General features: G+C 35.3%; 9 protein-coding genes, 1 long non-coding RNA gene, 1 other non-coding gene and 1 pseudogene across 21 annotated transcripts; 3 read left to right on the forward strand and 9 right to left on the reverse strand.

The window, feature by feature from the left end:
* Positions 1-4,176: 4,176 nt before the first annotated feature.
* Positions 4,177-10,242, reverse strand: LOC121247534 (ubiquitin-like protein ATG12). 3 transcript variants are annotated; one of them, XR_005937252.1, is made up of 6 exons: positions 10,064-10,242; positions 9,862-9,920; positions 9,528-9,596; positions 9,314-9,446; positions 4,536-4,629; positions 4,177-4,386 (listed from the first exon to the last, which is right to left on the reverse strand). XR_005937252.1 is itself a non-coding variant. In XM_041145885.1 (6 exons), the coding sequence occupies exons 1-5, from the start codon at positions 10,104-10,106 to the stop codon at positions 4,570-4,572; spliced, it is 294 nt and encodes a 97-aa protein (XP_041001819.1). In that variant the 5' UTR covers positions 10,107-10,220; the 3' UTR covers positions 4,177-4,386; positions 4,536-4,569. The 3 variants fall into 3 exon arrangements, 2 of the variants coding, with proteins under 2 accessions (XP_041001819.1, XP_041001820.1); XM_041145885.1 differs by having other exon boundaries at positions 9,384-9,446; positions 10,064-10,220; XM_041145886.1 differs by lacking the exon at positions 9,314-9,446 and having other exon boundaries at positions 10,064-10,236.
* A 4,595-nt stretch (positions 10,243-14,837) lies between these two features.
* On the reverse strand, positions 14,838-16,336 carry LOC121247533 (transcription factor MYB1-like). Its single transcript, XM_041145884.1, has 3 exons — positions 16,070-16,336; positions 15,811-15,940; positions 14,838-15,727 (listed from the first exon to the last, which is right to left on the reverse strand). Exons 1-3 carry the CDS (start codon positions 16,203-16,205, stop codon positions 14,959-14,961), a joined length of 1,035 nt encoding a protein of 344 aa, XP_041001818.1. The 5' UTR covers positions 16,206-16,336; the 3' UTR covers positions 14,838-14,958.
* Positions 16,337-24,106: 7,770 nt separating this feature from the next.
* Positions 24,107-25,609, reverse strand: LOC121247449 (protein FAR1-RELATED SEQUENCE 5-like). Its single transcript, XM_041145794.1, has 2 exons — positions 25,353-25,609; positions 24,107-24,800 (listed from the first exon to the last, which is right to left on the reverse strand). The coding sequence occupies exons 1-2, from the start codon at positions 25,607-25,609 to the stop codon at positions 24,107-24,109; spliced, it is 951 nt and encodes a 316-aa protein (XP_041001728.1).
* Positions 25,610-30,712: 5,103 nt separating this feature from the next.
* LOC121247535 lies at positions 30,713-47,841 on the forward strand. Its single transcript, XR_005937253.1, has 3 exons — positions 30,713-30,723; positions 43,645-43,647; positions 47,709-47,841. It is a non-coding gene; the product is annotated as an uncharacterized LOC121247535 (long non-coding RNA).
* Positions 47,842-53,515: 5,674 nt separating this feature from the next.
* LOC121245607 (transcription factor MYB8-like) lies at positions 53,516-55,316 on the reverse strand. Of its 2 annotated transcripts, XM_041143595.1 has the most exons (4): positions 55,227-55,316; positions 55,019-55,193; positions 54,764-54,893; positions 53,827-54,679 (listed from the first exon to the last, which is right to left on the reverse strand). In XM_041143595.1, exons 2-4 carry the CDS (start codon positions 55,152-55,154, stop codon positions 53,911-53,913), a joined length of 1,035 nt encoding a protein of 344 aa, XP_040999529.1. In that variant the 5' UTR covers positions 55,155-55,193; positions 55,227-55,316; the 3' UTR covers positions 53,827-53,910. The 2 variants fall into 2 exon arrangements, with proteins under 2 accessions (XP_040999528.1, XP_040999529.1); XM_041143594.1 differs by having other exon boundaries at positions 53,516-54,679; positions 55,019-55,282.
* A 17,141-nt stretch (positions 55,317-72,457) lies between these two features.
* On the reverse strand, positions 72,458-82,186 carry LOC121246615 (transcription initiation factor TFIID subunit 12b-like). 4 transcript variants are annotated; one of them, XR_005937150.1, is made up of 9 exons: positions 81,331-82,185; positions 79,832-80,044; positions 76,537-77,079; positions 76,349-76,423; positions 75,633-75,711; positions 73,753-73,817; positions 73,450-73,485; positions 73,110-73,358; positions 72,458-72,826 (listed from the first exon to the last, which is right to left on the reverse strand). XR_005937150.1 is itself a non-coding variant. In XM_041144802.1 (9 exons), exons 1-9 carry the CDS (start codon positions 82,030-82,032, stop codon positions 72,797-72,799), a joined length of 1,845 nt encoding a protein of 614 aa, XP_041000736.1. In that variant the 5' UTR covers positions 82,033-82,186; the 3' UTR covers positions 72,458-72,796. The 4 variants fall into 4 exon arrangements, 3 of the variants coding, with proteins under 3 accessions (XP_041000736.1, XP_041000739.1, XP_041000738.1); XM_041144802.1 differs by having other exon boundaries at positions 73,257-73,358; positions 81,331-82,186; XM_041144805.1 differs by lacking the exon at positions 73,110-73,358 and having other exon boundaries at positions 81,331-82,186.
* Positions 82,187-83,899: 1,713 nt separating this feature from the next.
* Positions 83,900-85,707, forward strand: LOC121247831 (protein ELF4-LIKE 4-like). 3 transcript variants are annotated; one of them, XM_041146288.1, is made up of 2 exons: positions 83,900-84,112; positions 84,989-85,707. In XM_041146288.1, the coding sequence occupies exon 2, from the start codon at positions 85,028-85,030 to the stop codon at positions 85,370-85,372; it is 345 nt and encodes a 114-aa protein (XP_041002222.1). In that variant the 5' UTR covers positions 83,900-84,112; positions 84,989-85,027; the 3' UTR covers positions 85,373-85,707. The 3 variants fall into 3 exon arrangements, with proteins under 3 accessions (XP_041002222.1, XP_041002223.1, XP_041002221.1); XM_041146289.1 differs by lacking the exon at positions 83,900-84,112 and adding an exon at positions 84,146-84,901; XM_041146287.1 differs by lacking the exon at positions 83,900-84,112 and adding an exon at positions 84,148-84,819.
* Positions 85,708-98,256: 12,549 nt separating this feature from the next.
* Positions 98,257-105,747, forward strand: LOC121246064. 2 transcript variants are annotated; one of them, XM_041144047.1, is made up of 10 exons: positions 98,257-98,539; positions 99,063-99,225; positions 100,324-100,498; positions 101,084-101,142; positions 102,205-103,020; positions 103,733-103,867; positions 104,488-104,778; positions 104,955-105,011; positions 105,434-105,517; positions 105,706-105,747. In XM_041144047.1, exons 2-10 carry the CDS (start codon positions 99,097-99,099, stop codon positions 105,724-105,726), a joined length of 1,767 nt encoding a protein of 588 aa, XP_040999981.1. In that variant the 5' UTR covers positions 98,257-98,539; positions 99,063-99,096; the 3' UTR covers positions 105,727-105,747. The 2 variants fall into 2 exon arrangements, with proteins under 2 accessions (XP_040999981.1, XP_040999980.1); XM_041144046.1 differs by having other exon boundaries at positions 98,258-98,539; positions 105,434-105,747.
* Positions 105,748-114,556: 8,809 nt separating this feature from the next.
* Positions 114,557-116,411, reverse strand: LOC121247155 (protein BIG GRAIN 1-like A). Its single transcript, XM_041145504.1, has one exon. It carries the CDS (start codon positions 115,974-115,976, stop codon positions 114,660-114,662), a length of 1,317 nt encoding a protein of 438 aa, XP_041001438.1. The 5' UTR covers positions 115,977-116,411; the 3' UTR covers positions 114,557-114,659.
* Positions 116,412-125,847: 9,436 nt separating this feature from the next.
* Positions 125,848-140,728, reverse strand: LOC121246199 (GBF-interacting protein 1-like). Of its 2 annotated transcripts, none has more exons than XM_041144257.1 (10): positions 140,315-140,728; positions 138,753-138,796; positions 132,533-132,659; positions 131,656-131,782; positions 130,586-131,178; positions 129,200-129,539; positions 128,734-129,004; positions 128,434-128,526; positions 127,031-127,477; positions 125,848-126,318 (listed from the first exon to the last, which is right to left on the reverse strand). In XM_041144257.1, exons 1-10 carry the CDS (start codon positions 140,493-140,495, stop codon positions 125,977-125,979), a joined length of 2,565 nt encoding a protein of 854 aa, XP_041000191.1. In that variant the 5' UTR covers positions 140,496-140,728; the 3' UTR covers positions 125,848-125,976. The 2 variants fall into 2 exon arrangements, with proteins under 2 accessions (XP_041000191.1, XP_041000190.1); XM_041144256.1 differs by having other exon boundaries at positions 128,434-128,529; positions 140,315-140,695.
* LOC121247924 lies at positions 133,015-133,115 on the reverse strand. Its single transcript, XR_005937325.1, has one exon. It is a non-coding gene; the product is annotated as a small nucleolar RNA snoR97 (small nucleolar RNA).
* Positions 140,729-142,470: 1,742 nt separating the features above from the next.
* Positions 142,471-144,179, reverse strand: part of LOC121247558 — a 3,375-nt pseudogene continuing 1,666 nt past the window's right edge.

Raw genomic sequence — 144,179 nt, forward strand, 5'->3', positions numbered from 1 at the left:
AAAAGTGCTGGGACTTTCCAGAAAACTTTTGCCAACCCCATTGGGGGCCTCTCTCTCGTTGGACGCATTTAATTGGACTAATCGCTTGAACCTACTAATATCTGCCTCTGTTTTGATCTATTGCTGTATGCTAGCGCAGGCTAAGTTTGAACCATGCATGGCATTTTTGTTGGATAAAATATCAACAAGATTAAAGAAAAAGCAAGGTTAACAAAAGACAAAAAATAAGATTAAAAAAAAAATTTTAATTTCAACAAATTATCTAACCCGGGACTATTAAGGATTTTTTGATAAAATATGATCATTCATTAAATTATAAAGGGACCACATGTCAAATGGTTAAAAGTCTTAAATACTTTTTGGTAAAACAAGATCCTTCATTAAATTTTATGAGGGAGCTATACGTCAAATAGTCAATGATTTTAAAGGTTTTTAGGTAAGATATGATTTAACAGATTTAACAAAAAAAAAAAAAATTATCAGAAAAAAAATAAAAGTTACTATTTACAGTTAGATAACTAATTATTATAATAGAATATATATATATATATATATTTATATATTTTGTGGATCAGTTAAATAGACAATTCATTCGCGTTCAATCTTTCAATCCAAAAGAGGTTTCTCGAAAACGACCTAATTAAAGCATTAATGTTTGTCTCCACACATGAGTGCCATCATTTTCTTTGTTGGAGGGCGGATTACTTGAAGATATTTTCGAGTTTACACTTTGACAATTCAGCCTGCGATCGTCTGCCTCACAGACATTGCCAAGTTGACGACGCCAAAGACATTTCCGAGCTTATGAACATAATTTCGGAAGTTCCTAGCACTCCCGGAAAAGAAAAATCATAATATATATATATAAACGTTGGATTAGAAATGAATGTAAAAAACTCATGAAATAGCGGAACTAAACAGTTTTTGAATCTTCTTAGGCCTCATTTGGAACTTGGAGAAGTTCAGTCTAATTCTAACATGAATTCTAACATTCAAACACTCAACTCTCAAATTAATAAACTCATCTCAACTCAAAACTTCTTTACACGCAGAATTCATAACTTTTTTGACTTCTCATAAATATATCTAAACTCATCTTAATATCTAAACACATCTAAATTCATTTTAAATAAAATTTACTTTACCATCTTAATTTATTAATATTTATAAAAAATCCAACTCGCTAAAACGAGGCCTAAAACTTTGTTTGTATGGTAGACGTAGCCCAACAACCTTAAGCTTTGTTTGGTTACCAAACATCTCTCAACTCATCTCAACTCATCATTACAATTTTTTCAAATCCCAACATAAAATATAATAAACAATTCAACTTTTTCAAATCTCAAAATAATAATAATATTAAAAAATAATATTCTAACAATATTTTATCATCTCAACTCAACTCAACTCAACTCAACTCACTTCAACATCCAAACACAACCTTAAAATTCTTGTCTACTCATCATTTCTTTCTCTCGTTATTGTCTCTTTTTTTTTATGATTTCTTTCATGTTTTGTCAACTTGGAAATTCCTTTATATACTCATGAGTCATGATTAACAAACAGATTCACACCCTGCAAATATTGTATCCATCGATCGTCTCATAAAAGCTCAACCTACCCGACCAACTTCGATACTCGCTATTGCGCCTAAATCAATTAACGATGGGATGGTCATATTCGCAAAAAGAGTTCTTTTGCTATCCATAGCTAGGCTGTGGCCCGTGGGGCTTTGTTGTCTTCTTCCTCCCAATTATTAAGATCTGCAGAATGCAAATGGCTTGATCAGTAGAGTGAAAGCCGGGTCGTGCATGATGTTACATATGGCACTAGCTTTCCGTGTTCAGCACAGCATGTCCTTTCACTTCATTAGTTTTCCTAGGGCCAGTTTAGGATTACTACATAATTATTAGCGTTTGGCAAATAAACATTGCTGTAGAGGCTGTAGCTTAGACAAACAAAATGCACGCAAGGTTATCCTCTTAAAATCAGAGTTCAACTGATGATCAAAGTGGATCGAAGAGTTTATGGAATCTGTTAGACATTCAATCCTTCCTGACAGATTCCAAAATAGGCTGAATAATTTACGAAGTTGACATGATGAACTCTTGTCCAACATGAACCGGATTGGTCCTTCCTGACAGATTCCTGGTTGGATGGTCCCTTGTATGTACGATGTGCATTCTATTAAAATTCCCCCTGCTGCCATTTTGTCATTTCTTTCGTAGAATGATGATCTGATCGTACAAATACTTTTATTCGCTGTCATTTTGTCAATTCTACGTAATGGTTTTTTTTTTCCTCCACGTACGGTAAAAAGTTGAGACGAAATACCAATGACGAGTTAGAAGTTAGGAGGAAACTTATCTAACAATCTCGAAAATCATCCTATTCTACCTTCCGGTTCCAAGAATAATAAATCGATCTCATAGACAATACTAATTGTTAATGTTAAAAATTATACAATAGATTAGAATAGAAGAAAGAGTCATTCTTAATCTGCGAGATGATTCAGATTTCGATACGGTGCTCGTCGTGTTCATCCATAATATAAATAATAACTAAACAAATAAAAATAAATAAAGATAGACAAAAATTTACGTGGTTCGGAGTAATGGCTACGTCTACGAGTTGTTTGGAGACAAAATTTACTATAATAGATACTTTTACAATCTCTCATAACCTCACATATCTCACAAATTCATAATATAATAGGAGAATTCATGGAAGATCCTTAATTTGGAGTTGTAGTGGAGTTTGGCGTAAGGACCTTCTGTGTAGAGAGCTTGTGGAGAGTCTATGGAGAGTTCATCTTATTTGTGGGGATTCCAGATCAGGTCCAACTTGTCTTGTGAAGTCTTTTTCTATTAGAAGTCTAAATCTCTTTCCTCTTAAGAGTCTGTATATCTTTTCTCTTAAAAGTTCTGTCCACATCTTTTTAGACTTGTCCTATCTTTTATTGACTTTATCTCTTAGCTTGATTTTTGATCTTATCTCGATGCTAAATTGTAGGCTGCTGATTTGACTCCTACATATGTAAAACAACGAAAAAAAAAAAAAAAAAAAAAAAAAAAAAAACATCTTTTCTTACAACTGCAGAATACAATCTAGGTTGCTTAAAATTAAATTCTTCTATAAATTAAATCAAATCAAACCAAGTCCTTTTCATTAGCGCAACAAATAACTGACTTCTGGCAAAAGAAAAAGTCAGAAAATTGGTGAGTTTTAAGTTCTTGTGCGGCCAAGATTAAACGTGTGAATCTATAATTCTTACATTGAATGCAAGAGCCAGCAAATCATATTCTCCCGCGTAAAAGCTTTGAGATCCCCTGCCTGAGTAATATTTCAAAGGGACAAACACCACGCCATGTAAGAAAAAAGTTTCATGGATAAGAAGTATGTAATCAAGTGATAAATGTATCCCGAATGATGATTAAGTTGAATCCTTTTTCTGGCAATTGCACTACTGCTGGATTAATTTCCAAAACAGAGAAGTATCAACTGTCTTTTAACACAAGTTGCCTCGCCTGCCCAAATTAATTTTTAAGCTCATCACCTTCTGAAGTTTTGTGCAGATTCTCCAAATTTTCATTACCCTGCGTATAAACACGAGTTTCCCTTGCCAATTTCATTTCCTCCAACAGCGAGGCCTTGTACCCATTTCTTTTGTTTTATATTGAATATCAATTTAGTTTCCAGCCTAATCAAAGCTTCAACTTCACCAATTGACAATCAAATCTTCCGAACTTATGATCTGCAATTTCCATCATGATGCTTTCTACAGGAACACAAATATTAATGAAAGAACCACGAGATGTTCTTCTGAATGATGACAAACATAACAACACACAAAATAACAGCTGCGGTGAAATTTAGATTTTGACGCTGTAGTATAAAAGAGGCTGCAACTTAAAACATAATTACTCAAATTGATTGCACATGATTTCTATTTTAAGGGCAGCTTTAAAATGCAATCGCATGATTTCTATTTATAAGCATCTTATGCTGATACCGAATCACAAAGCAAGGACGGTCACCCAACCATTTTGCTATCATTACAAAATTCTTCTTTTCCAAATGAGAACAAATTGGGACCAAGTAAAAGTCTCTGAAAGGATGGCATGGAGCGACAACCTTAAGATTCCAAAGGAAAAGTGGAGGTAAGAATTAACAAGCTACTGTAACATTGGTTATGCATCAAAATTTATTCAGCAGTTGGGTAGCAATCAATGGGAAGTACATCCTTTTCATACCCATATTAGGCACAAATCTTTTCCAAATCAAATCATAATGAATTTAAATTCAGTTCCACTTTTCATTTCCAAATATCACCTTCAATCTACCAGCAAATCGTGTTTCCTTGCATGGAAGTAATAATCCAAATTTCTGCAAAACATAAAGGCTCTTAAAATCAGTGATAACGAAAAGCAAAAAGGAGAGTGGGTTTATCTGAACAATATCATCTTCCTTACGACCTAGAACATCAAGGAGAAATCAGAGAAACTGACATTGAGTGCTTCTGCAAATATACTTACCACATGAACAATTTTACAACAGCACCCATCACCGTTAGCCCCACGCCATGGAACAAGCATAATTTACCACCAGTTTACCATCAAAACCAAAATTCTGCAATGACCAAAGAGATAAAAGGGTTATGGTAAAACGTAGACTAGCCATGAAATTTAAAAGATAATCACCAGGGCTGGGGGAAAAGGTGGACCCAACCCGATCGATTTGTCTCAACCGAAAACCCGACCCGTTTGCACACAGATTTGGTATCAGGATTGCCTGTTTGGTTTTTTATTTTTTTTTTTTTGCGGGTATTACCCGTTACCCGTTTTAAGAACAGTGTCGTTTTCTCCCCACTCGACTTTCTGAAGAATCAAAACTCAGAAGCTCTCTCACTCTGTGTCTCACCTCATTCTCTCTTCGCCGCTCTCACAAGTTGCAGCTCTCACTCTACAAGCATCGAAAAACACTGATCGAAGGTAAGGATAGTTGTGATTTTTGGTTTCTGTGGGTTTTTTGTTTTGATGTGGGATTTTTGCTTTTTGAAGAGTTAGTTTGATTGTTGTGATTTTTAATTTATAATTTGTTTGTTCTGGGTAATAACCATCACACAAACATGATCGTCACACTTACTCGGTGTCTTTGTTTGAAATTCTTCGTAGTGGGTCTTAATTTGTTTTTTGTGGTATTGATGCAAGCAAAATTTGGCAGTAATTAGAATACCCAAAAAAGAGGTAGTCATTAGAATGAGAAAAGTAATCCACGACCAACCTAATGGTCAGTGATATCATGATAGTTGGGTTGAGTTTTACGCTGTATTGTGTGCTAAATGCGACCCATCAAATATTTTTCATGACCTTTTATTTATTTAGTTGAAATATACAAGATACAGGAAATAATGATGCAAGCATAACTTGATATTTCCAATATCAAGTAAGAGCATATACCTCCTTGTTTGCTTGAAAGCATGTATGTTATTCGTAATGTAGTCATTCTTGTTATAGATTATATCATCCAAGTCATAAACGAAAAATGTCTTTGTAGTCTTTGTTCAGAATCTTAAAGTGTAATATCAAAGAAATAAGAGCATATATACCTCATGGACATTGTGTTGTCCTGCTTTGGCATTTCTTGTCAGCTAAAGTGTGATGTCCTATTTTGCTTTCATAATACATTAATTTTTTTACAAATTTTCTCTATGTTTAATTTTATGACGTTGATATATAGGCGTAACTTTAATTTTTTAATCTAAATGTATTAGTGTACATATAACATAATTTATCTCAAATTGCAATTGAACCCTATGGAACATAGTGTTGCTATGCCTTCATCTGGGTCTGAATCAATACCAAATGTGCTTCATTTGGATAACACTCTGCCTCCAATTTGGATAGCTCTCTCCCAACAACTAGTCCTCAAGTTTGCCCTCCTATCACAAGAAGACAGGGCAGATCAAATGTATTACAACACTTTACAAGGATTGAGAATGTCGAGGATCCCAATGAGTCCAAAGCTTCGTGCAATTATTGTGGTAAGGTTTTTTTATGCCATCCTAAAAAATAAGGTACTTCAAGCATAATCAAACATGTAAAGCCTTGAATACTATTGGATTGGAAGGGATAACCCCCAATAAAAAAGACCGGGACTAAGAAGACGGGGGTGGATGGTACAACTAGCAGTCCTAGTGTTGGACTTGTCAAGTACAATGAACAGAAAATACGATCAGTGGTAGCTAAAATGATAATCGAATTACCGTTTAGATTTTTAGAAAAACAAGGCTTTAAAGACTTTATGGCCATAGTTGAGCCTAGATTTCCAATCCCCCCTCGCATTACTGTTATACGAGATTGTATGAAGATGTACATGTTAGAAAAAGATAAGTTGAAGAACATGTTCATGGCATCCGATTATAAGATTTGCATCACTACATACATGTGGACATCAATTCAAAATCTTAACTATAGGTGCATAACTACCCATTTTATTGATGATGAATGGATCTTGCATAAGAGAAATATAGATTTTAACAAAGTTCTTGATCACAAAGAGATGATAGTAGAAAAAGAGATTGAATCATCCGTATTTGGATGAGGCATAAAGAAGATATTTACAATCACAGTTGACAATGCATCCCTAATACTACAGCCATCAATTATTTAAAGAAAATTGTCAAACTTAAGGAATGTATGGTATTAGATAGTAAACTTATACATATAAGATGTGCACATATTTTGAATCTCATTGTCCAAGATGGATTGAAAGAAATTGATAAATCAATTGTGAAGATGCGAAATGCTCCATTAGTTGGAACATCAAGACAAAGAAGCCCACCACCTAAAATATTTTGTTTCTCTATGCGTGACTTGAACTTATTAAGTCTTGCAGGGGAAGACTTCACATATTTAACTGCATTTTGAATCTTCACAATTGATTTATCAATTTCTTTCAATCCATCTTGGACAATGAGATTCAAAATATGTGCACAACATCTTATATGTATAAGTTCATTCTTTAATACCATACAGTCCCTAAGTTTGGCAATTTTTCTCAAATAATCAATGATCGTACTATTAGAGGATGCATTGTCGACTGTGATTGTAAATATCTTCTTTATGTTTATCTAAGTACGGATGACTTAATCTCTTTTTCTATTGTTATCTCTTTGTGATTAGGAACTGTTAAAATCTATAATTCTCTTATGCAAGATCCACTCATCATCAATAAAATGGGTTGTGATGCACATATAGTTAAGATTTTGAATTGATACCCACATGTCAGTAGTGATGCAAATCTTATAATCGGATGCCATGAACATTTTCTTCAACTTATCTTTTTCTAACATATGCAACTTCGTACAATCTCGCATAACAGTACTGCGAGAGGGGATTGGAAATCTAGGCTCCACTACGGCCATAAAATCTTTAAAACCTTGTTTTTTCTATAAATCTAAATGGTAGCTCATCCACGATTATCATTTTAGCTACCACTGACCATATTTTCTGTTCATTGTACTTGACAAGTCCAATACTAGAACAGCTAGTTGTACCATCCACCCCCCGTCTTCCTAGTCCCGGTGGTTTTTGATTGGGGATTATCCCTTCCAACCCCAATAGTATTCAAGGCTTTATATGTCTGATTATGGTACTTCAAGGATGAAGTCTGATTATGGTACTTCAAGGATAAAGTACCTTGTTTTTTAGGATGACATAACAAAACCTTAACACAATAATCGGACAAGGCTTTGGGCTCATTAGGATCTTCGACATTCTCAATCCTTGTAAAGTGTTGTCATACATTTGATCTGCCCCGTCTTCTTGTGATAAGAGGGCGAACTTGGGATTAGTTGTTGGGAGAGAGCTAGCCAAAGTTGGAGGCAGAGTGCTATCCAAATGAATCACATTGGACATTGGTTCAGACCCAGATGAAAGCATAGCAGCACTATGTTCCATAAGGTTCAACTGCAATTTAAGATAAATTATGTTACATGTACACCAATATATTTAGATTAAAAAAACTAAAGCTACGCCTATATACCAACGTCATAAAATTAAGCATAGAGAAAATTTGTAAAGAAATTAATGTATTATGAAAGCAAAGCAAGACATCACACTTTAGCTGCAAAGAAATGACAAATGGAAAATACCAAAGAAGGACAACACAATGTCTGTGAGGTATATATGTTCTTATTTCTTTGATATTACAATTTAAGATCCTGTACAAAAAGAGCTACAAAGACATTTTTTATTTATGACTTGGATGATATAATCTACAACAAGAATGGCTACATTACGAACAACATACATGCTTTCAAGCAAACAAGGAGGTATATGCTTTTACTTGATATTGAAAGTATCAAGTTATACATGCATCATTATTTCCTATATCTTGTATATTACAACTAAATAAATTAAAGGTCATGAAAAATATTTGATGGTTCGCATTTAGCACACAATACAGGGTAAAACTCAACCCAACTATATATGTCCTGAGTAGATAGAACCCAAGCTTATGGCACAAACCCAAACAACCCAAGATGCACTCATGCCCTAGTATATAAAATGATTGTATTGAAAGGAATGTTTAATATATAAATCCACTATCATGATATCATCTTACCATTAGGTCGGTCGTGAATTACTTTTCTCATTCTAATGACTGCCTCTTTTTTGGGTATTCTAATGACTACCAAATTTTGTATGCATCAATACCGCAAGAAATAGATTAAGACCCACTACGAAGAATTTCAAACTAAGACACCGAGTAAGTGTGACGATCAATTTTGTGTGATGGATATTACCCAGAACAAAAAAAATCCAAAAATCATAAACTAAAAATCACAACAATCAAACTCTAACCCTTTAGAAACCAAAAATCCCACATCAGAACAAAAACACCAACGGAAACCAAAAATCACAACTATCCTTACCTTAGATTAGTGTTTTTCGGTACTTGTAGAGTGAGAGCTGCGACTTGCGAGAGAGAGTGAGTTGCGAGTGAGAGCGAGAGCTGCGAGAGAGAGTGAGGTGAGACATAGAGAGTCGAGAGAGTGAGAGAGTTTCTTAGTTTTGATTCTTCAGAAAGTCGAGTGGGTAGAAAACGACACTGTTCTTAAAACTGATAACGGGTAATACCAAAAAAAAACCAAAAACCAAATGGGTCGGTCAATCCCGATACCGAACCTGTGTGCAAGCGAGCCGGGTTCTTGGGTTGGGTCGGAAAAATCAGCCGTACCGGGTCCACGGTTTTTTGTTCAGCCCTGAGTTACTAAAACATGTGCCCAGGATTTCAACTCCTTGCTTACTAAGAATGAAACACGATGAAATACATCCCAATGAAGCGAACATCTATTCAAACCCAATACAGCAGCTTACGTTATACAAATCGATTACCAATTCATCTGGGTTTGGCGAGAACGCACTGTTGACATAAACAAACTACAAAACAATAAACAAAAGATTACTCTGAAACCCAAAGACCATTACAAAAACACGAAAACAGCACCACAAAATAAATACCAACGTCTCCCGATGAAGCTGCCGCCGTAGAAAGTCAATTACTTTAGCGAACTTGTCACTTCCAGGTATCTGCCAAGCCAAAGAATATTTGATACGAGAATACCAAGATTACAATTTTTTTTTTTCCGAGCGTACAAAAATGATAACAGGACATCAAGTTTCGTTCTTATTGGCAAAATCCATATGCAGAAATGCATAAAAAAATAAAATATGGAAAGCCCACCTAGGATTTCAAAGGCGGTTCTAGTAATTAACAGTATGAAAAAAATAGAATTATACACTTACTAGTAAGTACGACAAAAGGAAATACAGACTAAACCCTTCCAAGAAATACCTTAAATTTGACTTGTTTGAGTATAGGGGCATCGCCAGTAGCTCTAAGATGAACAACAACTACACCAAAATGAAAAGCCCACAAAAATAAAAATAAAAAAACTACCGTTTATGAAGGTTAAAAACTCTAAATAATCAAAGCTCGAACAATCAAAACCCTAATTACGCAAACGGGTTTTTTCCCGGAGGATATCGCTGCTCACCTTTCCGCACAGAACTCGGAGACTGAATCTCAGCAGCGGCCATTTGTTTATTTCTGATTAATACCGAGCCACGGATCGGAGACAACGGAAGGGAATTGCCATTTCCGCAGCATTAATATTTTTATTTTTATCACAGTTTTTGGGCTTTCTATGGTTATTGCTTGGGCCCCAGTAAGCCTTGACAGGGCAAACGGGCCGGCGACAACCTGCATTCAGATTAGGTTGGGCTTTCCAAGTAATGTCGTGCTCTAGTGTTCGGCTGCTTCCGTTTTGAAATCTCCGGTTGCTGAAAAATGATGAAAGTTTACTGAAAAATAAGGGGGAAATAGGCCTAAAATGGCTGTCACATGAGAATCAAAAAATCCAAATAAACCGAAGGGTCCATATTCGCAAAATAGAACCCAGAATCTCAGCCTATTTTTTTTATTTTTAATTGGCACTAGATGTCAGGAACAAAATCCAGACTAATACTGAGAGTGCTTAGGCTATTGGTAAAGAGTTTCTCACAAGTATACCTCTAGAAATTCAAATAAAATTCTTCCGGTCCAATAGCCTCTATAAATTATTTAGAATTCAAACCTTAAACTTGTAGGGCTACTAAAACCAAAGTCTTACCACTTGTGCCAACCCTTAGGGATTCCAGAGTTTATCCCAACTGCTGACACCACGAAAAAATTCGGTTTGGTTAAGTGGCATTCAATGGTTAGCAATATACAATACTGTGCATGATCCATCAATCACTTAATATGATGAATCCATTATAATTATTGAAAGAAAAAGTAAGAACAATAATAAGTTTTTATTCTAAATGATGTGGTAAGCTTCTATATTAGTGGTGATGTATTTGTTGTATCAATAAGTGGACATGCAAATAAAATTTTTCTTAAGAATGATTATTATTTATAGAGGCATGAATGGGATTTAGGAAAAAAGTGAACATTAATCTGCAAGATGATCTTAATTAAGGGTTTGATGGATATATTAAGGGATGCATAGAGATCATTTTCAATTTTGCCCGAATAAGATGGCTTAATTCAGGAAAAAAATACATACATTCAGATTTCAAAAGCTTTAATGTTATCCATGTAACTAATATGTATTCGGTATGGAATCATCAAACAAAGTCGAGAAGATTTCAATCCAGAAGGATGCAACAAGAGGAGGATATGTTACATTTAGATTTTGAAGTGATCTCAAATAATTTGTGAATAGTAATAAAAAAATACTAAATAGTTTATAAATAATAAAATATTTATAATTAATAATAAAGTAATTTGAAATTACTTCATTTATCAAACACAATCTTGAAATATCGAGTTGGGGTATATAGCCCATGCTGGAGTAGGTAATACGTACTGCTGTTTTGGATAAGGGTGAAACCGGTCCGGTTTTGTACATTTTTTTGAACCGAGATGGTATATACAGATTTTAAAATTTTAAGAATCGATATCAAACTGATTCACTATGAAAATCGAAACTTCTGATTTTTTCGATTTCAGTCCGGTTCAATTTTTTCAGTTTTACGATTGATCTATGTAAGTAATAATATGTTTACATATACTAAACTATTAGTCTATTTATATTATAGTATAAATACATTATGTTATAATAATTAACATATACTAGTATAATATTGAATTTAACTACCGTCTATATAAGTTCTAGACTTTTTATATGAGTATATATGATCAAATGTGTAAAAATATATTTATAAAAAGAATATATATTATAACTTATTATGTCAAGAATGCCAAATATATACATATATTTATATCAAAAGTAAGTTTATAATATTAATAATTTAATATTAATTTTTATGTTTAAAATTAAAATTTTATGTTATATTGATTTTATATTATAAGATTAAAATTTATATGTTATATTACAAATTATAAGATTATTTATATCATGTTATATTAATTAGTAATATAATATAAATACTTATAAATAATTTAGAATAATTTGAATCCTTAAATTTTATAGAAATACCTAATTTAATGTGGTGATTTTTTAGCATATATTAGTTAAAGATTAATTATTATTAAATTTTATCCAAACCAATAAGAATGTTGTAAAAATCGATACTGTGATTGCTTAATTTTATTTTATTTGTTTTACACTTTCCAGTTTTGGATTAGCTGAGAGTGTACGTAATGTTGACTCATCATCTACTACGAAGTACGTTTTGATTGATTGGCTTTAGCTACAAAGGCCTCATGCGCAATAAAAGAAGAAACAACTATGTAAGTCTGAAATCGCAATAAAAGAAGGAATTATCATTTCATGAGGACCGTACGTAGCCTTTGAAAAGTCCCGAGATATTTGGCAAGATGTGATTCTTGTGAAACCTAGGAAGGATACACGTATACATACATGCATACGTGTGAGGTTTTTATATACAATATTTGAGTTTAAATCCTCCGTAACAAACTAATTACTTCTAACTAATTTATAACTAATCTAGTTAATTATTTACGTTAAGTTAGTAGTCTCTTGGTTTTTATTTATTTTTAAGTAAAACGATAAAATATGAGGTCGACTTAATTATTTACGTAATTAATCATTTTCTTCATTTTAAGTGATTTTAGATTCAGTTGTCTAATATTTGTCTCTTTTCTCGCTGTTGTATATATATATTTTCTTCCGCTCGATGTAATTTAATAAGGAACATTGCCAGTAATATTTTATCATCCAGCTAGCTACCGTTTCTTCTTTTACTATTTCTTTCTAAATTGCGTATTTACTATTCATGATTCTAATTATAATACATATTATAATATTTGATTTATTTTTTGTTTTATGCATGCTAAATTAAAGGAATTAAAAAATAAAAAGTCTACTATCACAAGTGAGGGGAACTCTCATTTTCACCTCAGCAAGGAACACGGCCATGGAACGCCGCACGGAACACAGCAAGCTTCCCAAGCAAGCTACGAAGACGATTCACATAGTAAGAAAAAGGGGAAAAAAGGATATTACAACTTGAATGTAAAAAACTACAGTGAGAAAAAGGAAATTACAACTTGAAAGTAAAGAATTGCAGTGGGAACAAAACTCATCCATCTTGTTTCCAATATTTACTCGTTGTGGAGAATAAAACCTTTCAGTATCCTCCTCTTCATATATGACAGTTTCAGGTGGGATATTGATGTGGCTAGCAGACATTTCTACCATCATTACTATATTCTTCTCCAACATTTTCTCGTTGATTCATTTTTTCCTCAATGTCCATAATTTCTCTCTGCTCACCTTTATCTCCTATCGCTGCTTCTTCTTCTACTACCATTTATGGTCTTTCTTGTGTTTTGTGCATAGTTTTATTAAGGTTCGTTCAGAGTCAAACTTTAATACCCACATTCTTAAATTCGCTTTTGTTTAATTTCAGCAAGCTAGAAACCCCTATAAACTAAATCTCATGTCATATTCTTTATTGAGGGTTGGTTTTCTAATTTGGTTTAACTAAATTTCGAATCTTTGTTGGTTAGTTTAGCCCATTTCTTGTCTTGGATTTTGGTTGGTAGTTTACAGATAAAATCATATTGTTTGGGATTAGAAGTTCTGAATCTTGTGATTCCTTGATTCTTTTTTTTTTTTGGTCTGTGAATTCTTATCTCCCCTAATCCTGGGCTCTTCTTACATTCCAATTTTGAAGTTGTCTGGGTGGATAGATAGCATCTCTCCACTTACACATAATCTTCAATCTACTTGCCTTCTTTGAGTTTGGAAATGGGTGAGTTCCGTCCTCCTTCAATCTACGTCTTGATTACATGGGTACTTGGTTGGACCATAGTGTCTCTTTGGATCTTCTGCTACATGAGTGCAGATGGGAGCAGGGAGTGGGAGAGAAAGATGGAGAGGGAAAGGTTTTCGGTGCAGTTCCTTCGACGTCTTGAGTGCAGATAGGGGAAGGAGGGGGAGAGAAAGAAGAAGAGAGAGATTTCGGATGAATGCGACTCCATTTTAATTTTTTTAGAATGCCTACGTGGCACTTGTTGGGACGCCGAAGGAACTGCACCAAAAAATGCAACTCCATTTATTTTTTTAAGAAAAATGATGGATAAACCCACCTGATGCAATCGGCATGCAACCGGCTTGTCCATGTCACCCATTTCATTTTCCTCTTCCCTCTCCATTTCGTTCCCCTCGCTCCCTCGAAATTTCATTTCCGCCTCCCCATCCCTCCCTCCCTCCCTCCCTCTCCATCTCCGTCGGACCTGCCACTCTCCCCTCTCCCTCTCCATTTTGTTTTCTCCTCCCTCTTCCTCTCCATATCCTAACCCTAAATTCATCCCTCACCATCTCCATGGGGAATTACTAATGTGAGTTTCAAATGCATGTTGCAGGAGGATTTGGGTGGTACTGAATCACTGATATTGAATTAGACCTTCAGATTATTTTATTTATTTGTTAGATTGGGATTTGGAGCATATTTAGTAAAATGGAAGAGAAAGCCCAGGTTGCAGCGTAAAGAATCAAGGCAGCAACGTTGAGTGCTGCCAAGGGTCTTACCCATGACGGGGACCACAAATTTCCCTTCATTTTACTTATGTTGTTTCAGTCGATTTTTTTTTCGGCTGACGTGGATGCCACATCAGGGAGTTTCCTATTGCCTTTAACAAAACTATTTTTTTAATAATATCGATTATCAGCTGATTTCGGGACGGTTACCTGTAGCAGAGCTGGCACACATGGAACATTATTGTACACAGTTTTTAGTACACGAGATCAATGCATGTATATTATTGCTTTAGCCGAAATAATGATCAAAATAATCGAGACAGCTAGCCCCATTATTAGTATTCCCGTTCCACAGAGTGCAACAGGAATATACAGGGATTTAATTATTTTAAATTGGACACTCGTACGTACGAACGACAACTTCTGCTCTAATTTAATTAGGTTAATTTAGACTGATCATCATGAGAATTTACCTCGGAGCCATTCAATGTATCTTTAGAAACAAAGAGCCAGTCCATGTACTCAGTCTGATCAGTCAGAGGAGCCATAAGTTGAAAATCCTCCAAGCCATGCAGTTCTGTTTCTTTAGAAACCAAGAAGGTATGATCAATAAATATTGGTGAAGAATGGACTTTATCACGGGTAGTGCTGCTGCCACCACCCTCATTATTAATGTTATTGTTTTCAACACATGAAGATAGCTCCGAGAAATCTGTGTTAACCAGAAAATCTGATAGGAAACTTTTGTCAATCTCAAAATCATCCATCATGAAGTTGGATAAATTATTTTCTTCCAAATTGCATTTTGAAAATTCAACTGTCATGTCGTGATTCTCATCAAGAACTAACGAGGGATGTTCAACGACGACTGGCTTGGTCAGATGATCAAACTGCTGCTGTTGATGATGATCGTGAGGTTCCTGTGGCCCCGAGGTACTGATCGGGATAACTTTGGTGCACCTTGTTGCCTTTGTACGTATCACGGTACATGAAGCGCCTGTATTTGCTTTTGGTGGCTCCATTACAGCTGACGCTTTGGCGGGGTTTGGCTTTTCTTGTGCATGATTTGATGATGATGATGATGATCTATGTTTTGAGGTGGGGTTGGGGTGACCTAAGAGTACTTTCCTTCTAATGTTGTTGTTCCAGTAATTCTTGATTTCATTGTCCGTTCGTCCAGGAAGCCGCCCAGCTATCAGAGACCATCTGCAATGAGACACATGAGACAGGACATTCTTATGATCAATCTGCGGTTGTCTGTAAACTAAATACTTTAATTACTTTATCACCTGTTTCCCAAGAGTTTGTGAAGCCTGATAATAAGCTCCTCTTCATCATTGGTTATGTTGCCTCTCTTAATTCCAGGTCTTAGATAATTCAACCACCTTAGCCGGCAACTCTTTCCACATCTCTTAAGCCCTGCATAACCCATTAAACTGTTTTTATTTTCTTAAGCTTAATCTACCGCAATAAAGAAAACGAAAAACACAAAAACGCATAAGGTTGTTCCTCTGTTCGATCTTTAATAGATGGAAAAAAATATCTAACCCGCTCTTTTGGGAACGTTTCTCCATTTTCCTTCGCCATGAATTTTGATGTATCCTTTGAGTATTTTGTCTTCAATAGCTGTCCATGTTCCCCTATTCAAGCTTTGATCTTTTGAACAACAAGGACTCCTTCCCATTTTAACCAATCTCCAAGAACCCCACCTCCTCTCTCTCTCTCTCTCTCTCTCTCTCTCTCTCTCTCTCTCTCTCCAGTTGTTTCCAGTGGACAGAGAGATCGTGAGACCCTCTATGAATGAAGATGGGGGGATTGTAGTGTTCCTATTTATATATTGTCACGAGGAATGGTAGAGGGCTCGAACCACTAACATCATCTCCCTATCGGCCTCATGTTCCCCCATCTTTAGGTCTTATTTAGCTTCAAAATAATAATAAGAAACATGGGATCCGTAGGTTGTATATGAAGAACGTACGGCCGGGACTATCAATTTACCGAGCAGCTTCTACAAACACCCAAAACACGTTTTGTGAGTGATGATGACGAATGGCTCTCCGTAAAATCTCTGAAGCTAATAAAAAAACAGAAAAGAAAGGAAGGATATATCAGGAAAAAAAATGACCAGTACGGCGAGATTTATAATTAATTTGACTGCTAATTAATTAAAAAAATTAAAAATTAAAAATGAGAAAAGATGCAAAAGGGAAGAAAACTTTGAAAAATATTGATTAATGATAAAATTTAAAATTATGAGGATTTTTTTGAAAAGTAAATTATTGCACAAATAGAAGATTTGGAAAAAAAGAAAAAAGAGAAATGTTAAACCCACACATGGGGCTCCCGATGGTAGTTTTTTCCTTTTTTTTTTTTTTTTTTTGTACTTAGTGATTAATTACAAAGTATTTTTTAATGATGTTATGATTTTTTATAAAAAAATATTTAAAAATGTTAAAAAAATACATGAAAAAAAGTAAGTTATACTGTTGGGATCCCTCTTGTGTGGTTGTAGAGCCACTAAAAATACTAATATTGCCCAATCTAAGGAATTAAGATTAATACGTTATTTTTTTTTTTAGTCAAATTTAAGTAGATTCACTTTCTTAAAGTAGTTCAGTACAATCAACGTAGAAATCATATCAATTTGAACCGAATACCCATAATTTGAATTTGTATAAAAAAACTTATACAAATCTTTCTTGGAGCTAAACTAGAAGATAGTTCTAAAAAAAAAAAAAAAAAGAAAAGAAAAATTAAAATCATCGTAAGTACTGCATGCACCTGCCCTTCTACCATGCATGGGAAACGCTTTTTCTTAAAGCTAACTTTCTTGCTGGTGAAAGTTCGTCGAAACTCGAAACCTAAGGACATAAAGCTATGCTCCAAGTTTGAAAAAGACAAAATGTGATCTTTACAGCATATCACTAAAATTAGAAAAATGCTAGGGAGCCCAACTCCCCTTTTTTTTTGCCCGATTTGGCTCCCTTTTTTTTATGCCGGATTTGGCATTTTATTTTTTTTAGTTTTTTTTTTTTTTTACGTAGTGATTAAGAAAATATTATTTAATAATATTGTGAATTTTTTTTAAAAAATATTTAAAAGTGTTCAAAAAATAATGTGAAAAAAAAATCAAAAATTCTTTAAAGTTTTATTTTTATGGTACATATATATACATTGAAGGAAATTATGGAGTACTGAATTGAATTGCAAAAACAAACTGATCAGGTTGTGTACGTTAACTTGTAAATTTGTAGGTATCAGCTGGCATGGGGAAGCTGCTAACTAGCTAGCTCCAGCCTTCAATTCAGGCTCCGGCCTGCTGATTCCATGCATGGCTGCTGTGTATAGCTAATTTTGAATATTCCAATTTAGTGAGAAAATTCTGGAAATCGCTGGTCGTTTTCAATTTCCACACAGCCATACTGGCATGACAATAATTGATCATATTGGTTGTCGATCGATCACGTGTATATATGCAGAGAGGACATTTGGTCCGACATTATTGATGATGATATATGATCAGCCATTTATCTGCCACGCATTTATCAAAATAGTCAACCCTGGGCTGTATTTAAATGTAATGTTGAATTGAGTTGAGATGAAAGTTAAAAGTTAAATAAAATATTGTTAGAATATTATTTTTTAATATTATTATTATTATAAAATTTAAAAAAGTTGAATTATTTATTATATATTTTTGTGTTAAAATTTAAAAAAATTATAATGATTAGATAAAATCATGAGCTGAGATAAGTTGTAGTAAATTTAGGATCCAAACTAACCCTTATAATTAAGTTGTACGTAGGTTGTTGTTATGCGGAGGCGGCAGCTACTATACCATTCAACTTAACGTTAAAAAGACAGGAAAAACGACCTACGACATTAATCTACACATGTATACTGTAGTCTTCCGGCCTCTTTTGAACCTACGGTGAATATTTGGGGCTTTGCATGTCCCAATGTTGTTATTCATTGTCTCTCTCTTTATTTATTTATTTTTAGATTAGGAATTGAATATTTGATTCTCTTAATGAGAAATTAAAGTATTATCAATTGATCTAAAAAATCTTGACCACTATTTCTTTATTTCGTGCTATATATTTGTTTTACTATTTTATCATATAGTGATATGTATATGAAAAACGCTTGGTTCAGTCGCCTGGGGGAAGCGGTGCGCAAGCGGCTACTGATGTGGCAATTTAATGAAACGCCCCGTTTTGATATTGTTTCCTTCATCCTCGTGTTTCAGTCCCAAATGATTTGAATTGTTTTCCAAAAACTCGTGTTTCATACAACAAGTTTCCCTCTCTGCGATTTTTCTTCCTCCCGACTTCCCTCCCTCTCTACTCCTCACAAGTTAGGGTTCTTTGTCCCCTCGAAGCCACGGCGCCTCTCCACTCAAAGACGCGGATTACGACCTCCCTTAGTGTCGAGATTGAAAGACTAAGACCACCCACTCGAAGCCTTCGATTCCTCCTTCCCTCGGTCACGTCTCCTACCGAAGGTAGCAATCCATTCGTCATCTTCCCTTCGTCTTCATCTTCGGTTGAAGAGCCCCTTCCCCTTTATCTCGAAAAAAACCCTAACTTCTTCGTTTCCCTTCATCCTGAAAAACCCTAACTTTCCTTCCCCTTCATCCCGAAAAATCCTAACTTTCGAATTTTCGGCACGCAACTTCATTTCCGACGTCTGCTACCACAAATCCGAGGTCCTATTAAAATGGGTATATTTTCTATTAAGATTCCATAATTTCCTCGTAGGATTTTTTTTTATCTATGAAATGTGTGATTTTTTTTTTTTATCTACAAACTGTTAGGGTTTTTTAGGTTCTTTCTCTTTGTATTACTGAATGGTATTTTTATTCTTTGGTTTGAAGGTATGGTAGATATCTATTTTCTTTCTATTATTACCATGAAACGTTTCTGTTGTAATCAAAATGGAAAATTATGTTATTTTTTTTCATTCTCTTAGTTTGTCTATGATATACGATCCCAAAAGGAGATAGATAGTCTTTCATATATGGCCAACATTTCACGTTCCAGTTTGGACCACTGGTTTCTATTCCTGTGTTGAAATTATGGTCTCTGTGTCCGATTACATGAACCAATTAATTGTGCAGTTGGGACCACTGCTGCCTCTTTCTATTTTTTTCTTCATTTAATTTCTTTTTTCGTTTCCCCCACTATCTTTATCAAGTTTTTAGTCTAGAAAAGAACTCTTATGGTAAGGCATTAAATAATAGGATACCCTACTGAGTTGGGATCATAAAGAAGATCCAAATAAACATTAAGTTTAGGGGCAGGAGCCAGAGCTATTGTGCTCTGAAGGTATTGAAAAATCAAGATAGCTTGTTGATTGGTGGTAGTTGGTGCCTGCTGCCTCTTTCTATTTGATCACTTAAACTAGAGCATAAAAGGATTTGAGGCTTGACTAGAATGATGTCTTCTCATGCAATAATGACCTCGTAATATTTAGGATATTTAGGTTTGTTCAAAGGTTGATATTTTGGATATAGATCCAGAGTCTTCTTACTTGATTTAGTATAAGATGATAAATGCATTTGTGCATGAAATGCTAAGATCTCAAATGTGGTATTTGATTTCTGTGAGACAATTAGGTGGGGAATAGCTCACTGCCTGAACTCAACAATTGAGAAATGACTGTACCTTACTCTGTTTTCACTTTTGATTGAGTTGGAGCTCTTTAATTGCATTGACTTGAACTAATGGTTTGAATTTTTTTTTTTGGGTGAGTGTTTGGTTTGAAAAGTTTGAGCTTGGTTTGTAAGGGCTTTGTTTGTTTTGGTTTGCCTTAGAGGATGCTTTGTGTTTAAGGTCTCTTTCAGGGTCTGTGTTCTTTATCTTCTAAATGAAGCCTTTTTGTTGTAAACTGTAGTTTGGTAAATGAAGTCTCTTTCTTCAAGTGCTTGTTTAGGTGCTTGAAAATCTTGGATTTCCCTGTTTTGTTTATCCTTGGAAAGAAAGAATAATTGATATGTTTTCAAATGCATCAAAACTTGTAGCTGTAAACCTCCTTAAGTTCTTGTCAGTAGTTAAAGGAAAAAAATAACTGAGCTGTTTTGGCTGATTTTCTCTTGTAGTTGCAGCTTCTAACAAATTTCTTTAATGCATTTTATGCCCATAGTAATGCATTTCTAACAAGGAAGATACTCGCCCATGTCTGGTCCAGGTGGAAGGCAAGTACATATCCTTTTTCTATTCCTTCTATATTATGCATTACTTTCTCTTGTCTGTTCTTTGCTTTTGTTTTACTTTTTCAACTCGTCTGATCCTGGTTCATATTAGAATGTCCTCATCATCACTGTCTTCTTCACTGTCAGCGAAACTATTGTGCTTCTGTAATATTGAAACTACATTGAGATATTCAAATACTAAAAAAAATTCAGGACGACCCTTCTTAGGGTGTCCAAAGTACAACACCAAGGTAAATAGTACTCTTGTAATGTAACTTGAAATAATATATTGATTATTATTACGTACCTAACACTTTTTTATATATGTGTTAAATATTAGGGATTACCATATTGCAAATATTTCAAGTGGGCTGATAGTAATCAGCACATAGACTCGGAACTACAAGAAAAAAAAAATTCAACTCTTAAGGAAGGAGGAAGAGCTCGAGAAGAGACTCATCGATATTGAAAAGAGGGAGATTCAGCTCCGTAAAATAGTAGATGAGATCGAGAAGAGAGAGATGGTGCTATGCAGTAGGAATGAGGAGGTTCGAAAAAAGGAGTTGGTCCTTGTTGAGAGAGAAGCTCTCCTAAGGCGTTCACGCATGCTACCCCGGCTGTATTGAGGTTTTGTGATAGTTGTTTGTTGTTACTTGGTGAATTTGTAGTGGTTTATGTTACAAATCAGATTCTGAATTTGTAGTTTAAGTGTTATAAAATAGCTTTTGGAATGTGATTTGTATATTATTATCATCACCTCACAAACGAACTCTCAATGTACACGTCTATTGCATATTTGGGACCTTTGAAAAGACAGTTTGTATGTATATTATTGCTTTACACGTCTAGTTTTTTGTCATTATGATGGATTTTCTCTTCTCTGTTCAGCCATAAGGACTTAGTTAATAAACTTGTGAGTATCTTTCTTTTACAGTCCTGTATATTTGGCAAGTAAGATCACATTGATACAAGAGCATAAGCAGGTAATGTCATCACCTTCAAAACAAACTTATATAATGAAGAGCCAAAACTGGTGCATAAAATCTGGTGCATGAAGAACCAAAACTGGTGCATAAAAAAACTTGTGCATAAAATCTGGTGCATACAATCTGGTGCATGAAGAACCAAAACTGGTGCATAAAAAAAACTGGTGCATAAAATCTGGTGCATACAAAATCTAGTGCATTAAAAAACTGGTGCATAAAAAATCTGGTGCATAAAAAAACTGGTGCATAACCCGGTAATGTAATCACCCAAACAAACTCTTTCCGTTGACTTTCTCACATACACCAACAAAGCCAAAATGAATCAAATTAATTAGTGCAGTGATATCCTAGTGGAACCGAAACGAGATTCAACCCGTGCCCATGACATGCCTACGTCCATCACTTCAATATTGCAGCAAAAGCAGGTAAATTCCCAAGCCATTTACTTTCTGCAAAGTGGAAAAAATCAACCTAAGTAATTACAACAATTTCAAAATCTTTCTTGCATACAAATAACTTGCATATCTTTCTCACCCCACACAAATAAATTACAATTTTCACTTGTGTCTTGCTTTCTTCCCACAAACTTGCCAAGCTTTCATTCCCACAAAAATAATTACAACTTCCACTTGTGTCATTCTTTCCTCCCACCAATTTATTTACAAAAACTTGCTACTTGTAACAAGGGATTTCACATTTAAAGGTTTCTCTTTGTGTTCTAGGAGCAGGGGCGGCTATGGAATCCCAAAAATGTTCAACCATCATGTTTGGTGACCTTGGCTGTAATCTTAGGCTGTGAACTTGCAACTATAGGGAAAAAAAATAATTAGCTACCATTGAGAACCTTCTTGAATGAAAAATTAGACAATAAAACTCTTGTTTACAGAAAATTGTATATATGGAGAAAGATCGATGCTTGAATATATGTGCACAAGTGACAAGAAGAATTTTCTTCAACTCACAGCTAGTATCTTTTTTCAATTGATTTAGTCCATATAAGACATGCCAAATGACAATATATGTAATGGAGCATCTTAGTTCAAAGGTTGAACTACCCTACCACCAAAGAGAGTATTCAAAGCTGGACTAGGAGACAACAAACAACTCTACACCGAATTGAAACTACATGATCAGCCTTCGCATATGTTTTGGCGACACAAGTGGAAAGCATGTTGATTGAAATTCCATCATATGAGGATTTACTGCACCATCTAATACTAGTTCATCCGTGTCAAGCATTTTTATTTTTATTTTGTCATTTTTTATTTTGGAGAGAAGGAAAAGGGGTAAGCAACCACTTCATTCTCTCTCATCATTGTATTATTGCATCATATGAGGTTTGTTTATTATTGAGGGAAAAAGCTGACATTACCTGTATACTTCATAAAGTGCATAACAAGTCTTCATAGGTAGAAACTAACAAAATCAAGTAACAATAAGATAATGTACTAAATGCGAATTACGGTTGGTCTTAACAATTAGCTATTCCAATACTATTTAACCATATTCACTTTGTCCAAAAAAAGAATAAGAAGTAATGTACTCACTGGTATTATCATTCTCTTAGTTTTTCTCATGCAAGGCAATTATCATCATTCGGTCTTGGATCTTCTTATTTTCTTATTTTCTTAATTTCTTACATTGTATTGAGTAATAGATTGACTGCACCATCAAATACTAGTGTAGAGTGTGCAAATATAACTTCCAGCTATATGGCTCTATTAATAGCCAAAATAAGTATCTTTTCTGCCACATTTTTTAAAAATGTTTGACATTCAAGGCAAGAATATTCAATTGCCTAAAGGTGTGCTAGAGTAAAACAAGAGATCACATGGTATACCTTTCATGCATATACCACAAAATTGAATCATAAGGTATAAAGTTTCAACAAATAGCTTTACCAGGAATTAGAATTCGACCATATCATTTAGGCAAAGTTTGTGATCCATCCACTCCAAGTTGCATCTGTAAAGAATAAATAGGAAATATTAATGTGACATCAATTTGGTGATATTAAAAATATAAAAAGTTTAGAAATATTACACTTTCTTGACTCCCAACCATATTTTGGAATCCACTAATGTCAAAAGTTGAGCTAAGTTGAATAGTCTAGTAATACATAGATAACATGACAAATATAAGTTATAACGCATGTATGTGGCAAATATTTGTCCAAGTAAGGCAGCAATTTTGCAACAAGAATATGTATACTTTCACGTTTCCTTCAGTAGCAAGATCTATCTCGGATGGGCCAAATAAATTCCTACACGTGTTTTGAGATGACGTATCTCTGTCATCTCACTAATAGTCAAGTAACAAGTAAAAACTCTATATCAGCACAATATTTGCATAAATAAATCAACCCAAATAACATGCATGTGACAAATATTATTGGTGTTAAAGGTATCAAACCTCTTTACGTTTTTCCTTTGCATTTGCTTTCTTTGTCCTCGCTTTAACCTTTCGCATTTCTTGCTCCATCCTGGATGCTCTTCTTAGAGATGAGGGTCTGCCTTTTCCGCGCACAACTCGTGGATTGAGTACTTGCTGCGAACTACCAATTGTAGTTGTATCCTTTGTCGTTAAACCAACATTAGAATCCGTTTGGGTCATTTTTGGGGGTTCTTGGTTGCCATGATATAAATCAATCATTGCATATAATTTCTTAGTTGTATCTTTAGTATGCTCTTTTGATCCCGCTGCATGAGTAATCATTCGATAACAAATATTCAACAGACTTGAATATCTGTTAGTATCTTCCCGTTGATTTCTTGTGTCATAGTTACTCTGGATTAATGTGTATCTCCGTTTGATGTCCTTCCTCCATCGATTTAAAATGTACCTATCTGGCAAATACTTTATTCCGTTACATTTCAATATGGTCAATACATGCCTACACAGTATCCCCTTCATTTGAAATAACCCACATGAGCACTTAACATCGCAATCTTCCTCATTAAAGTCCACATAATATGTAATATGTTTCGTGAACTCCTCAACACAAATTTCATCTTCTACTAGGTAGGTCTTCTTCAAACCATCCCGTCTAAGTAAAGATGGATCTATATCGAGCACACCCATAACTTGCTGCTGAACTTTCCTGAATTTTGCATTCGTGTACAACTCTTAGAATCTCTTCTCGATTGGAGATCTAGATATGCATGGAATTGTAAAGCTAAATGAGTGGAAGTCCAAACTGATTTCATTCTCGATTTTCTATCTCAATGCATTGTCAAACTGGTCGACAAACTCCTTCAAGTTTGTCTTGGCATGAACATATCCGTCGAAAAATGCATTCATACTTTCGCTCTGTTGTGTTGTACTCATGCAGCCCAAAAATACTCCTTTAGAAATACCGGTACCCAATGTGTGCGCTCAGCGTACAAACTTTGCAACCAAACATTCTCTTGCAAACTGTACATGCTAATTAACTCTTCCCACGATTTTTCAAACTCTTCAATAGTTTGACTGTCATACACAAATTTCATCAGCTGAGTTTTTAGGCCACTTTTGTAGGCACGATGGGAGCCAAGCTTCTCTTGAGGACTTTTTTCAGTATATGCTAGAGGCAAAATCTATGTCGGGTTTTTGGAATGTAATAATAGCTGGCGGGGCTATACCATCTATACACTGCAGCCAAGTATGAAATAACCATGTAAATGTCTCTGTGTCCTCACTGGAAATTAACCCTGCTCCTAAGAGAATCGACTGCCCATGATGGTTTACACCAACAAAGGGAGCAAAGGGCATCCCGTATTTGTTTGTCAAGTACGTGGTGTCAAATGTTATCACATCACCAAAATCTTGATAAGCTGCCCTACTGCGTGGATCTGCCCAAAAGACATTCTTTAACCTCCCATCATCATCTAAATCCATCAAGGCAAAGAAGCAGGGGTTCTTGTACTGCATCCTCAAAAATAGTCTCGAAGCGCTCCAGCACTACCAGCTCCAAGTCGTAGATGTCTTGCCTTATCGATGTAATTGCGACAATCTTTTTCCAAAAATGAGAGGTTCTGAAATCCTCCCGCACCGACAACAAGAGATCCGAAACTCTTGTTCATTCGAATGCCAGCTAGGTCGTTGGTATCTAGTACTATTTTTACAGTATCACTAACTTCGCGATTACATCGGAAGAAACGGGATTTCTGTGGACTCAACCCGTGATTGTGGGTATTATGAACTGTGGTCAACCGCATCTTTCCCCCAACTTTTAAGGCATTAATCATTGCCTTACAGTCAGTCTTTCCTATCGGTCGTGGTTTGGCGACATTCATTGTCCTATTCAGAGCTTTCCCCCCACGGGTACAACCAAGAGTGACATATCTGACACTCCCTTCGTCATCCCTTTCACTCCTTTGTGTCATGGATCCAAACCCGCATTTCTTAGCATATCGTTTATAATAGCTCATTAATTCCTCAAAAGAATCAAACTCCATCCCCGCTTTTGGCTCCTCAATCATATCACCACCATCCATTTGGTCTAACGGAGGTGTCTCGGCAGTGCCATCGCCAGTTTTCCCTGAATCTGGCCTATCCTCTTCACCTTGTTCATGAACTCTAGAGGAGGAACATGGGGCTTCAGTTTCCATACACCCGGGTGTATTCTTTTCGAATCTTTCAGTTGTATCGGAGCTTGTATCTATGGGAAGAGTTGGAGGTCTCATCCCATATTCAAATGGATAACCAGTATTTTGCTAAAAAAGAAAGCAATTAAACTTCCAAAAAATAGGAAAAAAAAAACCAACAATGAAGTTGCATCACCATATGAATGTTGCTTGGACATTAGTATGCATTTGGATATGTGATAAAAGCCGATGACCATGCAGGCCCTGGTCTGTAACTGTGCATGTAATTTGAAAAGTTTGGAGCAGTTGTTGGGATGTCCTAACATAACAATAATAATGATAATTAGCAAGTAGGAGGTTGACAAACTCCTAACAAATATTAAGAATCATATAACATACCGCAGTTGAGGGATTTGAGGTACAATGTGTTGATAGAGATGAGTTTTCTTTCCCTTTTTCCATGCTGACATGCTGCATTAAACAAAATTGTACAACCATTTTTATTGGAGGAAAAAATTTCAAAGAATTCAAAATCTTCGAAAAATAGCGGCTTTTTTAAACTTTTTGCAACAATTCAAACATTTAATTTACTTCCACAACTAATTATTTCATGTAGACAAGTAGACAACCATGGCAGCAACAAGTTAATAATTATTGCATGCATGTTCTGCTTCCATAACATGCATGCACAATTTTTTTTTATTTTTAAACCTATACTAGTATTATTAGTGTTAATAATTTTTGCATGCATGTTCTGCTTCCATAACATGCATGCACAAATTTCTTTTTTTTTTTTTAAACCTATACTAGTATTATTAGTGTTAATAATTATGCATGCATGTTTGCTTCCATAACATGCATGCACAATTTTTTTTTTTAAAACCTATACTAATAATATTAGTGTTAATAATTATTGCATGCATGTTCTGCTTCCATAACATGCATGCACAAATTTCTTTTTTTTTTTTTTTTAAACCTATACTAGTATTATTAGTGTTAATAATTATTGCATGCATGTTTGCTTCCATAACATGCATGCAATAATTTTTTTTTTCAAACTTATTCTAGTATTATTAGTGTTAATAATTATTGCATGCATGTTCTGCTTCCAACACTATACTAGTATTATTAGTATGGTGTTGGAAATATCTATCCACCATCAAGTTAATAATTATTACATCATGTTGATGATGATGGTGATGAGGAGATGGAAATTGATGAGGAACCTGTCGAGAGGCTCTGTGTTCAAGTGGATGAGCAAATGGCCAGAAGCGAAGCTAACGGTATGATTGATTTAGGGAAAACAAAAACTGTAGATTCAGACTTGCAACTTGTGACTTCTGAAGATATAAGTTTTAATAAGCCCGAGTGCTGCACATCTAGAGGTGGATGTATCAAGGAACAAAGTATTGAGGATACAAATGTTAATATGGAAGGAGCATCTGAACATGATAAGATAATGATAGTTGATTGTGCAGATCCTGTTAAAGACGCTTCATGTTCTTCTGATGTTAATGTGCTGGCTTGTCATACTCTCCTAGAGGAAAACAACAAAGAAAGAAACACACTTGAGGGGGATTCCTATTGGCAGCCCATTGAGCGGAAAAGGCCCACTTAGTTTAGTGCTTCTGTGTTGTGTTCCCTAAATGAAAAACACTTAGTGCTTCTGTTTTGAGAAACCGAAACCCATTTTTATACATTTTTAGACATGTTTTCAAGCTTCAAAACAGAGCTTCAAAATATAGCTTCAAAACAGAGGATATTCGTCCATTACATTCAAAGCACAATCCAAACTATGATTTCTTACCACACGGTAAAGAAGAAGAAGACGAAGACCGGTAGAGTACTATGAAGAAGAAGACGAACACCCACACCGTGAGACGACGATGCTTTCAGACCCACACCGTGATTTTCGGTAGAAGAATATTTCGGAAGAAAATAATCAAACCGACGATGATTCCGAGTATTTTTCTCACTTTCTTTCAACAAGCAAAGCAAATTTTTGAAACTTTCTCCGCACGGCCAAACTCAGAACGTGTTTCCTGAACATTTGGACATGAGTAGCTTGAAGAAGAAGCTTGTTGTTTTCATCTTCCTGCGTTTCTCCTCTTTTTTTTTTTTATTTGACGTGGCAAACAAAATTAATTTTTTTTTAGCCAACTGTGCACCATTTGCTATTCCCGACTGGCCGTAGAAGAAGTGTATGTATATATATATATATATGTATGTGTATCCTACGTACAACAATATTGTTTAAGAAGCCAAATGTGTACTGAAAAACAAACCATAATATACTCATTTTGCTTTCACATTTTTTTATTTAGGCAATTTTTATAATTTAGGGTGTGGATAGAAACATTAGTCACATTAATAAGGGATCATAAAAATTTTGAAAGATATAAAGATATTGCAAATGTGCAAGTTAGAGGAAATTATCAATATATACACTTTTTTATATAAATGATATATAATATATAAATAATATAAAGAAATAATAGATAAGCTGATGTGAGAAGTGGATGTGAGGGTGAGTAATTTTGAGAAGGAGAGATGACATTTGAAAGGTAATGATCCCATCAGCCTTTTAGTTGGCCAGTTGGTTGGCCTGTAACAACAATATGTGATATAAGAATAATTTAACAAAATAATTGCATATGACTCTGATATCAAAGACGTAATCCTAGGTAATAAATAGCTACTATTAAAATTATATGATGATGATAATGATAATAATAATAATAATAATAGACGATATAACCAGCCATATGCATGAAAACATGTAAACCAGGCGGTATAACCGACCATATGCAATACTAATATATATTAATGCTATTAGTAATATTCTAACTTATACTCAATAAAATTTGGTTTATGAAAAGATTATAAAAATGATTGTATGTCTTGTTATAAATGCATACAATCATTTACTTATACTGTGAATCATTTTTCCATTATATATATAGTATTAGTATATATCTAATAGTATTTGAATAAGTACTAATAGTATATATTATAACATTATACCCTATAATATATTAGTATATTTCTGTACGTGGCGCCCCCGACCCCCACGTACGGAAACTCGAGAATCGAGACACCCAGATGATGATAACACGGTCATGCATCCCAACGATAGTGTCAAGTGTGTGTACATGCAACAGTGTACAATGAACAAAACAACGGATAATTTAAGTAATTCGACTAAGTACCAGAATTGTTTAATACAAATTTACATAAGTAAAACGTTTAAAAAAAATTATACAGTTATCCCGAAAAATATAATACAAAGTCCAAATACATAAACGAGTGATCTCATATCACTCCTCTGGCGGAGCAAAATCCTCAGGCTCAACCTCAGCATCATTTGCATTAAAATCTGCGATACCATAAAATGGTACCGCGGGTAAGTAATAATCCAAATAACCCACAAGAATAAAAATGCATTAATGCAACCAACAATTATGCATGCATATGATGAAATATGCATGAGACCCAAAACAACATTTTCACTGAAAATGAATATTTTCTAACGCGCCAAAATCCCATTTTTGGCCCGAAATATTTGCATAAAATATTTTCCTGCCATTTTTCCAAAAAATGGTCCAATATCCATTTTAATCGTATGCAGCATGATCTCCCCTAGGGATCATTCGCATACTCTGGCTCCCTTCGTCACACCACATGTAACGATCGTGCAAGTGACTTCGTAACGAGCGATGCCCAGTTCTGCGCCCAGCGCGTTTGTGGCCAAGCATCCTCTAGCCCCCGCCAGCTGAGGAGCCATGGAGTTGGCACGAGAGTGCTACCATCCCATTCGGTCCCATTGTCGCCTAGCGACAACCCAGGGGACGTCACTCAGTATATTCCGCTCCCGAGTGACTAAAGGAACTCCATTGAGATAATGCTCCATCTTGGCTTGGGGTCATGATACACACGCACCCAAAAACCATTTCTCACATGAAAATCCAGTTTTCAAATATATATATGAACATGTATGCAATTATGCGAAAACTCAGTCTTCATTTACAAACATGAACATGCGTGCAATTATGCAATGTACATGATACGACACAATATCCAATAACCAACAAATCACAACATAGTCTAGTCACACAAACAACTTCATCTTCCAATCCAACCGACCCCCTTACTCTTCGGACTCAGTCTGACACAACCAACCAATTCACAGCAAAAATGAGTTAGTGCAAAAATATATTTAAATCACGAAAGTTCTTTGAAAAAATACTTACAGTGCTATAATATAATTTTTGAAAGATCACGGAGGTGCTAGAAGTGGTGACACAGCAATGTATTAGTGAGAAAATGCACAAGGTCGTGGGTCTCAAAATGCTAGATTTTGAACGTAAACAAACGAAGACTTGAGATTAGAAGAGAAGGGCTTAGAGATGTTGGTGAAACTAATGGTCGTGGTGGGTGGCGGCGTGGGCGGCAGTTGAAGTCCAAAAAACTCAAATCGAAAATGGAGATTAATGGGCTTCACCGGTGGTGGATCGGAGCTGAAGATTGGTGGGTTAGGTAACTAGGGGGTCGCCGGTGATGTGATGAAGAGGTAGTAGCCAATGGTGGCATGACGGTGGCGCGCGAACTCAATGGGTGCTGCGGCTTGAAGCAGTGCGTGGAGGCTCATGGCGGTGCGAGAGGGGCTGAAAACGAAGGGTGAGGTCATCGGCCGGTGGGAAGACGGTTGGGAAGGGTGGTAATGGAAATGGGCAGCGTACGGCGGTGCTGTGGAGGACGACATAAAGGACGGGGGGGAGAGGGAGGGTGTTGTGCACGGGAAGAGAGAGAGAGGAGAAAAAGAAATGAAGGAAAAAAAAAAAGAGAAGAAAAGAAAAAGAGGAAAAAGAAAAAAAAAAAGAAAAAATGAGGGAAATAAATGAGGTCCAATTCTCACATCTTGGGTCACAAAAATGATCCAACGAAAATGATTTCAAAACAGAAAATTAAATAAAATAATTTAAACGTAGTGATTAAATAAAAATAAAATAATTAAATCCAACAATAAACTAATTTAAAATAAAGAGCAATTTAAATGCATAACAAACATATCAAATAAATTTCACAACTTAAAAATCATAAAAATAAACCAATGAAAAATTCAATAAACTTAAAACAAGAGAACCAATATTTAAATTAATAAAAATAACCCTTCAATTAAAATACCCTAAAATACGGGGTGTCACATCCTCCTCCCCTTAAATAAAATTTTGTCCTCGAAATTGGCAAATTCAAACATTAAAGTTAGGATAGGAATAAGATTCGACTAAGAGCAGACTTAAGAAACATACCGCCAGGGTCAATCAAACAAGTACGGATATTGCTCCCTCATGTCGGCTTGTCTCTCCCAAGAGAAATCTTGAGCCAACGGATCGCCCCATGGACACTTTCACCAAAGATATCGTCTTGGACCTTAACTTTTGCTCTTTCCAATCCACAATATGCGTCGGGGCAACTTTATAAGTAAGGTTAGGCTGAAGTTGAATGCGTTCAGGGTCGAAAAAACGTGGTTCTTGTTGTCCAAAACTCTTTTTCGATGACGACACATGGAACACATCGTGAACTTCTCCAAAATAGTCCGGCAATGCAACCCTATAAGCAACAAGCCCAACCTTCTCCACAATTTGAAAAAGGCCAACATACCTCGGACTAAACTTTCCCTTCTTACCAAAGCACTTAACGCCTTGCATAGGAGAGACTTTGAGGTAAAACCAATCACCTACTTCAAATGATAAGTCTCTTCTCCTTGTATCTGCATAACTCTTTTGACGACTTTGTGCTTCTGCCATTTTAGTACTTATAACCCGAACTTGATCTTTCATTTCTTGAATTATCTTAGACCCAATTAATTTACTCTCACCAACTTCATCCCAACACAATGGTAATTTACATTTCCTTCCATACAAAGCTTCATACGAGGCCATCTGAATGGAGGCATAAAAACTGTTATTATAAGCAAACTCTATTAGTAACAGATGATTTTCCCAACTCTCCTGAAATTCCATGACACAAGCCCGCATCATATCCTCAAAAGTCTGAATAGTGCGCCCTGATTGACCGTCAGTTTGAGGGTGATATGCAGTACTAAACTTCAACTTAGTGTCTAAAACTACATGCAAACTCTTCCAAAAATGGGACGTGAACCGTGGGTCCTGATCCGACACAATACTCTTGGGTACGTCGTGCAAATGCACTATCTTTTTTATATACAACCGAGTCAGCTTTCCCAAAAAATCGGTATTATTGATATGCAAGAAATGGGCACTCTTGGTCAACCGATCAACAGTCACCCAAACCGAGTTCTTTCCACTAGGGGTCCTTGGCAAACCCACTACAAAATCTATAGAAATGTCATCTCACTTCCATTCAGGAATAAGAAGAGGTTGAAGTTTACCAGCAGGTCTTTGATGCTCAGCCTTAACTTGACAGCACGTGCCACATTTCTCAATAAACATGGCGATATCCATCTTTATCCCTTCCCAACAGAAATTTCTCTTTAAATCTCGGTACATCTTTGTGATTCCAGGATGAACTGAATAAGGAGTCACATGAGCTTCTACCAAAATTCGCTCTTTAAATTCTGAATCTCGGAAAATCACTCTACGATCTCGAAACCGAAGAATGCCATCTTTATCCAAACTATAATGCAAGGGTCCTCTAGACTTTCTAACTCTCTTCCAAATTCCCAACAATTTTGGATCCCTTCTTTGGAGAGTCTTCGATTCTTCAAAATCACTACTCAAACATCCAAAACCGAAGATAACAATTCTTCTTGCTGCGAACTCTCAATAAGAAGTCTTCTCATCCCACAAAGGAGAGAGTCCAAACCTGATGAATCTGCCTCGTCCATGTCCACCAGTTGAGACTTCCTACTCAAAGCATCAGCGACTAGATTTGCCTTCCCTGGATGATACTTGATCTCACATTGGTAGTCGCTAATCAACTCTAACCACCGCCTCTGTCTCATATTGAAATTCTTCTGAGAAAACAGATGCTTCAAACTCTTATGGTCAGTGTAAACTTCATAGATTTCTCCATACAAATAATGTCACCAAATCTTAAGTGCAAAAACTATAACCACCAATTCCAAATCATGTGTGGGATAATTCCTCTCATGAATTTTCAATTGACGAGTTTCATAAGCAACAACTCATCCCTCCTGCGTAAGAACGCATCCTAACCCAAATTTGGATGCATCACTAAAAACCACAAACGGCTTGTGTGGCTCCGGGAGTGTCAAAACAGGTGTTGTTGTCAATCTCCTCTTCAACTCTTGGAAACTTCTCTCACATTTGTTTGACCAAACAAACTCAGTATTCTTCCTAGTCAAAGCAGTGAGAGGTCCGGATAATCGAGAGCATCCTTCCACAAATCTCTAATAATACCCGGTAAGTCCCAAGAAACTCCGAATCTCAAGCACTGTTGAAGGGCGAGGCCATGAAAAAACAGCTTCCACCTTGCTAGGATCTACGACCACTCCCTCTCGGGAAATCACGTGTCCAAGAAACTTGACTTCTTCCAACCAAAATTCACATTTACTTAGCTTAGCATGCAACTGATGTTCTCTTAACTTCCCAAGCGCCAAACGAAGGTGATAAGTATGCTTTTCCAAATCCTGAGAATAAATCAAAATGTCATCAAGGAACACCACTACAAATGAATCCAAATAAGGTCGAAATACCCGATTCATCAAATCCATAAAGACGGCAGGGGCATTAGCTAACCCAAAAGACATCACTTTAAACTCATAATGCCCATACCTTGTCCTAAAAGCAGTCTTGGGCACATCCTTATCTCTTATCCTCAACTGGTAGTACCCCGATCTCAAGTCAATCTTCGAGAAAACAGTTGCTCCTTGAAGCTGGTCAAACAAATCATCGATCCGAGGAAGAGGGTAGTTATTATTGATAGTCACCTTATTAAGTTCTTGATAGTCTATACACATCCTCAGAGTACCATCCTTCTTCTTAACAAATAAAACAGGTGCTCTCCAAGGCGAAGTACTAGGCTGAATAAATCCCTTATCAACCAGTTTTTTGCAATTGAGTTTTCAACTCTTTTAACTCAGCCGATGCCATGCGGTAGGGAGCCTTATGCACATGAGTTGTTCCAGGTTCCAAATCAATAACAAATTTCAACTCGCGAACTAGAGGCATCCCGGGCAACTCATCTACAAACACATCAGGAAATTTTTTCACAATTGGAATATCCACTAAAGACTTCTTCTCAGATGGCGTAGACACCACTTGAACCAAAAAGGCATTTGCGCCACAAGCTATATCTCTCTTCACTTGAATTGTCGATATAACTGCTGGTCTCGCTTTCAACTTGCTTCATACAAATTCCAAGTAGTCTCCTTCAAAAAGTTGAAAACCAATTACCTGACTTCTACAATTAATGTTTGCAGAATACCGATGCAACCAATCCATTTCAAAAATAATGTCAAATCCAAGCAACTTGAACACAATTAAATCTGCCTCAAGTGTCCTCCCACCAAAATCTAAATGACAGCCTAAATCGATTTTAGAGCACCACACAATCTCACCATTAAGGAAAGTCACTACTAAAGATTGCGATAAAGGCTTCGTGACTAGATTGCACATCCGTGTGAAAGTGGTAGACACATGATTGAGATGCCTCAGAGTCAAATAAGGTACAGGCATAAAAATTTTACAGATGAACTTTACCTGAGGCAAACACAAACACCAATGAAATTCAAAAAAATCAACCACGCCAAACATCAAATCCAAAGATTAAACTAAATGCATACCAGTAATCACCCCGGCATCCTGTGTCTCTGGAACCTCGTAATCAACATCTCCGGGAGTCACAGCATAAACCCGAGCTTGCACCGACTGCCTCTGGTTGTTCCTACCACTACGTCGACCTCCTTGAACTTGGTTAGGATACTCACGAGCAAAGTGCCCCGGCTGGCCACATCTGAAACACTGGATTCCCCTCTGACCGTAGTCTCCCTCGTGGGCTCTGTTACACCTATTACATACTGGAGTTTGGCCTCCTACACGAACACCGGAGGCTGCCTGCGATCGGGCTCCAGTCCTCTGCACAAACTTTTGTGGCGACCCAGAACTACTTCATTCACCAACAAAACTCCGCCTCTTCTGACCTCGAGGAGAGCCTACCGCAAAACTATTCTCATGCTCCACAATTGTGGCCATATCAACCAACCTCTGAAAATTTGAAATATGGTGACAAGCTATTTGTCTGCGTATCTCATATCACATACCCTCCTAAAAACACTCGGCTCTCATCTCCTTAGTGTCAATGAGGTGGATAGCAAACTGCCCGAGCTCCAAAAATTTTTGGGCATACTACTCAACTGCCATATCTCCTTGGACCAAGTTATTGAATTCCCGTGCCTTCTATCGTCTCACAAAAACAGGAAAGAAATGGTCGTCGAACTCTTTCTTGAAGCTCTGCCAAGACACAGCTGTAAAAGATCCCAACTCCATCTCTAGGAGTTGCCGCTTAGTCTGCCACCAGTTTGCCGCTTCGCCTTGCAGCAGGTAACTCCCATACAACACCATCTGGGCCTCCGTGCAACCACAAACTTCGAATGTCCTTTTGTGATCTTCAATCCACCTTCCAGCCCAAAGTGGATGCTCTTCACAGTAAAGGCAAGGGTCCTATGCGCTAGGAAGCGCTCGTAGGTGCACCCGGCGTGAACCGCTCTATTCGGATCTCCTTGCGGCGACCGAAAATTCTGTTGGAGGAACTCCGTCATCCGATTTAACGCCCTTGCCATGGTGTAATTCCCATCGCCTCTCGATAATTCATCCTCGGGCTCATTGGTTGGCTTTTTTGGTCTTACCATCTTCCTGTCATAGAGTAACCTTTAACCCTACTTAAAACTCCGGACAAAATCAAACACAACCAAAGGCAACAACAAAAATAAAATAAGGTAAAATAAAATAATACAACGTAGAATGAAATAGAAATAAACCCATAATATGTCATACTTTAAAATAAATAATTTCAATTTGCAACTTTAAAAATATTTCTGGTACCTCACCTAAGGGACATGTGGTTTTACCCAGAGCCGAACTGTTTTGATACCAACTATGGCGCCCCCGACCCCACGTACGGAAACTCGAGAATCGAGACGCCCGGATGATGACAATACGGTCACGCATCCCAACGATAGTGTCAAGTGTATGTACATGCAACAGTCTACAATGAACAAATCAGCGAATAATTTAAGTAATTCGACTAAATACCAGAATTGTTTAATACAAATTTATATAAGTAAAACATTTAAAAAGAGTTATATAGTTATCCCGAAAAATATAATATAGAGTCCAAATACATAAACAAGTGATCCTATATCACTCCTCTGGGGAGCCAAATCGTCAGGCTCAACCTCAGCATCATCTGCATCAAAATCTGCTATATCATAAAACGGTACCGCAGGTAAGTAATAATCCAAACAACCCTCGAGAATAAAAATGCATTAATGCAACCAACAATTCTACATGCATATGATGAAATATGCATTAGACCCAAAACAACATTTTTCCTGAAAATAAATATTTTCCTACGCACGCCAAAATCCCATTTTTGGCCCGAAATATTTCCATAAAACATTTTCCTGCCATTTTTCCAGAAAATGGCTCAAATCAATAATCCATTATTTTTCCAGAAAATGGCCCAATACCCATTTATCAAAAACCGTCATTTTCCCAGAAAATAGTCTAATATCCATTTTAACTGTATGCACCATGATCTCCCCTAGGAATCATCTGTATACACTGGCTCCCTTCATCACACCACGGGTAACGACAATACAAGTGACTTTGTAACGAGCGATGTCCAGTTCCCCACCCAGCATGTTCGTGGCCAAGCATCTTCTAGCTCCGCTAGTTGAGGGCCACGGAGTTAGCACGAGAGCGTTACCATCTCCTTGTCACCCAGCGACAACTTAGGGGACGTCACTCAGTATATTCTGCTCTCGAGTGACCAGAGAAGCTCTACCAAGATAATGACCCATCTCGACTTGGGGTCGTGATACACACACACCCAAAAATCATTTCTCACATGAAAACTCAATTTTCAAATATACACATGAACATGTATGCAATTATGCAATTATAAAGAAATGAAGAAAAAAGAAAAAGAAAAGAAGAAGAAAAGAAAAAGACGAAAAAGAAAAAGTGAGAGAAAGAAATGATGTCCAATCCTCACATCTTGGGTCACAAAAATGATCCAATGAAAAGGATTTCAAAACAGCAAGTTAAATAAAATAATTTAAAAGTAGTGATTAAATAAAAACAAAATAATTAAATCCAACAATAAACTAATTTAAAATAAAGAGTAATTTAAATGCATAACAATAATTAATATTAAGAAAGAATATCAAAATCAATTTCACAACTTAAAAATCATAAAAATAAACCAACGAAAAATCCGATAAACTTAAAACAAGAGAATCGATATTTAAATTAATAAAAATAACCCTTCAATTAAAATACACTAAAATACGGGGTGTCACACTATATATATACTATATACTATATATATTATAAAATAATATTATATTACATTCGGAATATGTTATAGTATACATTATAATATATATTGCTAATATATTTTTGGGAATTAAATCGCCAAACGTTCAAACATGACTCAGAATGACATTCGAACGTTTCGTGTATGTAAGCCCAAAACTGAAATGAGAAACGTCATTCTCGAAACTAAGCCGTTATCTCTCCACCGTTGCACGCTACCGTCAAACCGTCGCCTCCGCCGTCATACCCCACCACAACCATAAAAAAAAGGTAGGCATCCATCTTTTGTCCTCTTACATAATTTTTTTTTTTTTTTGTAAAAAAAAACTTAGTAGGATTTTGTGTAAATTGAACGTTAGTGGTAGTCAGATTTTCAACTCCATTTCTCGGCCACCACGGATTACCAGTGGTCAAATGATCACCTTCGAAAAGTTTCTTGAAGTGTATACTTCATTTCTATGGTGGCATTTGCCCACTTAGACCCATGGTATGTGATTTTCAAGAATGGCTGAGTCGACTCAACCATTCTGCGTTGAAACATTCGAACGTTTTGACAGGACGTTCGAACGTATGACGTTACAATTACATAATCCTTCCACGTTCGACGTATCTTTTCTACATTCGAACATTACTTTTTGGCGCATTTACATTCAAACATTTAATGTTAATGTTTGAACGTACAACTTTTTAATTTATCCATCGTTTTGCCTTCCACATGGCAAAAGTCAATAATTTACGTTCGAACGTAAAAAAACATATGTGCAAACATAAAAGTATACATTCAAACTAAAAAACATACGTTTGAACATAAAAACCATACGTTCGAATGTAAAAACCATACGGTTGAACTGGAAGGCATAACATTCGAACGTAACACATTTTAAAATTCTTATCTATTATGCCCTTAACATTCGAACGTGTATATTATATTATGTCCGAACGTTAGTATAATTTTTATCTGAAGAACGTGTATCTTTCTTTGGATAAAACGTTCGAACATATGTTATATTATGTTCGAACATTAATACATAGCAGTTTAGAATTAATACAAATGATGCATCAATAGTACTAATATTTTTCTTTTCCTTTTCTATTTTCAGGATATGGCTGATCCTTTGCATATTTGGAAACGGGGGAGGGAAGGAGCCACTGAGGGCGCTGCTCAGATTGAGGCTCGTACTGTTAGAGTGGAGCGAGCGATCCTAATCAATGAGTTCGACGAGCTCAGTTGGGAACAGACGAACCTCAGATATATGTTCATCAGTAGAGGTTGGGAAAATATCTTCACATTAATGGGGAATGTATACCCCTCAATTGTTTGAGAGTTCTATATGGGATGTGCTCCATGTCTCAGAATGCATCCTCTCACATTGTGACTGTACGCGGTGTGTCTTTTGAGATTTCATCGGATGTGATCGCCTAGCTACTCGGAATTCTTCGAGTAGTTGAGACATCGACTACAGCTGACTCTTAGACTAATGACACAGCCGTCGTTTGCACATCTACATCTGCACACGGCACACTCAATGTAGATGTAGGCACTTCTGCATCATCTAGATGATGCCAGAGATGCAGACCGGTCAGAGGTTGAGGGTACTGACTGTGAGGCTCGGGATGATGACCAAGACAAGGATTTGTACATCCTTACCAGAAGAGACCGCACGTAGATCGAGAGGAAGAACGCCTTCAACCAAATACATATGCTACATTTCTTCTGCATGTTGCAGCTTATTGTTGCAACAAACCTAGATGATGTGGTACATAAGACCACATTTAGTCGAACTCGGGCATAATTTTTTATACGAATGGCACGTGGAGATCCCATCGATTTGCCACTATGCATATTTAGAGGATCCGTTATGAGACGAGCATCATCTCCACTAACAACCTCCCATACGGTGTCATCATTAGCTGGCTATTACTTGCTCGGAGAGTGCCACTTCAGCCGAATGAGCGAGTCACAGATTAGATGAGCTCCTCGACATAAGCACACATCGACGTAGCTTTTGACAGGCGAAGGGGTATCCTCGACGTCAGCCACCCCTGTAACGGATCTAGCTCCTTCAACGCAGCCCGGGCCTGGTGTAGGGAGTAGTAGTCAGCAGCCGACGAGTACATTTGCGGGAGATGCACGGCCTGCTTGGGTTGATGTGATGATCTCACAATTGACAGCACATATCGATTGACAGATCATGGTTGTAGAGGAGTTTATCACCGAGATAACCCATCGTGTATGTATCCTCAACGAAAAGGCTGATAGCTTGACTGAGGAGATACGGAGTATGAATTTCGTGAACAACGCGTTCACATGAGTGTTGTTTACGAAATTCTATCATATTTTATATTTACTTTTAATATATGTAAGAAATAATATTATTTAATATATCTATTCTTTTTTAATTTCAATTCTCAATCTTTTTTAATGTTAGATTTTTCAACTTTAATATTAAATCTCTACACTTCAAATATATACAAATATAAATATATATTTATATATGTATATATACGTATATATTTATATATATAAACATAAATATATTTATACATATAAATATATAATTATATTTTACAAATTGTGTGTATATAAATATATATTACAATTTTTTAGACTTGTTCACAAATTATGCACTATAAAAATCACATTATTTTTAAATTAGAGTCATATTTAATTTAAATTTACCATTAACGTTCGAACTTTGACGCCAAAATATTTCACGTTCGCACTTAGGTAGCCACAGTATTCGAACGTATATGTGACATTCGAACGTAAAATAAAAATAAAAAATAAAAAAATAAAAAAAATAAAAACTCATCTGTCTTTAATGACGGTTTTTAAAAAAAAAAACCGTCATAAAAAATATTTTTTAGTGACAGTTTGGGGACCGTCACTAAAAAGTAATTATGTTTTAGTGGGTTAGTTAAAATAGATATAAGTTTAAATAAACCATTGCATGGGATGCTCTAAATTAGCTTTTAATGAGAAAAATATACAAATTGGTTTCTATAAAATTATATACCCACAATATTTTGTACAACACATTATACAATAATGTGTTAAATGAGTAGTATTTTTGTAAAATTATGTTAGTTTTATAAGATGTTTTATAAAAATACCTCTTATTTAACACATTATTGTATAATGTGTTATATAAAATATTATGAGTAAATCATTTTCCAAAATTTATTGGCATGTACTATTATTGTTTGGGAGAATTGCAGACAATGAATTTAACAGAGAAACATGCAAGGAATAAGCATATTATCTCATAACTCTACTATATACCACAAACTACGCCATCTAATTATCATCTACATAAATCCGAAAGATTGTGATTATCCCGAAAAAATCCAAAAATTGTTTTTCCCCCAGTACGTACATCTCTTCCGTTGAAATCAGATCACTCCAAAAGTTTGAAACTTTATCGTAATTAATATAAACTCAAAAGGGAAGTGCTTCGTCAAGTCAAATCAACGTTGTTTCATGTTTGTATTTGCGAAGCTTGGCCAGCAATCATAATTGCATCAACTAGTACGGATAGTTTTAATCAAAAATTGTTATATTCATATATGGGGGTTGAAGTATAAGTTATTGCAAACTAGTCCCTATACTAGAAAAGTTTTCAGTTTAGATTTTTAAACTTTTTTATTTAATTATTATTTAATAATGATTGAAGCACAAAAGTTAATAGAGAAATATTTAAACTATAAAAAATTTCACAACAGTAAATTTATAAATTAATATGACTTGATATAATATATCAAATTATAAATTTATTTTTATTATAAAATAGATCTAATATATTATATAAAATCATGTCAATTTATCAATTTCTTTTTGTAAAATCTTTTTGGTAGCTATAACACTTCTCAAATCAATTCAATTTTTACAAATTTCAAAATAAAACATAAAAATATATACAATTGTTATGAATTTTTAAAAAAATTATATTTAAATAATTTTTTTTATTTTTTTATTTTCACAAATTCTAATATAATTTTTTTAAATATATTTTTATTCAACTTTACTTAAATCATTTAATTAATATTAACAAAATTTAAAAATACTTTTAAAAATCCAAACATGCCTTTTAATATCGGATACTGATTTCTAGGTCGCATAAAGTCGTAGGCCCTCCCTATTAATTCCTCTGGCTAACGTGTTTCCGAAACAGCCAAGTAGATAGGTCTTTCCAGAAGGAAGCTCAATAATGCAAAGCCCCTTTACTGTGATACGTACAAGGGCAACAAGGTGCACCGAAGTTTATACTGACGAGTACCTTAGGACCACAGATCAAACCTCATGATCACCATCAACAGCAGCTTGACATGACCAATCCAGTCGTCGTTGAAAGTTCCTCCTTAGTTCATGATGAGAATCACGACACAGTTGATTTTCCAAAATACAATTTGGAAGACAATAATCTGTCCAACTTCACGGTGGATATTGATCAAGATTGACAAAAGTTTTCTATCAGATTTTCTGATGAACATGGATTTCTCGGAGCTATCTTGTTTTGAAAACAATAACAATAATGAGGGTGGTAGCATTACTAGGTACCTGTGATAAACACCATTGTTCACCAATATTTTACTTGATCGTCATGCCCTCTTGGTTTCTAAAGAAACAGAACTGAGAACTGCATGGCTCGGAGGATTTTCAACTAATTATGGCTGCTCTGAGTCTCTGACTGAGTCTGAGACGTACCGCGTACAGCTTGGAGTACTGCTCTTTGTTTCTAATGGTACGTACATTGCATGGCTCCGAGGAAAATCCTGATGTTAGGTCAACGTTTACTTGTTTATCAAGGCAATATTCTTAAAGAAAATGTATATACAACAGTACCGAGATCAAAAGAGACAAACCATAGTGGTAGTTTTGTGGCAGGTTGGAGTTGTTTCTGTAGGGTGGTGTGGTTATGGCGCCATCATTTAGTTTTACCATTTATATGCAGAAATTATATGACAAAGATAATGATGACCAACATATGTATGTATCTTACATGATGCATTGAGCTATTGGTCTAAAATATTAATTGGGTTTGCAACGAAATCTACGTTAAATACAAAATGGATGATTATGGTTTGTCCCAAATAGGAATAGGTTCGGGTTGACAATTCGGCCATGCATGTTTGGATCGAGAGTAGTTACTTGGAATTGTGCCATTCTTGAGTCGGGTCGAAAAGTTGAATTTCTGGTTGGATCAGGTGAACAATGTTGCGGATCATGAACTTCTAACCCTAAGAATCACTTAAAATGAAGAAAATGATTAATTACCTAAATAATTAAGTCGACTTGATTAGACTAGTTTGCATGCCCCGTTTTATTTATTTTTTTTAATTTGAAAATCCAACCAATAATCTAACTGAAAAATATACATGAATCTCAACTTTATACTCACAAGAAAATATTGGAACAAATATATTACACACGCGCATATATATATTTCTTGAATAGTGTGTAGTATAAAAATTTTCAAATATGATTATTCTGGATTCACAATTTGCTAAATTATTCTATATACTTCGATTCACAAGTTTCCAAATTAAGGTTCCGTTTGGATTCAGATATGAGATTAAATGAGTTGAAATGATTTGTAAATAGAGCTTTGCTAGGTATAACAAGTGAGCTCGCGCACTAAATCGCGTACCGACACTTACATGGTTTTTTTATTGAAAAAAAAAATAAACGAAGAAAAATTTTGAGAAAAGAAGAAAGTGCTCTATCTCACGAAAATAATTTCCGTCTTCAAGTCGCACCGTTTCGTTAAACAAATGCCTTATATGTAGGGGTGTTAGCCTATCGGTCCGGACCGGTCCAAGAAATAGAGGACCGAAGTAGGTTCGGTCCGGTCCCGGTTTAGGGGTTTCCCACCCCGAACCAGACCGGACCTAATTAAAAAATATATATTATTTATATAATAATTGTATAATTTATAATGTAATTTTTATCTAATTTATTATCATTGACCATATAAATTTTTTTATTAAGTTAGTTACATAATCTACATTAATAATTTACTTAATTTTAATTTAGTATTTTAAATAAATTTTTTTATTATCTTATTTTTAAAAAAATATATAAAAAAATAATTAGGCCAGAGCGAACAATCCGACTGGATCGGACAGAACCAAACCGATCATTATGCCTATTCGATCTGGTCCAGGGTGAAAAAATCCTAGACTAAATAGGTTCGCTTCGATCTTCAAAATCTCATCGGGACCGACTGGACTAAATCGAATTCACTCCTACTTACATATCAAAATTGGTATGCGATTTAGTAAGTAAACTTACTTATAAAAAGACTTTGTTTTATAAATAATAATAAGATTTATAAATTAAAATTTATAAATAATAATGAAATCTCAATCCAAACCAAACCAAAGTTTCCTTCCCCATGCAAAACAAACGCTTCTTTTGAAATTCCAATCAATGTTTTGAATACCGTACCGGATACCGTACCGGATACCATACTGGTCAAGGCACTGAAACAAAATATTTCGATATCGGTACCGTTTCGAGATAGCGTTTCGGGATAACGTTTCGGGATAGTCGATATATAAATAAATTATATATAAATACATATATATATATATAAATTATAAATAGTCTAGTCTGAATTTAGGGTTAAAAAATATGCTTATAGTTTGAAAAAATAAAGAAAAAAAAAACACAGGCCGAAATATTAGCCGGTACAGGCTGAAATTGAGATCGGTATGGCTAGTATTTTAGTCGGAACAAAACGGATATAGTATCTGTACAAGCCAGAAGGCCGATACAAAATTTAAAACACTGGTTCCAATCCCAAGCGACCGACAATATGTCGAGACTTTTCAAAAGCTTAATTATTATCCTATCAGCTAGCTCGCTAGCTACATATATGGTCCGCATGCATCATCACGACTAAAACCCTAAAGTACTACACTAATGACATCATCTTAATAAAACAGTATTTATAATTCTTAATAAAATAATATTTTTTAAACATTTAAACACATCAGATCAAAATAAAAATCTGACTAGAATTTTAAAACCGTTCAAACATTATTGAAAGCATAAAAGCGTCCGAAAGTTAAACATATGTGTTTGAACGCTTTCGATCGGTCACTCAACTGTTTGAGACATGAGTCACACTTGTTTGAACAAATAAACCATCGTTGGAATGATTTCTGGATCGAGCTCAACAATAACTGAGTTAAATCAGTGGCCATTGAAACAGAAGGAATCCATCGATTCCTTTCGTTCTTTCACAAATAATACACATAGAGGCATCCCGACCTTGTGTTTTCCAGCCACCTATGATGTATATCAATGAAAACTATTCATTTTCCTATTTTCTATTAAAAACCAATGAAATTAACACGGAATAAACCTACTAAACATTATTAAGTTGTATATCTCTTGACTGGAAGTGGTATTTGATGGTGGCAGTGACGATGGCGGATCAAAGGCAGGAGGAGCGTTCGACGCCATACAAGGAGGGTTTAGAGAGAGAGAGAGAGAGAGAATGCAATCAATCGGGAAGTTCAGACATTGTTTATATCTGTTATACCATTCGAATGTAAATCATACGTTTGAATGGTACTGTTCAAATGTTAAAATAAAACGTTTGACCGATGTTTCATACGAGGTACTGTTCGAAGGCCAATATTTATCGTTCAAATGGTACCTTGTATGACTCTCAAATATGTATACCAAATGTGCCCACTCATATTTTTTTATTTTTTTTATTTTTCTTAATAGTTAAATAAGTGACTATTAGTGAATTTATATATATTTTTATTTTTTCTTAATGGTTAAAGATGTTTAAAAAATACTTAAACAAAATAAAAATAAAAATAAAAAAAGTCATTTGCACTAGTTTTGGAGTGCAAATTTGATGTGCACTCTAGCATTGTCCATAAAGCTAAACCACCGAGACTTGGGACCCGATGGTGTCTACCGACACATTTTTTGGTTTAAAGATATAAAAAAAAAAAAATTGTAAAAAAAATAAAACTTAAAATAAAGAAATCATTTTGCCTTATCGGTAGAGTTAGTTGTGCTACACCCTTCGTGGATCTAGCACGACTCTACTACTAATATTATAGTTTAGTAGTAAACTATAATATTTGTATACGACTACATAATATATTACTATGTACTAAAAAAATACCTTAATTAATTAATATACTATACTTGTTATACTATACTAAGCTATATTATACTATACTATACTATATAATACTATCATATAATAATATACTAAACCATACAATATTAAATTATACTATACTATACTAAACTAATACTAATACTAATATTATACTATACTATACTATAGTCTAATACTAATACTATAATACTACATATAAATACGTTAATAACTATATAAACTACTATAACTATATTATAGTATTAGAATATATAAATTATATTAGTCTAATACTAATCTCTAACCCACAGGATGATTCAGGCTTTGATACGGTGCTCGTTGCGTTATTCATAATATAAATAATAAATAAGTGAATAAAAGTAAATAAAGAGAGATGTAGAAATTTATGTAGTTCGGCGTAATGCCTACAACCATGAGTTGTTTGGGGGTAAAATTCACTATAATTGATGTTTTTATAGTCTCTGATAGCTTCACATATCTCACAAAACAATAGGAGAATTTAGGGAAGATCCTTCGGAGTTGTAGTGGAGTTTGGCGTAGGGACCTTCTGTGTAGAGAGCTTGTAGAGAGCCTATGGATAGTTCATCTGATTTGTGGGGAATCCCCTCATATATACAGAGGTCCAACTAGCCTTATGAAGTCTTTTCCTATTAAAAAAAAAAAAAACCATCTTTTTTTCTTACAACTGCAGAATACAATCTAGGTTGCTTGAAATTAAATTCTTCTATAAATTAAATCAGATCAAACCAAGTCCTTTTCATTAGCGCAACAAATAACTGACTTCTGGCAAAAGAAAAAGTTAGAAAATTGGTGAGTTTTAAGTTCTTGAGCGGCCAAGATTAAACGTGTGAATCTATAATTCTTAATTACATTGAATGCAAGAGCCAGCAAATCATATTCTCCCGCATAAAAGCTTTGAGTCCCCTGCCTGAGTAAGAAAAAAGTTTCACGGATAAGTACGTAATCAGTGATAAATGTATCCGAATGATGATTAAGTTGAATCCTTTTTCTGGCAATTGTACTGCTGCTGGATTAATTTCCAAAACAGAGTATCAACTGTCTTTCAACACAAGTTGCCTCGCCTGCCCAAATTAATTCTTTAAGCTCATGACCTTCTGAAGTTTTGTGCAGATTCTCCAAAAATGAGTTTCCCTGGCCAATTTCATTTCCTCCAACAGCGGGGCCTTGCACCCATCTTTTGTTTTATATTGAATATCAATTTGGTTTCCAGCCTAATCAAAGCTTCAACTTCACCAATTGACAATCAAATCTTCCGAACTTATGATCTGCAGTTTCCATCGTGATGCTTTCTACAGGAACACAAATCTTAATGAAACAACCATGAGATGTTCTTCAGAATGATGACAAATTAACATATCAACACACAAAATAACAGCTGCGGTGAAATTTAGATTTTGACGCTGTAGTATAAAAGAGGCTGCAACTTAAACATAATTACTCAAATTGATTGCACATGATTTCTATTTTAAGGGCAGCTTTGAAATGCAATCGCATGATTTCTATTTCTATGCATCTTATGCTGATACCGAATCACCAAGCAAGGATGCTCACCCAACCATTTTGCTATCATTACAAAATTCTTCTTTTCCAAATGAGAACAAATTGGGACCAAGTAAAAGTCTCTGAAAGGATGGCATGGAGCGACAATCTCAAGATTCCAAAGGAAAAGTGGAGGTAAGAATTAACAAGGTACTGTAACATTGGTTATGCATCAAAATTTATTCAGCAATCAATGGGAAGTACATCCTTTTCATACCCACATATTAGGCACAAATCTTGTCCAAATCAAATCATAATGAATTTAAATTCAGTTCCACTTTTCATTTCCAAATATCACCTTCAATCTACCTGCAAATCTTAGCAAAAAGGAGAGTGGGTTATCTGAACAATATTATCTTCCTTACGACCTAGCTTGCAGATCAAGGAGAAATCAGAGAAAGTGACATTGAGTGCTTCCGCAAATATACTTACTACATGAACAATTTTACAACAGCACCCATCACCGTTAGCCCCACGCCATGGAACAAGCATAATTTACCACCAGTTTACCATCAAAACCAAAATTCTGCAATGACCAAAGAGATAAAGGGTTATGGTAAAATGTAGACTAGCCATGAAATTTAAAAGACAATTACCAAGGCTGAACAAAAAAATAAAAAATGGTAGACCTGACCCAACTGATTTTTCCGACCCGTTTACGAATAGATTTGGTATCGGGATTGCCCGTTTGTTTTGTTTTGTTTTTTTCCCATTTTAAGAACTATGTCGTTTTCTCCCCACTCGACTATTTGAAGAATCAAAACTCAGAAACTCTCTCACTTTCTGTGTCTCACCTCACTCTCTCTTCGCTGCTCTCACTCTCTCTCACAAGTAGTGGCTCTCACTCTACAAGCACTGAAAAATAATGATTTTTTGTTTCTGTGGGTGTTTTTATTCTGATGTGGAATTTTTGGTTTCTAAAGGATTAGGATTTGATTATTGTGATTTTTAGTTTATGATTTTTGGATTTGTTTGTTCTGGGTAATATCCATCACACAAACTTGATCGTCACACTTACTCAGTGTCTCTGTTTGAAATTCTTCATAGTGAGTCTTAAATTGTTTCTTGCGCCATTGATGCATGCAAAATTTGGCAGGGTCAAACTTGATACTTTCAATATCCAGTAAGAGCATACACCTCATTGTTTGCTTGAAAGCATGTATGTTGTTCGTAATGTAGCCATTCTTATTATAGATTATATCATTCAAGTCATAAACAAAAAATGTCTTTGTACAGGATCTTAAAGTGTAATATAAAAGAAATAAGAGCATATATACTTCACGGACATTGTGCTGTCCTGCTTTGGCATTTGCCATTTCTTGTCAGCTAAAGTGTGATGTCCTGCTTTGATTTCATAATACATTAATTTTTTTACAAATTTTCTCTATGTTTAATTTTATGACGTTGATATATAGGTGTAGCTTTAGTTTTTAATCTAAATATATTAGTGTACATGTAACATAATTTATCTCAAATTACAGTTGAACCCTATAGAACATAGTGCTGCCATACCTTAATCTGGGTCTGAATCAATGCCCAATGTGATTCATTTGGATAGCACTCTGCCTCCACCTTTGGATAGCTCTCTCCCAACAACTAGTCCTCAAGTTTGCCCTCCTATCACAAGAAGACAGGTCAGATCAGATGTATGGCAACACTTTACAAGGATTGAGAATGTCGAGGATTCCAATGGACCCAAAGCCTTGTGCGATTATTGTGGTAAGGTTTTGTTATGCCCTCCTAAAAAATAAGGTACTTCATCCTTGAAGTACTATAATCAGACATGTAAAGCCTTAAATACTATTAGGGTTAGAAAGGATAACCCACAATAAAAAACGACCAGGACTAGGAAGACGGGGGTAGATGGTACAACTAGCAGTCCTAGTGTTGGACTTGCCAAGTACAATGAATAGAAAATACGTAGATAAACTACCGTTTAGATTTGTATAAAAATAAGGTTTTAAAGACATTATGGCCATAGTTGAGCCTAGATTTTTAATCTCCTTTCGCATTACTGTTATGCGAGATTGTATGAAAATGAACATGTTAGAAAAAGATAAGTTGAAGAACATGTTCATGGCATCCGATTATAAGATTTGCATCACAACTGACGTGTGGGCATCAATTCAAAATATTAACTATATGTGCATAACAACCTATTTTATTGATGATGATTCGATTTTGCATACGAGAATTATAGATTTTAACAAAGTTCCTTATCTCAAAGGGATAACAATAGGAAAATAGATTGAGTCATCCGTACTTGGATGGGGCATAAAGAAAATATTTACAATCACAGTCGACAATGCATCATCTAATACTACGACCATTGATTATATGAAGAAAATTGTCAACTTAGGGACTGTATGATATTAAATAATGAACTTATGCATATAAGATGTTTACATATTTTGAATATCATTGTCCAGGATGGATTGAAAGAAATTGATAATCAATTGTGAAGATTCAAAATGCAGTTAAATATGCGATGTCTTCCCCTGCAAGACTTAATAAGTTCAAGTCATGCACAGAGAAACAAAATATTTTAAGTGGTGGGCTTCTTTGTCTTGATGTTCCAACTAGTTCGGGTGAAGCCCACCTAGTTGAGTTACTCAGTACTTAGTTATCTAGATTTCTTTTAGTTTTTCAACAATTTTTTATACTCACACCTATTTTTTTTCATTAGTAAAATCTCATATTCTCATTTTTTTCACATCTCATAAGAGACAAGAAAATATGTTGATCTTTTTTTATAAGCTATCTGGTAAATCTACAACCTCATTTTCCTATTTATTTACATTTTTATTTGCAGGTCTTCCACTAGCTAATTTATCAATTTGGATTAATTTTATTAGTAAGTACATATGTATTACCATTGAATTAACAATTAGAAGTGAAGGCAAAATAAAACCACATAGCTATCTTTTATCGTTTGTTTACTTAATTTTTATCATTTGTTTTAACAAGTCTCATATAACTATTTCTATCTTAGTTTTTATCGTTCACTTAAATCCTATGGAGCTCAAGTGAGAGATTGATATTGGCGGCTTGAATAATGTCGTTGTCCCTAGATAACTACCTTATATGATTAATGTTAAATGTTAGTAACATACTTTACTACCTTACATGTTGGTTACCGTTCACCCTACATACGATACACTTTGCTATTCGCTCCCACGCACCAAATCCTAGTTCCGCCCCTTAGAGTGCGTTTAGATGTTAAACTAAGTTGAGTTGAGTTGAGTTGAGTTGAGATGATAAAATATTGTTAGAATATTATTTATTATTATTATTATTATTTTAGGATTTGAAAAAGTTGAATTGTTTATTATATTTTGTATTGAAATTTGAAAAAATTATAATTATGAGTTTAGATGGGTTTACTTTCCAAACGAAGAGGGATGCATAGAGATCATTTTCAATTTTGCCCCAATAGGATGGCCTAATTCAGAAAAAATAATAATAATACATACAGATTTCAAAACCTATATTGTTATCCGTGTAACTAATATAAATTCAGTATGGTATCATCAAACAAAGTCCAGAAGATTTTAATCCAAAAGGATGCAACAAAAGGAGGATTTGTTACGGTTGGATTTTGAGGTGATCTTAGATTATCTATGAATAGTAATAAAAAAAGTATCGAATAGTAATAAAAAAGTACTAAATAGTTTATAAATAGTAATAAACTATTTATCATTAATAATGAAGTAATTCAAAATTTCTTCATTTATCAAACAAAATCTTGAAACACTGAGTTGGGGAATATAGCCCATGCTGGAGTGGGTAGTACGTACTGCTATTTTGGATAAGGGTGTAACCAGTCCAGTTTTGTACATTTTTTAAAACCGAACTGGTATATATCGATTTTGAAATTTTAAGAACCGATACCAGACCGAGTCATAGTTCATTATCAAAATCGAAACTTCTGATTTTTTCGATTCGATTTTCTGATTTTACTCATTATCTGTATTAGTAATAATATGTTTACATATACTAAACTATTAATCTATTTACATTATAGTCTAAATACATTATTTTATAATAATTAATATATACTAGTATAGTTTTAAATTTAACTATAGTTTATATAAGTTCTAGACTTTTTATGTGGGTATATATGATCAAATGTGTACAAATATATTTATAAAAAATATATATATCAAAACTAAGTTTATACTAATAACTTAATATTAATGTTTACATTATAGGATTAAAATTTATATGTTATATTAAAAATTATAAAATTATTTTTATGTCATGCCACATGTTATATTAATTAGTAATTTAATATAATATATATAATAATATAAAAATTTATAAATATATATGCATCCAATTCAATTTAAATAGATTTTTAAAATCGATATTACATTAATTTAGAGTAATTTTAATTCTTAATAACCGTAATGGATTGTTTAAATAGGGGTGTAACCAGTCCGGTCCTGTCTAATTTTGGACAAAATCTAGGACCGAACCAGTATGTATCGGTTTTATATTTTTTAAAACTAATTACATCCCGGTTACCCTCCTAAACCGGTACATCCGGTTTTACCAGTTTCTGATTCGGTCTAGTCCGATTTTTCAATTTTTTTAAAATGTAAAAAATATATAATAAAGTGTTATTTCTTATGATAAAATGTTATTAATAATTTTATATATATATTATGTTTAAAGTATATGATCAATTAAATTTTCACCTTCAAGATTAAACTTTTATTTTATAAATTATAATAATATTATCTTATATATAATTATATTAATAACATATGATTAAATAAATTAAAAATATTCATATTTCAAATTAATATTTTATGTTATAATTTATAAATTATAATATAAAATTATTTTATATATGATATATAATTATATATATTATATATATAAATATTTTTTATAATATATAAAATTAATTTTTATATATTTTTTGTTAATTCGATTTTTTTTTTTTTTAAACACTCTTGTTTTGGGTTAGGTGAGAGTTTGCTAGTCTCACTTTTTGTCATAAACGAAGTACGTTTTGATTGATTGGCTTCAGCTAGAACGCCTAGAGGCCTCATGTGCAGGGAATGATAAAAGAACAGAAATGGTTGGGACAAAAATGGTACCAAATATTTCTTCCGAAATTCTTTCTTCTTAGTTAGTAATTAAAGAAGTATTTTTTAATAATGTTATAAATTTTTTATTTTTTTTTATAAATATTTATAATGATTAATATTAGAGAGAAATTTTTTATTTTTTTTTATAAATATTTATAATGATTAATATTAGAGAGAAATTATTATAACAGTATATACTTTGTATTTATTATATGACTACTTCTAGTTTATTATTCTCAACACTCACTTGAGAAGATGTGTGATCTAGATGATGTCACATTATATATGTAAGATAAATACTCTCAATAATAACTTCTATTTATATTTATTCTTAAAAAAATATATAAAAAAATAAAAATAAAAATAAAAAAATAAAATATACCATTCGAAATAATACCTTTAGAAATAACTTTTGGTGACTGTGACGCGCTCGTACAAAAAGAAAAATGTTATACGAAGTAAGAACTACCATGTCGGGACCGTAGTTTGAGGAAGATGATGTCATTTAATACTTAATTTTTATTATATATAAATAAGTTTACGTATCATTCTAAATATTAATATTATTATTTTTATATTTTAAATTTAAATTAGAACTATTTTTAATAATTTTTTTTTTTTTACTAATCATATTAAATAAATATATATATTAATATAAGAATCACTTATAATTAAATTCTTTAATACTTTAGTATTTGAGTCATGATGAGGAGGGCCACATCTTTGTACCTAGGAAGCTAGCTTCTGAAAAGTCCCGAGATATTTGGCAAGTTGTGATTATTGTGAAACCTATGAAGTATACACATACATAAAAAAAATATATATATATTATATTATATTATATTATATTATATTATCAAAAAATGGAGTTGGGGAGAAAAGAATAAATAACGCGGAGGGATAATGAAAGATTTATTGCATTAACGACACGGATGAAGGAACATTGCCTTAATTAATAAAAGAAGTAATATTTTATTAAAAAATGCTTCTTACAACCGGTCTGTGCAACCGGCGGGAAATAAATAAATAAAAATCGGCCCCTTCGACGACATCAAACCAGCTTGTCATAATCACGATGATCGTTCTGCACTGATGGAATATTGTACACATGTTTTTAGTAAATGAGATCAATGCATATAATGATCAAAAGCGTCGAGACAGCTAGCCCCGTTATTAGCCTTCCTATTCATACATCTCCCGCTGATCCGGAAAAGAGCGCAATGCACAAGGATTTAATTATTTTAAATTGGACACACGTACGTACGAATGGCAACTTCTGCTCTAATTTAATTAGGTTAATTTAGACTGATCATCATGAGAATTTACCTCGGAGCCATGCAATGTATCTTTAGAAACAAAGAGCCAGTCCATGTACTCAGTCTGATCAGTCAGAGGAGCCATAAGTTGAAAATCCTCCGAGCCATGCAGTTCTGTTTCTTTAGAAACCAAGAAGGCATGATCAATAAATGTTGGTGAAGAATGGACTTTATCACGGGTAGGGCTGCTGCTACCACCCTCATTATTAATGTTATTGTTTTCAATACATGAAGATAGCTCCGAGAAATCTGTGTTAACCAGAAAATCTGACAGCAAACTTCTGTCAATCTCAAAATCATCCATCATGAAGTTGGATAAATTATTTTCTTCCAAATTGCATGTTGAAAATTCAACTGTCATGTCGTGATTCTCATCAAGAACTAAATAGGGATGTTCAACGACGACTGGCTTGGTGTGATGATCAAACTGCTGCTGTCGATGATGATCGCGAGGTTCCTGTGGCCCCGAGGTACTGATCGGGATAACTTTGGCGCACCTTGTTGCCTTTGTACGTATCACGGTACATGAAGCGCCTGTATTTGCTTTTGGTGGCTCCATTACAGCTGACGCTTTGGCGGGTTTTGGCTTTTCTTGTGCATGATTCGATGATGATGATGATGATCTATGTTTTGAGGTGGGGTTGGGGTGACCTAAGAATACTTTCCTTCTAATGTTGGTGTTCCAGTAATTCTTGATTTCATTGTCCGTTCGTCCAGGAAGCCGCCCAGCTATCAGAGACCATCTGCAATGAGATACATGAGACAGAACATTCTTATCATCAATCTGCGGTTGTCTGTAAACTAAATACTTTTAATTACTTCATCACCTGTTTCCCAAGAGTTTGTGAAGCCTGATAATAAGCTCCTCTTCATCATTGGTTATGTTGCCTCTCTTAATTCCAGGTCTTAGATAATTCAACCACCTTAGCCGGCAACTCTTCCCACATCTCTTAAGCCCTGCATAACCCATTAAACTATTTTTATTTTCCTAAGCTTAATCTACCGCAATAAATAAAACGAAAAACACAAAAACGCATAAGGTTGTTCCTCTGTTCTTTAATAGATGGAAAAAAATATCTAACCCGCTCTTTTGGGAAGGTTTCTCCATTTTCCTTCGCCATGAATTTTGATGTATCCTTTGAGTATTTTGTCTTCAATAGCTGTCCATGTTCCCCTATTCAAGCTCTGATCTTTTGAACAATGAGGACTCCTTCCCATTTTAACCAATCTCCAAGAACCCCCTCCTCTCTCTCTCTCTCTCTCTCTCTCTCTCTCTCTCTCTGTGATCTCCAGTTGTTTGCCCTAGTGGACAGATAGATCGTGAGACCCTCTATGATTGAAGATGGGGGGATTGTAGTGTTCCTATTTATATATTGTCACAAAGAGAATGGTAGAGGGCACGAACCACTAACATCATCTCCGTATCGGCCTCATGTTCCTCATCTTTAGTTTAGGTCTTATTTAGCTTCAGAATAATAATAAGAAACATGGGATCCGTAGGTTGTATATGAAGAACGTACGTCCGGGACTATCAATTTACCGAGCAGCTTCTACAAGCACCCAAAACACGTTTTGTGAGTGATGATGACATGCACCTGCCCTTCAACCATGCATGGGAAACGCATTTTCTTAAAGCTAACTTTCTTTTAGTGTTTGAGAAAGTTTCCCTCCTACCCAGCGAAACTAATCGCTGAGAAAAGTCAGGCGAAAGTTCGTTGAAACTCGAAACCTAAGGTCAAAAAAGCTATGCTCCAAGGTTTGAAATAAAAAAGGTGATCTTTACAGCTGGGACCACATGCACGCGTGTCGTCTTTTATCAGTTGGACCACATGCATGAACAAATTAATGGGGTTCGTGTGGTTAGTTTTTAGATGCCAAACTGTATGCATTAGTAGTTCTACTACAACAAGATTATTAAAAACGATTATAGTCATTCTTTGCCGTAGTTCTATAATTGTCGTCATAATTATTTTCTTATTTGATAAGAAATTTTTTTACTTATATATTTACGATCAATATAAATAACGATATAAATTTAATTATTAAAAATAATATCAACAACAAATTGGCATGCCAGTACGACTACGCGTAGAAATTGAAAACGATCCGCGCAGGTCGTTTTCACTGCATGCAATGATTAATCCAAGTTGATCACTGCATGCAGGGCCACCATGTGACATATATGAAAGAAACGCACAATTAGCGCCTATAGACAGCAGCCAAGGAATCAGCTAGCTAGTTAACTTCCCCAGCTCATACCAACAAATTTACAAGTTAAAACATATATGCAACCTGATCAGTTTGTTTTTGCAACTCAATTAATTAAGTACTCCATAGTTTCCTTACGTACCTTGCATGCAGCATACAGTTTGGCATCTAAAAATTAACCACACGAGCCCCATTAATTTGTCCATGCATGCAGCATGTGGTCCAACTGATCATAAGAGACGACATGCAGCATGTGGCCCAACTGATCTTAAGAGACGACATGCAGCATGATGTGGTCCCAGCTGTAAAGATCACGTTTTTTTTTTTTTCCAAATTTGGAGAATAGCTTTATGTCCTTAGGTTTTGGAGTTTCAACGAACTTTCACCTGCAATAAAAGAGAAGTTGCTTTTTTCAACGATTATTTTTGCAGGGTAGAAGGGGAACTTTCACCAACACTAGAAGAAAGTTAGGTTCAAGAAAATGCGTTTTCCCATGCATGGTTACAAGGGCAGGTGCATGCAGTACTTATACGGGCGATGATTTTTTTTTTTCTTTTTTTAGAAATATATGCTAGTACAAGATATTTGGCTTTTTGCAACTTTCTTGCAAAAAGAACTTCATGATTTCCTACAAATTTACTTGCAATAGGTAAAAACCTGTCAAGTTTTGCCAAGGAAAATAATTAAACTAGCTTGCATATAATTTTATAGTAGTAGCAACGAAATATGATTATTTCAAAATAAACTCATTGTAATTGCAACAAAATCTTACGGACTTAAAAACATCATCCGCACGTGTTATAGTTGCATCCGTACGTCCTAATTCCACTCAAATAATAATATTTTATAGCAACGTCCAAACTTTTCTTTCGAAGTACTTGATATTACCAAGGACAACGTACATTTTTTGTTGCAAATAATTTTTTTACCAGTGGATTTATTTTCCTTGCAAGTATGCAATTAATAATGACCGATCCCAGACTTTCCTTGCAAAGTACTTCATATTTTCAACGATAACATTTTTTTGTTGTAAATAATTTAATTACTAATGGGTTTATTTTCCTTGCAATTACGTAATTAGTGAAGGCTCTGCATTTTTTGCAACTAATTTTATGATCGACCGAAGTATTGGTTCGGATTTTTGACATTGTACGTTCGATCCAATTCTAGTAATGTTCAGTAGCAACGTCTGGACTTTCCTTGTAAAGTACTTCATATTTCCAACAACCTTTTTTCTAGCAATTGATTTTATTACCTGTTATGAAAAACCATGACAAAAGATTGAAAGAAAAATACGAAAAGAACAATCAAACAATCACACGACACAAGATTTATGTGGTTCAACAAATTGCTTACAACTACGGGAGCTGCAGATGATTTTCATTACTTGAGAAATCACAATACAATGTTGGGCGACTACTGTGCATGCACTGTACGGCCATATGATATAACACATCATATTTATAGTGAAAATGACAGGAAAACCCTAAAATCTCAATAATAATGATGTTCGCTCGAGCAGCGTGTCGAGCGCTCCTCGAGCTAACCTGTTTCCCATAATTGCTCGAGCTAAGTGTCGAGCGACTCACGAGCGAACTCTCTGACTTGAACTTCGCTCGAACGGTGTGTCGAGCGAACTCTCTCTATCGCATCAGCTCGAGCTCACTGTTGAGCGGTTTTGAGCGAACTCTCTGACTTGCCTCCCCTCGAACGGCTAATGACTCTGCTCGAGCATTGTGGACCGAACTCCACAGTACTCAACAATTCTCCTACTTGGAGATTGGTACACTCAATATATCGCCCTCCTCCTCAAACTTGATATCCTCCATCTCTACAACTCACTGCCCCTGTTTTCATGCTAGAAGACCAACTGAAGTTGCGCACAACTTCAGTTTCTCATGTGTAACACCCTTAGTTAGCAGAGTTCTTACTTCCACAAATCTTCTCAAGTAACAACTATCCATCATCTAGCACTGATCGTATAAAGTGATACCTGATATGTATGTGCTTAGTTCTAAAATGAAATACTGGGTTCTTGGCAAGGAATATGGCACTCTGACTGTCGTTGTAGAGAGCACCCTTTTGATTTTCTTTGCCCAATTCCTCCAAGAAACTCTACAGCCAAATCATCTCATTTGCAGCTTCTGACACTGCAATATACTCAGCTTCTATAGTAGACAAATAAACTGTTTTCTGCAAATTAGAATCTCATGACACGGTAGTACCACTCAGAGTCTAAACAAAGCCTGTGATACTCTTTCTACTATCAATATCTCCAGCTAAATCAGCATCAACATAACCCTGCACATCTAAGCTATCTCCTGAGAAACACAAGCACATTTCTAAGGAGCTTTTTAGGTACCTCAAAATCCACTTCAAAGCTTCCAATGTTGTCTTTTTGGGTTAGTCATATATCTACTCACAACTCCCACTGCATGGGCAATATCTGGTCTTTTGCAAACCTTAGCATACATAAGTGAACCAATAGCTGAGGCATAAGGAACCTTACTCATGTAATCTTGTTCCTCTTCTGACTTTGGTGACTGATCTTTGCTGAGTCTGAAGTGACTTCCCAAAGGTGTACCAACTGGTTTGGCCTAGTCCATATTGAACCTGTTGAGTACTTTTTTCACATACTCAGCCTGCGAGAGTCTCAACGTGCATTTGACTCTGTCTCTAACAATTCTCATGCCAATGATTTCTTTTGCAGCTCCCAAATCCTTCATTGCAAAGTGCTCTAACATCTGCTTCTTCAGATTATTGATCTCATCAATACTAGCCCCTGTAATAAGCATGTCATCCACATACAACAATAAAATAATGTAAGAATTGTCAAAATGCTTGACATAGTAGCAATGATTTGCCTGCCATCTGATGTACCCTGCATTACACATAAAACTGTCAAATTTCTTGAACCACTGTCTAAAAGCTTGCTTCAGGCCATACAATTTTTTCTTTAGTCTGCAAACTAAACCTTATTTTTCCTATACTACAAACCCCTCAAGTTGGTGCATGTAGATGTCTTCTTTCAGGTCTCCATGAAGTAAAGCTGTCTTTACATCTAACTGCTCAAGAAATAAATTTTCAATAGTGACCATAGCCAGCACTAACCTGATGGTTGTGATCTTCACCACAAGAGAAAAAATCTCAGAGTAGTCGATACCCTGTTTCTACTGAAAGCCTTTTACAACAAGCCTGACCTTGTACCTCTTACTGACATCATGCTCAGTCTTGACGTGGTACACCCACTTGTTGTGCAATGCCTTCTTCCCTGATGGAAGTTCTGTCAACTCCCATGTCTGATTCCCCAACAAGGAATCCATCTCATCCTTCATGGCTAACTACCACTTGCCAGAATTTTCATCTTACAAAGTTTCCTCATAACTCTGCGGTTCTGCACCATCTGTCAACAGAATGTAATTCAAGGTAGATGAGAAACGTTCTGGGAGACGAATAGTCCTAACTGACATGCGAACTGTAGCTGCTAGAGTAGACAGCTCTGGACCTGACTGTGGAATAATAGGAATGGGTTCACCGGACCCACTCTCCCCGTCACTCACATCTCTGCACTGCATTATGGTATCTGGTAGGTCATACAAACTCACGAACTCGGACTCCTGAAGAGCTGCTTTAGCAACTATACTGGACCTGTACTTGTACAGAATATTCTCATTGAATATCACATTCATGCTCCTTATAATCTTCTAACCATGATCATCTCAGAAACGATAGCAAAATGCCTCGTCTCCATAGCCAATGAAATAACATTTCTTTGACTTAGTCTCAAGTTTACTACGATCATTAGAATCAACAAGAACATAAGAAAGACAGCCAAAAGTTTTAAGGTGATCAAATTTGACCTCTTTCCCGCTCCAAGCTTCTTCCGGCAATCCACAATCCAACAGAACTGATGGCCCTCTGTTTATCAAATAGACAGCAGTACTGACTGGGTCTGCCAAGAAAGTAAGTGGTAATCCAGTGTGCAACCTCTTGCTCCTAGCACGCTCATTTATGGTTCTTTTTATATGTTCAACAACTCAACTCCTTGAACCCTCCATCAATGTACTCACCACCATTATCAGACTTCAAGCATTTCAGCTTTAAGTCTGTCTCTATCTCAACCATGGCCTTCCAATTTCTGAATATAGTAAACACATCATATTTACGTTTTAAAAAATAAACTCATACATTTCTGTTGTGGTCATCAATGAACGTGACATAGTACTGAAAACCTCCAAGAGATGCTACTAAGGAAGGTCCCCACACGTCTGTGTACATAAGATCCAGGTTTCTTGTTTTCAGTGTTCTACCACTTTTCAAGAAACTGACATTCTTTTGCTTCCCCATAATGCAACGCTCCCACATACTGAGATCAACTGACTTCAGTTCTGGTAGCTTGCCTCTAGAGATTCTATTGTGCTCTCTACAATGGTCAGTAACAACAGTATTATTCAAACCAGTAGTTATATAGAGAGTACCAGTTTTCTTACCCCGAGCCAGTATCAATGCCCCTTTAGTGACCTTCCAGGTGCTATCTGAGAACACTACTGAATGACCACAATCATCGAGCTGCCCAACAGAGACGAGGTTCTTCTTCAACTCAGGAATGTATCTGACCTTCTGCAAGGTCCATTTGTTCTTGTTAGGGAGTGCAATATCAATGTCTCTCATTCTCACCACGTCCAATGCCTCTCCATCAACCAGGTATTCCTTCCCAAAATACCTGCAACATAGCTTTACATTATTTCCCGATGGGAGGATGTGTGGAAGGAAGTCCCTAAATCAAGTATATAGCCATCAACTGGACTATGAACTGCAAGTAATAGTGTATCATGTACTTCTTCATTTACCACATTAGCACCATTCTCCGTCTTCTTCAAATTTCTACAGTTCTTCTTTATGTGACAAGTTTTGCCACAATTCCAGCAAGTTGTATGCTGCCCAGGCCTTGACTTGCTCTTGCCCCTGTTTTTTGATTTTGATTTGTTTCTGTTTGAGTTCTTGTCTTGTGATCTCCTTCGAGGATCAACATTAAGTGCTGAACTCGAACCCAAGGTCTCGCCTGAGTCCCTCCTGCGCACCTTCTCAGCCAAAATCAAATCACGAATATCATCATATTTCAACTTTGATTTACCAGCAGAATTACTAATAGTCATTCTCATGGCTTCCCAACTATTTGGCAGTGAGGTCAATAGTATCAATGCACGTATCTCATCATCAAACTCAATTTTAACAGACAATAATTGATTTGTGATAGTATTAAAATCATTCAGATGCTGTGCAATTGACGTACCATTTGTCATCTTCAAATTAAATAACTTTTTCATCAAGTGTACATTGTTATTCGCTGACGACTTCTCATACATACCTGACAAAGCCGTTATGAGATCTCCAGTTGTCTTCTCCTTGATGACGTTGTGTGCAACGGATCTCGACAAGATTAATTGAATGACCTCCAGAACCTATCGATCTAACAGGTTCCAATCAGTAGCCGCCATGTTGTGTGGCTTCTTCCCCAATAATGGAAGATGAAGTCTCTTCCCATAGAGGTAGTCATCTATCCCCGATACCTTCACTTCTTTTCCAACCATTTTTTTTCCTTAGACCCGAACCTTGGCTCTTAATACCAATTGTTGTGAAAGATGATGACAAAAGTTTGAAAGTAAAATGTGAAAATAACAATCAAACAATCACATGACACAATATTTACATGGTTCAGAAAATTGTCTATGTCCACGGGAGCTGCAGAGAATTTTTATTACTTGAGAAATCACAACATAATGTTGGGCGACTACAGTGCACGCACTATACGACCATATGACAAAACACATCATATTTATAGTGAAAACGGTGGAAAAACCCTAAAATCTCAATAATAGTGATGTTCACTTGAGCGCGTGTCGAGCGTGCCTCGAGCGAACCTGTTTCCCCTAATTGCTCGAGCCAAGTGTCAAGCGACTCACGAGCGAACTCTCTGACTTGAACTTCGCTTGAGCGGTGTGTCAAGCAATGTCGAGCAAACTCTTTGTATCACATCCGCTCGAGCTCACTGTCGAACAGTCTTGAACAAACTCTCTGACTTGCCTCTAGTCGAGCGACTAATGACTCCGCTCGAGCGGTGTGGACCAGACTCCACAGTACTCAACATTACCAATGGGTTTTTTTTCCTTGCGATTATGTAATTAGCGATGTCTTTGTGTTTCTTACAAATAATTTCATAACCGACCCAAGCATTGGTCTGGTCTTGACAATGTAAGTTCAATTTGTTTTAATAATGTTCAGTAGCAACGCCCAAACTTTCTTTGCAAAGTGCTTCATATTTCCAACGATAATATTTTTCATTGCAAATGATTTTATCACCAACGGGTATATTTTCCTTTCAATTATGTAATTAGCAATGGATCTACATTCTTTGCAAATAATTTTATAACCAAGAAGTGCAGCCAAGCTTCTGGTCCGGACTTGACACCGTACGTGGCATCCCTATGAGACTCTTTGTGGTAATCCCGTCCGGACTGAACACCATACAAGAATCTGTTCGGTGCACTTTGACCTTCAATAGCCAAGATGGTAACTGGACAATCTATGGTGATTAGACTAGATTATATAAAGGGCATTGATCTCGAGGTTATGTTTGGCAATATTTCTAGGAGCAAACTTAAGGCAAACAAGAAAGTTATGGATGAAATGATAAGGGTTCATACTATAACGATGTTAGACTATATCATTTTTGTGAAAGTGATAGAACCTTAAATAATCTATTGCATGGAAAAATGTTCTTCTGAACACATTTGATATTTACTCAATAAATCGGCACGTCTTTATTTGGATAGATTGTATGTTAACCCGAAGAGGTTGATATCTAGGGAAGAAAATGCTTGAGCAAAAAAAAAAATAGTTATTTTATTCTCAATCCGGTGTATAGAGCATATCATCCACTTCGCTTAAATAATAAGATTTGATTTGTAAGATTTAAATTTTTAAATTTAGTTTTCATATTAAATTATGTTATCTAAGCAGTAATGTGTAGTACTGTAGGTACTTTAAAACTGCAATACTAAAGAACAAAAAGGAGGAAAATGATCCGAGTTTTTTTGAATGCCTATGGTATATATCTAAGAGGTTCAAACAGAAGTATATTCGTAACGCTAAAAATGCGTATAGCTAGCAAATTAGGTTTGGAAGCTCAGCAATTATGATTAAGCATTGGTGCAGTGAATAATGCTAGAGTTCCCGTTGCATGCTCCCGCTGAGAGTTACCGTTGGAGCTCTATATGTGTTTTTATGTGTTTTTTTAGCTCTTTTTTATAGATTTTTTTAATAATTTTAAATATTTTAAAAAAATTAAAAATTTTCATAATATTATTAAAAAATAATTTTTTAATCACGAAGTAAAATAAAAGATATTTTTTTATGATTTTTTATTTTACTTCGTGATTAAAAAATATTTTTTAATGATTTTTTTTATTTCTTAATTAAGAAAATATTTTTAATGATGTTCTAAATTTATTTTATTTTTAAAAAATATTAAAAAAATACATAAAAATACATGATTAAGCTCCGGCAGAGCCACCAACGGGAGTTATTGTCCTTGCTGCATTATTACTCTGCTACATTTGGCCCAATTCTGAAAAGTGATTGATCTGTCTCTTACACTCATATTAACGTTGTCTGCATGATGTACAATTTGTCCTAATTCATCTTCTGAAAAAGTCACTTTTTAATTCGGCCAACCATGTGCATGCATGCATGTGCAGAGAACGTCGACAGAGAGACCCTTCACGACCATTAGTTGCATGGCCTACGTTTAGCAACATTAAACTCAGCCACACGTACCTGTACTGGTCCTCTACAATCTCTCTCTCTCTCTCTCTCTCTGTAAGATGCAATGTATGCACATTTCCCCTTATTCCAAAGAATGGAGTACTTCCTGACCAAGTACTGTATCATGCAAACAAATACAGTAAGAAAAAGTGATCCATTATGCAAACGAATATTTCATATTATTTTTAATTGTGGCTTCCATTTTTGTAGTCTTACCAACTAAAATAATAATAATAATAATTTCCGAGTAAAAAAAAGCTGGGTTTAATTTTGGTCTTAAACAGAAGCAAACACATGTAGTAAAAATGTCAATTTAGAGGTGTAAAGTTGGTAGCTCGACTAAATGCACAGCTGAGGCTTTGGTGGGGTTTGGCTTTTCTTGTGCTTGTTTTGATGACGATGATCTCCGTTTTGAGGTGGGGTTGGGGTGAACTAAGAGTACTTTCTTTCCAATGATGGTGTTCCAGTAATTCTTGATTTCATTGTCTGTTCGTCCAGGAAGCCGCTCCAGCTATCAAAGACCATCTGTAACGAGACACACACAGGACATTCTCATCATCAATCTGATAATAAGCTCCTCTTCATCATTGGTTATGTTGCCTAGCTCTCTTAATATCAGGTCTTAGATAATTCAACCATCGTAGCCGGCAACTCTTCCCACATCTCTTAAGCCCTGAATAACCCATGAATTAAAATATTTTTATTTTCGTAAGCTTAATCTACCGCAATAAAGAAAAGGAAAAACACAAAAACGCATAAGGTTGTTCCTCTGTTTTTTGACAAAAATATCTAACCCGCTCTTTTGGGAAGGTTTCCTCCGAGTATTTTATCTTAAATAGCTGTCCATGTTCCCCTATATATTCAAGCCCCGATCTTTTGAACAACAAGGACTCCATCCCATTTAAACCAATCTCAAGGAACAACAAAGACTCTCTCTCTCTCTCTCTGATCTACCGTTTTTTGCAGTTGTCACGAAGCTTAATGGTAGAGGCAAGGCAGAAGTAGGAACCGCCGACACAATCTCCCTATTGGCCCCATGTTCCCAATCTTTAGGTCTTGGGTACAAAATAATAATAATATAATAAGAGACAGGGGAAACCAAAGATGCCGTTGGTTGCATGTGAAGAGCATACGTCCGGGACCGTGATCAATTAATTACTTGTGAGCAGCTTCTACTAACTGTCTAACACCCAAGACACGTACGTTTTGATCACGTCCGGGGCCGTGATCAATTAATTACTCTCATTAATGATCACATGGCTCTCCATAAAATCTGGGAAAATTCTTTGTTGAAGGCGAAATCGTGCATCCATACAATCACATGGAATGTGGTTGGATTTAATCATTAATGAGAGTTTTGTTCATCCTTTTCTTCTTCCCCATTTACCCCTTCCTCCTCGTAGATGTTGTGAACCAGAAAGTCATTTTCTTTCCCATGAAAGAGGAAAACGAAGCTCCGGCAAAATCTCCCCTGCAAAAAAAAAAAAAAAGGCCCAAATATCTCTCTCTATGAAATGCTTTGTTTGAGTATTGGTTCATTGGTTGTTCGATCTGGATCTCCAGCCACAAAAAAATTTTGATTCTAGAACCATAAATGCTTTTATAAATATAGCATCTAAATATTAAGTTCAGCCAATAAAATGCTCACACTTGTAGAAATTATAGAAACTGAGATGATCTTTACAGCAATAACTTATTAATCCTTGAAAATGAACAAAACAAAACTTGAACTATATACCTGAGATTTTAAGTTGAGAATTTGTTAGATTAACTTACAACCATTTTTGATTTGTAAGATGTTTTTTCACTTTTTGCCAATATAATAAAAGTGTGCGATGTTCTTTGTCATTCTTCCCAGCTCTTTTTTTTCGATACCAAGTTTTTCTTCTTACGTATATTTTTTTAAAGGAAAAATCTAGGGGCTCCGCTGGGTGCTCCCTCCCTCTTTTTTTTTTTTTTTGTTTTTACTTTTTTTTTAACTTAGGGATTGAGAAAATATAATTTAATAATATTATGAATTTTTTTATTTTTTAAAAATATTAAAAAAATAATGTGATATAAATAAATAAATAAATAAATAAACCTTCTGAATTTGGCCTTGTGGGTGCTCCCGCAGAGGGAGCGGTGTAGACCCACTCTTTTTTTAATAATAAAAAGCTAAAGCTGGCACCATGCATGTGTGCTTTGTCCGCGGGATGGGTGCGCCAAGGTGTCTTACCTAGCATTTTTCGATGTATAAAAAAATTGATGTAGGCAGAAATATTATAATTATTTTGAAAATTAGTTAATTAACAGAAATAAGTTGTTTGAATATAATTTATTATTATTTTGTTTTAAAATTTAAAAAATAATTATTTTGTTTGAAAGTTTAAAAAAGTTGTAATGATTAATTAAAAATTTAAAAAATTTAAAATTAAAAAATATTTTATGTTTTAGTGATATTTGAAAAAAAAATTATATGAAGTTTTGACATCTCATCTCACCTAACTTTTCAAACAATCCCCAAGTCATATTTGTGCAAATTCATCTTCTTAAGATATAGAGTTCCGCGCAATCAATGTGAAATATTAACCCAGATGTCCCAAATAAATTTGAAATTGTATAAAAGACTTATAAAATTATAAATTGATGTTCTCGATGTCATACGTAAAATTATAAAATTAATTTTATTATTAAATAAACATAACATATTATATTTAGACACATCAATTTATTTTTGTAACATCTTTCTTAGAGCTAAACTAGCATTTCTAAGAAGAGAGCAGCTGGCAGCAGGATTTGGTTTATTTACACCTTTTACACCACCCAATCAGGAGATGACACTTAAGAGTTTCTCTAAAAATAAAATAAAACTGGTTCCATGAGATCAGTAGGGACTTTTGGTAGGGCCCTCTCTCTCCCGATACCTTTCTCCCTTCTCATCACCCATCTCTCTCTCTCTCTCTCTCCTCAAAATAGGAATGGATAATATGAGAAGGAAAAATAAAACAAGGCTTTGCTGGCTCCAATTACAGCCCTCTGTTCTTAAACTTTTTCGTTAAGCTTTCAGATGGGTAAGGAGTGTAGAATTCCGGAAAAGGAAAGTTGAGTTCGAAGCTAAACTCGTCTTTGGTAGAGAAAGTGATGCTGGTATTTTGGTGGTCCTGCTGATGGGAAATAAAGACAAAGCCCTTATCTTCTTTCTATTCTTCTTGGCTCTTCGTTTACAAACCCATCTTCATTAGACAAGTCTAAGAGTTTGTCCACAAAAAAACTGTCGCAACCCATGCCATTTTGTCCATTCTCATGCAACAAATCCTTGAAAACCACTTGTGGGATTTGATTTCATAGTCATTTCCTTCCTAAAATTAGTCTTCAACGCCAGTTTCACACATTTCATTTCCATTCTAACCAACACACAGAGAGAGAGAAGACGTTAATCAGGGAGATGGGTTCCAAAAACCAAATCAATTTTCAGAAAACGTTAAAGTGTATTAAAATTAACCATAACTAAGTATTAAACTACTTACAGAGATTAATTAAGGAGATGGGTTCCAAATTGAGAAGAGGGAAATTGACAGTTCACCTTGAAAAGTCACTCTTATTTTATCTGCAAGTGGTAGAGTCTTGACTTGCAACCTGCTAAGAAGAGATATTGGTTGCTTCTTCCGTTGGAGAGAGAGAGAGAGTGCGAGAGAAGTTTGCGAGAAAGAGAAAGAGAAAGAGAGTCTGCGAGAGACTCGCGACCTCATCAGCTGCTTTACTTACGAAGAAAGTCAGTGAGAGAGAGAGTGGAAGAGGAATAAAATTTGTTTGGAGAGAGAGAGAGAGAGTGCGAGAGAGGGACATGATTCGTGGTGATGAGAGAGCGACCAAGAGTGAAAGGGGAGCCTTATGGAGAATATGAAAGAAACAAAAAAAAAAATGCTCTCAACGCGCACTCACGGTAAATTATGTGAGCTTCTTACGTGTCTGCATCTTATTGGCTGGTGTAAATTAAAAGTTTACACCAGTTTCGGCTTGAAGCTTTTCTCTTATAAAAAGATTATAAAATCATCGTATACGTACTGCATGCACCTGCCCTTCTACCATGGATGGCAAACGCTTTTTCGTTAACTTTCTTGCTCTTGGAAGTTCGTCAAAAATCGAAAATTAAGGACGTATATAAAGCTATGCTCTAAATTTGGAAAAAAAAAATGTAATCTTTGCGGCATAAGTTATATACAGTCATAAAATGCATAAGCGTCACGTAATTACTTTGAAAAAAAATATGATCCACTATTAAAAAAATTAATTTTTTCATATGAGTTCCGTATTTACTAATTTTTTTGAAGAGATTGTGTGACGTTTGCATATTTAGTTAATTTTTAAACGCCAAACTGTATGCCTGCTATGCATGGTACATTGAAGGAAATGGAGTACTTGAGTTGCAGAAACAACTGAGTTTGTATTAAATTCTAAATGTTTAAACCCAAATATATACAATAAGTAACTGTGATTTGTGTATGTAATATGTATATCTACAAATAAAATAAAATAAATCAGAATTAAGAATCAGGCCGGGAAGCTAGGCTCTTCAGGCTCCCTGATTCCGTCACTGCTGCGTATATATATATATAGCTTGTTTCGTCACATGGTGTCATGCACTGAACTTGGATTCATTGGACTAACTTGAATATTCCAATTTATAAGGGAGAAGATTCTGGAAATTGGCCAACGATATATATTGACACTAATGTTAGCTAGATATAGACATAGGTTGTACAACTGTCAAGGACTTCTTTTAAAAAATTAAATTTTTTATATGTGTTTTATATTTATTTATTTTTTTTAAAATGAATATATGATATTTACACATTTTATAACTACAAATATCATTTCTCATATATTAATCGTCGTATGAAGATGTACGTGGGTACCGATTAGTGTTATTATTATTATTTTTTAAATATTTGTGTGTATTTTTTTTAATACTAAAAAATAAACACACATAAATGCTTTTAAAAAATACTGATTAATACATTTTATCGGTACACTTTATCAGTGTACTAAGCATTCTCCTTATTAAAATAGCTAACCCTAGTACCTTTTAATAAACTAATTCTAATACCTTTATAAATATGTATATATATATATATATATGAGAACTTTAATTTGTTCCCAAGATCTTTTACAGTTGATCTTGGTCGGAGCATTCTCAGCGCGCAGTTTATGAATTGGAAAATGATTTATTTATAATTATTTTACAACGTCTCTACATAAATGAAATGGATTTTATAATATTGAAATTTTATTTTTAATGGAGTGACATGATTGTATTGGTTAATTCAAAATGAATTGTAAAAGAGTTTTACAACTCATCATCTCCACACACCACATTTTTTTTTTAAAAAAAAATAATTTTATTCTTATTAAACTAATTGAATTATTATACTCATCATCTATATACCACAAATTTGATAAGAGAAAAAAAAGTATGATGTGTAGAAATGATAAATAAAAATTTTCATTATAAAATAGTCGTAAAGAAATTGTAAATGTATAATGACCCAATACTTTATAATCCATGTTCCAACTTCCGGTTATTTTTCTCAATTCTAACTATTTATGTGATAAAAATTGATTTTTTTATATATATAAAAATTGAATAAATTCAAGAACTTTATTTGTTTACTAATAACGCTTAATTCCAGCTTATAGGTATTAAAATAGATTGTTAACTAAAAGAGTATTGTTAAAATAAATTTAGAAGGTACAAGTCTCGTACACCTTTCTCAAAAAAAGTTAGATTCACGGTATATGTAGGTACTTTTTACTTTTTATAATAAACTCTATTTTTTATTTTTTATTTTTAAGAATTTGCACCTGAAATGTATACTTTAGACTGATATAAATTATTTTCTTAATCTAAAGAGTAATACACGACATCGTTGCAGTACCGGTTACATGATTTCCTAATTAAAATATGGACAAACTTTAAACATCAGAAAAGGTGGAGTTGCCTTTTGTCATATATATATATATATATATACGCAAACTCAAACTCAAGTTAAGGGTTGCTAGCTTGATAAATTCCTACAGTTTGAGAGCAAACGTGTGTGAAATAGCTGTAAATGATGTACACGTAGCATGAAAATGATACAGACGGTTGCAATGCCGACGATTGTCACACTCAGTATACTTTTATCGTGTACTTGTCTGCATCATAAAAAAATACTTGACAAGTACTTGACAAGACCATATATACATGTATATATATAATCAAGAAATATTTTAATCATAATAAAATTATATAAAAAAATATTTATAAATTAACGTGATTCGATATAGTATGTTAGATTGTAAAATTATTTTTAATATAAATTAATAGATTTAACAGATCACGTAAAATTATATCAATTTATAAATTTTTTTTTATATAATTTTTTTTTATATATGTAACGGTTATCATATAATTAAATGGAGGGCCAAAAGTGTATATATTGTACGTGCGCAAGGTACATATATATCTTGTAGAGGACCACAGGTACATATATATCATGTATGCATGAGGCTGAGTTTCATGTTACGTTGCTACCATTTAGGGGTGTGCAAAATTTCGAAAATTCTGACTCCATCCGACTTCGGCTCCGACTCCAACTCCGACTCCGACTTCGACGGAGTCATCGGAATTCGGAGTCGGAATTTGGAGTAGTTCTGAATATGTATTCGGAGTCGGAGTCGGAGTCGGAGCTCCAAGAAGCTTCAATTCCGACTCCGAAATTTTTTTTACTGTACACTTGCGCTCGAGCGAGGTGTCGAGCGCAAGTCGAGCACACATTGTATTGAACATTGACTCGAGCGACATGTCGAGCGGAAGTCGAGCGAACCTCTCTGAAAGAGTTCCGCTTGAGTGCCACGTCGAGCGCACGTCGAGCTCCGATCTTATATTGGAGCTCCTATAGGATGTCGGAGCTTCGACCTCCGATCGGAGTCGGACTCCGACTCCAATTCGGAGTCGGAGTCGGAGTTCCAATTTGGCTCTGACTCTTGTCGGAGTCGGAGGTCGGAAACGAGCACTCCGACTCCGTCGGAGTCGGAGCCCAGCCCTACTACCACTGATTCATAATAGAGATCGTGTATGTACTGCATGTGTACGTGTGTATATATATAGATATATGTCGGTATCACTGATTCATCTCCGATTCTCTATGGTCTAAATTTAGAAAGGTGAATTGAAAGAGTGAGAAAATATTGAATATTAAGATCTCAAAATATTTATAAATAATAATAAAATAGTTTATAAATAGTAGTAAAATAATTTGAATTAAAATATTTTATTAGATTTTGAGAAATGAAAAAAAATTGATTAAAAATATTAAAAAGTTAAAATATTAATTTTATTTTAAAATTTAAAAAATTTATATTATTTTTTGTGTTTGGTTTGAAATTTTTGAAAAGTTATGATGATTAGATAAAAAAATTAAAAAATTTAAAATTAAAAAATATTTTATGTTTAAAAGATATTTAAAAATATATGATAATATTTGAAAATAACATAAAAGTTTCAAATTTCTCGACGGTTGTGAAGTCTCTATGTTTGTTCTCTATCGATGCATACACACGGTAGGCGAATAATAAATGACTTTGTCAGAAGCTGTATTAGGACAAATAGTAGAAGCCCCAACAATGTGAGTGCGAGACATCAATCGCTTTTAAGAATTGTGCTGAATTAATAGCAGAGTTTTGCTATGAATGAATAAGTTTACATACCAATTTATATATTAATGATATTATCTTTATATTATAAATTTAAATTAATATTATTTTTAATAAAATTTATTTTTTGAGTAATCTTATAAAATGAGTATGCGTATTAATATACAGAATCGTTTATAATTAAATTTTTTATTCATAGTAAATGCTAAATAAAAAATTATTTGTCACTATTCACCAATCACATCTCATACTCTATAAAAAATAATCTTATATCTTATAAAAAATATTTTTACATTTTATGAAGAAGTTATAAGTGTAGAGTGTTAGAGTGAATAGTGACTGATGTACAGTAAATCTCAAATCTTGGAGGAAGAAACTATGTATTTCTGGGTTTGGGGATACAGTACGACAACTTTTTTTCCCGATTGTTTAATGCAGACGACCAAAATTAAGTAAGGATTGGATCAATATATTTTACCATTTATCCATTACATTTATCTAAAAAAACCATGGATTACTTTTTAAAGATAACATTTCAACCTAAAACGAACAATGGAACAAAATTAAATACAAATTTATTGAAGAGAAATTACTTCTGTCGCCCAAAAGAGAGAGAGAGAGAGAGAATTCAGGCTTATAACGTCAACAGTAATTGCCTTAATAAGATGTCATGATCACATCTAGATTTTTTAGTTGGCTTCAAATGGTCTAAAAGCACCTGCGCCAAATTAATGTAATACTCAAGATAGCAAATCCATTTTTTTATTGTAAATTAGATATGGCTTACTACACATCAATTTATAATTGAGCACTTTTCAAAGAACAAAATGCAGGCATTTATCAATAATATATTACAATAAAAGCCCACCTGACCATGAATCTGTTTCAAATTCAGATAAAAAATGGATCCCAGTCCAAAACATAAGAAAATCCTGTCTCTAGTAATCGAGTAGAATACAAAGGCAAAGCCCACCCAACCCCGATCGTTTGACTGCTAAATGGAGGGCAGGCACGAGCTCTATCTGTCATATGATTTCTCACCCCAACAAAATGATAATAAATCTATTGAGGAAACATTATAAAAGATGGTCGACTGCTGCGATCTCCCCCTCCTATAGTTCATGTAGTTGCTAAGTAATTACAGCTATTTGCTATTGGCAATCTATATTCATTCTTCCAACCTGTGATACAAAAGAAGCAATTAAAAAGAACAGTAAATTAGCAGGACAGTAAAGCATTGTAAAATGCATGCATGCAAAAACCATCAAACACAAAATGGTAGTAACTGCTACCATTTTCTTGACTCGACAAGGTATTGTTTTAACAAATAACTAAAGCATTCAAGAAATTGTGACATGGGCTCCTTGAATCTGCATGTGCAACTTGCAAGCTCAGCTCCTATATAGAGAATGCCATGCAACCTCAGGCAATAAGTTCGGCATCCAAATGCTGAGTCACACTTACCGATGGTGTTCATGAAGTCATACCCAAGCAGCATAAGATAAAATAAGAATTCGGGGTGCATTTCTACTAAATTCGCGTCATCTTCTGTAGCATCTGGGGACCAGTAGAATGGGAAACTAGCTGTTTGAACTAAGAGAAGGGTCGTACCAGGTAATTGGCACCAGCTGGGTTACCAAGTCCCTGCTTTATCATCTCTTTAGGATTACTTGTATTTGTTTCGGAGTGTGGGGTTTCCATTAATGTGCGTATCTGATTAAATAGTTAATGCAAAAAGACAAGGTATTATTGCCAAATGAAAGAGGAATATAGATCAAATATATGTATATACTCAGGAACTTACCACATCAAGACGCTTCTTGTGGAGATCACTTGTTAACTGCAAGATTGAAATTAACTTGAGGAATCAAAAAATATTTTTCAACTGATTATTCTTTTGAAAGTAATGACGAAGCTTATATAAACTTATAGTGCAAATTCATCTTTAAAAAGATCTTAGTGTAGAAGAAGTATTCAATGTAAAATCTTATGATATTAATCTATGGGTAATATTACTTATCTTTAAATAGTTCTCTGATACAAACACACCAAAAATGTTGCACCAAGTTGTGCATAACAATAAGAAAAACGTATGGAAGGTGCTTACAGGTTTGCTTTGGTACTTCCGCTCTTCACTTGAATATCCCGGAATGTTCAATTGCCAATTTTTCTCTGCAAAATATTTCCATGCAATAGATTGTTTAAGGTTCTATCACTATCACAAAAATGATATAGAGTAACACCGTTATAGTATGAACCCTTATATATATTCAGTCCTACGTGGCTATGCTACTATTTCATCCATGAATTTCTTGTTTGCCTTAAGTTAGCTCCCAGGGATATTGCCAACATAACCCTGAGATCAATCTCGAAGGCCCTTTATATAATCTAGCCTAATCACCATAGACCAAGTGAAAAAAGAAATTGAAAAGTATTTTTTTGTTAGTTGGCTCTTAGTGAAAAACGTACACCACCAGCCAGGCAGTAAATGGACTACAAGTCTACAATCGCCCCAAAATGATGGGCAAATATATTCACCACCAGAAGAACCCACGCATCAAACTGTAACCTTTGACAACCAACCATTACCATCTTACCCACCACCTAAGAACTCATAGAACCCTAGCACCCACCAATACCGAAAATCAGCTACAAGAAGTCAACACCCACACTTTACCATTGAACATCAATCATACAAAACCACCACAAATACACCACTCAACACTACCAGTTCAAAACCCCCCAGTGTTTAAACACCATCAATGGCTGCCACCTATACAAGAAAGAAACCCCAGATGTGCCACAGTGCTGCTAATCGAAACAACAAACCCACGCTGATGGCTAAATGCCATATGCCACCACCTCAAACTCACAACCAAGTCGAAACCAATCTCCTAGTCCCTCAACAATGCCAGCAACTCCCAAACCCAATTCCTCTTCTTAGACCCTAACACTAGACACAGAAAAAGTTATCCCTCACCCTCAGCGCCCATGTCAAGAAAGCAGAGCAACAATCCATTGAAGATCAGGGGACAACTGGTCAGGGGAGAGGAGACGAAGTTGCTGAGGCCATTGATGGAGTAGCTGAGAAAGTTCACGCTGGGGCTGCAGTTTACCATGTTGGCAGTAACAAAGGCCCTTTTCAGAGTGAGGCTCTAAATGTTTGGAAAAGACCTCACTTTTAGAAGCATGAATCATTTTCCTCCAGCTTTGCTTAGTTTTCTGTTGACTAGGATTTTTATGTGTAAGGTTTTAGCAGCACCAAACACCCAAAAATGAGGAAAGGTTTTTCCCGGAAAAGGCATAATGTCAAATCAAACATGTCCTAAACCCAGGTGGGATATGGCCCTTGTTCCATGCCCATGGCAAGGAACAGGTGGAGGCAATTGTTCACCATCTATCTTTCATTTGCAATTTTGCATGGCAGACAAATGATGAATACCAAAGTTCTAAAACTGAGCAATTTTTCTCTGCTGTGTATTCAAAAATGTATTTATCTGCATACTTTTCATTAAGAAAAGTAGTATTTGACAAGAAGTTTAAAATCTGTTCAACCCAAAATCACATTAGCAAATGAACATCGAATATGGTAACAGTCAATGAACATCGATAGAACTTGAATTCACAGCAACAACTCACCATCCAGAATCAGAAAACTTCTTCAAGCCCAACTTTTTCAAATCATATGAGATTTTACTTTTCAAAAAAATTCAGCCAGTCTGAGAAACCACCAAAATCAGTGCTGAAATTCTTGCGATACTCAACCATTTTCTAATAATGGACACACAACCCTTTTCACAACCATGTTTTAAATGGGGGTACTTTTGTAAAATGATGATACCTTTGTAATTATTTTATAAGTTATTTTACAATAACGCCCTTAATTTAAAACATGATTGTAAAAAATGTTGCAATTGTTGTGTTTATCATCTTTAAAACGTATTATTATAATAAATCTGATAATGATGTGTTGTAGTTAGCACAAACCTAGGTGTAGCAATAAATCCTTGGACTCTAAAGTTGAAGATTTCCGATGTTTTGCCAAACTGCATGCGAATGTTGTCACCTGCAAATAGAAACAAGTCCATATCTGTAAGACCATCATGATCTTACCTTAAAGCACACAAATCGACCACAACTGTCCTTAGAAAGTATAGGACACAAAAAGGTAGACAGAACAAGAAAAAAAAAACAAATAAGCCAGGCAATACTGGCAAACTAAAGATGTAATTGCAAACTTCAAAAAAAGTTCTAAAGCTTATGCTCAAGTGCAGATGATTCATTTAAAGCAGAAAACAGAAGATCCTCGGTAACATACAGTAATATTAAGATACTCAAATCAATTGAATGGGTTGAATTTCGGACTTTGAGATTCATATGATGGAGCTATTGAAGTGTGGCTCTTTGGGCAATGTAGGACAGTTCTTTTACATCACAATAACCCTAAAGCTAACTGAATCCATGTTGACAGTTCAAACTCAAACATGATGATAATATACATTTTTTTGTAACTACAGAATCTGATCCCTTAGGAAACTACATAGAAATCTGGCAGAAATTTGAAGAAAGATCAGATTTCATGCACAACTGAGAGAGAGAGAGAGAGAGAGAGAGAGAGAGAGATTATTTTTGGACCTGCAGACAGGCACGCACACACATCTTTAAAAATATATTAAAAAAAGAACAACAGTAGAGGGCCTCACAGAATCAATGAAGTCATCAGCAATCTCTAAAAGAAGATCTTGAACTTCAGGATCCAGCTTTCCCTGTGAATCCACCTGAGCACAATCCCAGGTGATAAATATATCATTAGAGCAATGAAAAGCAAGACATACAAACCGACATCTTTAGGAAACAAATGGGATTCACAGAGTGGAAATACAGGAAAGACCTGTGAGACCAAATCCTGTAATTTTCTTTTCCCAAGAAGTTGATTGGTTGCTTCTGTTCCATGGCTGGAACTCCCCCCTGGTGTCGTTGTACCAGATGCAGTAGCATCCGGTTGTGATCCAGTCAAACTTAGGGATTTCTGCCCTGTGGGTCCAGGCACCCTTGGAGAATACTGCTGCTGCGGCTGCTGATGCAAGGACAGTTGTTGCAATTGTGGTTGTGCAGGTTGTTGTAGTTGCTGTTGTTGCTGCTGTGGCGAAGGATGCCCCATTGGTTGCTGCTGCTGTACCAGTTGGGATAATTGCTGTTGGTTTAGGGCCACGGAGTTCTGGTGCAACTGCTGCTGCATGAGTACTTGCTGCTGCCTCTGATGTTGTTGATTACGGAATGAAGCTGAACCAGCACCAGAGATTTGTGGAATTTGCTTCAACCACTGTTGCTGTGATAAAGCATTCTGCATCATAGCTGGCTGCCCATTCTGAGTCATTCCAGATAACTTAGGGTTCAAAAATGCCAGTGATGATTTCCTGGGTAAGCTTTGAACCTGTAAGTTTGAAAAGATAGTGTGCAGGTCATAATCATGCACAAAAATTTAAATGTAAAACATACATACAGAACCCAGCAAAACAATGGTTGTGAATGCTTATAAATATTCTAATACATCCGTAACCATCAAGTATATTAATAACATTGTTTATGTTCCCGTGGAAGAGCATATAGAAGATGAAAGCTCCTTCAAAAGCAGCTTTCTTTGTCTGGACTGCGTCTTTGAACGAGATTCTCACTATAGATAATCTAAGGAAACAACGGGTCATTGTCCTAGAATAGTGTTGTATGTGTAAGAAGCATGGGGAGACGGTTGATCATCTGCTTTTACACTGCAAGGTGGTTAAGGCTATTTGGGATGATTTCTTCTCAAGAGTCGGATTGTCTTGGGTTATGTCTTGGAGATTGGTGGATTTTCTCGCAAGCTGGACAGGAACTACATGGAGATTCTCAGGTAGCGACAATTTGGAGATTGGTACCAATATGCATGTGTTGGTGCATTTGGAGAGAGAGAAATGCTAGATGTTTTGATGATCAAGAGAGAACAAGGGACAAGCTTAAAGTTTTCTTTTTTAAGACATTGTTTCTATGGGTTGGGGCTATAGTTTGTAATGGACGTAGTGTCCATGATCTTCTTCTTTCTATTGTATCCAACAGCTAGGCGTGTTTTCATGTATACTTCCTGTGTACCTGGGCTTCGCCTATTTCTATGAATATATTATCTTTGATTATCTATAAAAAAAACTTATTAATAAAGGATGAGTTATTACTTATAAAAAGAAAGAATCAAAAGTGCATCCATTTCACTCCAAAAACTAGACAAAAAAGATGTTATTAAAACATAAGATTAAAAAAATGATGGATTTCATTCATTTAACTATGGAAATCATCCTGAATATGATCTGGAATCATCTCATTTCAAATGCTCTGAGCTAAAAAAAATGGACTTACTGCAAATTTACATAATGAAATGACTCAACTTCACGGGCTTCCAAGTACTCCCACATAATTATAACATGTTTTTGTCCGACAGTATTTTCTATGAGATTATAGGCTTTAGGGATCAATTGGACAAAGCAATTTTTTCCAATTAAAGAGTTAGTGAATAAGTTCCCAGTCCAACTCTTGGAAAAATCTTCAGAATGTTTTGAATTTGGGACATCAAACGAGAAAATCAGAGATGCTTACCCATACTACAGCAGAAAAACACCACTTAACAATTTTATTTTTTTTGTTGGCACCGGGTGTCCAGGAACCCGGGGGTGCATAGGACCTCGACAAGGAATTTCCCGCAAGTACACCTCAAGTATTTCAAGAGAAAAATCCCTCGATCCAATAGCCCCTAGAGATTGTTTGCACTCACTGGGATTCAAACCTTGGATCTTGGACAGGCCTGTGCAAAAAACTGCTTGGCCCGATCTGCCCGCTTGGCCCAACCCGACCCGTACAAAAAAAAAAAAAAAAACCATTTTAACTACATCTCGGGTTCGACCCGTACAACCCGTAAATTTCAGGCAACCCGCCTCTTAAAACACCCATGCTTTGCAGTTTGCACATGAAAGTGAAACCCTAGCCAGCCCCCTCCCACTTCTCTTTGCATCGCCTCTATTCCCCCCCTCCCCACTTCTCTTCGTCACGACGCCATCATCCACAGCCCGAGCGTCTTAAATGATTTACTTGGAGCCTCAACTATCTATACCTGCAGGGGTTTTCAGTACACGCCCAAACCAACTGCCAGGCTCATCTCAGCTTGTCTTCTACCTTCACTTCCAATCCTCTGAGACGATGAGCCGAACCAATATCACTCTGATATGCTTCTTTGCACTGCTGCAAAGCTTATTCTTCTTTTAAATGTGGAATTCAAACCTTCATAAAAACTTTCCATGGTTTGCAATTTTGGGTTATTACAATGGAAAGGCCCAATTGATCTGAAACCTTGTAGATACAACAACATTTATGAGATGATGCTGGGGTTTTTACCATACCTGCGATTTCCTCGGACAAGTTTTCACCTCCATGTTCCTGATTTTTTATGAATGAAGTATTTTTTTATTCTTCCTTTAAATGCCAGTCAGAAATCATCTTCTGCATGACCAACATAGAACCTTTAGAGTCCCTAGTCCCTAGTCCCTAGTCCCTAGTGCCAGTTAAAAAAAAAAAAGGAAGAAGGAAAAAGGAAAAAAAAAAGGGGGGGGGGGGGGGTCCGACTGGAAACCTTCAACATGCAGGTCGGATTGGGCCAAAAACATGGACGGGTTACTCGGGTTGCAGGCCTAATCTTGGAGGAAGCATACCACCAAGGCCAAGGCTTTTACCACTTGAGCCAGCCCCTAGGAGTTCACCACTTAACAATTATAGAGATAAGGTGTAAGCAAACCTAAAAAAAAAAAAATTTAAAAAGGGCACAATTAACCCAAAGCCCTTCCAAAAAGTGTCAATTTATTAATCTGAGAGATACTTTGGCATTTTGGATAATGTGAACTCATAAGCGAGCGAGACAGCATCATAGTTTGCAAAATCAACTCAAGTACGGAAGCAAGCAGATCAAAACAGTTAAGAGTATGTATCCTCCACCTTAAAACAAATTGTAACCTTTATATCCCACATAGGAAACTTAGATTTATAAGACGAGAAATAAAAAACTTACAACCACATAGAACAACATAAAGTGACTGAGTAACATGGGAAAAGCACAACCATCAGCAGTTAACCAAATCCAGCAAAGCAATATGCATAAGGCAGCTTTATACCTGCGGAGAGTTGAGAGAACTTTGTTGTTGCAATTGCTGCCTCATCTGCCCCAGGTTAATTTGCTGGGTATAACTGAGGGGGCCGTTCGCTCTTAGTTGCGAGCTCAAATTGAGTGTCCCCATCATCCCCATTGCTTGCATTCCTTGCAAAGCTTGACCCGAGTTACCTGAATGGAATTGAGAGCCTTGGACCAATCCAGATTTCTGCCTCGGCTGCATCCAACATTCATTTTTTAAAACTAAACAGAGATTATATTCAATTCATAAGTAAAAAATATAACATGTTGCTAAATCAATTGCCAAGTTGTAACGCCCCAGTGGAAGGCCCAAGCCACATGGCCTATACTCCAAAAGGACTAGTCAATTATACAATTGGAGCCCATTAGAACCTTATAAAGAGCAAGAACTTCTCATTTCCAAACAATATAGAATCTCATACATCACCTACCATTTTCCTTATCATATAGGATATCACAATCCCCTGCCCCCACTTTAAATTCCAAACGTCCTCGTTGGGCCAGTCCATTATACGTGGCATGGCTTAAGTCTCACATTTCTGGTTGGGATAGACTTTGATATCATTTCTAACGCCACAATGGAAGGCTCAAGTCACATGACTTATACTCTAAAAAGACTAATCAATGATACAATTGGAGCCCATTGGAACCTTATAAGAGCAAGAACTTCTCATCCCCCAGCAATGTCTCATACATTACCTATCATTTTCCTTATCATATGGGGTATCATACAAGTACTGTATGCTTAAAAATAAGGGTAGTGATAGGCTTACTACTCTATTACTACCCATCTACTACCCAAGTATATTTCGAAGTTTTTTTATTTTTTTATCATTTTCTTTTAAGTATTTTTTTAACATCCTTAATCATTAAGAAAAAATTAAAAATATATATAACATTACTAATACCCACTTCCTTAATTATTAAGTAAAATTAAAAATTAAAAAAAATCAAATACAAAAATAGTAGTAGAGGGGTAGTAGTAGGGTAGTAACCCTATCATTATTCTAAAAATAAAGCAAGCAGGATATTAATCAGGCCAACCACAAACAGGAAAATGATATAGTAACATGTATTTGGCTGATTGTGTTCCTAATGTGATCGAGTTGTGCAGGAAAGAAGGCTTTTTCCCCAAGAAATGGAGATATCAAATAGAAGATTCACTAAGGTACCGTCTTTGAACAATTCCAGATCCCCAACGTTTTCCTGCTTCTAAAAACTAAAGAAAAGATATTTGCATTATGTAATCACCGTGTAATTACTTTGAAAAAAGTGAATAAAATATAGCATCTATTAAAAAAATTAATTTTTTAATAGTAGACTCCGCTCTTTTTTAAAACGATTATGCGGCGTTTACAAACTTAACGGTTGTACTTAGAATTACTAAACCCTTTCAGCATTCTACCTTCCAAAGCAAGCAGGAATAGCATAAAAATTGCTAATTAGACGATATTAGAGATGAATGATAAATCGATTTATTACCGAAGCTAACAACTGGGACTGCAGATTGAACTGCGCTGAAGCTGCGCCCGACAACATGGGCAGATGGCCGCTCTGCCCGATCAGCGCTGACCGGGATAAGTTCCCGCTAGTACCCAACTGCTGCTGATTTTGCTGCTGTTGCTGCTGGGTCTGCTGCTGAATGCCACCAGACCCACCAAAATTCACATTCCCATAAAGCCCCTGCTGTTGAAGCTGCTGCTGCCTCATAGCCCCAAACTGTTGTTGCTGAATTTGGTTCAACCGCGACATGGACGAGGAGCGTTGCATGCTTTGCTGGATTTGATAACTCGACATGGCAGTGACATTCTGGGTCAAACTCTGTTGTTGCTGAGATTGCTGCTGTTGGGATTGTTGCAGTTGCTTTTGTTGTTGGAAATCTAATCCAACGGATGGAGTGAGCTGCTGCTGCTGTTGGTGGTGGTGTTGTTGTGGCTGTGGTTGCAATTGGGGAAGAGGGATTTGGGGAGGAGAGGAGATATGATCAAGAGAAGGGGAGTGGGAGTGGGAGTGGGAGAGAGGGGAAGGGGAAGGGATGGGCTGTGGGTTCGACAGGTTTTGAGGAATTGAGGGTGTGGGTGTTGGCGTTTGTGCTGCTATTGTTGTTGGTTGTGTCGCTGATGTTGGGTCGATGGGGTTTGAAGTTTGGAGGGGTTTTGGAGACGATGCTGCACTTTCTGCCATTTCCTTCTGAGAAATTTGGTGAATGGAACTACGCGATTGTCCTCGGCCTAGTTCATATCCCAATTCGGGTTCCGTAAATGAGAGAGAGAGGGGGGAGGGATTGAACAATGAAGGGGAAGAAAAAGGCCTAGAAGGCCGGGAGGGGCAGGAGAAGTTGAATCTGAACCGTACACATCAGAAATTGGAACCATATAATATTTCTCCTCGGGTTGTTTGTAATTTTATTTAATTGTTATAATTTTTTTAAATTTTTATATAAAATATTATAAAAATTTTAATTTTTTTACATTTTAAAATAAAAATAATATTCTAATAATATCTTATTTAACTTTCAGTTTTTATCTTATCTTATCTCACTATTCAAACTCTTTTTTAATCTTAATTGAATTAAGATGACAAATGTAAGTCGTTACTTTAAAAAACTTGATAAATTTAAAATCTATATGAAAACAATTAGCATGATGAGTCTAATGTTTTTAAACAAAATAATAAAATTTGGACATATGTATCCAATGGTACCCCAAATAAATTATCCTCCTGTATCTTATTTGAATCAAAATCTCTTAGTTTGTTTTTTGATATGAGTTTAGATAAAAATTGGAAGTTAAAAAAATATTATTAGAATATATTTTTTATATTATTTTTATTTTAAAATTTAAAAAAATTGAATTGAAATTTAAAAAAATTGAATTGTTTATTATATTTTGTGTGAAAATTTAAAACATTTGTAATAATTAGATGAGATTAAATAAGATAAATAGTAAAAATAAACGAGACTAATAATCCTAATAAAAACAAATTGAGGAGGACGATCTCTCTCCTTAAGCACGAATTAGAAGAGAAAAGGGATTGAAATCCAACATGGTTAAAAAAAAAAATCCATTTGATAAGAAAGGTCCTGTACCTATCCTCAAATCTCCCTTGCACATTTATTTTTAAAATCCTATATCATGTTATTTCATAAAAAATATAAACGTATTTAAAAGAAATTATAAAAAAGTCTTATATTATCTATTTTCGTTTAATTAGTATGTGATTTATTATTTTTATATTTTTATTTAAGATCATTCATACTTAAATATTAAGATAAAATAATAAAAATAATAAATTACATATTAATTAAATAAAGATGTGCAGCATTGAATTTTTTTTTTCTTAATATTTATTGTTAATACCACGTCCACTACTAACCCGCTAATGTTTTGAATACTGTACTGAACGCTGTATCAGTCAAGGTATTGAAACAAAATATTTAGGTATCGGTACCGTTTCGTGTACCGTTTTAAGATAGTCGATATATAAATAAATTATATATATAAATTATATTTCAAAATATTAGTCTATATATGAATAAATTATATATAAATTATAAATAATCTAATCTGAATTGAAAATAAAAAAATAAGCTTGTAATTTAAAAAAATAAAAATAAATAAATAAAGGTCGAAATATCAATTGATACGGACCAAAATTTAGACTGGTATGGCCGGTATTGAAATTAGTACAAAATGTATACAATATCTATACCAGACCGGTAACCAATACAGTATATTTTGACCGTATCAATCGATACGGTATGCTATTTGAAACACTGCTAACCCCAAATCGAATGCTTGTATTATACGATAAAGTAAAGCTAGCATGCCTCTTGCAACTTACCGTTGTAGGTGATTGGCAGTGTAAAGCTTGCGTCTTTTTTATCTAATTTTTTTATTCATATTTTGTTATCATTTTTAAATATTTTTAAAAAATATAAAAAATATTAATATATTAAACATTACTTCCTTAATCATATTAATTTTTTTTCACAGGTCAAATACAGCCGTAAATTTTGTGCGGCAAAGTAGATTTTTCCTATACGGTATGCAAATCAATCTTCTGGGCCAGAATTTTCTCAAAAGATCACTTGGCTTGAGTACTGTCAATCAAATCTCGGCGCAGAGTCTCTTTGTACGTCTTTTGTATGATTTCAGGGCCTTCTTCCTGCTGCTCTGGCCGAGATTTGATTCTTCTCCCATTTATACTTTTCTCGAGAAAATATTTGTGTGTCTCCCTACCGAAATTGTTACACGTTTTCAAGGTAAGAGAAAGAGAACGTATATTCCGTTGTCCTCTTTTCTTTTTCAACGTCTGTATTTCTTCTTCTTCTTCTTCTTGAGTTTGGGTTTATGGCTGTAGTTTTCTGTGTCTGGGTTAAGTAAAACTTCCCTCTTTGTTCTGTGAGTTCCAATGCTTTTGTGTTGTTGTGTTATCACAATTTGTACTTGTACGATGAAATTATCTTTCTCAAAATTCCCAAAGCACTTGCTTAGTCCTCTACTTTTGACACAAACATAAATCTCTCTAGTCTCTCTGAACAAACGAAACGATTGCTTGTTTTGCTGTGTTTTCTGCAGCAAAAAGAAAATTTTATACGACATTTTTTGGTCATAGTTTGGACACAATTAAATCTTTTTACTAAACGTTTCTATTTGAGAGTAGTTTTCTTCTACCTTGTGGGGCAATGACTGGTACTGGTATTTGGGGTCACCCAGATTCTTTTCCACTCAAAATCAGACACGGAAATTGTTTTTTTGTACAAAAACAAAAAGAAAAGCTTCCTTTTTGTGGAAAAAGGGGCCTGCTTTTACGTCGCAAACTAATGCCCATGTCTGATTTTTCTCCTTTCTGTACCCTCTCTTATGCTCCACTTTTCTAACCGACTGTTTGCTTGCGGAGAAAACGGAGGAAACTTCCTAGGCACAACTGGGTTCTTGATTTTGTTTCTTTTTAGCCAACCAATGAGAGGTTAGAATTCAACAGTCTCTCATGCTTTCAATCTTACTTCTTTTAGCCCCCTTCAAATTTTGCAGAAATCAAATAAATTATGGTAATCCATTAAATTTCAAAATCACATGAGCTTATCTCTTGCTTTATTCTGTCTCTTTTTTCATCATTCTTGGTGTTTCTGGCGCAGGCCCGGGGCTGGTTTTGATTGAATTAAAGCGTCACTGAAATGGATGGTGATATATTTTCTGGCATAGGAAATGGAACTCAAGTAGATAGCAAAGTTTTGCAGGCATTTCAGAAGAATTTTGTGCGAGTCCAGGACATTTTGGACCAGAACAGGTTGCTAATCAATGAGATCAACCAAAACCATGAGTCAAAGATCCCTGATGACTTGAGCCGAAATGTGAGCTTGATTAGGGAGCTTAATAACAATATCAGAAGGGTGGTGGATCTCTATGCTGATCTTTCGAGCTCTTTCACCAAGTCAGTGGAGGCTTCATCGGAAGGAGATTCAGGTGGGAGTTTGAAATCCAATGGAAAAGCCAGTCAGAAGAGAATTAGGTCCGGGTAATTTATTTAACCGAGCTTCTGCATCGATTCTGCACGCTTTCATTGTGGGATAAGAATGAGTATTTCAGTATATGAAGGAAAGGATACGATGAAATTTCTCACTCTTCTATATTAGTCAAAACGTGTTGTAGGCTTTATGCTTCAGTTTAATTTTTACCATTTTCATTGGAATAACATTTTTTTTTTCTGTAGTTTTAGTAGGATGATTTACTTCAACAAGGAACGTGCCAAATACGAACTAAATTTCAGTGTAATCTTCTTAACTCATTGGATTCAACCATGCTTCTGTTTTGAAATCTTCAAGTTTGAGGCAGATACTGATTACTTTGGGTACTATGGAGATAGCTTTGATCTTTATGTCTTCATTTTCTTGATTTTTAAGTTATTTGTTAGGTGAATTTGTCTGTACTGTTTTAAATCTCAATTATTGCGTTGGTCAGTGAACCTTGTTCGATTGCGAAAATGTCGGTAATTTGATTTTGTGGCATATGTTTGGCAAAAGGAATTCCTTGTAGTGTCCTCACATTGGTTAAAGTATTGTAGTTGAGTGTTGGTATGTACTAATAATTCTTTTACCCCCAAAAGATGGCAAGATTTTTATGTTCAGGAATCAGAACCTCCTATAATGTCACTATAGGGAACTGAGAACATGCAATATTTTGCAATGTCGGTAAGAGTTATTAGACTTTTGGGTTGAAGAGACAATTAAAGAAGGAATCTTGGATGATTCCAAACACCACCAGTTTGGAATATCATGTAGTGGTTTTGTCCTACTTAATGGCATTCTCTTGGATATTCTTGGTGTGAAAAAGGATGATTAACTGAAATTATACGAAGGAAAGTGTTTAGCTGAGTTTAAAAGAAAGCACCACTGCTTGAAGGGACAAAAACATGATCAGACAGCAGAACAAGGGCCCAATGATTGCTGAAGTGGTGGGATTGGTAGCACCTGCTTGTACTTAATTGAGATTCTTTGCTTCATACGGATTGATTTTATATTTTCCGAAGTTTTTAATGTTGAAAAAATGCCTTCTGAGTGTTGACATTGCTTTGCTCTCAACCCCCACCCCCCACCGCCGCGCACAAATCAGTTCTCCGTTCTTTTGGAAAATTTATGAGCTTTCTGATATGGGTTAGAAGACCCACGTGAATGATTGCATTCCACTTTAGTACAGCTGAAGTGGAATGAGTAGTCATGCAGCAGATGAAACGCAGAAAGGTAGTTTTAGGCATTGTGCCTAAATCTAACCAAGTTTCGTGTCGATAGATTTATGTTACCTGGCTAGTGTTCTGCTCGTGCCATTGGCTTTAGGTGATGATCCTTTTGACCAACAGAACAAAGCAAAATGGAATGCTTACCCACCATTGAAATGCAGTTCAATCCCACCATATCACACAAAATCAGATTTGGTTCATGGTTCATTTGCTTAGAAAAATTGAGTATGCTTTGATTAAAGTAATCTCTGAAGCAGAGGGAGCTTGGGATGCCAGATACTGTGAAGGGAGATAATGCCTTTTAATTTGCCACTTTGCTGTATCGACAGATGGATAGCATTAGCAATAGCATCACAGTTGCTTCAGTTGTTTTGTTCATAAAACATGCGGCGAGATTAGCAAGGAAGACCTTTTTTTTTTTTAATTTTTCGGAAAGAATAAGATAGAGAAAGTGATATAAATATGGGGAACTCAACGCTGATCGATGAGGATAGGAAAGAAGATGTTTCAAATCATAACCTAAACCTAGGGATGCTCTCCACATGAAGCGGTGGAACCAGACAAAATGAAATTTGTGTCCTTATTCCTGATGAATGGGCATGGAGTTTCGTGCTAAGAAATATATAAATACAAAACTGACCTGAACATCCTTTTTTTGGCATGGAAACAATTTCATGAGAACGTTACCAAGAAGTCAAAATAAACGACTGCATGTCAATGTGCGTGGTTTCGGAGTTATTATTGAAGCCCTTTCTAAGTTTCTCTGTTTGCGGCTCACTTCGTTTTTGGAATATGAATTGTATAATTTTAGAGTATGCACACATTTTCTTTAAGAAGAAAAGAAAAGTAGACACTTGAAACTCTTATGAAACTGCCACTTTTTATACCGTGAACTCTACTTGTTTATAAAATAGCTATACGAGACTTGCACAACATATATAATATTCTAAACATTTTAATCCAATTTATAAAGTATCCACTCTATGAGTCGAGCTGGTCATAGGCCTAACAATATATTCAAAAGCTTTACGACTATTGAATACTAGTTTAGTGAAATCTATAATCCTAAGTATTAACACGCCGATAAGCTTTCTCTATCAATCTAACCAATGGTCCAATACCAATGCAAAACCTCCACTACTTCATTTGTTAAGGACCTGTTTCGCATCCTGCCAATCTCCGCACCCGATCTGTATCAAGAGAGTTTTGTAGCCTAGAGTATCAGAAAAGACCTCCAATGTTGTTAGTTTTGCCTTAAGAGAAAGAGTTTGTGATAAAAATATGAGTATGAATTGTACCTGTATCAAGGCTTTTATACCCCTTTTTCGATGGGGTCATTGTTCTCTCTGTGCATGTGGTGTATGCCCCCGTTCTGGATGACATGTTGTTGTATTTAATGCGGTAACTTTTGTCAAGGACAAGATCTCCCACATGGATATCTTACTAATGGTGCATGTTGGAACATTTAATACGGTGTGGTTCCCTGCGAGCTATCCAGTCAGTGTGTCTGTGTGAACACTGTCCCCTTTCCCCACGTTAGTCCGAACCCTCAGCTTCTTTACTAACCAATGGGCTTGTAACATATGGATTTGAGCCTTAATCAAGATGAACCGCACCCATACGTCCCTCCACCATTGATCACCTATGACCACACAAAGCAGAGAATCAACGTACCCAGGAAATGAAGAAGTTGGGTTCAAAGGTAGCAAACACCTGGATTATCTCACAATCAGGGGTGTAAAACAAAATTGAAAAATCGGTTGAATTGATTTGTTTCGTTTTGGTTCGGTGTGGTACCGATTCTTAAGAATCAAAATTGGTGCGATATCGATTTTAATATTTTGAAAACCGGTTTAAACTGAACTGGATCAGTATATATTTATAATTTTTATATTATATTATATATATTATATACTAAATTGCTAATTAATATAACATGAAATTCTAATCTTATTATTCAAGTCTATTAATATTATAATATAAAATTAATATAACATACGATATAACGTAAAATTAATCTCATAATTTTTAATATAACATATCAATTTTAATCTTATAATATAAAATTAATATAACATGAATTTAATTTTAAACATAAACATTAATATTAAGTTATTAATATACGCTTTTTATATTATATATATGAATGATAAATATATTTTTGACAAAATAAATTACAATATATATATATTCTTTTTGTAAATACATTTTTACACATTATCATATCTATTTCTATTATTCTATTACATAAGTGCCTATCAGACAGCTGTAGACGAAAATTCTTGTTTTCCGTTAAGTGCCTATCAAACGGCGTTAAGTCCACGTTAAAGTAGCAATCTGTATTCTTTTTGGTCCCAGTCGAAATGGGCTCTCTCAAACCACACCAGCTCTCTCTCTAGAACCTCACTCCGAAACTCACTCCTCCGAATCCAGCTGGGGGGAAGGGGAGCTTCGGCTCCTTCTTCCTCTTCCTCTTCCTCTCCTCCCTCTCCTCGCCGACCCTTCATCTCCGCTGGTTTAGTTTTATTTTATTTTATTTTTTAAGGTTTTTAGCCGAATAAAGGGGGTAGCCGTTTCGAGCTTCTTCGGTGACCATCGTCAGACACGCGCACCACCGGGAGAAGCCTCACCCACCGATCTTGTGGTCGACCGGATTGGGAGCCAATCGGAGCGGCGCGTTGTGCCAACGCGCTGTTTAAAGGAAACGCGTGGGGTTCTCAAACCACGGCGATTCATTTTCCGTCGACGCCATGCGCGGCAGCTCAGGGCCCAGCGACTCCAGTAATGTCTTGACCGGCCGAACGACTCCTTTCTAGTGTGGCGCGTGTCATGCACGCGCCCCCGTCAATTTCCATTTTTTTCGATTATGTTTGGTGTTGTTTGGTGGTGTTTGTTTGTTTCCGATACTGTGTTTGTTTGGTTTTTGTAGTTTTGTTTTTGTTTGATGTGAAACTTGATGCCTTTCCAATTTCTTGGGTTAAGGTTTCATTTACAGTTTGTTTGCACAATAATTGGGACATGTTAGTTGGATATTTTTGTTCGCATATCATGTTTCTCATGCAAAGCGTGAACTTTATTGTATGAGAATTGGTCTGATTGATCATTCTCTTAGCACAGATTAGTGAGTTTGTGTAGTGGGTGTATACTTTATTTGCGTAACGGATTTATTGATTTATCGAATGGCTGTTTCGGTCACCTCTTAATCGATAGAAATTTGCACTTTCCTGTTTATAGTTATCGGTTTAATGAATAAATATAGTTATCGATTTTGCTTCTTTCATAATCTTGCTTAACCGTGTCTGTTTATAGTCTTAGAACTTACTTTTTTTATTCCGCTTTACCATAAGATACTACAACTATTTTTAATTATGAAAAATAGATAGAGTGATAAATTTATCTTTAGAGAAATGATTGTTCCTCGAATCTTTTTGTGTACTTGTTACAGCATGACTGTCGAGAGATGTCTGGATAATCCGATGCTTGGTCGTTGTGAGATTTTAGATGGGAAGGTAAATGAACCTCTGTACAGATTGTGCCTCTGGTTTTCTATGGATTGACTTTGATGTTCTATAACTTGTATTGACTTTGAACTAAATCTTCATATTGTGCTATATGTCTTTGCAGTCTGGTAAATACGTGTGGCAAACTTATGAAGAAGTATATGAATTGGTAATTAAAGTGGGAAATGCTATGCGAAGTTGTGGTTTTGGGGAAGTAAGTCTGTATTCTATTATCTATTATACGAAAGGTAATTAAATCTGCATGTGTAGGTGGAGGTTTCCAAAACATGGATTATGCGAAGTTGTGGTTTTCGTATTCTTTTGCCATGTTAATCTTTCAACCTTTTTGGTAAATGTTTGTTCACCTAAAAATTTTATTGTTGAGGCAGATTTCAGATTATGAGAGATATCATACCGCAGAATGATAAAAAACGAGACAAGGCTTCGTTCTTGTTGGAGGCCTAATGACAATGTTCTTTTTTTATGATTGGAAATTAGTTCTAATGACTTATAATTGACAATTTTTCATATTTATTTGCAGGTTATCAAGTACATTAAGTTTTTACAAGATAAATTAAATATGTACGAAGGACAGTACCATGGGTGGAGTCCAGAGCCAAAAAAATTGATACCATGGGTAAGATACTGATGGTAGACATCTGTATCTCTGTTTTTTTCACTTTTACCTGTTAATTGTTTTGGACTCTCATTTGCTTTTGCATGGCATTCTTAGTTTGTCTTCGGTTTGGAGCTTTGTGTTTTTGGGCTCTGTGAATATAAGTTAAATGGGTTGATCGCAGCAGCATGTACAACATGGTTATGTGTATCACATATATATTGAAGATTATGCTTGCTTGACCTGTGCCAAGCACATGTTTTCAACATGGACCTGTAGAGGTTGCAATAGAAAATTAGGTAGTGTGCTTCTTTGGTACATGAAAATGACCAGAGAGGCCACTAGGCTGATGTTTTGTTTCACACTGGGGTATGTTTGAATAAGAAACTCGGAAAAGTTTGAAATTTGGCCTTTTCCTGCCCCCAAAAATTTGGAGGGCAGATGGACCCTAACTAACTCTAGACACAACCCTACCACTAAAACGTGCTGGTGTACCAAAGTCCATGTAAGGTAGAATGCATCATTTATTTTTATAAATTAAAAAGAAGAAAAACTGATATGATGGGAACTGTCGTGCTTTGATGGGAAGGATGTGATGTGCAAATTGTATGTATATTATGTTTCTCATTTTGTTTCTCACAACATTGTTTACAAGTGTTTCTTGCATCCAGATATAGTTGCTGAATTTATCTATTTCTTTGGGATGAGGATCTTATGGTTGAGAGTTTTGACCCAAAATAATATGGATTGTGGTTACTTTTATGAAATGATCTTCCCATTCTATTATGATGGTGTTTAATCCTATGGTTAGTTAGCACTTTATGATCATTCAAAATCTCAAATTAGAAGTTGCAAATTATATGTAAATAACTCTAGAATTTTGAATCTTGTGCTGTTTGAATTTTCTGTAAATTTATTTGTCTATTTGTCTATACAGATCCTACATTTATATTCTGCTGGCTTGACTCTTCTTGTTTTATGTTTGTTGTACTTGATCTTAAAAACATGTTTTTTGAGGTAGAAACTGTAATAGACTTTCAATATGGTTGTGCTCACAAATATCTTCACAGGTAATGTGGATCTGTATGATCTTCTTTCAAATATGGAAGATCAAATTGCGAAGGCCAAAGATCAAGCTCTAAGCAGGAAGGATATCGTGGACAAGGTAGAGAAGTGGAGATATGCAACCGAGGAGGAGAAATGGCTGGAAGAATACGAAATGGTAAAATGTCTTGAAATTTAGTTTTTCTATTAAATGCCAATTCCTTTTCTCAAGAGTAAGGCTGATATCTTGCTGCTAGTTGCTACTATTGTTGGATAATCTATTGACTTTTATGAGTAAAAGATGCAAAATTTTCTGCAAGCATTCCAATCTTTTTTTTTTTGTTTTTTTTTTTCATTTTAGCTTTTTATACCATGTTCAGTTTATGTTAATGACTAACTTTTATTTAGAACTTACTTTTTTTATTCCGTTTTATCATAAGATACTAGAACAACTGTTTTTAATTATGAAAAATAGATAGAGTGATGAATTTATCTTTGGAGAAATGATTGGTCCTCGAATCTTTTACAAATAACCATTTTATAAAACTAGGCAAACGTGCTTTGCACGTTGCTCCCGCCTAGTATACTCATATAAAAAGTTTAGAATTTATATTTACTATAGTTAAATTCAATACTATATTAATATGTATTAATTATTATAAAATAATATACTTATACTATAATATAAATAGACTAATAGTTTAGTATATGTAAAAATCATACTATTACTAATATAGATAATTCGTAAAATTGAAATAATTGAAAAAACCGAATCATACCAAAATCGAAAAAAATGGAAGTTTTGATTTTGATAGCGAATCGATCTGATATCGATTCTTAAATTTTCAAATTCAATATATACCGATTTTATTATAAAATATGTATAAAACAACCGGACCGGTTACACCCTATTGACAATCAATCTTCATTGCCATCTGTTTCAAAACCTTAATACTTTCAAATCTTAACAACAATGCAGAGAAAAACATCCTTGGACTGTAACTTTGATTAACTACCTGATTGATCATCTTCGTCAACAATGGAGGACCACCTGCCATTGACAGAGCCTTCTGTTTGCTCTCTCTCTCCCAACAATCTCATTCCCGCTTTAAAAGCGTGAGAATTGCAATGTTGACTTAAGTAAATTCCATTTTTGCCAAAAATAAAGATCATGTGAGGTCTTGCTTATACAAATTATTTCAATTCATACTATAAATTGTAGGTAATAAATAAGTAATAATAATTTAATAATAATAGACGGACGGTATAACCAGTCATATGCATGAAAGCAGATAGAACAGGCGATATAACCGACCATATGCATGATGAAGTAAATAATATAGGAAAGATATACAAAATCAACTTTTCATTAAAAACATAATACTTACAATGAGTCTAATTCTCATAAGAGTTGGAAGCAGAAGACATGAAGAAAGGAAGATTTACAAATGATGGATTTTGAGAGTGAGGAGTAAGGAGGACTATAGTGATTTGGGCGAGAAAATAAGAGGCTTCAAATGAGAGTTTCTGAATGCCTCTCTTTCTTTACAAACTCCTTTATATAGACACTAAAACAGTATAACACAGTAATTTTAATAATACATGAACAGTATCAGCTGACGTTAGAAACAAACCGACACTAGTAATTACATGAACAATACAAACACATAAACTAGAACAGTATGTACAAAGTCATTTGTCATTTTCTTGGCCAATAATCTCAGGCAGCGACATTAATCTGACATGAATAGTATAATAATATTCTGAGGAGATAATATTCCCGACAACTTTTATTTGGCATGCTAACTAATCTAGAAAGTAGTAATAATATTCTGGAATCACATAATTTGAGGGCCATAATTTGCTAATTTCAGATCAAACGGATCTTGGGAATCCATCAAATGTACTGGATGGTAGGGTGAGTAATCTTGAAAAGGAGAAGCGGCTGAGTTATCCTAACAATGAGAGGCCTGTTGAGAAGGAAATGCTTGATGGGCTGGTGATAGTGCAGGTTGCGGTAATGGAGATAATCTGGCGAGATGTTGTGCTTCTTCTTCATCATCACTATCTGAAACTTGTGACATTACTTTGGCTAATTTCTTCAAATCTTTCTTGTTGGTAATAGATGTTAATTATGTCTGAAATCTGTTCCTTTGGACTAGAACTTTTGGGGTTTTGGTAACTTTTGAAAACATTTTTAGGACATGATCATAATTGTATTTTTTCCACCATTTAATAGAAACTTGGCGAGTTAAGAACATAATGGTTTTGGGAGAGGGATGAGATTTGATAACGTATTCTCACTTCATAATCCAATTTAATTTTATTTTGAGGAAGAAAATAATAAGTTGTGAACAATGGCTTAATGCTGGTGGGCTGTCGTTTTGTGAAGTAAAAATTCAAAAACTTTCCTGGAGGGGAAGAGGAAGGAGAAGAGGTTCAGGTTCATAATATTTCCATCATAGTGAAAACCATTTCGGGAGTGTGTTGATCTCTTGTAATTTGTCAAAATGAAAGAACCACGAATGACCAAATTTTTATTTTGTTTTATGAACATTTTGTCCATACTTGCTGGTAATCATAATACGACGGATTATAAGGATGAGAAAACTTTATTGTTAAATAGGGATTTTTTCCCCATTGTTCCAAAGTGAAAACTTGTTTAATAGTAATTTTATGAAAAACATTAACTGAGGATGCAGGTGGAGAATGTTGAGTTTAAAGTAAATAAGAGATTTCAGAAATAATAATTGAATCGGTGTCTACTAATATGAATTCATAAAAATGTTGTGTTTTTTAATATTTTGTGGAACATAATGCCAATCTGGTAAGAGAAAAACATCAAGTAATTTTTGGGGGTCAGATAAATGTTGAATTTTAGATTCAATGAGAAAAACTAGGTGCCATTGAGATTTAATAATAATAGGAGATGTTGATGGTTGAGATAATAATTGATGATTAATAATTTGGGAAGGAGAATAGGAAGTAGAGGAAACCGCTTTGGAGTAAATTGATAATTTTGGAGGAGCTAATGGTGAGAATGAATTGTAAGACGGTCTAATATTTTAAGGTAATGACCCTAGTATTGTATATGGTATTGGAGTTGCAGAGGAACAAGGTGAATGATAGGGAGGAGATGGTGGTCGTGCATAAGAAAATTTGGACTTTACTTTTGACTTTGAGGTTGACATGATTTTCCCTGTAAAAATTCATGAGATAGAAAATTAGGAAGATAATTAAATTCTCATTTAATATGTTTAATATCAAAATAAAAAAAAAATACTTAATATAGCTTGTCATCTAGCAATATTTGTTTAACAACCAGGTTTTTCACATATTTAATTAAAACTTCCTTGATTGATTTACACTTTATTCTAAGCAAAAACTTTTGATTCAACAAATCATCTTGAAATTTAGAAATACGTAATACAATAGCTAAAATTTATTTTTTAATAGTATTATAATTCTTTTGGGCAATATTTTAACATCCTAAATGGAACCGAACAATCTGTTCCAAATCAGTTGATAGTTTTTGTTTCATAATTCCTACATAACTAAGATCAGAGGCATCTGTTTCAACAATATTTAAAGTATGAGGAGATGAGACTCCCAAGTATGGTAATTTCTTAACATGAGCCTTTATTTGTTTTATAATATTGGTATGTTTTTCTATTCATGGAGGTTGATTCTTTTTTAATATTTTAAATAATGGTTTACATAATGGCCTGAGAGATGGATAAAAATCTGCAACATAATTGAAACTTCCTAAAAATCTTTGTAGTTGTTGCTTGTCTTTTATTTCATCTGAAAATTTATTAACAAATTCTATTGCTCTGCTAATTGGTGTAATAGTTCATTAATAAATTTCATGTCCAAGATATCTAATTTTGTCTTTGAATAATTTTATTTTTGGTGATGAAATAACTAATCTATTTTGTTTAATAATTTGGACAAAAGTCTTTAAATGTTTCCAATATTGTTCAATAGATCAAGAAAATATTAATACATCATCTATATAAACTATCGAAAAATGAGTAAATATCTCATTCATAATATTTTGAAATTCACTGAGAGTATTTTTTAACCCAAAGGGATCGACGTTCCATTCATAATGTCCAAAGGGAACTGTAAATGCTGTTTTATATCGGTCTTTTTCAATAATTTAGATTTGTCAAAATCTACTTTTTATGTCAGATTTTGAAAATATTGTAGTATTATATAATCGAGATAATAAATCTTTTTTATTAGGAATTTGGTATCTAATACATTGTAATACCTTATTTAAAGGCTTATAATTGATAATTAGACGAGGAACTGATCTTTCTAATTATGTCTACTTTTTAACATAAAATGCATCACAACTCCGTTATGACTTACTTTTTCTAATTAATCATTTTGTTAATAAATTCTTAATTTCTTTTTTACAGAATTCTAATAATTCATTATTCATTTGAATCGGTCTGACATTAGTTGAAATATTTTCCTCATAAAATTATTTTTCATAGAGTAATTAAACTATATGTTGTTTTGAATTCCATAAAGTATTGGGCAGATTAGAGCATACTTCATTTTTAATTATAGTTTTAAAATTATCAATTTTTTGAGTTAATAACGGATCTTTTAATTGTTCTTGAATCCTTTTATATTTTAATTCTTATTTTAAGAAACTTATCTGCTTTTCTTTTCTTTTCTTTTAGTTCTATTTTTTATTAGAAAATTAATTTATCTGGTTATGAAACTTCATTTAAAGAGTTAATTTCTTTTGATACAGGAGAAATATAAATTTAAATTGAATCTCTTATCCAAGTATTTTGGTAGAAATTCATTCTTCAGTTACAGAGAAATGATAAAGTAAGGCAAGCACATGATTTCCTAATATTATTTTAGTATTAATATTTTTTACTATAATAAATTTTGTTTTAAAACAAATTTCATTATTACAAATATGTGCATTAGATACTTTATAATTTATGTTTAATTTTATTCCATTGGTTTGGGATAATGTTTCTTTTATTTTTTTCAAAATATTCAGAAGGTGTTAATCCATCTAGTATACAGTTTAAATTTTCTCATGTATCTAATAGGGCAATTGTAGTGAAATAAAATTCTTAATTAATTGAGACTGTTACTTCAGTATACAATTTTTTAAAATTTATCTTATCAAGGATATTAATGAAATTATCTGTTTCGTTTTTTATAACTATTGTTGAACAGTCTCCTTGTTCTTTATTATGTTCTTTATTATGAAGATGATTTACATTTTTATCTATTTTTAATAATATAATTTCTTATAATAATTGTTCATTTGAAACTTCTAGTTTAAGATTAGATGTTTTCAAATTTCAAATTTATTGTTTTATCTAATTAATTTCATGTTGTAGATCTTGCACTTTAATTTTTTGTTTTAAACCTTCCTATTATTTCTGAAAAATTGTAAGGTGCTGAAAATGTTACTGAAGTATTTTGACTATTAGAAGTATTTTTTAATTTTTCTAAATAATATTTTATTTCTTGAGGATCATTGATTTTGTCTATTAATGAACGAGGATAATTGATTTTCTCGATTTACAAATCAAGCGAATATCTGCTTTCATGAACGAGGTTTTTTTTTTTCATGAGTTGAGTTGGATTCAAATTTAACTGTACGAGTATCAAGCGGGCTATCGAACAGATTAGTTCATTTACAATCCTAACTACCAAGATTTTCTTTTCTTTTTAAGGTTTGGACCTTTTTATACTTAAATGAAAAACGAGCCAATCAAAATTAACAAAACTAATTAGCGTTATATTCTTGATATATATACATAATTTTTAAGAAAATAAACATAATGTATTGAGTCCTACCACAATTAACCAATCCACGCGAGGATCATGAATAAAGTAATGTTAGGTATAAGTTTAAAATAGACAAATTATATACAAGATTTTTGTAAAAAAGTAAGTCTTACTAATAAAGAATATTTTTTTTATATATTTTTTTTAGGTGGGATTCACTTTTTTACAAGAATTTGTATGAGACTTGTCTATTTAAAATTTATACAAATTATTTCTCTAAATTTACTACTTTTAAAAACTATATTATTATTATTTTAAAAATTTTGTATTTACTGTTTTCATTGTAAATAAACTCAACTTGTATAACAATTTTGTATAGAGCAATAATACTCATACAACATATTTTATAACATATTTCACAATACATGTTATAAAATAAGGATATTTTAATAAAATGATGTTATTTTTACAAGTTAGTTTACAAAAATAATATTTTTTTAAAATATTATTATATAAAATATTATCAAAAGTGACGTGTATTTCTCATTTTTCTTTTGTATTTACTACTTTTAAACAATAAACTCAATTTTGTATTTACTATTAAAAATACGAGGACGTGGCAGTCTACTCGCAATGGCAACCAGACGGACTCCAAACCCTCCTCAAATTCAGTTCAGAATATATCTCGATTCCGAGCCTGTGTGACAAACAGTATACACAGCGTGCTGGACAAGCGAGTCCAAAGGCTCTCTCTCTCTCTCTCTCTCTCTCTCACAAGAAAAAAAAGGAAAATCCCCGAAATTATCATCGAATTAAATTCCCACAATTTATTTTACCATCGAATTGGTTTCTCTCCCCCGAAGTCAGTCTAATCTCTCTCTCTCTCTCTCTCTCTCTCTCCGACAAATCCTTTCCTTTACTCAGTCTCAGACGCTTTTTACAACTCGGTCTGAATCGGTCCTTTTCAGTGGGGCTTTTAGTTGCAGCGACTGAATCAACTCGGTCACCCAGTCCTATGGTGAGCTCCCAACCACCAAGTTTCTTTTCCAAGCCAATTAAGCTTCGAAATGCAACATCTTCAACTAATTCCTAGCTTTTTTTCCGTTTCTTTCAATATTATGTTCTTAGGAGCATATTTGGTCTCGTTTTAGTCTTTAATTTTATAAAATTTTCGTTTTTGCAATGTGGATATGAGTTTTTGTGTTTGCAAATTAGAAAACTTCAATTTTTATACTCTCAATTATTTTTTTGGTCCTCATGCACCGATAGTATTTGTATCTAGATTATATAAGATTGGTTTTAGTTGTTAATTTTAGTTTTCAGAATCATGGTGTATAAGTTTTTCTGAGTGGATATAGGAAATTTAAGTTAATAGTATTGTTGTTGTTGTGCTTGTTTTTTAAATTATTATTGTTATGTATTATTGCTTGTATGTTTGACTCGCATGTGATGGATAAAGTTGTAGTTTTGAAAAGAAAAAGAAAAAAGTTCACATTGAATTATCTATTTATTTTTTCTGTTTATTTGTTTTGGATGTTCAGTTTGTGTATTTGAGTTGCATGTGGTGGATTTTCCATGGAAACAGTGGTTGGAGTTGAGTGGAATGATGAAGGGAAGGTTGAAGAGAATGGGGTTGATAAAAGTAGCTCGGCTCTGTCTTCACCAAAGCAGATTGCTGATCCGGTTGTCTACAAGCTTGTCCGGGTATTTTTTTTTTCTTGTAGTCTATATGTAAATATGTGTGTATACACAATCATCTCGTTGCTGTTGTAGATTTTGTTTTGGTATAAATTAGGATGAGGAACGGCATAAAAATGTTGAAGTGAGGTTTGGTCAAGATGTAAATGCAGAAGAAAACCCACTTTGTCCCTTGCTTGCTTTGTATGTGGAAATTTTGTTGAATACCAAAGGCTTGTAATTGTGTGGTATTCTGCCAAATGCAACTAGAAGCAAGTTGTTAGGGAAAATGCCTGGGAGTTGTTAGGCAGCTTGTATATTATTGGTATGAAGAAGAATATTAAGAAAGTCCAAGCAAGATATATCAGCGGAAGGGAGATAGACACCCAAGTAGGGACATTCTCAGAAACCATTTTTGTTAATCTTGCCTACTGTTTCCCTCGCCCCCTTGAGCACACTGTTAATCAGCTTTGCTTTTCAAGCTGGTGGGGTTCTCCCTCTGGACTTGGCTTGGGTCCAGTTCCTGAACTAGACCCAAACCTTGCCCTCTCCTCCCTCTTCGGTGCATGCCCCCTCCTGTAGACATCATTTCAGGCACCATACCTGGCATCACCCAGTAAGTATCTTGACTAGAACCCCAAGGGGTTGGCCTAAGTGGTGAAGACCTTGGTCTTGGGGTATTACTCCCTTCAAGGTCCAAGGTTCAATACCTCATGATTGCAAACAATCTTTTGGGGCCACACCTTCTGGTGAAAAGCCAGCGATTTAACCGGTTCCGTGTAGAGAAACTTCTAAGGGTGCGGTGTACGGGACCAGGTTTACTCTGCAGGAGTGGGTCTGAAAGGCCTTACCTTGGAGAGATTCCCCGACATAAAAAAAAAAAAGTATCTCGACTAGTATAGAACAAAAGACCAAAGTTGTCTAAATGAAATTTTTACCTAAGTGCATTTTTTCTGTCGGTTTCATTTTGTGCTGCTAAAGGGTCAATAGAAGTGAAACTTTTGATATTTAATAAAAGTTTGATTATGCCTCACTTTTTATTCGATCATTTAATAAAACTCATCATACTTACCAAGAACGATTCTCTTTATCTTAATGTGATATGATGTCTTAATTGATATATAGGTTGAAGGAGATGGGAGATTAGTGCCTGCAACAGATGATGAAGTAATGGAGGTTGAGGATTTTCTTGAAGATGAAAAGAGTGAAATGCATGATGTTGCCAACACTGAGCAGACTATGGGGAGTATAGGCAACGAAGGGTCATCTTCTGAGAAGATACTGTTAGAAAGCTCAGAAGGTCTGCTTTTGTTACCATTTCTACTAATTCTTCCTCTTTGGATTTTATCAATATGCAGAAATTGCAATGGCAACATAAAGCAGATAGATATGAACTGTATACTTTGCATTACTATTGGATCAAGGAGTTTTGTATCTTGGTACTAGAATGTTCTAGGTTTAAATTTTTCTGCAATTAAAGTTTTTTGGTTTTATTTTCTGAGATTGAATTTTTCTTTTCTTCTTTTGCCGCCGGAAGGGGGGGGGGGTTTGTTTTGATAATGAGAAACCTTATTCTAATCTTTTCTTCTCTCTGGGTTAGGATTCATTGTTATAGCTGTAGGGATCTCTGGTTTTGTTTTCTTTTGAATTTAAGATTAGGCAGAGTATTATTCTACCACATATAATGCACTACTTATTTGACTATTTTTTAATGTTGTCTGAATGAATATCACTACTGAATGGATTTTGCAACTCACTTTAAGTTCGGTGCTGAACAGATATTGCCTCATTAGCAACTTGGTTCACTTCATTGGACACATACTTTAAATATTCTGTTTCTGGTTACATATTAATTTCCATAGTTGAATAACACAATATATGCCAGGTTTATTGAAGACCAAGACCTCAGAAGCTGATGCTGGTAAACAAAAGGCGCAGCTTGAGGTATTTGTTGCCCTTTTTTTAAGGGAGGGGGTGATATTGGTTCCTGTTCTGTTTCAGGATTGAATTAATTAGCTATCTTATAAGATTGTTTCCATAACTACTTGTTGAATATTAATGCATTGATATTGCTATTTCATATCATATCATTCCATATCATTGCTCTTGCCTAACATGTAAAAGATCAAAGTTCTGTTCCTCGAGTTGATGTGGAAATTTGCAAGGTATTCTGTCTCGCATTTTGTTCATGTAGCACATTTGGTTTCAGTTTTTAGGGAATGTTATCTTGTTTACTTGCATTAACCTACAACTTAAAAGTGTAATGAAAGTTGATGACATTAGTTAAAAAGAAAAAAAAGATCTACTTGGATGTGGATATATATTGATTTAAGTATAAATACTGCACTAATAGAGATATGAAAATTTGTATGTATTCATGTGACTCAGATCCAAGTCTTTTCATTTCTTTTTTAAGCAAAAATGATGATTCAAATTTAAATGGTTGCTCTGTAATCGATCAGTGATTCATCTGTAATTTCTAGTGTCACGTGTCTAAAGAATACTACAACAAGATTTAGCATATATATATATATGTTTTCTTTTTGGATCGGTAACTAGATTTAGCATATATGAGTGTTGTCAATGGGATTTGATGGGATGAAAAATAATGTTATAGTGAAAGCATTGGAAAATACGTAACAATTTGAAGTGTAGTAGAGGGATATGCATGAATTAGTGACAATGTGCATTTTTTGCATGCTTTTAGCACCAAAAGAAGGGGAAGAAGGTAGCTGTGGATCGTTACTTTCTTTTTTGTCATGATTTGTACATACACATAATTATTCATACCCCAAGTGGACTGTTTTGTTACCTGTTTGTGGCTATACATATTTATATATACATCCACACATGCACGCATCCATCCATTCATCCATCCTTTTATACATACGTACATACATACATACATACATACATACGTGTCTGGAATTTTGAATAGCCAATGTTCTGATAAATGATAAATTGCTTGGTATTGATGAAAAACTTGAATGTCAAATTTCCTCACAGGAAAGTGTCCCTTCATCAAGTTTGAATGATAACCATATTGATCAATCTGGGGGCACTGGAGAGTGCCCAAATCCTCCAGATGGAATGATGGAAAGTGGATCATCAGCTTCTGCTGCCGGTACTGGTTTGAAACCTGATTTTTCCAAGTTAAATGGAGAACTTTGCTTAGACAAACTATCAATTAGAGAACTTCATGAAGTGTTTAAGGCAACATTTGGGCGGGAAACTACTGTCAAAGACAAGCTGTGGCTCAAGAGGAGGATTGCCATGGGATTGACTAATTCTTGTGACATATCAACCACAACTTTCACAATTAAAGATAACAAATTGGTGAAGAAAGATGAAGAAGAATGCAGTAAGGATGTGGATGATTCATTCACCCAGGATCCAGCAGTTGGAGCAGCTGATGTTAATTGCAAAGGTTCACCAACTAGCCATGGTAGCCAATCGGAAGACCATCAAAGTGGGTCTGGCAAGAAATCAAGAAATAATAGCTTGGAAATTGATAGTGGAAGTGAGCATCTTAATACAGAGCAGAGAGCAGCCAAAAGAATTCGGAAGCCCACCAAGCGATATATTGAAGAACTATCTGAAGTTGAATCCAGAGATTATAGCCAAAAGTTAATCAGTTCACCCAAGAGTGTTGGACTTGGACAGGTATCTCCAAGATCTTGTCTCAGGCCTGTTAAAAATGTGCCTTCAGATGGGAGAACAGTTGTCACCAGGTTGGACTCTCTTGGGGGATCTGGTGTTCAGGTTCCATATGTTTCTCGGGTCCGAAGAAGCCGTCCAAGGAAAAATGTCATGGCCCTTATGGTATGTGACACCTTATATAACTGAACTAAACGATTGTGGCTTGGTTTATCTGGATTTTTTGGTTTTAGTTTTTTTATTCTTAAGCATATACTATAGTCCTTTCATAGCCCTCCTTTGTGCTAGATGTCAAATGAATCTGGAATTGATTCTATCTGTGAAGTAGGCTACTGATTGTGAGTTCCATTCTGACCCTTTCCTGTGTCAACTTTTTTTTTTTTTTTTTTTAATAAGTAAAATAAACTTTTATTGAATCAAGTAAATAGGGATAGCCCAAGCACATAGGAAGTATACAACAGAGAACGTCAACTATAGCTTCTTCTTTTTGAAGCAGCCTGTGGTTGGAATTGCGCAGACTTTTGTGGTGTCTTGTGGTTGTTACTCGCTAGGTCTTTTTGTTTTTGACATGAAAACTCACCAAGGCAGGATCTTTCAAATAAACCCAAAGGGAGTAAACCCCGAATATACAACCCCACCTATTAGGATCGCGTATCAGGTAATCTAGTGGACTCCTAGTGCAGTATTGAATGCCTACATGCATTAGGAAATTTAATTATGTAGAGTTCTGATACTAAAATGAGACATGGGTTAGATCTGGCTAAAGTTGAATGGAAAACTAATAGCATTAGTCTATGTTTAATCCAGTTTGTTTGTCTTTTTATCACTGATAATATTCTTACTACAGAAGTGATGTGGTTTAAATTTTAATTGTTAGAAATTCAATCCAAGTGACATGGGCATGGCAGCTAAACTAGTAAAGAAGGCCCTTGGTGTTCGTAGTTCTCAAACAGATGACGATATTGGGAGTAAGGTCTTGAAAAGGAGATATACAGATCAGATTCAGCAGCCGGTAAGATCAAATTTGAGTGTATCACGTAATAATGTTTTCATTTTTATTGTCAACTGATTAGATAAAAATTACATGAAAATGGAGTTATAGGAATTTGTATCTGGAAGAAATTCTCATGTTGGTTATTTTATTAGCAGTTATTGTCATCTGTGAGAAAAAAATTCTACACTTTTTAGTCTGTGGTCTTTGACTCTTCTGAGTACTGACGTTGAGGTAGAAGTACAGTACACATGTTCCTGTTGCTGTGATTCACTTGATGGTGTTACTCACCTATTCTATGAAGCATGTTTCCTGGCAAGTTAAAATATTCTATAGTGACGGTAGTCTCTGTGGATCATGAGATAAAGCAGCTGATATGGTTCGTTTAACTTTCTCCAACTATTACTGCATTAAGGGTGATATATCTTATAATTTTTCACACGTATTTGATAGTGGTGAGATGAAAAAAGATGGTCCAACTATATCTAGTAAGTTCGGTGAATTGATTAAGACGATTATTTTGCTATGATCTCCTGGTATGCCATTTCTTTTGAGCAATTGAGTGATATTTTATCTCTTGCTCTTATAACGTAATTGCATTTTAATTGTATAGTTAGCAGTAAATTCTTTTTCCTACGTAGTTCTTTGCTGAACTAGAGAAAGAGAGGCAGAATTCAGTAATGGGCAGAATTGAACGGGGAGAGAATTTGGGGAGGTCACAGGAAGATTCTTCTGGGGATAATTCGGATGATAATGTAGTAACTGTTCCCACTGCCAAGGGTGGAATGAGAAGGAAACATCATCGAGCTTGGACTCTTGTTGAGGTTATGAAATTGGTTGAGGGTGTATCTAAGTGTGGAGCTGGGAGGTGGTCTGAGATCAAACGACTTGCTTTTGCATCCTATTCATACCGCACGTCTGTTGATCTTAAGGTACAAATTGACATTTAATTTTGTTCTGCCCAGTTAAGATGCTCTAAACATTGTTATATCGAGGTGTGTTTATTTTTTACATATATATATATATATACATAATAAATATGAGAGGCAGGTTTAAATGATTTAGCCTTTGCAAATATTATTAGGCTGACCCAGATTATAACATGTAGGACAAGTGGAGGAACCTGCTTAAAGCTAGCTTCGCACAGGCACCTCCAGATGATGGGGTAAGCATTCAATTTTCATTTTAGTGACATATGGTGGCGGGTGGGCATTTAACCTTGTGTCCTCTTCCTATGCATGCAATTCCGAGCGCTGTGGATAACAAGTTGTCTCTTTGTCCTCTCTTAATTATTCCAGTTTTTTTCATTTTCTCTCATTTTTTTTTTCGTTTTCTTGTAAATTTTTAGCTAGTTCTTACAATCACCACGTATCAGTTTACCCGGTCCTGATTGATAGAATGCGCTGAAGTATCATGCATTGAACTTCAATTATCAACATTAAATTACTTCATTGAGGGAAATTTTGATTTCACAATTGTTTCAACTTGTAATCAGGATGTCTCAGTTGAAGTTCTTGATTATTGCAACTATCATATTTGCTTTCTGTGGCTAGTTCAGCTGATGTATTTTTTTATGGTCAATGATAGATGAACTCCCGGAAGCCTACTTCAATGCCTATCCCGGAGCCAATTTTGGTACGAGTGAGAGAGCTTGCCGAGATGAATGCACAGGTCCCTCCAAATCTTAGCTCAAGCAAACCCTCTGTGGGTAGTAGAAACATGCATGAAACAAAATCTGGCTACTTGTAACGTTGTAAATAATTCCAGAAAATAAAGATACTTATCTGTAAGCATTCTGGAGAGCTGGTTGTTCCTCGGTATTTCTTTTGGTGATGGTTTGTATGGATGATTAATTGTAGGCATCGAGTAAGGCTAATTAAAGAGCTATGGAGACGCTGTCATTCAAGTGGCTTAGTTGATTTGATATTTAGCTTCTGGAAGAGATGACCTACTTTTTGATAGGGATAAGAGAAAGAGGATGATCGGAGCTGAAGTCAGAATTGCGTGTTTTGGAACAAATACACGTAAGAAGAAAATTTCTGTATCAATAAGAGATGAACTTCTCTGCATCACCTATTTTTCATATCAGTCAATCGATTGTTCATATATACAAATAAACTGATTTTTTAAGAACTTTACTTGTGACACAGGTAAGCTTCAATGAGAATATGTCATGCTTGATCATGACACGTTAAAAACATAAATGTTTGCGCTTTGGGAAATTGGGTGTCCATGTGAACGTAATAGGACACTTTCTAAGCAGTGTCAGTACTAAGATAAAAGAAGGTCGAAAATCATTGAGGATGTCCCTATAAAATAAAAAATAAAAAACATTCGAATTTAGCCCAACGTACCCAATCACAGCTAGCTTGTATTCTAGTCTGAGCTGGCCCAAGACCTGGTTAAGCGTACAGCTCGATCGGGCTCGAGTTTTGATGATCAGTTATTATTTCATATGAAAATGAGTACCTTTGTCAGATGTCATCCGATTTTTCAAATTAAAATATAATAAATAATTTAATTTTTTTAAATTTTTAAATAATAATAATATTAAAAAATAATATTTTATCATCTCAACTCAATTCAACATCCAAACGTAGCTTAAAGATGATAGTTTTATTAGAATTAACGAAATATTTAGCCTCTGGATTGCCTAATTATCGGCCTATATATATATATATATATGTGTATGTTTTCCCCTCCAACAATGCTTGGGCACACACACGGGCGCAGTTCAAGGGAATTAAGGAGATCAAAAAATGGGGATGAACAGTGAAAAGTGTTCAAGCATGCATGCAGTACTGTCCGTGTCCGAAGCCCGTTCCCTTTCTTAATTCTTGGGGAAGGCCGTGAGCTGTTCATCTCAAGGGCAACCCTTGGTTGAAAGGCTGAATCACGTACGACTACTTCGGCTATATATATATATATATATGTTGCACTCATGAAGTTCTGATATTGTGGACCAACCAATATTAATAAATTATAATATACATTTTCAGCACATTAACAACATGCATAAGAAACATACCATCCACCCGAAAGCTCAAGCTGATTAATTTCTAGATGATCTCCTCTCGCGTTGTGGGTGCAGCTAGCGAATCAATTAATTATTAATGCACCTCATCAGAATTTAGGCGAAGATTCTTGCACGTTCTAACAATTAATTTGAATTTCCCATACGGATGGCCAGCCAACACCGACCACTAGACATATATATCATGTGACTTATGAGACATGCAGAATATCCTTAATTTGTATCATATAGTATATATTGCAACTGATCCATTTAATGCTTGTTACAGGACAGACCATGCATGCATTAATTGTGGCCGCAAACAAAAAACATTTCCCTTTTTTGTGGGACCTAGCTTTTGGTAGGTTGAAAATGAAACTTTTTCGATCCCATTAATGCTGCATGCACATTTTGCATGATATCATTGGTCTATAAGAATTGGGGTGTAGTAGAAATCTAATTAATTCCTTCAATCAGTCATTATATATCATCTATCATGCATGAAGACAAATCAATCAGTTTCTTTCATTTTGAAATTAAGATTGTAATCTATATCATGTTAGTATACGTGACTAGTATAGTACTATATATACTATATAATATCATTCCAAAGATAATAATTTCTGTTTAGCAAATTCCTTCATATTTTCACTGCTACATGAAGATTATACATCATGCATGTTAGCTACAACTGAATTGGTACTATTATGAGTAGATGGTAGATGTTCGAAGGTTCAGATCAGTACTAAATATTAAAACCACTATAGACAGTAGTACTATTTTTCAAGCTAGCTAGCTAGGCCGACTTAGTGATGGTGCTAGTCTTAAAAGATATCAAATTTTGCACGTTAGGCACAAGGCGCGCGTTTGAAGCTAATTAAGCATATATATATATATATATATGCATGCGTAGTAGTGGGGCACTGCCATATTTAATTTCATGAGCCACCAAACCATGCAAGCAGCTTTTCTCGTTGGAGAGCAATATACCTTTCCCACTAGGGATTTAGAAAGAGAATATTCTTTGAAGCGGGTAGAGATCACATGATGATATGATATGTGTGGTGGTAGGCGATCGATCGATCGAGCTACAGACGAAGTGGTCATCCTTGGGGGAGCCGTTGGTGGCTTTTTCTAAGCATCTAATTAACTGGCGATCGATCGAGAACCTGTCATTATCACTATATTATCTGCGTAATTATTAATGGAGCCACAACTTTAGATTTCTACCTTGCATGCATGAATGCTAGCCTTCCTTCACTGAAAGCTAGGTAACAAGTCTTTCGAAATCGCTTTCTATTTCTATAATTATGGTGCTCAAAGTTTACAACACACCCATGAAAGCTGCAGTACTGTTTGATTGATTGAATTTATTTGAAAGGAGCCTTGCTAGCTAGCTACTAGCTTCATGCATGCATGCATGACTCAGCACAATGTTTCAAGGAATCGTTTAGAAGCTTTAAACGAAAGAAAGGGATATTTTTCCTAAAGATGTTGGCCAAGCTGATCATGAAGACAATGATTTTTCATTTTCATGGAAGTGCCAGCTAACTAGCCTTGGTTTCCCCGCCAGGACAGCCCGTCCATGATGCATGCTTATTTTGATCGATCATGGCCACTACTAGTACTTCTTTCTTTTGGCAGGCTAGATCGCTAGGCTACTCATGCCATGTGATCAAACGTTTACATATTTTATCTGGCCATAAAGTCCAACTCACTCTCTCTCTCTCTCTCTCTCTAAAGTGACAAGGGGTAGTGTAAGAACTTGAAATAAGCTAAATTTGTTGATGAGATGCATGAATTCTAAAATAAGTATGAGAGTGAGATGTCATTTTATCCCGAATCTAGTCCAAATTAAGGCATGCATGCTTAGAGTTTCATTACATGATTAATCTGTGAAATCATTATTCCTGGATGGACCTCGGTCATTCCTAGCTGGATATAAAATATCCAAAAAAAAAAATTAATTAACATAAAAAAAATGATTCGCTAGTGGGATCTATGAAATAAAGCGAAATGGTGGCCGAAGTTTATTTCATTTTAAAGGAGCAAAAGAAAAGTGGATCGAGCTCAAGAAAATCTTGCTTCTGGCAGCTGCAATCAATCAAGCTTCCGGAATGATCAGCCATGCATATTCAAATTTCATGATGCTTAGTTGTACGTGTGGTGTCTAGACTGCACAAAGAGGCTGCAAGCTGCTGGGTCCTTTAATTTAAAGCAAGCTAGTTTCCATTTCCACATGACTAAAGAATCTTAAAATAACCAACTCAAAGCTAAAAGGATTAATCTGCTAAAGTCCACATGCATGATCATAAGAACAAGATCATTACAAAAATAAAGAAATGGTTTTTGTAGCAAATTAAATTAAGGCTAGCTGTCCAATATGCATGCATGCATGCCGTCCTTAATTTCTTCAATTAATTTTAACAGAAGGCCTTAAAAAAACCCCCCATTAATTTAAGAATGCATGTTATCCAATATTCTTGTCAAGCTTAGTGTTTCTGTGTACGAGGAGAAACAATCAATAAAATGTTGTGTCGGTAACATATCGTTGGTAGATCTGTTAATCAATCAACTAAAGTTAAAAGTTAAATAAAATATAGTTAAAAAATATTTTTTAATATTATTTTTATTTTGAAATTTGAAAAAGTTGAATTGTTTATTTTATTTTGTGTAAAAATTTAAAAAAATTATAATAATTAGGTGAGATAAGAGGAGTTGTGAAAACAAATCAGCTAAGTGATCCAAACCCAAATTTGAAAACACAATCTTTTTTTAAAAATTTTATTTTCCTGATAATCTGATCATCTGACATGCACACTGAAAAATGGAGGAGGAGGATCAAATGTCACAGTTTATGCATCTTTATTCATTTATTTCCTAAAGAAAAAAGAAGAGCTGCTGTCACTATAAGCAATTCACAACAAGCGATCTTCTTGGGATCACCAAAAATTCTCCTCACTTTCTCTTTTTATTACTCCTCCACAGTCCACACACATTACCATTCTTTTCCTTTACTAAAGCTGCTTCTGTCTCCCCCCGCCTCTTTCTCTTCTCCCCATTTTCCCTTTTCTCGACATTACCCATCCCCCCCAAAAGAGAACCTCTCCACCACCACCCCCCATCAAACATATATGCATGGACATCACGGTAATCTGGTAGCACGAAGCTTGACCACGCACACGTGGCCGGATATATAGTACAGGTGTCAGAGCTTGAGTGGTGGTGAATTCTTTGCTAGGCAGTAAGGGTGCAAAGTTAAATAAAAGAGGTGGTTCTGGTCCCTCACCTAGTTTTGACAGCGGATCTTACCTTACGGGGGGATCTATGTGAGTATCACACGTGTGCATGCGCGACAGGACCTGCGAAAAGCTGGCCCAGCCCGTCAGGTGCGGTTGACCAAAAAAAATGCCTGAGAGTAGTGTGGGCTGGCTTCCAAATCTAACTTGTCATGTGTCAGTTTGCTGCGGCACGCTTGGGGTGTGGTGCTACTGGCGCATGCATGCTTGGTGGTCCATCATCCTGATCATCTTCATATGCAACGCCCCCTACTTCATGATCTTCGTCATGCAGGTATATATAACTGACAAATATTATTGAAAAAATCCTATTTACAGATTAATATATAGGGCACGACTTTTCACATTACTGATATAATAAACATAATTTGATTGATTTGTAAGAAAATCTTAAAAATTTATTAAATTCTACTATATAATCATGTGTTCTTTATGCGGACTTGCAACTTAAATTATTTGGAAATACATTTTTTCTTCACTTAAGTGTGTTACATTTTAAGTACTTTTTCAATCAGATAGCTTAATTAATTACTTATAAAATCACTTAAAACGTATTATATGAATTGATGTGATTAAAACTAATATATATATATGAATAATGATACATATAAGTCTCAAATATACAAGTCTCGTATAATCTTTTTATAAAAAAGTAGACCGCCATACAAAAATTCAATTTTTCTTTAATTTGATCCACTTTTTTACAAAAGACTTATACGAAAATTGTGCATTTGGAGCTTGTCCCTAACAATACTATATATATATATATATACATATATATATCTGTATGATCTTGATCACTCAGCTTGTTCAAAGATAATATCCGTTTACTTTTTTCCTTTTTTTGATTCCCATGCACATGATTGGTGATCCAAGTTATGAAGCTTCAAAGCGATGAACCACAGCTTGTTAAGGAAAAGAATAATAAATATTGCATAAAGTTATAAACAGAGCTTTAATTTGATCTATATCGTGGCTCTCGATCAGGTCAGGCTATTTATATATATATATATATATATATATATATATATATATATATGAAACGAGACAGATCATGATCGAGAGAGGCCGTACGTTACCATTCTATATTAATCGACATATAAAGAATTTAAAATTATTGGATCGAGGTTTGCATTTCTATGAAATTAAGCACTTGTTTGTAATAGAATTAGACAATCACGAGTACTTCATTCATACAGTAGTTATGAATCTATTAATATAACTAATATACGTGTCCAGTTATTTCTTATAAAAATAATTATTTTTTATCAAAATAAATATATTTTCATCGTAAATAATCATTTTTATCGAATTTATCATATATGCTCTTTTTTTGAAGTGACGTACGTACAATTATAACCTCATCTTTGTTTCACAAATACTAATCTATATAGTACTGTTAGCTTTAAAATAACTTTGATTATAATATGTTTCTTATCGTCTTGCGTACGCGATACCTTTATAAGAAAGGCTAGTATATATTAATTAAGAATATTAATGCTACTCATGATCATCCATTCTACCATCATACTCTCACTATTCAATGATGTGATCATATTAAATGATTGAAGATTATTTATTATGTTTTATTCCATGTAGGTCTATCATTTAATGTCACATCAAGAAATGTTAAGAAGATGATGATAAATATATAGATTTTTCCATTATTTAATGTACCCATACAAACAATTTTCCATGTTAATTTGCATGCCAATTAAATTGCATTAACTAATTAAACCGTTAATCCCTCATGATTTATATTATTTTTCGTTATGATATATATATCATATAACCGGTCCCCAACTCCGACTATATACCATTTTTTACGAATCTATACATACATACATACATATATATATATATAGCCATTTGGAGCCTATAACATGACTTTTGACTGTAGATTAGCCTTTTCTTTTTCTTAGAGTTCAACCTAACTCCAATATTATCGCTTTGCCTTAAATATATATGTTAGTAAAGAATGCCATGATTATAAGTACTAATTAATTAAATTAGAATATATATGATCAAATTAGTACTGTTACGATTCAGTGGTCCAAATTCTCATTGATGATCTTAACATCATGATATATAATTAAGTACTACTTCTTCAAATTAAAAACACTTTTTGTGAGAAAGGAGATCAGATATAATAAGATATAATAATGCAACGTCTTGTCCTTAATTAACAATGATGAGACCGGTTAATTACGATCATTCATGAGAACCTATTTGTTAATTAAGGCTCCGTTTAATGTTGAACTGAGTTGAGATGAGTTAAAATCTTTATAAATAGTAGTAAGTTGAGATGATAGAATAAGTTTTATGGAGCCCACCTAAGATGAGTTTAGAGGTATTATGAGAAGTTGAAAAAGATTGTGGATCCCACATGTAAAGAGGCGTTGAGTTGAAAAAAATTGTAAGTCTCACGTATAAAGAGGTTTTGAGTTGAGTGATGTTTAGTGATTTAGGAATACTTGTTTGTTTAGATGTTAGGATAAGTCTAAAACAAAATTCAACTAAGATGAGCTGAGCTCATTTAAGGATCCAAACGAAGCCTAAGTTATATATATATATTTATTTATTTATATGGATGAGTAGTAGTAGATAAGAAGAATATTATGGGGCTTGACACATATATAACTCATTATACACAAAGCCCTTCAATTTGCAAATAAAAAGTACTATATATAGCTAGTTTCATATCATGTGGAGACAAATGATTAGACCAGATTTTGCTTATGCCTTCGCTAATTCATTGATTTACGCGTGTTATAAGATCCTATATTAATGGTGGATTAATAGCTATTATGCCAATCATTTGGCCACCTTATTACTCTTCCTGCATGCATGGCTATTTAATTCTTCATTTTTGAAGAATGATTGTTCCCGCCCAAAATGACAGGGATAATTATTATTATTTGAAAAGCGTTATAGTTATAAAGAGATTATACAAAAATAAACTCATAAATTGATGTGGTTTAATGTGATATGTTATATTTACTTTACAATAAAATTAATTAATTTTACAATCTGACATATCACATCAAGTCACCGACTCAAATTTTGGGCTTACTTTTATGCAATTCCTTTATGCATGGCTAAAGTAATATTTCTCGCTATTTTTTCATTGAAAAAATTAGGTTGCTTATTATTCACAAAAAAAAAAAAAAGAGAATTTGTCAATAATTATTTTGAAAACAAAGAAAGAAAAAGGAAGAGTTAGGGAGGATATTCCAGTATCTCCATGCATCGCGGTATCTAGCCTCCCACCCGAAGAGAGGTAAGAAGGGGATAATTATTACCTAAGGCTCCCACCCTTAGGCTAGATTTGGATACAAAAAGTATTTTATTTCATCTTATCTAATTAGTACAATTTTATATATATAAAAGTTCCAAATTCGATGATTTCCTGTCGGATTAAAAAAACAAAAGGTTTATCTGCATTGGGCGCAATGTCTTTTCCCTCTATGCAAGAAACCAACCATATTTAGTATATATTCACTACTCTCACCGCCGGAGATTAATGATTTTTGTGATCACCCTCCGATCCGGCCATTAACAACTTTAACCAAAATCTAATTTGATAAAGATTGTTTTGCATAAAAGAAATTAATAAAATTATCTATCTCTACGTACGGATTAACTACTACTGAGTCACTTTTTCAGTTTTTTTACTATAAATTATCTCTCGTACATGAGGTAATTTATGGAGATTGGGTCATCTTCAAGCAAAGGGAGTTCCCACGTACTCTCACACTCTCTTGCATGCATGGTTGGAAGAGTAGGGTAGAAAATCTGCCTTTGCTTTTATATAACCTCATCTTCTTCAGTACTACCTACCCTCTTTACCTTTTTCCATTTTCGCTCGTGATTACAATTATCCGCAAATCTTTAATAACTTCTTCTTTACTTCCTTTATATATGTCTTAGATCTCATCATATGCATTCTTTTTCGAAAGGTAACACGAGTATATTATAAAATTAATGATACTCTAATTTTATCATTAATATTATTATCTCAATTATTAAAATAATTATTCTCATCAACTACTATTCACTATCTCACACGATACATTATATTAAAAAAAAACCATTTCAAATACAAGATATGGAATAAATAATAATTGATATATAGTAAAACTCTAATTATTATATCCATCATTGTAATATATTTCAAGTAAATTTATATATTCATTACTTTAACATATAGATAGTCACTTAAAATATGTCATACCAACAAATATAATTGAAGACGATAGAATCTATAACAATCGAAGAAGATCGGCAATTCTCTATATGTTAACCTATAATAAAACAAGAGCGAAGGAAAGAAAAAAGAGAGAGAGAGAGAGAGAGAGAATTAAGTAAAGGGTGGTTAAAAAAAAAAAATTGCTGGTATTTACAATAAGATAAATATTATTTTATCAAAGTAAACCCCCAAACCATTAACTCCAAAGACTAAAAAAGAAAAAGGAAAATTTCCAAGTTCTATGCATGGAAGTTACATAATTAAGCCATTGGCAATGGCTCGATTGGTATCGAAATGCGTTGTTTCATAAACGGGCAATTCTTCACGGTACCTCTCGATCCCAATACCTGAAAGATTATCCAATTCAAACAGATCAGAGCTTGAACAACTGGCTGCATCATCATCATCTTCTTCCTCAGAAGAATCTCCATTGTCGTGATCTTGAAGAACCACCTCTCTCATATCCATGTTCTGCTTTTCTTTATGATAATTCTTGAACAGGCCATCTTTGGTAACTTCCTCAACCCGATAATTGCCACTCATGACATAACATTTGATTTCCTCGTCCCCCTCTGTTCCTATGGTAGAAACAGCCATTATCCCCGGTTTGTCCTGATCAGGTAGACTTTTATGCCCGCATGGCCTGCAATCCTCGTCCACAATCACACTAACAGGGCAAAACCGCACCGACCTTTTCGCACCGCTGGTGCTATTGCTGAATTTGCTTCTCGTAGGCGGTGTCGTGATTAGACAAGACCGCGAAAACGAAGACGCGGAAGAACATGTGGACGTTGTGGTTGTAGACTTGGATTTTCTCTCCGAACTGGTTGAATCATACCCTCCAACGACTGAGGACGACGACATCTTTTCCTTCTTTGCGTTTCCTGCAGTGAAAAGTGAGTTGAGAAAGCTCGCGAGGCGTCCACCGGGAGATATCGGCTGCTTCACCTTCTTCAAATCTCCGTAGATTTTCAGGGCCTTGGATTTGGTCTTCACAAAACCGTTCTCGTGCTTTGGCTTTTGCGTTGAAGAAGAAATATAATCACTTCGTTCACCATAGCCACCACCAAACTTCTCCGATAGAGGCTTCTCGGAAAAACCGGTCCGAATAGGTTTCGGCCTCTGCATAGAGTAACACGAAGCCCTTGGTTTCGACGCATGAACGGGTTCCGACTCGGACGAAGAGAACCCTGCTCCGGAGCTGGACTCCGAAGAGCTCGAGCTGGAATTCTGCAACATGAAACCGCGGTCATCTCTCGATTTTCTTTCTAAGTCCGCCGTGGAGTTCCGGCGACCCGATACCTTTTCTTTCACTTTCCTGTCAATCCAGTAATTATCGATCATGCATGGTCGTCGGAAGCTCGCAATTTCTGCTTTTTGTCCTTTTAGGCCATCGCTCTGTTTCTTTCTCATGGTTTCTCTGTAAAGAATGATTTCTTCTTCCCGTTCTTTGCCGTGGCCTTCGTCGATGGACTGATAAATGGTGTCGAGAAGAGTGGAAGAGAAAGATGGGTTGTCTCTCCGGTGTCGGTGGCGATCTTCTCGTAACGATTTGCCCCACCTATCCATGCTTTTCTATACAAGTACAGCAAGGAGATCTACAAGGGAGAGAATGAAGGGAACCAAGAATCGTAAAACAATGAGTTCTTAAACGATATCAATTATTTATTCTTAATATCTTATTGTCTGCTTTAGAGAGAGAGAGAGAGAGTGAGAGAGAAGAGAGAGGCCGGGTCAGTGGAGGAAAGCATAATTGTACGTGAAAGAAGTAAGAAAAGATGATCTGCAACACAAGGAGTACTACTGTTCGTGTTCTGTTTCTTGTTTCAAGAGAGAGCAAATGAAGAGGGAGAAAAAGCAACTTGGGCATTGATGGATGCTTGATCGCCCAGAGAGAGAGAGAGAGAGAGAGAGCAAAGAAAGCCAAAAGCCACGGTGGTGGAGAGAAAGAGAGAGTAGAAGATGATTGAGAGAGAGAGCGCCCTCCTTTTAGAAGCTGTTCCTATTACGGGCTAGTTTTATAAGGACGGATGGATATCATGTATTTATTTGCAACCCCTTCATGTTTTATACACTCAAAACATTATTGAAATGAATTTCACGTTATAAAAAAACGTATTGACTTTTTAATTTCTTTTATGATTATAATAATCAACGTCCCTTGACAAATGGTACATTGACACGTCAAACTTATAACTAGTAAAATTGTTCCCACCTATGACATCTCTCAATTAAATTCTTTTTTGAATTTAAAATTTTCAAATGAAAAATAGATAGACATATTAAATAAATTTTAAAATATATATATTTAATATTAACTAAAAATCAACACAGACAATAATAAATATTATAAAATTAATTTTATATATTTACTTTTTTTTTTTTTACGGAATAAGTTTAAAAATAAAAAGACTGTGTGAATATATAAAGTCCAACCTCGACTAATCTACCAATTATGAACTCGTTTTTCTCCCTAGCTTCCCATTATTTAATTGAAATATTTATAATATATATATATATATATAATATGATAATTTGCCACCTCCGCATGAAGTGACATTAGTTTAGTCGCTTTTCCACCAAAAAGGAAGCAAAGTTATTAAGGTTTCTTTCTTTCCATTTTCTTTAATTTCTGTCTCTTTTATTTTCATTTTATTCTTTAAAATTCCTACATTTTTCGGGCCCTTGCCTAAAAGAACTTCATACATTTTTCACGTACAATATATCGAAAAGATAAATTTTATTTGTAATCCCTATTTAGAAATTATATGTACAGATTTTTTATTAAATAAAAAAATATCATTTTAAGAAAAATAATTTTATAATTTTAAAAAATTTTAAAAATAATATTATCTAAACTTACAATACAGTCCCAAAACTGTACTTAGCACTGCTCGACAAGATAATTACCACATGAATGCATCATGTCATGCGTATGGTGATCATGCATGCATATATAGATTAACATGATGTATGTATGCGAAGAATATGTTGGTAATTAAGTAAGAAGATAAGAATATAGCCTAGCAGCTAGCTAGCTGTTGATCATCATCATCCTAGCTAGCTAGTCCAGATGGTGATTTCCTTCGTTCTTAATACAATTAGTTCCATCCGTACGATCATCATTGCGATGATCATGACCACAAGTAGTAAATATTAACCTATATATAATAATTACTACCTTTATTAAAGCAGAGATTTGATTTTTTTTTTTAAATTGGATTTATTTTCTTTTCAGAAAAAGGAGCTGGCACATATATTTATTAATTAAGTTATTAGTCGATGAACAGGTCAACTGTACCATTTATTATGAGGGATTATGAAGCTGTTTAGTTACATTGAATTGCCTTCTTCTACAGTCAACTGATGCGGGTGGCTAGCTACCTAGGAGCTCTTTATTTATAAATTTGGGGGGATTATAATTATAACTATATATATATATATATATATATATATATATTTGTTCTCACCAGTGATCATGCCCTATCATGTCGTGTTAAAATCACTAGATTTTCCTTAAAACTAGTCAACGATCAAGGTTTTTGTCAGTGTTCATTAAATCTTTCTGTTTAAAAAATAAATAAAAACCAAGGTATTCATAGAAATTAATATATATATATATATATATTTATATATATATGGGATAAACGGCATATGCCAGGGATCAATAATGTAGTTGATTTGGCCAACATATATAGTCTTGATTATTTGCTATATAATCATGTATTAGAACAGTATGTACTCATGATCCACTTCGACAACATATATATATATATATATAAGAACATATATAATAATTACAAAATTATCTGGAAAACATTAATTAATTTCCTCATCTCAGGCCAGTTTTTTATAGGTGGTGCTACTCCTACAGCTGGGACTCCCGCTAGTTATTTTTAGGTTTATTTATTTTTGTACTTTTTTTTATATGTATTTTTTAAAACTTTTAAATATTTTTAAAAAATAAAAACAAACACAAGTTTATTAAAAAATACTTAATCATTAAGTAAAAAAAGTTAATAAAAATATAAAAAAGTTCCAATGGTATAACTTCCAGCAAGAAGAACTAGCGGAAACACTAGTATTTTCCTTTTTTATATAGTCCGTTATTTATACTATTTACTACTTTAAATTAATTATATTAGTGTTACCCTCATAATTTTATAAACCTTTAATTAATATGTTGAGCATATGTGTATATATATATATATATATATATATATATATATATATATATATATATTGGTTCATGTATATATAACAACTTGATTATCATTGTGCCCATGCATAGATCGAGATTGTCGACAAGGTAATTATGTGGCTGCTGATCTAGTGATCATAATGTTTATTTGGATGCAATAATAATTAGTTTACTGTATCATGCACTTTCTAACGGATTGATTTATATATGGTTATAAACATGTATCTGTTAGTGATTTATAATATAAACACGTACGTACTCGGTACGTAATATTCTTGTATACCTGATACAGAAGCCTGTAAATATACGTACACATTATATATAGTGGAAATTAACAAGATTAAATTTCATGGATTTGGACAATATAATTAAGATTCTCTCAAATATATAGTTGTTGACTGAATTAGATGATCATCCATTAATTCATAAAGAGATCATAGATACAACATTAAATACTATATATATATATATATAATATATAGGTTCATACTTCTCAAACATTATAAATTCTTAATTTACATATATATATATATATATATATATATATATAGGTTCATACTTCTCAAACATTATAAATTCTTAATTTACAAAGAACATGATTGAATTTTGTAGAACCCAGATAATGTGCATATTTCTGTCTTAATTTGGACCATTCAACTCATCAGTTAGCTAGATAGTCTATCAAAAGGATGATCTGTGTTCGAAAAAGGGTGCTTTTGAATGTACAACACCAGGCAATTAGAGATCCGTTAAGAGAATGATTTGTGCACAGTATCATGATCAAACACGATGATAAATAATCTAATGAACCTGCCTCTCATGACTTCCATCAGTCGGCAAATCTGCTGAATCATGTGTACGTGAGAGAGATCGGAGAGAGAGAGGAGTGTGGGGGGTGCTTAATTATTTGCACAATGATTGCACTCGTGGCTCCTAAACTATTTAGAGAGAGAGAGAGAAAGAGAGAGAGAGAAACTAAAACAAATAAGAACAAAAGCACAAGTGATTTGTTTAGCATATATATAAAGTTGGAGGGGATTAGGAGATGCAAGAGAATGTTTGCAGGAGGGGATATAGTGATGAGATTAGTTTGATCTAATAAGTTAATTAGGGAAAAAGGCTTTAAAAAGCAACGTCGTGCATGCGTGTGCATTGCTCTTCTTGATCATCGCTAGCATCTCCCTTTTCCTCATGATCACTTGTAGTACCACTCCTCCATCATCTCTCTTTCCATCCATCTTCCCTTCAAACTCAAGACAATCCTTTAATTATTATTATTATTATTATTATATGGCCGATCAAGTACCATATATGCATACTCACCTATATCTATTCCTTATCATTCACACTAAGCAAACTCACATTAATTTGCTCTATCCGACGACGACGACAACAACAACAATAATAATAATAAGTCATAAACTGTACACGTGTCTCATCATCCCTCGTTCCAAATAACTTAAATCTAACATGAATGGAATATGTTTGTCAAAACAAGATTTTTTACTCAAATTTTACATGAAAGTTCCATGCGGTATGTGTTTTCTTTTCTACTGATCTTAGGACTTAAATTTCTTGTGTTTTATTAATTTAGGGTGAGTACCCACATGCAAGCTAGAGTTTTGAGCACCCTTTAAATGCACATGCACTTGATCTCTTGATCATGTTGCTCTCGGGCATCATACGATCTTATGGTAGAGTGCCCTACCAACAACATGGTATAGAGAGCAAGCTAGCTAGTAAGCATATATATCATGAAAAAGTTTGAGAGAGAGAGAGAGATTCCTTTCTATCACGGGTTTATTGAGAGAAGGACGAAAGACAGAAGATTCCATTCAGATCATGGAATATGAGCAATCTGGGGACCCAAAAACAACTAAATATTAAGATTGACAAGCCCTAATCAAGAAAAAGTAGCTTACCCCATATTTCCACTATCTACCATATGCATCATCCCACCTAAGAACGAATCTAGACAATATTCTATGTGGATAGACTCTAGCTAGGATTCCTGCCACCACTCCCAACAACATTTAGAGCGAGCAACCGCACATCAAAACATGATACTGTAAAATGATTAATATTCTTCCCCAGTATGAGCAGCTAGCTAGCTAGCAGTCGCTTCAGAAAGAATTTGTTTCCACTTATTTAATTTGTTTGCTAGCACATTAAGTGTATTTGTCCTATATATATAAATATATATTGAATACTCGGAAATGATGGTGGCATGCACGTACAGGACCATGCATGTTTCCCATTATTATTATTCTCACCTTCGTTTCGAGTACTGTGGAGCTAGCTCCAGTAGTTGAGAACCTAAGTACTAATTGCTTTTGGCCCATCTGAATTTGTCATTATAAAGCCAAGAATCATAAAGGAGTAGCGAGTCCAATGATAGAAAATAAAATATAATATAAAAGAAGATGGAGAAATGAGAAACAGGAAAATATACTTTTAAAGGCTACATTTTTACTTTTTCAATTATATATTATTGAATACAAGACATACATCCTTATTTATAGGAGAATTACATGCATTGAGATACGATAAGGTAAACATTATGAAAATCAAATCAATACAATATCAAATCAATCAAATCATATTGATTTGATATTATCTACAACATCCAGTACCTTATATATACATGATCATATTGAACCAAAGTCGATAACTATATATATATATATATATATATGTAATTATAAATCTTCAATCGCCATCAGTGGCCATGATGAATTGCACTGGCTAACTTTTCTCTCACATTTATATATATACTTAAGTACATGATGGATATATAATTAGGGAAGAAACTAGCTAGTTGTTGAGTAAAAGGAAAAATAAAAAAGAAAGAACGAACGAGAGATCATGCATGGCCGATTGGGTTAGAACCCCGGCCCCAGGTAGGAGGGAGAATTGAAAAGGATATCATCGATCGATTGTCATATGGAAACTTCGATCAGGATCGATCCGTGTGCATATATGGCATTACATGTAAACATAAGATCAGGGAATAGCTAGGGATCGATATTTTTTTTATCTGCAAATTTTGTTGATATTTTCCGATATTGTCAAAACTCAATGCTAGGATTTTCTCCATGATGGAATATAAGATCAAGGGGAAACAGGTACTGCATGCATGCATGCTGCATATACCTAGCTAGTGCACGCCAGTGGCCACGGCACGTACTACAACCTCCACTAGTCGACTAATAGTCTGTATTATTCCATTTCCGATGCACAGCTACAGTGTACGTAACGCACCAAATTGCTTTAAAGCGAGCCCACATCGGCTAATCTTATTGATCAAGCTAGCACGTACGTACACATGATGCAGCACCTTTTTAAATATTTAATTCATCATTTTTTTAATCACATACATTGCTTAGTCGACACTTATTGGCAGATTGTCTCTCTCTCTCCAACACATGGCATGCAGCTTCAGTAGAAGACGATGGAAGGATGGGGGCTTGCGGTCGTCGTTTGAGTCTGGTACATGTGTGGCATGAGGGCGTGAAGTGACGAAAAAGAAACAAAGGAAAAGTAGTGTTGGTGGTGATCCCAAAGGGCATAAAGCCGCCTCCTCCTCCTTCTCCTCCAGACTCCAGAGACTAAAGCTATAAACAAACAGAACAAAGGCCTCTCTGATCCTACTCTCAAGTCTGAACAGATCTAGAGAACAAAGGGCACAGAATAAAGCAGCCTCCTTTCCCCCCCGTCCCCTCCTCTCTTTCTTTTGACATTATTTAAAAGAAAGGCGACTCTCCCAGCCTTTTTGCATTTTTTATTTGACCATCGAACGCGTGGCCGAGGTAGGAACTATATAATATATATATATATATATATATATATATATATATATATATATAAGTTCTTCTACACTTAAGCCTATACGGTAACCAACACCAGACACCACTTATATGTGTATTTCTTTTTTTCTTTTTCTTTTTTGGCTACAGTAAAACGCACCCGTTTTACTCATAGACAAACCTCTAGACTTTTTTTCCAAATCAGTTCGAATTTTCTTCCTCCAACTTTAGCGTACCTCTCTCGCTCGTTCCCGCAGCTCTTTTGTCGTTGTTCGTCTGCTGTCATCACGGTGTCCGCGGTGGCATTTGTTTACCAAGTAAAGTGTTGCGACACCCCTCTCCCTCCAGCCTTTTGCCTCTGCTTCTTGTGTTCGTGTGTTTGTTTTTTTGTTCTATTTCACCGTCGAGATGCTTGCGAGCACTTCTACTGAGCTCAGAGAGAGAGAGAGAGATGGAGGGATAAGTGGCAACTATAATTAATTTTGTCTTTCATTGGAAAACCCAAATGCCACATTTCCTGTTTTCTTTCCGGCGAGCTTTTCGCTAGAAACTAAAACAAAACAAGAAAAAAAGACTACGCTATTCTCATCTACTTTTTTATTCACATTTTCATTTTTTTGTTTGTTGCAATAACGGAAATGATTTTATTTTTCTTCGAGCTTTAATTTCTCTAACTCGTCTTTTTCTTCTGTGATTGAAGAAACTCAAATTTTCGAAAGTAGAATGATCATGAATACATAAAAAGAGCTAGGCGTTCGGCGTTTCTCTTGGCTAGTTGGGTCCGATTAAATTCCGAGTCATCAAGCCTTTTTCAAAATTCAGATGTTGGGAGGTCGGAAATGGACAAAGTTCGAGATGTGAGGCGTCTCGCGTCTCACGCGTCTGAGATTTTGGACCGATCAGCCACATCAGCTGGTGTGGGGTGTTAGAGCCTAGACAGATTTTAGAGTAGATTTATACTATATATATATATATATATATCCCCTTATATCTTAAAAGAGCCTATAAATGTGACCACTAATGAATAGTATACGTGAACAATAATCACAAAATCACTGAAATCACAACAGATCACACAATGCCAAACTCACCGAAATCATCTCAAAACAGATCACACAACGCCAAACTCACCGAAATCATCTCAAAATCATAGTAGGATGATCACAAACTCACTGTAAATCATCCTAATTTTACAAAATCACAAAATGTACAAAACTACAAATTTACAAAATCACAAAATGGGAGAGGTAGAGGGCTGGGCATCGAGGAGCAGGGGAGGTGCCGTGGAAGGCTAGTGGTGGCGTCGTGGGCTGTAAGCGGCGGATCTAGGTCATCGTCGTGGTGCAGTGGCGTGGACTTGGCTAACGACAACTCTACGGGGAGAAACCCGTGCGTCTAGAGGCGCTGCGTGGTGGGGCTAGGGAGGAGTTACGGGTGGTGAGTTCCATGAAAATGATCCACAGCGTCAGGGAAACTCGATGGTGGTGCTTGGTGGAGCAGAGGCTGAGCCGCGGTGGCACAAGGGTGGAGAACCCGTGCGTTGAGACCCATTTCGGGTTGCTCGCGTGCGGCTAAGGGAGGAGCTGCCAAAGGACTTCGACGGTGAGGTTTGATCGTCAGCATGAGGGGAAGTCAGTGACGTGGTCGGTGACACCGCACGGTGGCGCACGGCTGCTTGAGGGAGGAGATTGCTTGAGAGAGAGGGAAGACGTGGCTGAGCAGAAGGAGAGAGAGGGAGAAAGAGAAAGTGATGGGAAAATAAAAGTTTTTGGAATTTAAATCTAACCCTTCATTATAAGTCTCTAAATTTGATCCAATAGTAAAAATTTAAATACTGATTTAAATTAATTTAAATTAGATAATTAACATATAAATATCATATCATAAATAAATTATCAAATTTAATTTATAAAATATTAAAATTTTTGGGATTTAAATCCAACCCTTCATCATAAATCTCCAAATTTGATCCAAAAGTGAAAATTTAAATACTGATTTATATTAATTTAAATTAGATAATTAACATAAAAATATCATATCATAATTAAATTATCAAATTTAATTTTATAAAATATTAAAGTTTTTGGGATTTAAATCCAACCCTTCATTATAAATCTCTAAATTTGATCCAATTGTGAAAATTTAAATACTGATTTAAATTAATTTAAAATAGATAATTAACATATAAATATCATATCATAAATAAATTATCAAATTTAATTTTATAAAATATTAATCTTTCATTATTAGATAAATGATAAAATTTTGTTAAATATTTTTTAAAAAATAAAAACTATATAAATAATTAGAATTTTAACATAATTTAAATATGATAATATTCTTAATTAACTAAATTGGGCAACGTCCAAGGTTCGTTACCCTACTACTAGTATATATTTGATTTATATATATATATATATTCTTTTTAATTGGTAAACCTGAAATTCCATTTACATAAATCTCACAATTAATAGGGATGCAAATTGTTCTAACATTTTGTGTTGAGGAATGATACTTGGGGCCCCAAGAGTCCACTCCAGGGAAGATCATCTGTTCCAAGCAAGCAGGTGAGATCAACCTGCACTGCCGTCTGTCTGACTTGTCTATCAATGCACAGAACCTCGAGCATACAATCCCACCACCCGATCATGAGGGTTTTGTCGACTACTCCCGAGCTCTAATTATGATGCTTATTTTAGCATGAATACTTATAAGTCTGAGACTCAACTGATACCACACTCGGCGCTCGCTGATTGTAAAAAAAATGTAAATTTACCGTAGTCATCAATATAAGAGAGCTGAGACTAAAAAATCAAGTCTTTTTCTCCACCCACGTAATTAGAGTCAAGACTCAACCGATGGCGACCTCCATGAAGCACTCTTCGAGTCTCGCCAACACTTCAACCCAAGCCTTCCCCAAAGGGCTTCCTCGGTTCGGGGTCATTGCCCATTGATAGCTACGACTGGGAAAGAAAAGGAAAAGCAAGAATACAACAAACTCACATCGTCTGCAATAAAGTTCTCTAATCCAACGACGAAAGGCAGCATAATGAAAGTAAGTAAAACTAAAAATGGGCGTTGGCCGTCTCCTTTCAGGTTAGAACTCTACCTTATCTGTCATTAAGTAATATTTTAAGCTCCATTGTGATCCTAGAAATGCATTACTTGATGGAATAATAACATTCAATACAGAGTTAGGTTCGGGAACAAAGAATCTACATTTTTTGTCAGCAACTCTTAGCCGTACCAAGTATTGGAGGCTGCTCGCAGCCACAACCTGCACTCATTACACGGAAAATTTCCAGCAACTATAGGATTAGCAAGTTCAAATTATCAAGGTTGAAACCCATCCGTTATGGAACTCACCGAGGAGGATCTAATTGCTATTATCGGAATTGAAACATATGCCATATCGATTGCAAACAACGGGAACTAAAAGTAAAGCACAACCAGCCGCATTTAATAGATGAACGAAATTGATCATTCATTTCATAAAAAACTGAAATTTTTCTATAGCTACTACAAACCCTTAAAAGCAAAGGGTTTTAACTTCACATTTCTTTTAGAAGTTTGTCGTCCAATTGAGATGACCCAGTTGGGGCTGCTGATAGGCGCCCACTTGCGCCCCAGGAGCAGCTGCAGCCACACCAACTCCAACATTACCTCCCATAGCTGGGCCTAAGTGGTGTGGACTGGTAATTGCAGCAGGCTGTGGAGGAGGATGGTACATACCCGGAAATTGCATGTGTGAAGATTGTGCAGCAGCTGCATTGAAGGAAGCATGACCTGTGTGGGATGGCATATAGGCACCATGAGGCGATTGCGCTGGCATGTTGTAGTACGGAGTGGATTGCATACCTGGAAGCTCCCTTGGGTTCTGAATCCATATTTCAGATGCTTCGGCCTGCCATGGCATATACTGAAAATAAGACTTCGAGCAGAATGACCCCAGTAAAATGCAATTGAAAAAAAAAAAAAGGTGTTTTAACAGCCACAAATGTAAGCCAACCAAATTTTATTGATTCAAAATGCACAGCAAAACGCAAGAGAGGAAACATCCAAGCACAATCAAAGGCAAGGGTACACCCTTAATGGGCGTACCTCTAACCCAAGAGTATGCAATTGCAGCGCAATAAATTTAAAATAAACAAGTTCCTATCCTGTATAAATTTTTTTATGCTAAAAAATTGTAAATTGATACGGCAGGCACCTCCTGGTATGGCAGCAGAAATATAGCAGAAGTCAGTGTGATGCTAGCGATGAGGAAATTGGGTCTGAAAGCTATTACGAGCTGCTTTGTAATCGAACAAGTCAGGATCTATTTTCTGGCAAGTAGCTAATATACCTATATACGAGCTGCTAATTGATGGCCTAATCAACATCCAAAATTGAAATTTTGAATTCTAAATACATTGTTTTTCTTAGTCATAAGTGCAAGTTTTAAAACCAATACTCCGAACTTATTAGACAACAATGCCATAAATAGGAATACCTAGGCATAAAGAGATCCATAAATTACAACTGAGGCCCCCACATTGAACTTACTTGGATGAGACTCTTTGATAGATCAAATATACATGTAGGTTCCGAAAGAAAAAACAAGAATTGTATTTTACCTGTGGATTTGAAACATAAATATTGCCATCTTTGTATTTGATTCTAGATGAATCTTCAAGCCCATTTGCACCACCAACTACACCAGGAGCATTAATATACCCTGTTGGGTTGTTAAAATTTCCAAACCCTGTGGGACTGCCAGCAGGAACAGGCTTAAACTGTTGAACTCCATACTTCAGGCTGCTCGCATTTAAATGTGAACTACCTCCTGGCATGAGCAAGTAACTGCTACCATTTGATGGATGAGGATACGCAGCATTACTAGAATAGCCAGGCATGGCCATTGGTGAAACGTAAAGTGGGGGAAGGAATTGACGGTATGGCATAAGATTCGCAAAATGGGAAACATGAACTTGCGGGTACATCTGTGCTACAGGCGGTTGCTGCTGTTGCACCATGGCAATTGTTGATGCAGGGATGCTGTTTGTTGTATGTGAACTTAAAGCCTGCATTCATAAGAAAGAAAAAAAAAATCACTTATCTGGTAACATCAAATATAAAAATGTTGGCTAGGTGTGTAAAGTAAGTTAAAATAAAGAGAGCTGCTAGAGACACAAAGGGATCCCACAAGCTGACGTGGTGCAGTGCCAGTATGCCACGTCAGTCTTTTTTTCATTTTCCCCCCTTCCCCGCTCCCTTTCCCAAAACTCTCGAGACCCCCCATCTCTCCAGCCCAGCCATCTTCCTCGCCCCTCACTGACATCGTCACCATCTTCCTCGCCCCGCACACCACGTCGTTGCCCCTCACCAGCAAGACGGGGACGTCATCATTGTCACCCCTCACCGACGTCGTTGCCCCTCAACGGCACTCTCTCTCTCTCTCTCTCTCTCTCTCTCTCTCTGGCTTTCTAGGCTCTGGGAAAGGAGAAGAATGGGTGTGGGGGATGGGGACGAGGGCCAGGGGGAAGTGAAAGAAAGAAAAACAAAACTTAACTTAACTTAACTGATGCGGCACATTGGCACTATACCACGTCAGTTTGTGAGATCTCTGTGTCTCTAGTGTTTTTCTAAATTAAAAGTGGTTCTGCATTTCACTTTGCAGGTTATGGCTGAAGCGAAAAGCCCATTACATGAAAAGTATACTTGCATGCCCAAAGAGCATCAAATATCAAACCTTTTGACTACTAATCAAAATTAGGCTGACATAAAAATTACATTCATAACTACAAGGATCAGTCAGCAATCAATCATTGATGCTTTGTAAAATACCCTTCTTTGTAATTTCATACATGCCCTACAGAAATGAACAGAAATACAACCAAAAGCCCCTAAACAATGAAAAGAATCCAAGGTGCTCTTGTTCATCCACCAAAACAAACATTACAATCAATTAGGGCCATGTTCATACAAGTGTGATGAGCACTGCTTTGTAGGCATTTAAAAATAAATCGATCAGATTTACCTCCTGAGGAGATGGTAGACCCTGGCCCCGTATAGTTTCATCCACTGTGGGTCTAAAATAGGGTATATCATAACCAGTCTGAGGATCGTATGCCTGCTAGAAAACCGATACAAGTCACAATGGAGGATGGTGAGAAGTGAAAAACCATATACCCCATAGCATCAATTACATTAACAACAAAATCACCAGTTTACAACACATTAAACGTCATGAAAATAGCAATTTTTCACCCTTCATGGTCACAATCAAAGTTTAGCAGGCAAAATTTACTAGCGTCAGAAATCTAAAAAATGAACTCACCGAAAATCCTGATAGTTCAGGAGGATCTTGATGGTGCTGCAACTCTGACGGAGCATAAGATGGACTATTGTCTCGAACCAATCCAATATCTGCATAATTATCTAAATTCTGCGGGCTTGAGGACTGTTTCTTATCAGGCAGTTGATGCTCAGAAGCCACTACAGAAGCTGGAGAATCAGATCCAGAATTTCTAACTAGACCATCATGTAATTCTGCCAGCCTGCTACCAGAAGCATCATCACCAGAAAACTCTGGAGCTGACGCCGACAAACTGCCATAATGTATTAACATTTAAAACTTCTCAATTAGATTATACACTACTTGAATGAATTATACATTATAACTAAGATTATCCCTGAATTTCCAAAACGTGAACTAAATTTTAAACAAGAATTTTCAAAATAATCAATTGCATTTCAGATGTTCTAAGATTTTTCAGTATCATGAATATAAATATGATACCAACCTCGCTGCAGGGTCCCCATTTGATTCTTCTGTAGTTCCTACGGCTTGCAGTCCAGAAACAAGATTCCTTGAAGAATCAAATTCTGTCCCAATGCTGCCAAAGGTAAGCCGACAGCGATCAGTCTCAGGGACTCGTATATGCTGTGCTATGATCACATTTTGATTCTCATAGATGTTTACACTTGAAAGCTTATCTTGCAACTTGTCTGTTTCAGATTCCAAATCCTCTAGATTTTCAGCAGGTGGTGAAATAGATTTTGTGGGTGTTCCAATTACCCCAGGGCTACTAACAGCTGACTTTTGGCTAGATTTAGGTTTCCATGCTATTTTATGCTGGGAAGCTGCATCAAAACTCATGGTCAATTCTCTTCCAAAAATTTATAAACAGCCATGTGTAAAATGGAGATAGATCCCCGCCCCCTTTTCTCCCACTTCTTTCTTCTCTACCCAGTACAGCTCAAACAAAGGCAAGCTACTAAAATGGGAAACACTAGTCAACAAAGTTAAAAGCACATCTCCAAGTACACAAACCACCAAATGGAAGCGATCAAGGCAATAAAGCACATAACTACATCATTAATCAAAATGTAATGACACCCTGAAATAAAATATTTCTTATAGGAAAAAAATGCCTCATAAAAGAACATTTTTCATTAGGCCTTTTGAAAATTCTTATTTACTGATAAAAAAAAAAGAACATTTACATTATAAGATAATAAAAAAAAAAAAATGCACCATCTTATACAGTGGTGTGTGATTCAAGAAAATTAGCTGTAAGTAGCTTAACAAATTGGGCTTACTATGCAGAACTTAAGCTGCATTTACTCCAGTCAAACAAATCCAACAAAAAAATTATAAGTACAAACAAAGACACTTCCATCTTGTCGTTCAGCCCCTTTGTTCATTAGCTTAAATCCGGCGTTCTAGTTTTGCATTCACATTGTAGAGCTATCTTGCTTAAATGGGCTCTATAGGCAATAGAACAGTTCTAACCTGGCCTTTATTTATACAGGTAATTGAAGATCTATTGAAGAACACTAAAGACATAGCCCAAATACATAGAACGTATACAATAGAAGCACAAAATAGAAAGAGATAGAAAGAAGTCATGAAAACTGGGCTCATTAAAATCTACTGCAGCTGCCCAAAGAAACCAACTACTGAAGGACTAAAGATTAAGCTCTTCCATCATCTACTAACGCTAACCCGCCCTAGCACAAAATTATAAATTTTGAGATTTTAACTAGCACAAATTAAAAAAAAAAAAAAAAAAAAAAAAAAAAACTCCATAAATTAGCACCATCAGATTTCCAGTTATCATAATCTAGTGAATGAAGAAAATTTCATTTGCATTTTATAAAGAACATAGCTCATTTTCGACAAATACCTTTCTGATGACTAACAGGTTGTTGATGCGGCCTGCCACTATTCTGGTTGCTTAAGAATGATCTGCTGACTGACATGCTGGCAATAACAGAATCAGTTGCAGTAGTTTGGCTCCGCTGGTCAGTTCTAGAAAACGCATTGAGGGGTCGAAATGATTCTGAAGAGCCATCCTTAACCAAAAGTGAATTTGCGAAAGAATTACTTGGCATGGTAGACATTTTCACAGAATTTTCAGAATGCTGTCTACGAACACCGACGACACCAACTTCACGCTTAATAGCTCCAACAGTTCCTGAGGGTCGCGAATCTGGAGATGGCACATGAACCGGGTCTGTGGAAGAGAAATACACCCCAACAGCAGAACTGCTTGATGCCAGACTTGCAGGACTTGGGTGGGAGTTGTTTGACTTTGCTGCTTGCATCCGGGAATTTGTGTAGGGAACTGAAGACCGCTTTTCCTCTGGTACTTTCCCATCATTTTTCCTCAAACTGGCATCCCGAGGATGTCTATTGTGTGAATCATTCAGCCCATTCAAAGTCTGAGCTGAACTTCGTCCACCAGAGGGCTTCTGACTGCCTGAGGTTTCTGTCAATCTGCTTAAAGAGCATACAAGGACCATATATAAATGATACGATTATACAATTCAGAGTATGTGCTTATTCAGGTATGCTCCACTCCATTGTAGCATTTACCAAATTCATTGTCCTCAAAGTCTATCGCTTCCTCAGAAAGGACAATATTTCTTTGTTATTTCATCTTTTCTCCCATCTATTTTTTGGCTAAACACCTAAGACAATGATCTTCATTCGGGCTTCTATTGCTTTTTATCAAGTTTAGCATGTCTAAATATCCAACATAAAGAGCGGGTGAATACTGGCTTCCTTTATCTTCGAAAACAATATCTTTTGGAAATCGATTGTTGCAGTTAATCTGGACGTGGCCAACATATTCTTTGATCAAAATAATATTATATTTTAAAGTGAGGCACTGATGCACAATTAAGACCTTATATGTATAGGCAATACAGGAAGAACAAATAAATAAAATCATTTTTATGTAAAGAATCTTACCCCTTTGCGGGAACATTTGGGATCGCTTTCTCATTGGTAGACCTTGAATGTTGCGGCGAAACAGGCTTCACTTCTTTATCTGTATTTTGATTAACTCTATTATCTCTCACAACACGAAACTTGATGCCTGCATGTAGCAAGTATATATCCATAAACAAGCAGTCCATAGAGAAAATTAAACAGAAGCAACAAATACATCAATCCATTTTCATAAACATTCCGTAGAATGTGTAAAGGTTGTCATGCACAGATATGAAATATGAAGTGCAAAGAAACCATAACATTAATAACAATACCGGACATATGTTTACAAGTGTATCAAGTATCAAGTAATACCAGAATTATACAGCAGGAAAATTTAGTGCAAGGATGAAAGAAAAAAAATTTATTCAAATAAATCCCCTAAAGCCCACCCTACGTTAAATTGATACCCATCACTTAGGTTGTTAGTACTTCGATCATGCTGGCACTGGAAGCATGTACACCATGCATACAGCAACAAACTTTATAAATCTAGCATTAAGCAATAATCAGGTGTTCTATTTGCTTTCAATAGAGAATAAGTTCATCCAAATTTCAAATGGTAAATCCATAAAGAAGTATATTTATTAATAACAAAACCAGGAAATCAGAAACAGAAGATTTACTGAATATGTCCAATCTCCTAAGATAATTTAATGTCAAATTATCACCAGCTTGTTCTTAAAAAGAAAAAAAAATGGGGGGGGGGGGGGGGAGATAGGAAGAATATTTGAACACCACAAATCAGTGAAGTACCTTGTCCAAAAATTAATATTCATGTGAAAAGTACTAGGAGAAATGGAAAAAAAAAAAAAAAAAATCGAAGAAGAAGAAAAAGGTAGTGACATCCATTTACCAGGTAAAGCTTTCCTTGTATAGCCTCCTCTTCGGACATTACGATCAGAAAATGGATGAAGTTTCATCCCTTGACCAACATTCTCAGAATGACTTTGTGGATCCACAGAGCCCCTGTACTCCAAATTCTGTATGCACATGCAGTTGTTGATAAGATGTTACTCAACCCAAGATTCCTCTTAAACTATTGACAAATTTAACCAAAAAGGATGAATGAACAAAACCATAAAAGATTGCCTCAAGGATAAATGCCTAATCATATGATGGCAACATATATAAAGACATGGTATAAATCACAAATTCCCTCAGTCTCATCGCAGACTCATGTTGCTTTCCCTAAACTTATCAATCATGAATGAAACTGAAAGTCAAAACAATTCATGCTTGGATCATAGGAGAGGAAAATAAATAAGATACTATTTTCAAATAGGTCATCACATTTACATGATAAAAAAATCAAACACAAATTTATTTAATTGATTAGCATGGTAGTGTCATTTAACTCCATTCTCATGGAATATTAAAGAGATGAAGCTGACAACAAAAAATTGATAAGATTCCAGGGTTTCTACAGCCAAAACATTTGGTAATAGTATCATTAAAATTAGAAGTGAAATGTTTTTTATAAGTGAAAAAATTAAAAGTGAAATTAGAAATTAATAGATCAACATCTTTCAAAAGATCAAGGGCATGGCATTATACCATTGTCAAAACAACAGAATATTTTGTTTTTGACAAGAAATAAGAGATTTTATTAGAGACGGAATGTATAGGTGTAGCCCATGTACACATGAATTATACAAAAGAAAACACCTAAATACATTCTAGGATACGAAAAGCGACATCAGAAAATCATGAACGGAAGATCTGTTATTCACTAAAGCTGAAAACCAAAACAACAACATGCACAAAAAAATTCCAGATATGTTCGAGAGAACGCTTTGTCATTAAAACACTGCTCATTCCTTTCCATCCAAATGCACCACATAAGACACAAAGGAATCATCTTCCAAGCCGCTCCCACTTGAGAACAACCATGAAGCCCATTCCAACACACGCGAAAGTCAACCTATTAGACCCCCACGTCGAGTTGCCTCTAGAGATGCCGCACATGCCCTAGTCATGGTGGGAACAAACACCTTGGCTAGCCCACAACCATGCCTTGGCTCGTGGGGTGATACGCGCGGGGTGCCCAGCATGCATGCATGCCTTGGCCTGCGCGCTAGCACACACGGGGCGCCCAGCATGTGGGCTGGCGAGGTTAGTAAGGACCCGCCTGCGCGCGCAGCAACGTGCCGCGCACATGGCACGCACGCCCCTGCACGCAGCTCTTGACCGTGTGCGCATGCGCGTGGCAATGCAGGCCGCAGTGGGCCGCGCGCAACTGCGAGTTATTGTGCACAGGCCCATGCGCTCTTCGATGGGCCGCGTGGCCCTTGCGCGCGCCCATGTGCTGCAAGGCCTTGCGCCACACTGCCAGTCCACCCAGCGCGCGCACCTGCCCAGCCATGCTGCACTCCAGCAAGGTTAGTGGCATGCCTCACGGCATGCCAACCAGCGCACGGCTCCAACCCGTGCCTTCCAGAGTAAGCCAGTGGCATGCCCACCAGGCATGCCATCCAGTGCATGGCTCCAACCCATGCCCTGCAGACTCAGCGCCTAGGCCACCAGCCTAGGCCATGCCGTGCACCACCTTGGCTCACCATTAGCAAGCCATGCCGCACCACATGACCATGGACCAGCCCGAAGACTACCATGCACCAACCTAGCCCATCATGGCCATGCATGCCACGGCTAGCCTTGGTCCATGACCACTATCTTGTTATTTCTTTTATTTAATTAATTTGATTTAATTATTTATTTTCAAGGGACCAATTGGGGGTTTCCACTTTGTATTGCTTATAAATAGGACATCTTTCATTTGCTTTAGAATCTTTTGGCAAAACTCCTAGAGGGAAGACTATTGTTTGAGAGATCACAAACCGGTGCCATTGCACTTGGGCTTTTTGGGTGAAATTCGTGAATCCCAAAGAGAAAATCACACTTTGCAATTCTTTGAATAAATGTGATTCATTTATCTTGTTATTTGCAACTTGGTACAATTCGTGAATCTAAGTTGAGTTTATCAATATATGAGGTTTATTCATTACTTGTGCAATTCGTGAATCAAGTCTTGAATTATTATTGTTTATGTTTTTATTCATTAAAGTTCATAAGTATTTGCTTGTGTTCTTGAGTGTTATTCATTTTATTCTTGGTGTTCTTCATAAGTTGCTCTTCCAATCCATTCACTTCATCAAAGTCGACCAACCCTTGTGTTAGTCAACTTTCCATAAATTGTTTGCTTCATCTTTGTTGCCCTAGCCGAACCCTACTTCCATTGGAATTGAATCCAAATTTCGGCAACCTCTTGCCTAATTTGAATTGTCTTAGCCGAACACTCCACTCACCAAACTAGGTTCCTATAATTTAGAAACCCTAGTTGACCCAAACACTTCACCATACTCGGCCAACCCTTTCCAAATTGAATCTTTAGATTTTAGGAACAACTTCCTAAAATCTCTCCCTAGCCTTGTTCGGCCAACCCTAGCCGACCACATACTTTCCCATCTTCCATACACTAAACCTAAACCCTAGCCATCCATCACACAACTTCCAAACCCAAAATTCCATCTTCCAAGTGGCGCCAACCCTAGCTCACTCTAGTGTCGTGCGCCCTCATTCATTGAACCCCACACAACTCCTTGACCCTTACCACCACTCCATACACCCATCTTAGCCTAAAACACCTAACCTCACCGTACCCAAGTGGTCATCGTGACTACAATTGTTCGAGAACCAAGCAAGAGAGGAACAAGGATTCGATCATCACAAGACCACCATTGGCGGGGAGAACATAGTGTTTAGGGACTTGACCGAGATCCCTAACACAACCACTCTCAACGGCATCACCCAAGCCAAGCCGATTCTACGAAAGATGTAATTCCACAAAGCCATTGTCATCTCACAATGCAAACGAAGATGATCCACGGTTTCCCCACTTATTTTGCACATGAAGCACCACTCCATAACTAAAATACCTCGCTTCCTCAAATTATCCAGCATCAAGATTTTCCCAAGAGATGAAGTCCAAATGAAAAAAGCCACTTTGGAAGGCACATGGGACCTCCAAATACACTTCCAAGAAAAAGGAGGACTATCCTTAAAAGTCAATAGCTTATAGTACGAACAGACAGTGAATTTTTTACACCCCTTCAATGTCCACAACATCCTATCCACAACATTACCATCAAGTCTCAAGGAGTATAAGAAGCTGAAGAGAGTTGAAACTTCTTCGATCTCCCAATCCTATACAGCTCGAGTTAAACAAATATTCCACAGAATTGCACCCTTGGAACGACAAATCAAGTCTGAAACAGCAGAAAACTGATCTGAAGCCAATCGAAAAATAGCCTGAAACACACTATTGAGGGCCCGATTACCACACCAAATGTCAAACCAGAAACAGATCCTAGATCCCTTACCAACAGCATAACTCACATGACTAACAAAGCTCTCCCAGCCTTTTCTAATGAACTTCCAAAGCCCCCCGGACTACATTAGAGCACCAGCCCCCCAAAGCACTACCATACTTGTGATCAATGACCTCCCTCCAAAGCAACTCCCCTTCCAATTGATATCTCCATAGCCACTTTCCCAATAACGCCTTATTAAAAATCCTCAAATTACGAACTCTCAACCCTCCAACATAAATAGGAGAACAAACTTTGTTCCAACTAACAAGGTAGAACTTAGTTTCCTCACTCATACCACCACATAAAAAAGCACAAAACAACTTCCCAATTCTGTTGGCCACCCCCGCAAGCAATGGAAACAACGATAGAAAGTAAGTGGGGAGATTAAAAAGAGTACTCTTAACAAGAGTAAGTCTAACCCCCTTTAGATAAATATAGTCAAATCCAACCATCCAGCCATCTCTCAACTTTCTCAAAAACCCCATCCCAAATAGCACGAGCCTTGAAAGGCGCCCCCAACCGGAGCCAAATATTTCATAGGAAAATAGGCAATTTTATAGCCCAACTAGCTTGCCAAACTATTGATGCTATGCAACTCCCCAACTGGAACCAACTCCGACTTACCAAGATTCACCCTAAGGCTCTAAACAGCTTCAAAACATAATAACAAAGCCCTTAAGGCTTGAATATGACCACGATCTGCATCACAAAAAATGAGGGTATGATTTGCAAAAAGAAGATGCGAAAAAGTAAGAGACCCGTTACTGGCATTACCAATTGAGAAGCCAGAACGCCCCCCCTAATAGCAGCCTCCACCATCCGTCCCAACACCTTCAAAATAATAACAAAAATGAAGGGAGATAAGGGATCCCCCTGTCTCAAGCCACATGAGCTATGGAAAAAGCCAGCAGGGTTACCATTAACCAAAACCGAGAAACGGGCAGTAGAAACACAGTGCCTAATCCATGAGCACCACCTTGCCTCAAAACCGCATCTCCCAAGCATATAGAAAAGGAAGTCTCAATTCACATGATCAAAAACCTTTTTCCATATCAAGCTTACAAAGAACACCAGGAGCGCCCTCCCTCAAGCGACTGTCTAGACATTCATTAGCAATAAGCATAGAATCAAGGATTTGCCTACTCTAAACAAATGCATTTTGGGGCTTATAGATGATTTGCTCCATTACCCTGCTCATAAGGTTAGCAAAGACCTTTGATATTATCTTGTAAACCCCACTCACAAGACTAATAGGTCGAAAATCCTTGAGCCCAAAAGCCCAAGGTTTCTTTGGGATGAGGGCAATGAAAGTGACATTAAGAGATTTTTCAAACTTCTTAAAATAGAAAAACTCCTAAAAAAACCTGCATCACATCTTCTTTCACAATCTCCCAACAAACTTGAAAGAAGGCCATTGAAAAGGAAAATTCTATACACCATCCCACTTTCATCCCATTATACATGATGTGGCACATTTATCACCATTGAATGATCATTTATTAGATGACTATTTATCATCTAATGGTGATAAATATGACACATCTTACATAGTGGGATGAAAGTAGAATGGTGATGTGGTGTATAGCATTACTCCATTGAAAAATCATCCAGACTAGGAGCTTTGTCTTTGACCATCCCACTAACCACTTGAAAAACCTCTTCCTCATCAAACGGTCTCTCTAACCAACTAGCACTAAGAGGATCAAGAGAGTCAAAAACCAACCCATCAAGTCTAGGCCTCCAAGATGCAGATTCGGAGAGAAGATCCAAAATAGGATCCCGAATCTCAGGAGGAGATGAGATCACACAACCATTAGAGTGGAGCATCTCAATAGCATTGTTCCTACGATGCAAGTTGGCCATCCTATGAAAAAATTTAGTACATTAGTCCCTCTTTCAACCAAAGAGCCCTTGATTTTTGCTGCCAAGAGATTTCTTCCATCAATAACACCCTCTCAAGATCAACCACCACATTTTTTTTCCTAAAAAATGCCTCCTCAGAAAGGGCCCCATCCTCCTCCCCAGAATCCAAAATCCTGCAACTCCTCATAAGGGAATTTTTCTGACCACTGAAATTCCCAAAAACTTACATTCCACTCCTTTATATCAAGTTTCAAAGCTTTGAGCTTACTAGCAAGAATGAAATTGGGAGTACCTGTGAACTGATAAGATGTCCACCAGCTCCTAACCTTGTCAACAAAGCCATCAGCTCCCAATCACATATTTTCAAACTTAAAATATCTATGGCCCCCATGAATGCAACCACTGTCCAGGAAAATTGGGAAATGGCCCAAACACACCCGAGGCATTCTCTTTTGACACAACTCCAAGTAATCAACCTCCCAAGAAGGAGAAACAAGAAAACGATCCAATCTTGACCAGCCACGACCATTAGACCAGGTGGATACACCCCCATTAGAGGAAGGTCCAAGGGGTCCAAATAAAACAATTAAACAACATTATTGGCAATACAAACGATTAATCATTAGGCCTATCACTTGTAAACATCCTAATAATGTACCCAAAATATGCTCAACTATTGGAAAATGTTCAAGAAATTGGATAAAAGTGATGATATTTGTACCCCCAAGAAAGTGTATCAAATTCACTAATTAGTGGAATTCAAATAAAACCTCACATTCTCATAAAAATTAGGAGTGATTTTAAGGAAAAGGGACAAAAATTAGCTTGAAAAAAATCTCATACCTCCTTCTTCTTATCTCTTCTTCTCTTGACCTCATGAAACGGATCTAAAAAATATAAAACATGATTGCATTGAAATATAATTAAGAATACAGTTCAAACAAGCTAGAAAGTTCACATTACAAAGCAATCAAACTACAGCTCTATAACAGACGGAGGAAGCACCATACAAAGTTGTGAAGTTCAGCCTTCAAAGAGATCATCAGCAATAATAACCTATAATACATAGTCACATCACAGCTTGTCCAACACATGTCATTGATAATACCTTATGAAAAGCACATGCAACAACTAACATCGCATCCTAGATAGCCATTCAAATAATCTATCATGTGTTCAAAAAAAATTCTCAAAGTATTTCAAAAAAAATTAGAGTCCCAACAAAATTGTAAAAGAGAGAACCCATAACATTTGATAATATGTAAGCATAATTCTCTCAATTCATGAAACATAAACAGATCCAAAAAAAATTGTCTTCCTGCAACAATAAACTATATTAACTAAACTAAACAGTTGGGACCGGGCCAAAGTTCCTCAGGAATTTTAATCAAGGAACGATGTGATGCATCATGTTGGAATAGGAAGCATTCTACAATTTTGATTCCAACATACTTGTATTTGAAATCCTGAAAATTCATTCTGTCTTTCCTTTACTACCTTTTTTTTTTGTATGGCATAATACAAAAAACAAAGTTAAAATATTTAATTTGGACAAAAATAACTTCTAAAGGAGCATTTTACATTAGCTGTAAATCAGCCAACCCCCATCTTGCACATTCCTCTGTAAGTGGCATATCGCATGACATGGGTAAGGCTAGGTCCAGGTAGGTTTCTTATCTTGGGTATCAAGTAGTGGAAAAACAATCTACCAGAGGTGTTATCTATCTATTCTACAATTTTTAAGCAAGAAGGGCAACAATTATAACATCGAGGGAATTAGTTAATAAACTGAATTACTGAAATAATACTCGCTTTCAAGGTATACTGGCAAATCCCAAGTTAAATATATATATGGCACTGGGTATCCGGAATAGCATCCCGACTAATCCCCACAAATCCCGAGTAAAAAATGAGTGCATAACTATTGTAGATCATGCGTGAATCTTATTCACATACTTAAAGTTACAGTAAGCTGTATATTTAATACACAAATGTGAACTGAAGTTACAGCCATTACAGCCTAAAACCAAAGAGTAAGTCCCAATCCCCAAAAAAAAAGAAAAAAGCTCATCCGCAGTCTAAAACTCAACTTCAGGTTATCAGAGAAAAAATAAATTTCATTAACCATTAACCAAAACCAAGCAAAACGCAAAACGCAAAAAAATAAATAAATAAATAAAAATTAAATTAAATTAAATTAGAGAGCATAAAGTTATAAACGAACACAAAAAACCAGCGTGAGCCAACAATAGGTTTGAAACCCCAAACAAAACATCGACATCGACAACCTTAACCAACTTCCAAGCTAGAAATCAGTAAAACAACAAAAAGCCATTAACCAAAACAAAGCAAAAGAAGAAGCATAAAGCCAAAACAAACACGCCGAAAGCCAGTATGAACCCCACCTTGGTTGAGCAATTTCTGCGCCGTTTCATTAGGATCCATGTTAGTTTCCTTCAGGGCCGCATAGATATCCAACTCAGAGTGGTTGCCCACAATTTCCTTGATGGATTGGATGGTCCTGCGCACGCGCGCAGAGAGTAACTGAGTTTCACCACCCTCGACTACGGAGCCGTTAGAGACCATCTCAAACTCTATCGGACAAAAACCCTAAACCTCCCCCGTCCCGGGCACCAACAGCGAAATTCAAAATATATATGTATTTACGTACAATAAATAAGTATCGGTAGCAATCAAAACCCCAATGTCGTTGGTTGAGATGCAACGGTTAGGGTTTTTGAGGAAATAGAAAAGAACAGGAGAGAGAGAGAGAGAGAGAGGGAAATAGACAGGTTTGGGAGCGAGGGTTTTGTAAACGTGCAATTAAAGCAGTCGTCGAACTCCCTATTATTTTCCCCATTCAGCCTTTATTTTACGCACATTTACGTCAATACCCTAGGCCTTTGGGGCCTGGTATTGGGCCCTAATTTCTCTGCTAATTGTGGCAGCCAGCAAATGATTTGGGTTTTGGGCTACTCCAGCCCAATTTGAATTATATGGAGTGCTTTTGATTCAGAGATGATTTATAAATAGTAGAATAAAAATTGAATTTTTATTATATTTTATATAAAAATTTAAGAAAATTTTTTTGAAATTTAAAAAAATTGAATTGTTTATTACATTTTGTGTGAGAATTTGAGAAAGTTATAATAATGAGATAAGATAAGTTAAGATGAGTTGAGGTGGATTTTAAATTCAAACGAGGCTGATATCTTCTTTTCAAAAAAATAATATACATCGTTTTTTAAGATATCTACCTCTATATACACAATATGTATATGGTTAAAATTTTAATTAATAATTTGATGTAAAGCCATTTTTTTTAATACGTGCATTACAATTTATATGATCAATATAAGTTGAGTTGATTGAGTCAGTTTGAGTTTTATACAAGTTGTATTATTTAATAATAGATCATAATTTCTAATTCACAAACAAGTTCTTTTAATATATGAACCGACTCAAATTTAAGTTGTTGCCTCGTTTGGATTCGAATATGAGTTGAGATGAGTTGTGAATAGTAGTGAAATGAGTTGTGAATAGTAATGAGATTTGTAAGTTAAAGTTGATGAATAGTGATAAATAGTAGTGAGATGAATTGAAATGGGTTGTGAATCCAAACCGGGCAAGGTCTATTCATATTACACACCCAATTTGTATTCACCACACAACAAAATGTTTTTGCCCACCAACAAAACAAGTTTTTCTGACAACCTTGTATAGACTTGCTCGTGTCACAAAACGGTATACTTTGAGAGTCTCCTTACAATTGCAATCTCATGCAGCTACATTGTTCCTATTGCGGCAAGGGAGAAAGAGGATGCATTCCAAGAGAGAAATTGATTTTTTTACCCTTAGTATGATTGTTCATCCGGATTCCAACCCGAAAACCTAGATTTCAAACCCGGGTCATTACATATTGCTGAAAAATTTTGATCATTCATGATGATTATCTCAAGCTTTTGTAGTTTAGAGTGTACTGACAAAAATGATGATATTTGAGAAATGCAAACTGCGATTTCCCCAGAAATATTGGGTTTCACTATTTAGCAAGAGCAATGAATATTCTAATGATAGAGATTATAAATAGATTATAAAACTCATAATCTCCCATCAACATAAATTTTTGAGATAATTGATGATTTCACGTAATACTAAAACACGAGAGGCATCATAATTTTATAAATGCACCCATATGATTCTAAAAAACATTAACCTTAAATGCAAGGGTAAATCAGTATCGTCCTTCTCAGGCCTTGATAGGCAAGGGAAAGAAAATATATCACTATAGATCTAATTTCATTATCCTATTTAAACATATCCCATCATCTTCATTTTGTGCCTCAACTCCCCAAAATAAGCAACCAACGCTTGCACATCATCTACCTAATAGAGAAATAAGGGAAAAAACAATTAGCAAATTCATACTAACCAAATAGGGTATATGAGGCACAGTCTCCATGTGAAAGATCTATTAATGAGGTTATGGGGGACGACCATTAGAATACTATTTGTTGAAGTGTGAAGGCAGCAAAACAAGCTTAAAGATTTGCAGAGCCGATCATAAGTATTGTTCTGGTATCCTAGTCCGGTTCTCATCCCACCACAATCTCGCATGCATTTCCCCAAACTTTTATCGACTGCATAAAAAGAATAAATAGAAGAAAATTTAATTTTAATCCAATTGCTAATTAATACAAGCAATAAAAGGCTTGTGGTCTGGCAGTGTCCAATGAAACCAAACTGTCTACGGGAATCCAATTAAATTTACTATGTCAATCCCAAGGATCTTAAACATATTGGAGCTAGGACTGTCCCTTCTTGCCTAGTCTAAATGGGATGCCATTAAATCCCTATTGAAATTTATCAACTGAATATAAAAATGACGAGTTCAAAGAGAGAGAGTATTGATAAGTTTTTAAAATCCCAGGCAATCAAAATTAGATCAATATCATGTTCAACAACAAACAATGCATACTATTAAATGGTATGAGAACACAAAATAGTATTAGCATTCCTTTCTTTAAGGGTGGAAAAATAACAAAAGTTTATGTCCAGAGAGTGTGTGTGTGTGTGTGTGCGTGTGTGTGTGTGTGTGTGTGTGTGTGTGTGTGTGTTCAATGTGTTACTTAAAGGCTTATAGTTCACTTAAATGCTAGAACAGGGCAATCGACCTATTGACTGGTAATTTTTAAACTACAACCATTCCACTTGAGTTGTCAATAGAATTTCACTACTTGACCAAAAGGAACATAGTAGTTAAACTACACCAAAAGGAATGGAGTAGTAGACTACAATAAAGGCTAGTGCAATTTTCAAGACAACCCTCACCAGAAGGTAATGCCAATCAAGGAAACATGCAAGAAAGCACAAGATGAACATATCCTTAGAACAGTTCAAATTCTATTGTCTTCCATAGTAAAGAAACTCACCTAAACCGGACACGTCTAAGCTCCTTAGTGCCATCTGGTAGTGCTCTAATAGTGATGTAGACTCCTGGTTCATCCTATTCAACCCATTCGGATCCATATCATTGGCATTGCTCACAGAAAGCTCCCCAAAGTGATCTACCTCTCTTGATGAACTAGTCCTGACCGAATCGTCTACAGATGATGTCTCCATCTCCACTCCTTTAATGCTGGAAAGTTTAGGTGTTGAAGCTAGACCAACTGTATCATAGAAATGACAGGATTCCATTGGTTGGTGATCAAGTGCATCCGATGAAGAGTAGCCCACTCCTGGTGGGCATTGGAAGTGGCGAGGTAAGCATTTTTTCCTCAAAGGTGGAGTCACGAGACTATCCCTGGCATATTCAATCTTAGAGCTCTGAAAGAGAAAGAAAGTACTTTAAACACCAAGCAATGCAAATCATCTTGGCTCTTTCACCATAATGAAATGATTCCACCTAAGGAGAAGAAAGGATATAAAATGGTTCTTTCTGATTTTTTACATGATGTGAAAATGATAATCCATCTTGTTATGAATCATCACCATTTTCCCTTGTGTTTCCACCATGATATACTAGAAACAAGCATTCAAACAATAGTAAAAAGAGGCATAACGGAGGTAAAAGAAAATTATTTTACCATAGTTTTCCTTATGTTTCCACTAGGAAATGCTAGAAAGAACCACTCAAACAATAGTAAAAACAAGCATAAATGCGTCAAAAGAAAATTCATTTGACCATTGTTTTCCTTCTGTTTCCACTATTATAATTTTTGCAAATTATTTTGGTGAAAATTTACCTCATCTTCATATTTAGGTGGGGTT

Source organism: Juglans microcarpa x Juglans regia, chromosome 1S (assembly GCF_004785595.1).
Source record: "Juglans microcarpa x Juglans regia isolate MS1-56 chromosome 1S, Jm3101_v1.0, whole genome shotgun sequence".
NCBI classification, from domain to species: Eukaryota; Viridiplantae; Streptophyta; class Magnoliopsida; order Fagales; family Juglandaceae; genus Juglans; species Juglans microcarpa x Juglans regia.

Excerpts from the sequence above, each read along its gene's own strand:
- LOC121247534 (XM_041145885.1), bottom strand. The coding sequence starts at position 10,106 with ATGGCCGCTGCTGAGATTCAGTCTCCGAGTTCTGTGCGGAAAG. Across the intron at positions 9,921-10,063 it reads TCCGAGTTCTGTGCGGAAAG|TTGTTGTTCATCTTAGAGCT; the intron begins GTGAGCAGCGAT and ends ATTTTGGTGTAG. Across the intron at positions 9,597-9,861 it reads TCAAACAAGTCAAATTTAAG|ATACCTGGAAGTGACAAGTT; the intron begins GTATTTCTTGGA and ends TTGGCTTGGCAG.
- LOC121247533 (XM_041145884.1), bottom strand. The coding sequence starts at position 16,205 with ATGGGAAGGAGTCCTTGTTGTTCAAAAGATCAAAGCTTGAATAGGGGA. Across the intron at positions 15,941-16,069 it reads AAACGTTCCCAAAAGAGCGG|GGCTTAAGAGATGTGGAAAG; the intron begins GTTAGATATTTT and ends TGGGTTATGCAG. Across the intron at positions 15,728-15,810 it reads CACAAACTCTTGGGAAACAG|ATGGTCTCTGATAGCTGGGC; the intron begins GTGATAAAGTAA and ends GTCTCATTGCAG.
- LOC121247449 (XM_041145794.1), bottom strand. The coding sequence starts at position 25,609 with ATGCAGTACAAGAACCCCTGCTTCTTTGCCTTGATGGATTTAGATGAT. Across the intron at positions 24,801-25,352 it reads GACACAGAGACATTTACATG|GAAAGTTCAGCAGCAAGTTA; the intron begins GTTATTTCATAC and ends TGCAAAATTCAG.
- LOC121245607 (XM_041143594.1), bottom strand. The coding sequence starts at position 55,154 with ATGGGAAGGAGTCCTCATTGTTCAAAAGATCAGAGCTTGAATAGGGGA. Across the intron at positions 54,894-55,018 it reads AAACCTTCCCAAAAGAGCGG|GGCTTAAGAGATGTGGGAAG; the intron begins GTTAGATATTTT and ends TGGGTTATGCAG. Across the intron at positions 54,680-54,763 it reads CACAAACTCTTGGGAAACAG|ATGGTCTCTGATAGCTGGGC; the intron begins GTGATGAAGTAA and ends ATCTCATTGCAG.
- LOC121246615 (XM_041144802.1), bottom strand. The coding sequence starts at position 82,032 with ATGGCAGAAAGTGCAGCATCGTCTCCAAAACCCCTCCAAACTTCAAAC. Across the intron at positions 80,045-81,330 it reads AGTCCCAGTTGTTAGCTTCG|CCGAGGCAGAAATCTGGATT; the intron begins GTAATAAATCGA and ends TGTTGGATGCAG. Across the intron at positions 76,424-76,536 it reads TACAGGATTTGGTCTCACAG|GTGGATTCACAGGGAAAGCT; the intron begins GTCTTTCCTGTA and ends GATTGTGCTCAG.
- LOC121247831 (XM_041146288.1), top strand. The coding sequence starts at position 85,028 with ATGGATGGTGATATATTTTCTGGCATAGGAAATGGAACTCAAGTAGAT.
- LOC121246064 (XM_041144046.1), top strand. The coding sequence starts at position 99,097 with ATGGAAACAGTGGTTGGAGTTGAGTGGAATGATGAAGGGAAGGTTGAA. Across the intron at positions 101,143-102,204 it reads AACAAAAGGCGCAGCTTGAG|GAAAGTGTCCCTTCATCAAG; the intron begins GTATTTGTTGCC and ends ATTTCCTCACAG. Across the intron at positions 103,021-103,732 it reads AAAATGTCATGGCCCTTATG|AAATTCAATCCAAGTGACAT; the intron begins GTATGTGACACC and ends TTTAATTGTTAG.
- LOC121247155 (XM_041145504.1), bottom strand. The coding sequence starts at position 115,976 with ATGGATAGGTGGGGCAAATCGTTACGAGAAGATCGCCACCGACACCGG.
- LOC121246199 (XM_041144256.1), bottom strand. The coding sequence starts at position 140,495 with ATGGTCTCTAACGGCTCCGTAGTCGAGGGTGGTGAAACTCAGTTACTC. Across the intron at positions 138,797-140,314 it reads GCAGAAATTGCTCAACCAAG|ATCCGTTTCATGAGGTCAAG; the intron begins GTGGGGTTCATA and ends TATATTTTTTAG. Across the intron at positions 131,179-131,655 it reads CCAAATGTTCCCGCAAAGGG|ATTGACAGAAACCTCAGGCA; the intron begins GTAAGATTCTTT and ends CTCTTTAAGCAG.